At 44.0% G+C, this 131,789-nt stretch overlaps 1 protein-coding gene across 4 annotated transcripts; it reads right to left on the reverse strand.

Annotated features, from left to right (window-relative positions):
- Window positions 1-24,155: 24,155 nt before the first annotated feature.
- LOC130282789 (oocyte zinc finger protein XlCOF6-like) lies at window positions 24,156-112,874 on the reverse strand. Of its 4 annotated transcripts, none has more exons than XM_056531522.1 (7): window positions 97,354-97,423; window positions 35,721-35,856; window positions 34,073-34,258; window positions 33,866-33,989; window positions 33,701-33,792; window positions 33,488-33,599; window positions 24,156-28,794 (listed from the first exon to the last, which is right to left on the reverse strand). In XM_056531522.1, the coding sequence occupies exons 2-7, from the start codon at window positions 35,793-35,795 to the stop codon at window positions 27,218-27,220; spliced, it is 2,166 nt and encodes a 721-aa protein (XP_056387497.1). In that variant the 5' UTR covers window positions 35,796-35,856; window positions 97,354-97,423; the 3' UTR covers window positions 24,156-27,217. The 4 variants fall into 4 exon arrangements, with proteins under 4 accessions (XP_056387497.1, XP_056387496.1, XP_056387499.1 ...); XM_056531521.1 differs by lacking the exon at window positions 97,354-97,423 and adding an exon at window positions 37,609-37,912; XM_056531524.1 differs by lacking the exons at window positions 24,156-28,794; window positions 33,488-33,599; window positions 33,701-33,792; ... (1 more) ...; window positions 34,073-34,258; window positions 35,721-35,856 and adding exons at window positions 82,039-84,458; window positions 105,146-105,310; window positions 105,396-105,530; window positions 112,712-112,874 and having other exon boundaries at window positions 97,354-97,438.
- Window positions 112,875-131,789: the final 18,915 nt, after the last annotated feature.

Raw genomic sequence — 131,789 nt, forward strand, 5'->3', positions numbered from 1 at the left:
ATCTAACAAACCTGCAGTTGACAGCCTGGCTTTTGAGCAGTCAGCATTGATTCAGAGGGGCCTGTCCCACAGAGTAATAGATACTCTATTAAAAAACAAAAAACCTTCTACTTCGGCTATTTATTGGAAACAATGGAAGAAATTTGTCTCCTGGTGTGGTTCTTCCCCTCCAAACCCTCTGAACCCTGATATACCACAAATCTTAAACTTTCTTCAGGAAGGATTTGACAAAGGATTATCCATCAGTACTTTGAAAGTACAGGCAGCAGCCTCAGGTTGTTTTTTTGATACAAGTATTGAGGAGCATAAGTGGATCAGAAGATTTTTTGGTGCTGTGTCAAGACTGAAGCCGAAAATATCTAACCTGTCTCCGCCTTGGGATCTTAATTTAGTGCTTTCTAGTCTCACCAAGGAACCTTTCGAACCATTTTCAGACTCTTCTATAAAATTCCTAACTTGGAAGGCAGTCTTCCTGACAGCCATTACAACTGCAAGAAGAGTAAGTGAGATTCAAGCATTATCAATTGAAGAACCCTACCTTACCGTGCTTGAAGACAGAATTATACTGAAACTAAATCCAGTTTTTTTACCGAAAGTGGTAACAAACTTTCACAGGTCTCAAGATATTATCTTACCAACCTTTTGTAATTCCCCAAAAAATAAAAAAGAGATATTCCATTCCTTGGATGTCAGGAGAACCATCCTTTTCTACCTACAAAAGACCAAGGATTGGAGGAAAGATCAAAATCTCTTTATTCAGTTCCAGGGCCCTAATAAAGGGAAGAAAGCCTCTAAAAGCTCTATTGCCAGATGGGTGAAGTCATCTATTGCTGAAGCTTACAGAAGATCGGGAGAACAAGTTCCTGAACAGCTAAAAGCTCACTCAACCAGAGCAATGGCAGTCTCCTGGGCTGAAAAATCTTCTGCTTCATTGGAGCAGATTTGCAGAGCAGCGACTTGGTCGACACCTCACACCTTCTTTAAACACTAGAAATTGGATGTAGCCTCGTCTCAGGATTTGGCCTTTGGACGGAAAGTGCTGCAAGCTGTAGTCCCTCCCTAGACATCATTTATCTGGTATGTCTCATTGTGGTGCTGATGTGATGATGATATGAAAAGGGGGAATTATGACTTACCGATAATTCGGTTTTCTTGAATCATCACATCAGCACCCTTTAATCCCTCCCTAAGTAGTGTACGTATGTTTAGTTCTTTATATGTATACTTCTTAGTAATTTGAAAACACTGAGGGGTTGTCCGGGGAGGGGCCTTTTAACCTCTTTGTGCTTCCTGTTCCTTTAGGGTCAATGGGGAGCAATCTCATTGTGGTGCTGATGTGATGATTCAAGAAAACCGAATTATCGGTAAGTCATAATTCCCCCTTTACTTACTCAAGAGAAATTGGGTTACACATTGTGGGGGGCTTTTTCTCATTTTACCCTTTGTAAAAATAAAAAATATGGGTCTACAAGAACATGTTGGTGTAAAAAAATGCAGATTTAGATTTTTCTCCATCACTTTGCTGCTATTCTTGTGAAACACCTAAAGGGTTAACAAACTTTCTGAATGTCATTTTGAATACTTTGAGGGGTGTAGTTTCTATAATGGGGTCATTTATGGGTATTTCTCACAGAAAGACCCCTCAAATCCACTTCAAACTTAACTGGTCCCTGAAGAATTCAGATTTTGAAATTTTCGTGAAAATTGCTTGCTGCTATACTTTGAAGCCCTCTGATGTTTTTATAAAGTAAAACATGTCAATTTTATGTCAACATAAAGTAGACATATTGTATTTTTGAATCAATATATAATTTATTTGGAATATCCATTTTCCTTACAAGCAGAGAGTTTCAAAGTTAGAAAAATGCAAAATTTTTCACATTTTCATGAAATTTTGGGATTTTTCACCAAAAAAGGATGCAAATAACAACGAAAATTTACCACTATGTTCAAGTAGAAAGTGTCACGAAAAAACAATCTCGGAATCAGAATGAAAGGTATAAGCATCCCAGAGTTATGAATGCTTAAAGTGACAGTGGTCAGAATTGCAAAAAATGCTCTGGTCCTTTGGGTCAAAATGGGCTCGGTCCCCAAGGGGTTAAACATACTAGTTTTGGTGCATGTAGTTATCTTTTTTTTTTTTTTTTTTTTAAATAGTAAAATAAAATGAAACCTATATAAATTAGGTATCTTTGTAACCATATGGACCTACAGAATAAAGATATTGGGGAAATTTAAATGATCAAAACCTGCCCAGAGGAAAGGTTGCCCATAGCAACCAATCGGCTTCCGTCTTTCATTTTTATCTCCTCTGCAAAATGAAAGAAATTATCTGACTGGTTACTATGGGCAATTTAGCAACTTTTCCTCTGGACAGGTTTTGATAAATCTCCCCCATTGTGTCATTTTATAGAAAAGTGCACTATGTAGAATCGGAAGCCCCCAAAAGTTACAAAATGGCATTTTGTTGTTTTTCTATATTTGTTCCCCGAAAAATTATTTTTTCTGGCTTTGCCATGGATTTTGTGATGAAATGATGGATATCATTACAAAGTACAACTGGAGCCGCAAAAACAAGCCCTCATATAGGTCGGTAGGTGTAAACTTGAAAGCGTTTTGATTTATAGAAGGGGAGGTGGATAATGCAATAGTGGTCTTAAAGGAGATGTGCGGACTATTCTTATTCCATCCTGCCCGGGCTGCAAAAAAAGAGAGAACAAACTTTCACTTACCTTCCTACGTTCCCTCCGGAGCTCCGCAACAGCTGATTGGTCGGCTGGGCTATCTACTCCCTACTTCCGTTAGCCTTGGACATCACACGGCGCTTCAGCCTGTCACCGGCCGCAGCGATGTCACGCCTCGGCCGGTGATATTTTATCATTTGCTGCAAAGCTTATAAGCCCTCTGACATCCTTAAAAGAATTTCACAGAAAAGGATTGCAGTAACACATGTTTTGCTATACACCTGTTTATTCCCTTTGTGTGTATTGGAACTAAACCAAAAAAGAGAGGTAAAAAAAATCAAATTAGACATAATGTCACAACAAACTCCAAAAATGGGATGGACAAAATTATTGACACCCTTTCAAAATTGTGGAATAATAAGATTGTTTCAAGTATGTGATTCTCCTTTAAATTCACCTGGGGTGGGGCGTGGCTTGGCCATGGAGCTGTGAAGACGCACCTGAGGAGAGCTCCCGGTTAGCACGTCTTCTACCAGCGATTTAAGGCACCTATCTATGGGGAAATATACTAAAAATCTCAAGAAGAAGGTCGGCTCTGGTCCCTCATCTCCCCAGCAGGCCCTGACCACCTACTTCACTCGCTCTCAGCCCGTGCACAGCAGCTCCCTGCAGCAGGCTCCCGGGGCCTTCGCCATGACAGAACCTCATGCTGCTCCTGAGATGGCGACGTCACATTCGCCGCCCGCGGCGCCTCCACCACTGCCGCAGCCTGGCTCCTCGGTCTCCGCTCCTTCCAACCGACGACATGGGCCCCAGGAGGACTGCCTCTCTCCTGCTCCCTGGCCTCCACGTGAATCGGCACCCGCTGCGATTGCCCAAGATGGCGGGCGGACCTCCGGGATCGCGCTGTTGCAGGCGGCAGCAGCGCTCCCCTCCACTGCACGCTCTGCCGATCCTTCCTGCCGGGAACGCAGCACAGTGATCCTGCACCTGCCGACCTCCCCCAGCTGCCTGACGCCGGATCCCCAGCACCACCAGTGATACCAGAGGTGAGCTCTGGGACGCAGCTGGGCCATCCATCCCAGGCTCTCCCCCTCACCACTGCTAGCCCTGCTGATGAGCCCCTAGTGGAAGGGGACAAATGTGGACATGGCTCAAAATTCACTCAGTCCCCTATGCTGGACCTCCTGTTGGAGGGGGGCATGACCTTCCCATGACCCCCCCCCTCTGTGCCATCTGGACAGCCACCCAAACACCCTGTTAGTGCAGGGACGCCATCTCCCCCCTCCTCACTGGCCTGGTGTAGGCCTCCTCTACAGGGTCACCCAACCTACCCGGGCTTCTTCCTTCCTTCTGCCTTCAGGCTGGCTGCCCAAGGGTCCCCCCCCCCCCCCCCCCGGACCAGCACCTCTCACCCTTGGCCTCTCCTGCCTGTCCACCCAGCCTACTGGGCACCCCACCAGTGTTCAAGCAGCAATCTCAACCTATGGGTCCGTCCCTACACGACCAGGCTGGCGACTTTCCATACACTTCTTCAGTGGGCACCCCTCCACCTCCCCCTGACAGCCATCTTGTGACCCTGGCCGACCTGCACTCCTTGGTCCTCTCCCTGCCCACGAAGGAGGACGTTTCTTCATTAGCTAAGCAAGTGGTTGCTGAGTGCAAACAGGAATTCGCCTACGCTCTGATCTTTCAGCTTTATCTACCAAAGTAGAGACTGTGGAGGTGGCGCAGAACTCGACAGCAGACTCCCTTCAGGCACTGCAGAAGGTGGTCCAGCAACGTTCCAAGCAGCTCTTTACCCTCCAGCAGCACTTGGACGATGTAGAGAATCGTAACCGGAGGAACAAAATCCGCGTCCGCGGCCTTCCGGAAATGGTGGGCCCCCGAGGAACTGACACCTGCCCTGTTAACCATCTTTAACGATCTCCTGGATCACCCTTCTGGCCCTCACATCGAACTGGACAGGGCACACAGGGCTCTCCGGCCTCCCTCCTCCGATGATCAGCATCCAAGGGATGTCATCTGTAGAGTCCACTTCTACGCCATTCTTAGACAGGCTCGCACCCGTCGCCAGATTCTATACAAGGACGTCTCGGTCCAACTGTTCCCGGACTTGTCCAGACACACCCTAGCACAGAGGGCCGCGTTGAAACCAGTTCTTGAAGTATTACGGTTTCTTGCAGGACTTGGAGATGCCCCCCCTCACTCTCCTGGACTGGCCCTCTCTGTCATCGGCTGCCCCGAAGCGCCCCCTACAATGCTCACCCCTCCAATCCTCCAAGGCACCTTGTCAAGGCCTACCCCCTCGCGGTGCCCGTAGGCAACGCTTGGTGACCCGCTGGGAGTCAGTGCCCTCCTCGGCGGCGGGCTCAGCCAATGGGACCTGAGGTCCCTATCTCTGTCTACCTGGCCCGTTCTAGTTATGTACTCATGTGCCTTGAACTATTTTTGTGTCTTACTGGGGGGTATGGGGATATGTGGGGTTGTTTATACGCTTTTACATGATTTAACCACTGTTCTCTTCCTCAGGTTACCACTCTCTCTGCTTGGACAGTGGATGTTTCCTCTGCCCTCACCCCCGCCCCTCTCCCCCTCCCTCGCTGGCCTTCTATTATGGTCCTTTCCCCCTCCAATATCTGTTTTTCTTACGCTTTCTGGTGCCCCACCTTAACCCTTCTCATGTCTTGTCCTTCTGATCTCATTCCTTCTCATGCTCCGGGAGCTCCCTTCCCAGTTTCCGGTCTTCCACTTTCCTCACATAGTTTGAGGTTACTCCCTGGACTTGCCTAGATGTGTGCCTCTAGTTTGGACATCTGTCCGCTTTAGTATCTGCTGCAGCAGGTCCCCCTGCTGCTCAGCCTATCTTCCTTTCCTGTCTCCCCTTCCCCTTCCTTTTATTTGTTGTTTACTTGGTTCTCATATTCCTGGTGTCTCGTTTTAGCCTTGTCTGATTCCCGCTCCGTGTCCCTCCCCTCTTTCCCCCCTTGGCTCTTTCTAACCTTTTCTTCTCTGCTCCCTTTTCTCTTCCCTTGCATTCTCTCTCTTCCTTTTCCTCATCCAGGTTAACCAGAGGCCTTTGCCGTTTGTGCTCTGCCGGCCTCCCTTTCTACCATGGCGGATCTCAATGTGGCTTCTTTCAATGCCAAGGGGTTGAACATTCCCTCCAAACGGGCTCAGATCCTGCATCATCACCATAGGCGCAGGAAGCACATTGCGTGTTTCCAGGAGACACACTTTAAGGTAGGACACTCTCCCCCCATAAAGAACAAATTATATCCCACTTGGTTCCGCGCAGATAACCCTGATTCCCGCTCAAAGACAGTGGCCATAGCTCTTCATAAATCCCTTACACATCAAGTGATCTCCATATCGGCTGACCCAGCAGCCCGATATCTCATACTGTCTCTTCGGTTAGGCGGCTGGGAGTTCACCATCATCAATGCCTATGCCCCCAACCATGGTCAAGTTGACTTCCTGATTTCCTTAATAGATACTGCCCTCCCTCTGGTCCACGGAACGGTGCAATTTTGCGGGGACTTTAATCTGACTCTCGACCCCACCTTAGACAACTCCTCTGGCCGCTCCTGCCTGTCCTATGTCGCCATAAAAAAGGGTAAAACGCTCCCTGGCCCTGCTCCAATTGTGCGACTCCTGGCGCCTCCTACACCCCTCAGACCGAGACTACAGCTTCTATTCTCCCCCTCACGCCTCCTATGATCGTATCGACCTTGTTCTGGTGCAACACAGCTCCCTCCAATGGTTGACCTCTACCTCTATTGGGAACATTCTGTGGTCCGATCATGCGCCCGTGTTCTGCTCCCTCACAGTTCCCTCCTTGGTCCGATCTGCATGGTCCTGGAGGTTGAATGAATCCTTATTACTAGATACTTTGTGCGTGGCTGATCTCTCCCAGATTGTGACCAATTTTGTCAGCGATCACGTGGATGATCCCACTCCTCCCCCAGTTGGTTGGGAGGCTCTAAAATGTGTCCTACGGGGGGTCCTCATGAAACACGGTGCGCGCCTTAAACGTCAAAAAGCCCAAGATTTACGTACTGCTCTTGCCAAGGTCTCCTCCCTTGAATTGGCTCCCAAACGCTCTCTTTCCGTCCCTGTTCTTAGGGACCTGGAGATAGCGAGACTTCATGTAAAGCACCTCCTTGAGGCCTCCTGGGGCCGCCCCGTACAGGTTGGCCACAGCAAATTTTATGAATACGGAAATAAGAGTGGCCGCATGTTGGCTCGAACACTACGTTCTAGGCTTGCACAATCCCATGTCCCCTGCATCAAGTTCCCCTGTGGGTCCCTAGTCCATACTACTCCTGATATTCTTTCTGTGTTCCACTCCTTCTATTCTAACCTCTACAATCTCCCTCCCCCTCCTTCCTCTCCATCTTTTCCCCCTCCTCCCACGCCCCCTTCCTTTCCCTCTCTCCTGACCAGATTGAATTTATGGAAGCCCCCCTCTCGTTTGAGGAACTATCACAGGTAATAAAAGACCTTCCGGGAGGCAAGAGCCCAGGCCCAGACGGTTATACCGCCCGGTTCTACAAGGTCCTAGAGGCATTCCTTTCCCCCTCATGCTTCAGGCCTTCAACGCTATATCCTCCTCCACTTCCTTCCCCCTTGTTTCCACCCTGGCGCATGTGGTAGTACTCCCCAAGTCAGGGAAAGATCCCCAGGTCTGCGGTAGCTACCGTCCCATCTCATTGCTGAAAGAGGATCTGAAAATTTATGCTAAGATTCTTGCCAACCGCCTTAACTCTGTCCTCCCCACCCTTCTCCACCTGGACCAAGTGGGTTTTGTGCCGGGGAGGGAAGCCAGGGATAACACTTTGAAGACCCTTGATCTCATTCACCATGCACGCTCACGTCAGATCCCGCTACTAGTCCTGTCTTTGGACGCCGAAAAGGCTTTTGATCGTGTGTCCTGGTCCTCCCTGGCACAAACTCTACAACGTATTGGCCGAGGCCCGATTTTTACCGCCAAGATATTAGCGCTGTATAGGTCCCCATCGGCCTGCCTTAAGATCAATGGCTCCCTTTCCGCCCCTTTAGCATTCATGGCGGGCCCTCTCTCGCCCTTGTTGTATATCCTGGTGATGGAACACCTACTTGCCTCTATTCGAGCTGATCCTAATATCTGTGGCCTGACCATTTGAGGTCATGAATATAAGTGTTCGGCCTTCGCTGATGATCTCTTGATATATCTCACGAACACTCTGGTTTAACTCCCGACCTTGATGGCCAGAATCTCTGAATTTGGCCGATGGTCCAATTTTAAAATCAATTACTCAAAGTCTGAGGCGCTGGGTGTTTCATTGCCGGGCCCTATGCAGTCATCTCTCCACTCCTCCTTTCCCTTCTCCTGGCCCTCAAGGGGGATTTCGTATCTAGGAACTGTCCTCCCTCCTGACCTATCTAACCTATTCTCTCTCAACTTTAACCCCTTGCTGTCTAGAATCCGCTCTGACTTAGCCTCCTGGGACCGTGGGGAGTTTTCTTGGTTCGGTCGGATTGCCATACTAAAGATGACTATTATGCCTAGGCTGCTTAACTTGCTCCAGACGCTCCCCGTACATATACCTGGGGCGTACTGGACCCAACTTCAGCGGTGCTTCGGCTCTTTCGTATGGTCGTCCGCTCGCCCTAGGATAAACAGACTCCTATTGACTCGTCCCAAGTTATCTGGGGGGGTTGGGCTCCCTGATGGCAGGCTCTACTACCTCGCCTGTGTTCATTCACGGGTGCTGGTCTGGTTCCATAACCGTGTGCGTAAACTCTGGGTGAAGTTAGCCCAGTCCTTGTCCAGCAGCTCCCTCTCCACGCTCCCGTGGACATGGTCCCCCTCCTTCGACGCTCCTCCGCTGTCTTTCTCCACCCGACACACATTGGCATCCCTACACACGGCGGGTGCTGGTGGTTCCCTGATTGATCGCCTGGGCCCCTTGTTACCTGTGTCGGACCATCCTGACTTCCCCCTGGGATGGAACTCTGAGGGTGGCGTTCTTGGCGCCTCTCTTTTCCACCCCATGCGCTTTTGTCATGTCCTGGCTGGGAATACTCTACAACCCCTGTATGCCATTAAAGAATCTTGGCCAGTCTCTCGTAGGGCCCTATTCGAATACCTTCAACTGCGGCACTTCTACTCTTCCCTGCAGGGCCCCCACAACCTGCATCGTTCCCTCACTTCCTTTGAACAGCTTTGCTTATCATCTACCTGCCCTCGGCGCTCCATTTCCCTCCTATACTCCCAACTTATTTCGCCTAGATCGCAAGCCCTCCCTCCCTACTGTGCAGCGTGGGAGGCCGAGCTTGGAAGTCAGTACTCTCCTGATCAATGGTCCCGCTGCTTCAGCTTAACTCATAAGGCTGTTATGGCTACCAAGGCGCAGGAGACTAGCTTTAAAATTCTCTCCCGTAGGTACCGAGTGCCATCGGTGCTTCACCGTTGGTACCCGTCGGTCCCTGATACGTGTTGGAGGTGTGGAGCCGCTGAGGGCACGATGTCCCACATCTGATGGAGTTGCCCGGCCCTATCCCATTTCTGGTCTTCGGTCCTCTCCACTATCCAGACGGTGACAAATGTTATTGTTCCTCGAGACCCCGGAGCAGTGTTACTGCTTCCTATGGCCATGTTCATGCTTCCTATGGCCGTTTCCACATATAAATGCTCCCTGGTGCGCCATTTGATCCAAACAGCCAAAACAATTATCCCCAGGCACTGGCGTTGCCCGGACGACCCCACTGTAGGTGAATGGGTCGCTGAAGTGGCCCTGACCCAACATATGGAAGAACTCCTAGCAGTCACTCCGTCCGACCTAACTCGTTATACCTCTACCTGGTTAACCTGGACTAGTTTCTGTTCCTCAGATGCATACCGCTCAATCTCGTGACTTTCCCTTGCTGGCTTCTGTGGTATCTCCATCTTTCTTTATCTTCTCCTTTTGTCTGATATCCTAGCCATTTCCCTGCTCCCTCACCTTTCTTTCTCTTCCCTCCATCTCTCTGTGTGCTCCCTTTGCCCCCCCCCTCCCCTCGTAGTTTGTGTTGTCTACTGCCCGTCCGTGTTGGTCCAGTGTGAATAGTTCTCCCACCTGTGTACTTTATTCTTTATGTATTGCTTCCCCACTGGCTCGACTGGGCCTCCCCCTTCTCCTGCCACTGCTTTCCTCTCGGGCACATTTCTTTACCCTCCAGTCCCTAAGCCTTTTTCCTTGTGCCCCCCCCCCCCCCCCTGGCTCTTACCCCTTGTTCTCCGGTTTGTTGATTTACGTGCTATTTCTGTTTGAGCATTGTATTGGTTATTGAGACCTAACTGGTCCCTTTTGTTCTCGCCATTCTCTTCATTTGGAATGCTCTTTGTACTGATTTCTACTGTTTATTTAATAAAAACGTTTTGACTTTGAAATTCTCCTGGGGCAAGTAACAGGTATGGGCAATATAAAAATCCCACATGAAAGCAGATAAAAAGGAGAGAAGTTCACTTTGCGTTATGTGTGTGTGCCACACTAAGCATGGACAACAGAAAGAGGAGAAGAGAACTGTCTGAGGACTTGAGAACCAAAATTGTGGAAAAATATCAACAATCTCAAGGTTACATGTCCATCTTCAGAGATCTAGATTTGCCTTTGTCCACAGTGCGCAATATTATCAAGAAGTTTGCAACCCATGGCACTGTAGCTAATCTCCCTGGGCGTGGACGGAAGAGAAAAATTTATGATAGGTGTCAACGCAGGATAGTCCGGATGGTGGATAAGCAGCCCCAAACAAGTTCCAAAGATATTCAAGCTGTTCTGCAGGCTCAGGGAGCATCAGTGTCAGCGCGAACTATCCGTCGACATGTAAATGAAATGAAACGCTATGGCAGGAGACCCAGGAGGACCCCACTGCTGACACAGAGATATAAAAAGCATGACTACATTTTGCCAAAATGAACTGGAGTAAGCCAAAATCCTTCTGGGAAAACATCTTGGGGACAGATGAGACCAAGATAGAGCATTTTGGTAAAGCACTTCATTCTACTGTTTACCAAAAACTGAATGAGGCCTACAAAGAAAAGAACACAGTATCTACAATGAGTCCAGATCTAAATCCCATTGAACACCTGTGGAGAGATCTTAAAATTGCTGTTGGGAAAAGGCGTCCTTCCAATAAGAGAGACCTGGAGCAGTTTGCAAAGGAAGAGTGGTTCAACATTCCGGCTGAGAGGTGTAAGAAGCTTATTGATGGTTATAGGAAGCAACGGATTTCAGTTATTTTTTCCAAAGGGTGTGCAACCAAATATTAAGTAAAGGGTGCCAATAATTTTGTCCAGCCCATTTTTGGAGTTTCATGTGACATTATGTCCAATTTGTTTTTTTTCCTCCCTTTTTGGTTTAGTTTCAATACACACAAAGGGAATAAACATGTGTACAGCAAAACATGTGTTACTGCAATCCTTTTCTGTGAGAAATACTTCATTTTCTTGAAAAATTTCAGGGGTGCCAACATTTACGGCCATGACTGCATGTAATCTTAACACTTATAACATCCAGAAGCATCTAATAATCTAACAACCTTGATCTGGTCCTGTCTGTGAGCTTGCAGTGACTTGAAGCAACTATGCTTTCCTATGCATGGTTTATGTGTTTATCCGCTAATCTGAAGAAGGGCCCAAAATAACAACTGGGTTTCTTGGTTGGATAAAATGGTTTTAGCTTTCATAGATAACATAAAGGAATGTCAAAGAGTGGAGTGCTGAGTGAATTTAATATCAGTAAGTTGAAAACCCCAAGGTAAGTTGAAAACTCCAGAGGAAAAAAAAATGCAAATCAACTGGTGCCAGAAAGTTATAAATTTGTAAATTACTTCTATTTATAAATCTTAATCCTTCTAATATTTAATAGCTCCTTTATACAACAGAGGAAGTTGTGCAGTTCTTTCCAGTCTGACCACAGTGCTCTCTGCTGACACTTCTGTTTGTGTCAGGAACTGTCTGGAACAATAAAGGTTTACTATGGGGATTTGTTTCTGCTCTGGACAGTTCCTGGATTAGGAAGGAAAAAACGGGTAACGCCGGGTACTCAGCTATTATATATATATATATATATATATATATATATATATATATATATATATATATATATATATATATATATATATAGATATATATAGATATATATATAATTTCAATAACAAGTTGGTCTGCTTATATTAATGAGTAATTTCAACAAATTTTTGTAATGTGTGTTTTCTATGGCACTTTTTTTATGGAAGTGATTTGTGCCTTTTTAAAGAGTTTGCGCCTTTTTAAAAAGTCATATATTTTGGCGTGGCCTGAATGTTGGAGTGAGCGGTTGCATCCCACAGGAGCTCCCGCTACCCCACTACTATACCCCTGAACTTACTTACCCTGCCGGGCTGGGCGGGCATCGGTGGACCGCTGAGTGCCAGGGGAACCTGTGGGGAGCTTCTGGTCCAAGTCCTGCTGGCTGCAGGGTTCCCCGGAGCGCCATTGCTGCCACGGCCCGAGTTCCGGGCCCAGGGTGCAGTGAAGGGTAGCGGCGCCAGTGTGGAGGAGAGCAGAGCTGCGGTGGAGACGGTGGTGCGGACCCTCCGGGCAGTAACCGAATCTGGGTTTCCGGCCATCCTTGCTGAGGGGGCCATTTTTTAGCTTCATGGGCGGGGCCTAGCAGGTTTCCAGGGCAACTCCCACTGTGGCTGTGGCTGGCTGCAGTGGCCGTGTAAGGGAAGTGACCTCTCTCCTGCCACGAACATCCTTGCTGGGGAGTGGATTGGCTGATATTCTGATTGCTATCTGGCCTGCCTTGGAGCTCTATATTTGGGACAGTACTGTGCCTGCTGTGCATTTTTCCTGCTTCTCATCTCTGGTCTGCTGCTAACCTTGATAAACTATGAGTACCCTGGAGGGACTTGTAGTGACCTGCCTGATAACTGCTACTGTCAGTCCTACGCGTCAAGGGGGGACTGTGCCTTTGGGACTTTACTGCTAGAGTCTTTCTACCTGCTCTGAGCTGCCTGCCCATCATGGGTGGCTCCCATGGCAAACGTGGATATAAGAAATCTAAACTGAAGCTGATGCCTCCAGGCTGACCTTGGATGAGGATGCCTCCTCTGATGATGAGGCAAATTTTCACACCGGTCAGGTGTAAACAGAAGAGGGATATTTCTCAGCGCTGTCCACAAGCCAGGTAGGTAAAATACTTTTATTTAGTACATGTAATGCGTTTCAAGGACGCTCCGTCCTTTTCCTCAGACATGCTCAATATGACTAAAAACAGAAAATTGACACAATTGATTTGCATAAAATGACGTCTTTTCATATAATACAATATAATATGAAATAAAATCACTTGATTATTAGTAGTTAAATAGTATTAAATAGATAAACAGTGCTCCGAACCTGTTATTGCATTGTTTTGTCTATTGTCTCATTTAATCCCCTTGGCCACAAAGAGTTAAGAGAGTAAATCCAAAAGGATTCCCTCTTCACTAGCTTTTGGAAGCGATCATTATGTTCTAAAGGGATGCTTTCCAGGATAGCTAGTTTCAAACACTTATGGTTACTGTTATGTACAACCCTAGTGTGTCTTGATACACTATGTAATACAAAATTGTTTTTAATATTATATCTATGTTTATTTATGTGGGCACGTACGGTTTGTACCGTACGGCCCACAGACTGAAGGCCACACTCACATGTGAGGAGATAAATAACAAAGGAATCGGAGCAGTTTAATTTTTCGTTTTTTGCTGCAACGGAATGTGACGATCACGGTAGGTTTACAAGTATTTTGTTTATTAGTTTTACTTTTTAGTTTACTTGGGGCTAAATGGTTTCTTAATGTTTTAGCTCGCCTGAATGTTAAAATAGGACGTTTTGGAATTAATGATTTTAAGATAGGGTCCATCATAATAATTGGCCAATGTTTATTTAATATATTTCTTTTATTTGTAGCATTAGTAAAGTGGTAATGAAATTTTATTTTGGTGCATTATTTTGCTTTTGTTTTTCATCATATTTGATTAAATCAGTCTGTTTTAATCCCTGTACTTTTTTATATGCGATAGTTAAAAAAAATTTTAGGGTAATTTTTTTCCCTAAAACGCTTATATAAAATTTTTGATTGTTCTTTAAAATCTTCGGAGAAAGTGCAGTTTTTTCGTATCCTCCGGTACTGTCCGTAGGGGATATTTGTAAGCCACTTAGAATAATGACAACTATCAAAGCCAAGGAAACTATTTACGTCCACTTTTTTTAAATGCATTTTTGTACATATCTTAAAATCCGCATTCTTGAAAATTTCCAGATCGAGAAAAACTATGGAATTAAAAGAAAAATTCATAGTAAAATTAAGGCCCCAATCGTTATTGTTTAAAAATTCCACAAATTCCAAAGCTTCTTCCCGTGACCCCTTCCATAAAAAACGCTTATATAAAATTTTTGATTGTTCTTTAAAATCTTTGGAGAAAGTGCAGTTTTTTCGTATCCTCCGGTACTGTCCGTAGGGGATATTTGTAAGCCACTTAGAATAATGACAACTATCAAAGCCATGGAAACTATTTACGTCCACTTTTTTTAAATGCATTTTTGTACATATCTTAAAATCCGCATTCTTGAAAATTTCCAGATCGAGAAAAACTATGGAATTAAAAGAAAAATTCATAGTAAAATTAAGGCCCCAATCGTTATTGTTTAAAAATTCCACAAGCTCCAAAGCTTCTACCCGTGACACCTTCCATAAAATAAACAAATCCTCTATAAATCTCTTAAAATATATAATATTACCATTAAAATGCCTGGGGCACTGTGCGATGGACACACTCTCGAACAGACCCATATACAGGTTTGCATAACTAGGTGCAAAACGTGTGCCCATCGCACAGCCCCTCGTCTGGTGATAAACCACGTTATTAAAAGAAAAAATGTTATGATTTAAAATAAACTTAATTGAATCCAATAAAAATTGGGATTGAATATCAGATATAAATATGACTAAAAAATTTTTCATTGCACTAAGCCCCTTATTTTCCAGAATGTTCGAATATAATGTACTGTCTCTACAGTGGAAGATACTCTTCATCCTTTGCTGGACAGAGTGGACTCGTTACAGCGCCAGGTGACTGGAGTCCTAGGTCGGTTGAATGATATGGAAAATCACCTGAGCCGCAACAATATACGCCTGGTGGGCCTTCCTGAAAAAGTGGAGGGGACTGATCCGGTGCTCTTCCTTGAAACATGGTTCAAAGATCTTTTCCCTGTGGACACTTTCTCCCCATACTTCTCCGTTGAAAGAGCACACCTGGTTCCGGCTAGACCTCCTCCTCCAGGGGGTCCTCCACGTCCTTTTCTGGCCAAGCTTCTCCATTTTAAGGACAGAGATGCCATTCTACGTGCTGTCCGTATTAAAGGTGAAGTCATTTGTGAGGGGAGCAGAGTATCCTTTTATCCTGACTTCTCTGTGGAGCTCCGCAAGCAAAGGGTGAAGTTTACAGAGGTCCAGTCAAAGTTGCGTGCCAAAGGCTACCGCTATTCCATGCTCTATCCTGCGAGTTGTAGATGGGACTGCGACTAAGTTCTTCACCTCCCCGCTGGACACACTTCACTGGGTGGATGCAGCACCTCCTGTCAGACCTTCGGACTGATTTGCCTTGGACTGTCCTGCTCACAGCTCCTTCCATTATGTTCCTGGAGTTAAGTTAGAGGAAGGGAGTTAGGCTATTAGGGACCCCTTTGGTTCCAGCTGTCCCTGAGGTGTACCTGGGTTACTTTTAGCTACCGGCCGATTTACTGTGGGTGGGGTAGCGGGGGTACTATGTTTCTGTAGTGTTCTAGTTTTCTTTGCTTTTGGTGGACGCCCCGCACTAGTTGTAGTTTTTGGGTATAGGTCTGCACTATGTTAGGGGATAATTGTAGCTATTTCCTGTTTAGTGTTAGACAGGAAATTCATGGGATTGTTTTGTTTCTGCCTTGTTGCATTTGTTTTTCTGTTCTGTGTTTGTGCCCCGTTTGTCTTTTTGTGGTATGTGTGTGGTGTGTGTGGTCCTGGCTCCCTCCCCTTTTCTTTTGCTTCCTCCTGTTCCTATATTTGGTTATGGTTCGGAATGGGTACCTTGAAAATTGGTAGTTGGAATATCTGAGGGCTTAACTCCAAGTTCAATAGGGCCTTATGTTTAGATTTTGTGAAAAAACAGTCACCCCACATTATCTGATTGCAGGAGACTCACATCATGGGCCAGAAGGTTCTTGCCCTAAAGAGGGCATGGATAGCTCAGGGATGCCATGCTTCCTATTCAAGTTATGCCCGGGGTGTCTCGGTCTCAGAGGATCTCCTACAGGCGGTAAGAGATGTTTCCTACACCACTAGGGGGATCTCAGACAACTCCGCTCTGTTGGTAGCTCTTAGTCTAGGTCCTAGCCCCCTTCCCGTATTTGGCGCATGCATCCCGGTTGGCTACAGGCGGATGCGGTAGTGGAGGCCCTTAGAGCTGCTCATACTGAGTACTGGGAGCATAATGCTTCATATCCTGATCCCCTAGTTCAGTGGGATGCTTTCAAGGCCATGGTCAGGGATGCTTTTATAGCAGGGGTGGCAGGTCATAGGAAGCTCAGGTCGGCTAAGGAACATCAGTTGTTACGTGAGGTGGTTGTTTTAGAGGCAGCTTATGTTAGAGACCCTACACCTGAAGCTTTTGGCGTATTTAGCAAAGGCCAGCCATCCTGCCGCTTCTATTCCTAACATTAAGGGGCTGGGATGGTTCTGTATTCCCAGACCCTCAGCTGATTAACTCTGTCTTTAGAGACTTCTATCCTTCCCTTTATTCAGCCCCTTCCAGGCCCTGTCAGGGAGAAATTATGTTTTTTCTACGGGACCTGTCCCTCCCCAGGCTCAGTCGTGCCCAAGCTGAGGCGTTAGATTCCCCTTTTAACCTGAAGGAGGTGGTTCAGGCTATTAAGGATCTTCCCCATGGTAAGACCCTGAGTTTAGATGGGTTAGTTGGTGATTGGTATGGGATGAACGAGGAGCGATTGGCCCCTATACTCCTTCAATTGTTTAAATCGGTTGCTGAGGCTGACTCTCAGCCTGGGAAGGATCTGCTGCTACCTGATTCTTACAGGCCTATCTCTCTATTAAATGTTGATATTAACCTGTTCAGGACCAATGACGTAACCTTACGTCATGAGTCCGTTTCCTATCTATTGTAGCGGGTCGGGCCAGGCCTCTAACAACGGCCGTGGCTAATAGCGCACGGCATTGATCTCGGTGCTGCGTGCTATTAACCCTTTAGACGCGGCGTTCAAAGTTAAACGCTGCGTCTAAAGTGAAAGTATGCTGGTTAGCTCAGTGAGCTGTTCGGGATAGCCGCGGCAAAATCGTGGCGTCCCAAACAGCTTACAAGACAGCTGGAGGATCCCTACCTGCCTCCTCGCTGTCCGATCGCCGAATGACTGCTCAGTGCCTGAGATCCAGGCATGAGCAGTCAAGCGGCAGAATCATCGATCACTGGTTTCCTATGAGAAACCAGTGATCAATGTAAAAGATCAGTGTGTGCAGTGTTATAGGTCCCTATGGGAGCTATAACACTGCAAAAAAAAAAAAGTGAATAAAGATCATTTAACCCCTCCCCTATTAAGTTTGAATCACCCCCCTTTTCCCATTAAAAAAAACACAGTGTAAATAAGAATAAAAATAAACATATATGGTATCGCCGCGTGCGAAAATGTCCGAATTATAAAAATATATCGTTAATTAAACCGCATGGTAAATGGCGTACGCGCAAAAAAAATCCAATATAGTGCATTTTTGGTCACTTTTTATATCATGAAAAAATGAATAAAAAGTCAATAAGTCAATAAGTCCTATCAATGCAAAAATGGTACCGCTAAAAACTTCAGATCACAGCGCAAAAAATTAGCCCTCATACCGCCCCATATGCGGAAAAATAAAAAAGTTGTAGGGGTCAGAAGATGACAATTTTAAACGTATTAATTTTCCTGCATTTAGTTATGATTTTTTTCAGAAGTACGACAAAAATCAAACCTATATAAGTAGGGTATCATTTTAATCGTATGGACCACAGAATAAAGATAAGGTGTCATTTTTACCGAAAAATGTACTACGTAGAAACGGAAGCCCCCAAAAGTTACAAAATGGTGTTTTTTTTTTCAATTTTGTCTCACAATAATTTTTTTTCCGTTTCGCCTTAGATTTTTTGGCAAAATGACTGCCGTCATTACAAAGTGGAATTGGTGGCACAAAACATAAGCCATCATATGGCTTTTTAGGTGCAAAATTGAAAGAGTTATGATTTTTTAAAGGCAAGGAGGAAAAAACGAAAATGCAAAAACGGAAAAACCCCTGGTCCTTAAGATCCTTGCAAAAGTTCTGTCTACTCGCCTGTATGGGGTTATCGGCTCTATCGTTCATCCTGACCAAACAGGATTCATGCCAGGTAGGGCTACTGATGTTAATGTGAAGCGCCTACAGCTGAATGTTGCGGCAGTGGTGGATGGCCTCACTTCAGGGGTAGTGGTTAGTCTTGATGTCTATAAAGCTTTTGACTCAGTCCTTTGGCCGTATCTCTTTTTGTGCCTGGGTCCGCTTGTTGTATGATTGCCCCAGGGCTTGTATTCATACCAACCTAGATGTTTCTGCCCCCTTTCTATTGGGTCGGGGGACGAGACAAGAGTGCCCCCTATCTCCTTTCCTCTTTGCGCTGGCGATTGAGCACTTAGAAGCGGCTATACTGCTATTTCTCTCTATGCAGATGACACACTAGTATATTTGGCAGATGCTGGGGGTCTCTCTGATTGACTTTCTGGGTAGGTTTGGCTCTATCTTCGGTTTGTGGGTTAACTGGGGTAAATCCTGACTCATGGCTTTCTCACCTGACATTTCCCTTCCCTCTCCCAGCGGGGGTGCAAGTGGTTTCCAGATTTCAATATCTTGGGGTTGAGGTTACTGCATCTCTGACAGATTATATGTCCCTGAATTTAGACCCACTTTTGAATTCCATAGTAGATAGGTTGCATGCCTGGTCTTCCCTGCCTTTCTCCCTAGCTGGAAGGATTGCTATTTTTAAAATGATTTATCTGTCTAAATTCCTTTATCTCTTCTATCTGGCTCCCGTGGTCCCTCCCAGGAGATATTTTAGTACATTGAGTGGTGCTCTGGGATCCTTCTATTGGCAGGGGAGGTCTCCTAGAATCGATCGGGCTCTCCTTTAGGCTCCTAGAAGGCATGGTGGCTTATCTGCTTCAGATCTCTATAACCATTTTCTTGCCTCTCAGTTGGTCTATGCAGCATGGTGGATCGACCTGGTGACAGCCTTGGCTAGAGCGCTTATGGGTTCGTATGAAGCTCTTACTAACACACTCTACAGGTATCATTCTTGTTCCTCTTATCCTCTTCCCTTTTAAACTATAGCTAAGGTGTGGTCCGTGGTGTCGAGCAGGTTTCCGCAACCATTGGCACCCTTGTGGGGGAACGTAACTTTACCTCACCTACATGGGTTACAGGAGGCCGGCTTCTGGGGTTCCCATGGAGTCAGGTTTGTGATTCACTTGTTCCGGGAGGATCAGGTTTTCCTCTCCTTTGCAGAAATGAAGGACAGATATGATATCCCTGGCAGTGCCTTTTATAGGTATGTCCAGCTTCGGCATGCAGTCCAAGCACAATTTGGCTCCCTGACGTTTAGTCCGGTGTTTTCTGAAGTAGAGATTCTCCTGGGCACTGCGGACCTCGCTAAACCTCTCACCCAGTCTTATGCTCTTCTCCAGACACTGGGGCCTAGCCCATTTTCTAACGCTTATCATAAATGGGTGGCTGATATTCCTGATCTGTCCGAGGGCCAGTGGAGGGAAGTTGAGGGCTCCTACTACTCCACGGTGGTGAGCAGTAGGGACATGTTGATTCAGTCACGGTATGTTTTAAGGTTGTATTACACGCCTACTAAGCTGAAACGTATAGGGGTATCCTCGTCGGATTTGTTTTCGTTCTACAGAGGTAGCTACTTTTCACTTTGGCAGTGTCCTCTTTTTGGAGGGAGGTGATGGGGTTTTTGGTGGATAATCTAGATTTTCCCCTTCCTGCTTACCCCGGTGGTATGCTTGTGGGGAATCCTCAATGAGGTGGTGTCTGGTTCAAACAGATGTCTACTAATCCGTTTCTTGTTGTTTTGTGCCCGTAAAGTGGTTGTGATGACGTGGAAGGATACGTCCCCTCCCCTTCTGTCTCGCTGGGTTCATATGGTGAACAAATATGTCCCCTTATACCAAGCACTGTATAAGAGTCGTGGGTGCCCGATGAAGTTTGACAAGGTGTGGACTCCATGGCTTTTACTGGCTGACCTTCCATCCGGAGAGGCTCTGTAGCCTCTCTGTGCTGGGGCATTGATATTGCCGGGGAGGGGGGGCTGGTTGGGGTCGGAGTCATTGGGAAGTGTGGTGGTATGAATGTATGCTTGTCTGTTAATGTGAGGCCTCCCTGGAGGCTGCTGAGGATGCTTCATCCTTATGTAGAGATTCCTACTCTGTCATATTCCTCCTGTTATTGTGATGGCGTTGACTTATGGACCCCCAGAGTCATTGGTTGTGTGTAGCACTTTTTTTTGTGCTGTTTGTTTATTCTATTACAAACTGAATAAATACTTTTAAAAAGTCACATATTTTGCAAAAACTTGACTGAAAACACACATACTGCCGCCAAGGAAAGGAATGTGCGTAAATGAAAAGGCGTAACAAAAGGTGCAAAAAAAACCGCACTGTGCCATATTTTTGCGCCAAATAAACAAGGAAACAAGAAAACTAGGGTAAAGTGCTTCATAAATACCCCCCATTGAGTGTGTGTGTGTGTGTGTGTATATATATATATATATATATGTATATATATATATATATATATATATATATATATATATATATAAATATACGTGAGATATATAAATACATTAAATACCTCACTGAAACTTATTTTTACACAGAGGTTGTTTTTATGATATTGATGATGAATCTTCTACATGAATGTACTGCAACTTGTCTGCTCTGTTATCTCCTACTTCACAATAGCCCGTGTCATTCTTTATCTGGTGGTGGGCTATGTTAAGACATGCTGGGACTAAAAGTTCTGCTGCAGAGGTGCACAAATAGAATGGAGAATATAAAACAAAAATAGAGAAACAGAAACATACCGTATATACTCGAGTATAAGCCGACCCGAGTATAAGCCGAGACCCCTAATTTCAACCCAAAATCCCAGGAAAAGTTATTGACTCGAGTATAAGCCTAGGGTGGGAAATACATCATCCCCCCTGTCATCATCCAGACCCGTCATTAACATCCTCATCATCATCCCCTTTTCATCATCCCAAACATCCCCCCTTCATCATCCCCTTGTCATCATCCCACACATCCCCCCTTCATCATCCCCTTATCATCCCACACATCCCCCCTTCATCATCCCCTTGTCATCATCCCACACATCTCCCCTTCATCATCCCACACATCCCCCCTTCATCATCCCACCCCCCCCTTCATCATCCTCTTGTCATCATCCCACACCCCCCCCCCTTCATCATCCTCTTCTCATCATTCGCCCTCAGTGGTCTTCAACCTGCGGACCTCCAGAGGTTTCAAAACTACAACTCCCAGCAAGCCCGGGCAGCCATCGGCTGTCCGGGCTTGCTGGGAGTTGTAGTTTTGAAACCTCCGGAGGTCCGCAGGTTGAAGACCACTGCGGCCTTCGACATCATCCAGCCCCCTTTCACCCCCTTTAGTTTTGAGTACTCACCTCCGCTCGGCGCTGGTCCGGTCCTGCAGGGCTGTCCGGAAAGGAGGTGGTCCGGTGGCATAGTGGTTCCGGGCTGCTATCTTCACTGGGGGCGCCTCTTCTCCGTGCTTCCGGCCCGGAATAGAGGCGTTGCCTTGACAATAACGCAGAAGTACGTTGGCAATGAATGCACCTCTGCGTCGTTGTCAAGGCAGCGTGACTATTCTGAGGCCGGGCCCGAAGCGCTTAGAAGAGGCCTCCCCGGTGAAGATAGCAGCCCGGAACCACTATGCCACCGGACCACCTCCTCTCCGGACAGCCCTGCAGGACCGGACCAGCGCCGAGCGGAGGTGAGTACTCAGAACTAAAGGGGGGTGAGAGGGGGCTGGATGATGTCGAAGGCTGCAGTGGTCTTCAACCTGCGGACCTCCGGAGGTTTCAAAACTACAACTCCCAGCAAGCCCGGACAGCCGATGGCTGCCCGGGCTTGCTGGGAGTTGTAGTTTTGAAACCTCTGGAGGTCCGCAGGTTGAAGACCACTGCGGGTGGGGGAGTTCACTCGAGTATAAGCCGAGGGGGGTGTTTTCAGCACGAAAAATCGTGCTGAAAAACTCGGCTTATACTCGAGTATATACGGTAGCCACACATCCACAATTTGTATTTTGATCTACTTGCTTCTCAGCATTTTCTCAGCTTCACTTGCTTCTCAGTATAGAGAATATGCCTGCACCAGCCCCTGTGGCTTCTTGGCAAGTGTGATATTGATTGTATGCACTGCATTTTAATGGCATATAATGGCATACTTTTTGCTCTATGGACTTTATGTTCTCCTAAAGAAAAATGCGCCCGTACTGAACCCAATATACTGGGTTTTAGTGGAGGTAAACAGGTCCAAAAAAATAAAAATAAATAAAAAGGGGGTTACCTACATCAATAGGTGTAGTACTTGCAGATTTATGTCCCTTTATTCTTCCATTTCTGTTGCTCTGCTGTGCGTAATGGAGGTTCAGTGAGTCGTCTCCCAGCCTCCAGCACAGCAGCGCAATAGGAATAGAAGAATAAAAGGACATAACGCTGCAAGTACTACACCTAATGATGTAAGTAACCCCTCTTTTTAGACCTGTTCCCCCGCACTATAACCCAGTATATTGGGTTTAGTGTGGATAAACAGGCTGTCAGTTTCTCTTTAAATGGGTACTCCAGCCCTAATACATCTTATCCCCTATCCAAAGGATAGGGGATAAGATGTATGATCCCGGGGGTCCCACCGCTGGGGACCCCCGCAATCTGTCATTCCGCACCCACCTTTGTGAGCTCTCCGCATTGCTGGAGGCTCCAAGTGTGAAGCGTGACGACCACGGGGCCAGAGTATAGTGAGCCTCCAGCGCTGCGGAGAGCTCACAAAGGTGGATTGGGTTAGGAATGACAGGTCTCCAGCGGCGGGACCCCCACAGTAGTAGTAACGCTGATTGATAAAGTTCCCTTGCTTTTCCGTTAATCAGAGAGTACCACCATTTTGATAAATCTCATAAGAGATGGTGTCATAAGAAAACTTATGGACTGGTACCACACCCAGGTGTTGTTGAATCCATTGTGGTGAGCGATTTAATCCTGCCTTTGCTGTGAAGTGACACACTGCCCCAACTGCAATGTGATGATCTGGGGAGCCACTGAATACGACAGTAGGTTACCCCTAGTAGTGATATGAGAGAAAACAGCTCAGCAATATGTGCTGGACATCCTGTAGCTACATATTGCTTCTCATGGCAGGGGTTCTAAATGGCATTTAACAGCAAGGGTTTTGCCAGATTGCAACACTCCCTTGCCCTGCCCAGTTGCCAATAAATCATTCTTGGGACCATCTTTAGCAACTTACGAGAGGTTAGGATCTACAAAACCAGCCGCATCATCTGTGAGTCAATCTACCACAGGATGCCATATGGAACCTATACGCATCCAGTCCCAACTATCTCATCTTGTATCCAGGTTAGAGGCAGCACAACAGGCAACCAGAGTCTCCTTTCAATTGTAGCATTTTCCCTAATAAACATATCCTTCCACTCCAATATTATAATCACATACATATATAAACACTACATTTACACATAAAATATCCTGGTGCGTTATTTAGTCAATAAGTGTATAATGTATTTATTTGTGTTATGACCTCTTGCACATATAGCCCGGAGGTATGTGCATTTTTAGCAAAAAAAATTAAACTAAGTTGTCTGTATACAGTAGGGGTGTGAATCGCCAAGAATTTGGCGATTCGGTTCGAATCGCGATACCAGTGTGGCGATTCGATATATCCCGATATATCGCGATACCGTCTAGGAGACGATACATCGCGATATATCGCCCACCTGGGAGCATTCATAGATCCCAATAGACGCCGCTGTCAGCTTTGACAGCGGCGATCTAGTACTCCGGTGCGCACTTTTCTCATGTTATCCCGTCCGGGCTGCAAAATAAAAGAAAACACACTCTCTTACCTGCCAACGAGCCCGCGGAGCTCCGGTACAGGTGTTGGGTCCCCGGGCTGTATTCTTCTTACTTCCTGTTAGTCCGGCACGTCACATGGAGCTTCAGCCTATCACCAGCGGAGGCGGGACATCGCTGCGGCTGGTGATAGGCTGAAGCTCCATGTGACGTGCCGGACTAACAGGAAGTAAGAAGAATACAGCCCGGGGACCGAACACCTGTACCGGAGCTCCGGGGGCTCGTTGGCAGGTAAGATAAAGTGCGTTTTATTTTGCAGCCTGGATAGGATAAAATGAGAAAAGTGCGCACCGGATACTCCTTTAATAGCCAGCTGCGGCGATTGCCGCATGCTGGCTATTAGCGGCGGCCCCCGGCTACTGAAATCAGCCGGGGGTCGCATAGTACGGAGTGGGCACGAGTCGGAGCCCGCTCCATAGCCGTGTCAGATCCGGCCTGCCCGGCTCCACAAATGTGGAACTTTTATCTCCTGATGCCCAGGACATGACATGCTGTTCCGGGCGTCCGCAGATAAAAATTCCACATCCCTAAAAGAATCGATTCAAAAATATTTTGAATCGATTCTGTATCGGCAAATGAAAAATCGCGATTATCGCGAGAATCGATTTTTTCTTACATCCCTAGTATACAGCATTTCTTTTTCACATGCTCAGTTACAGAGCACGTATATTTTTTTTTATGCGTATTTGGTGACTACTAAAATTCAGAAAGATTAAATGTTTTGCACTTCTGTATTTTCCATAGCTTAAAAGGGGTACTCCGGTGGAAAACTTTATATATTTTTTTTTTTGTACATCAACTGGTGCCAGAAAGTTAAACAGATTTGTAACTTACTGCTATTAAAAAATCTTAATCCTTCCAGTACTTAACTGCTGTATAATACAGAGAAAGTTCTTTTATTTTTTTTATTTCTTTTCTGTCTGTCCACAGTGCTCTCTGCTGACACCTCTGTCCATGTCAGGAACTGTCCAGAGCAGGCGAGGTTTGCTATGGGGAATTGTTCCTGCTCTGGACAGTTCCTGACATGGACAGAGGTGTCAGCAGAGAGCACTGTGGTCAGACAGAAAAGAACTCCAGAAATAAACAATGTTGAGTTTTGATATAGTGACACCCACAGTCACTCTGATGTAGTTAACCCTTGGTGGAAATATCGTATAATACCACAAACACTCGGAGAGACACCAATTGGGTTTAGAAATGCAATAAAATCAATTTTACTTGAAATAAACAATAAATATACTACATACAGATTTTACAGAAAATGAAAATGATTTAAAAAATATATATATAAATGTTTTCCACCGGAGTACCCCTTTAAATAGTGTTAATGTTTTTGTAGCACTATACAGGTTATAATCACATCAGTCTCTGTCCCGGGCAGGGCTCAAAATCTAAGTCCCATATCTTTCATACACACGGCAGGGGAGGTTTCATAAGGTGCCTGAAGGGAAACCATACACAGAAAAAAAAAATTCATGTAGATTTTGACCCATGTCAGATCTGATCCAGGAATCCAATGCTGCAATGCAATAGTAATAATGATTGAACAACCTACTATTTAGCATGGTTTTAGAAGCTCAGTGGCAACAAAGTGTGACAAAAAAAAATAATGTAAAATATATACTTTATTGAAAAATGTAATAAAAACAGCTATCAATATCTGGATAAATAAGGAACTATGATGTAGACCAAGCAATAACAGAGGAGCGTTGCATTCTCATTAATATTATCCTGCGAGCCCTTATGTTTATATTGCACAAATCTTCCCAATAAATATCTAGAGATACCAAGTTCCTAAACAGTAATTATAACAGAGACAGCACAGTATTACAATACTCAAATAATGAATGCCTGTCCTGGACTATATATCTCTTGAAGGGTCAATGCTAGAGGGACCTCGTTCATTTTGTCCTATGTGCAGTGTCTGCCACAAAGCATCTGTGCCTGTGTTGTGCAGTGACGCTAGCACAGATGCTGTTCGACATTGCAGCCCCCAGTAGAAGTATTTATTAATTTAAAAAAATACAGAACTATGACACTAACAAAATAGTATTTACATTTATGTTAAAATGTTATGACAAATATAATAATAAAAATAAATTTCATGACACTTTTCCTTTAATAGAAAGTGCATACAGATATTATAAGGTGCCTGGGTGCTTACCCATCTGAGCGCTCCTCTGTACCCCTACACCATTTCGTTACCACTTTCTCAAGGGGCTACTGTTACAATTACTGTTTAGGAATTTGGAATCTCTAGCCTCTTCAGGACACAGGGCATACCTGTACGCCCTGCGCCCGCTATGATGTGGGGTCACGAGCTGACCTTGCGTCATAGCGGGTCGGACCAGACGGCTATCAACAGCCGGGACCTGTGTCTATTGCCGGACATAACAGATTGCGGTGATGCCCGGCATTAACCCTTTACACGCATTGATCAAAGTAAACCGTTCCCGGCAGCTCAGTCGGGCTGTTCGGCACCGCCACAGTGAAATTGCAGCGTCCCGAACAGCTGAAAGGACAGTGGGAAGGGGTCCCTACCTGCCTCCTCGCCGTCCGATCAGTGATCTGCTGCTCTATGCCTGCTTAGCAGGCTGGAGCAGCAAAGCGCTGATAACACTGATCAATACTATGCTATGGCATAGCATTGAACAGTGTATGCAAACAGAAGATTGCATGTATTATTCCCATGGGGACAAAAAAATGGTTTAAAAAAAGTTTTAAAAAAAAGTGTTAATAAATGTGAATTGACCCCTTCCCTAATAAAAGTTTGAATCACCCCCCTTTTTCCATAAAAAAAAAAGATAAACATATGTGGTATCGCCGCATGCGTAAATGTCCAAAATATAAAAATATAACGTTAAACTGCACGATCAAATTGGTAGCGCATAAAACAAGCCCTCATATAGGTCTGTAGGTGGAAAACTGGAAGCGTTAGGATTTTTAGTGTGTGTAGAAGTGAGAAGGAAAAAAAGAGAGCGCAAAAATGTCCTTAAGGGGCTAGATATATTTATTGGGAAGATTTGTGCAATTTAAACATGAGTGCTGCCAGGATATTATTGAGAATGCAACGCTCCTCTGTTATTGTTCTACATCAAAGATCCTTATTTATCCAGATTTTGAGAGCTGTTTTTATTACATTTTTAATAAAGCATATATTTTACATTTATTCAAGCGGTGTGGACATTATAGGTAGGTAGAATAAGTTAAGTTTTTTAAATTTTTACAGCACCGGAGCACTCCTTTAAGAGTAAAGGTTTGCTACCGTAATGTCATTGAAACTATATTACTGTGAGTTGCCTGATGTTTAACTAGATTCTTCTTTTGTTTGAAACGTCTCCCACATTCAGTACACTGAAATGGCTGCTCACCAGTGTGGATTCTGAAATGTGTCACAAGGTTTGATTTATTTGTAAAACATCGACCACATTCCGAACAGGAAAAGGGCTTTTCCCCTGTGTGTACCCTCCGGTGTTTAGCAAGATTTGAGCTAGCTGCAAAACATTTCCCACACTCCGTACATGTAACAGGGTTCTTGATTCTATGAAATAGCTGATGTTGGAAAAGAGCAGATTTCTCTGTGAAACATTCTCCACATTCTGTACAAAGAAAGGATTTCTCATTTGAGTGGATTTTTTGATGCCTAGCAAGATCTGACTTTAGTTTGAAACATTTACCGCAGTCAGAACATGGAAATGGTTTATAATCGGTGTGGGTTCTCCAGTGTCGTAAGAGACCCGATTTGTTGGTGAAAGTTTTGTCACATTCTGAACAAGGGAACATCTGACCAGTGTGACTCATCTTGTGTTCATAAAGAGTAGATTTGTGGCTGAAAGTTTTATCACATTCAGAACATGAAAATGGACGTTCTCCAGTGTGCATTCTCTGATGTTCTGTAAGACTTGACCTTTTTGAGAATCCCTTACCGCATTCAGAACAGGAGAAAAGCTTCTCCCCAGTGTGCCTTCGGCGATGGTCAACAAGGTTTGATCGTTGTCGGAAACGTTTTCCACACTCTACACATGAAAATGGTTTCTCACCAGTGTGGATTCTTTGATGGCTAATGAATGTTGACTTAAAGGTAAAGCATTTTCCACATTCAGAACATGAATACGGTTTGCTCCCTGTGTGGTTCCTCTGATGCTCAACAAGTCCTGATTTATAGGCAAAGCACTTCCCACAATCAAGACACTTAAATGGCTTCACTCCTGTGTGAATTCTCTGATGCTCCACAAGGGCTGATTTATGTGTAAAGGATTTCCCGCACTCCAAACATGGGAATGGCTTCTCCCCAGTGTGGATCCTCTGATGCTGATTTAGCGTTGATTTATGTGAAAAACATTTCCCACAGTATGAACATGAAAATGGCTTTTCTCCTGTATGTATTCTCTGATGTTCAGTCAGAGACGATTTTACTGAGAAAGATTTACCACAGTCAGGGCAATTAAATGGCTTTAGCCCCTCATGAGTTTTCTTGTGTTCAGCCAGCGTCCACCTTCGTGTAAAACACTTCCCGCATTGGAGACATGAGAATGGCTTCTCTCCTGTATGAATCTTCTGGTGATCAGCAAGAGATGATTTATGGGAAAAACGTTTCCCACAATCCAAACATGAAAATGTTTTATCTTCCTTAGATGAAATGTGCGTTTCAAGCTCTGGTTTACCAGAAGAATATCCTCCTTGTTCAGTGGAAGTTCTTTGTTCCTGGTAAAGTACAAGATGTAGATTTGGGCTAGCATACTTTTCAGGTGGGATATGTTGTACAATGTCTTTTTCTCCTATTTCACAACTATTATGTAAATCTGAACATACATCGGGGATGTCCCTGCTGTTTCCATCTGTAGGACACAAGCAAGAATAAAGTACATGTTAATAGATGCACCTGTTTTACAATGTAATAAACTTTGGTAGACAGTCATATTGCTCAGTTGTCACTTAAAAAGTAAAGTATAAACAATTTTAACTTCTTTTCAAATCCAAAAAAGAAATATGTGTATATAATGTAGGCAGTAACAGTGCAAGGTGTGGAACTGCCCTTGTTTAGTTACTTACTGGAGGGAAGTACTATTGCTTATTTGCACAGTATATGGGATTATCCTACCATTGGAGCCTAAACCATGCTTGTTAGGTCTTATAGGATGTGGGACAAATCGCTCAGGGGTCGAACTGGGGATTTTGCATATTTTATATCAGGCCAGAAAAGTACTCATAGTTCAGTACTGGATAAGAGCCAATCCTCCTACTGTAGCTGATCTAACTGCTTGGGTCTCACTCACTTTTTGATTCGAGAAGGATATTTATAAGAACTAAAAGGCTACGCCTAAATTCCATATGGTATGGGGCTCCTAGGTGCATGCTTACAGATTGGGCTTAGACAGTTCATAAGGGACTCTCTTTTCATTTATTAAGTCGGGCCTGTGGGAGGGAAGGGGGGTTCTCTTGGTACACAGATGTTTCACTCTTGTGTTCAGTATTGTATGATGTCTTACCATATGTTGCAGTTATTTCTTCCCTGAAACTTTTTCTTCTAAATGTAGTTATGTGCCAAATTGTAACTTTTTACCCCGTGTTATGTGATACCTGGGGCACTATTATCTGCCAGGCTACTGTTCATTTTCAAGGTTGACGCATATGGCCTTGGGGGAGATTTATCAAAACCTGCGTAGAGGAGGAGTGGTGGAGTTGCCCATAGCAACCAATCAGATCGCTTCTTTCATTTACAAAAGGTCTCATTTACAAAGAAGCAATCTGATTGGTTGCCATGGACAACTACACCACTCTTCCTCTACACAGGTTTTGAATCTCCCCCTTGGACTATGTTTATGGTGGGTGAGTGCTGTTGTTGGGGAGGTGAGGAGGGTGTTTCTATTTGTGTGTGTTTATAATTGCTAAAACTCATTGCCAAAAAAGATCTGATTTAAAAAAAGTGTAATCCTAAAAGTAGTTTTCAGTCATGGGCAAAACAACAGCAGAAAAGGTGTGTGTATAAAAACAAAATAAAAACATGCTGGTCACTGAGAGCTTAAAGGACCCCCTAGAAAAACCCCACAACCAGCCAGCACTGTCTTACAAAGCTCACATAAAGGAAACAAGTCCTTCCATCATTTATGGATGACAGCTGTCATAGTTAAAACCTATCTTGTAGCAATAGAAAAAGTTGCAGTGTAGCCTAACTAACACGCAATGACCTAGTAACCACTACAAATTCTGAATGTAAGGTTTTTCCCTTCACATTACAGGATATGGTTGCCAAGAAAATGTAATTCATTAGATCAGGTCACCTACTTCCATTGCTCTATGATCCAGTTCTGATGATCACAAGTCCATTGTAGGTGTAAAGAGGCCATTATGAGCATTCGTTCAGTCTGTGGCTACTCTGCAAGATCAAATGTACCACATGTTTTACACCTATCATAGGCAGCATTAAAGGGGTTTTATAGAACTTAAATTGTCTATCAGGTGACCCCTACCAAACAGCTGGTTGAGGTGGCCACATCCGCATTATTGTTTCCCAGGCATGCTGTGTAGCAGCTGACCCTCACCAATCGGCTGACTAAAGGGGGCTGTGTATCCTTCACTGTTTTTCTATACTTTTTGTGTGCTGCCAGGTACGGGACAGAGCAGCAATACTAAGCACAACTTCAAGAGCTAACTGATCACTCTCTGTCTAACATATTTTATTGATTACTATGAAAAAAACTTCAAAATGCCAAAATAAGGGGTCCAGGTTATTCTACTTGAAGAATTATGTACAATGGCCATATTAAAAGTTTCTAGAATGTTATGTGACCAAACAACAGCAATTTTGGACTTTTTTTTTTCTTTTTTTATATTTATGCCGGTTGCTGTACAGGATAATAATGATCCTGTACAGAAACCAGCGTAAATTTGATATTGCTGCATGGGTAACTGTCTGAACTATTAAAATAAAATGTTAATGATTTACTAACATTTAATTTTAATAGTTCAGACAATTAGCCATGTATAGCAATAGGAAAAGGGGAGCTAATTTTTATTGGGGGAGCAGTTTATTTACATTTTATTTGTTTTTATACTTTACACTTTTTAAATAGCACTCCTATACACATGGGGGTATTTTCAGACTGCAGAGAATTGCACCAGACCCATGTCTGTAGTACAGACTCTAGGATGCAAATGCTCAGCATGTGTATAGCAGTGTATCTGTACTACATACACACTGTTTTACCCATGCGGGTATGTGCAGAGCATTGCATCCTTGTGTCTGTACTACAGACACAAGGGTGCAATGCTCTGCATATACCCCTGTGTGTATATCGGTGTGTAGTGCACACCGCTTTACCCATGCGGGTATGTGCAGAGCATTGCATCCTTGTGTCTGTAGTACAGATAGAAGGGTGGAATGCTCTGCACATACCCCCATGGGTAAAGCGGTGTGCACTGCACACCGATATACAAACAGGGGTATATGCAGAGCATTGCACCCTTGTGTCTGTAGTACAGATAGAAGGGTGGAATGCTCTGCACATACGGGTAAAGCGGTGTGCACTGCACACCGATATACACACAGGGGTATATGCAGAGCATTGCACCCTTGTGTCTGTAGTACAGACACAAGGGTGCAATGCTCTGCACATACCCCCATGTGTATAGTAGTGTAAGTGTGTACTACATGCACACTGCTATACACATGGTAGTATGTGCAGAGCATTGCATCCTAGTGTCTGTACTACAGACACAAGGGTGCAATGTTCTGCATATACCCATATGTGTATAGCAGTGTGTGCAGAGCATTACACCCCTGTGTCTGTAGTACAGACACTAGGATGCAATGCTCTGCACATACTACCATGTGTATAGCAGTGTGCATGTAGTACACACTTACACTACTATACACATGGGGGTATGCGCAGAGCATTGCATCCTAGTGGATGACACTAGGGTGCAAAGCTCTACAGATACCCCCCATATGTGTGTCAATATGCAATAACTGCATTAAACTGCAGGAAACTGTCCTACCAGCGGCAGTAGTATGGAGTCCTCCACGGCAGGCTGAGGAGGCATAATACAGAGCGTCCACAAGCGGCGGGGGAGGGGAGGAGAACAGAGCAGCAGCAGCACGCAATTGGCGAGCAGTGGGTAGTGGAGGGTGGGTAAGGGGACTTAACTAAAAACATAACAGAGGCTGCAGTGGTGCGGACTAGCGTGTGACCGCGCGGACACAGCACCGTTATGACAGCTGGCGACCGGCCCGCCGCCTCTTGACAAAGCTACTTTGTAGCGAAACATGTTGAGGGGGGCAGAGTAGGGAATTTTAATCAGGGATAGTGCTGTTGCCTAAGGAAGCAATTGGATGTGATCTGCAGACACATCCAGCTAATACTTGTTAGCAAGATAGAGCACAGTGGCAGAGCTCTTATATTGACAAATCAATGAAAGCACAATAAAAGGGCATACAGCACTATCAGTTTTTAACTGTGTGGAAACTAATAAAGCTTATGGGAAATAATAAAATAGGTATATGGGAAGTCAGGATATTTTTGGATTTCCATAAAGGGAATCTATTGGAAAAATTAACAAAGTTAACCCTCCATATACTGGTCTTGACCAGTTATGGTGAATAACAAGAAAGATTTGACTTTGGTAGCTCAGAGGAGCTGATCAGGACACCGCTCCAATAAGCCATGGCAGACTGGGGCAATGGAGCGCCGATAACAATGATCAATGCTGTGCTATAGCATATCTAAAAGAGTGGGGACTAAATAAAGTGTAAAAACGTTAAAAAATAAAAGTTAACAAATGTGAATTAACCCCTAATAATAGTATGAATCACCCACTTTTCCTATTCCTATTTAAAAAAAATAATAAAATTATGTAAAAAAAATATATATATATATAAAAATAAACATGAGGTATGAGGTAACATGAGAACCGCATGGTCAAGGGTGTACAGGTAAAAAAATCCCAAAGTCCAGAATTGTGTATTTTTGGTCCGTTTATATACCAGAAAAAAATTGAATAAAAAGCAATCAAAAAAAGAACCATTAAAAGAAAAATGGTACCAATAAAAAAAATACAGACATTGGCGCAAAAAAATTGCTCTGATACAGCCCAGTATAAAGAAAAATAAAAAAGAGTTATATGGGGTCAGAAGAGGATAATGTTAAACATACTTATTTTCGTACAAAAAGTTATATTTTTTTTAAGTAAAGAAATAAAACTAAAAAACCTATAGAATCTGCATATCATTTTAATCATATGGACCTAGAGAATAAAGATAACGTGTCATTTTTGCTGAAAAGTGCACTGCATAGAAATAAAAGCCCTCAAAATATGGCATTTATTTTTGTATTTTGCTCCAAAAATATTTTTTGGGTGGCAAAATGGTGATGTTACTGCAAACCAAAATTGGTGCCACAAAAAACAAGCCCTCACATGGGTCTGTAGGTGAAAAATTGAAAACTTTGTGGCTTTTATAAGGTGAGCACAGCTTGAAATCTGCAGCACCAAATATCGGCAGGATACTGTACGTGTGAATAAGTTATCACTCACCTGGGGCGACATCTGTAAGATATTCCTCCAATTTGAACTGCTGCCCACCCCAGTCATACACCTCTTGCTCTTCCGCTATAATCTCAGATTTAATAACAACCGGGAAATCATTCTAAATATCCAAGAACAAAAGTTTTAGACAGGAGAAAGGAAAATGGACATGGGAAATGATCAGTCTATACAAATCATAAGGTAAAGATTAGTTCCACCTACATGATCATCCTGTGAAACACTGTGGTTTTCAGCTGGTGAAGTCTGCAATGAGCAGGAACATCTCTCTGGTGTATTTCTGTTATTAGACCTGTCTGTACAAAACAGTGACTGAATATATGGGTTATATAGATTTTATCTGAAGACTTGTATAGTTACCATTCTTACCTAACAAGGTCAAAGTTTGGGGATTTTCCATGATGACCTCCTTGTACAGATCCTTGTGTCCTTCTAAATACTTCCACTCCTCCATAGAGAAACAGACAATGATGTCCTCATATCTTATAGGAACCTGAAACACAAAGATAAGGTCTTCATCCAGTCCCTTCCCATGGTGTTACCAAATAACGTTAAGCCAGTCTAAGCAACACCCACCTCTCCAGTTAGAAGATGAATGATCTGGTTGGTGAGGTCCAGGATCTTTTGATCATTACTCCTCTCATGTAGCAGAAAGAAAGGTGATGGTACCATGGTGGGACCCTGAGTCTTGCCTATTCTTTCTAAGACCTGATGGCAACTGGGAGTATTGTGATGACCAAACTTCTTTAAAGGTCCATAGTCCTATGGAAAGTGGTAGAAAACAACAGTTATATACTGCATATTTTCCAATATGGTTTGTGCTGCAGGGGTGTGAAAATGTAACAAAAAACTACTTGTCCACTGGACTAAAACGAAGCAAAATCTACTTGTCAGGGCCAATTTTCACTTTTACATTCTCGTTTTTTTCCTCCTCGCCCTATAACAGCCATAACTACCTACTATAATTATACCTTTTAATTTTTCAATAACATATTCTCCGAACCAAAAAAAATAAAAAAATTTATATATAATATAATATATATATATATAAAATAAGTGAAGTGAAATTGAAAAAGTAAAAGATAATTTAGCAAATTTGGTGGTTTTCTTTTCTACGCCATTTACCTTGTGATTGAGATAACATGTTGTTTTGGTACTTTAGGCCGGCCTGATTACAGCAATACCAGATTTGTACACTTTCTGTCATGTTTTACAAATTTTAAAAAACTTTCCGTATACCAGGCTGTATGAGGGCTTATTTTTTGCGCCATAATCTGTTTTTTGTATCGGTACCATTATGGTATTGATCTGACTATTTAATCGCTTTTTAACTCCTTCTCTTCTTCTTTCTGGGATATTATAAAAATAGCAATTCTGTTTTTTTTTACATTTACGTCATTTACCATATGGGATACATAATGTTATACTTTAATAGTTCGTACAATTACGCATGCAGCGATACTAAGTATGTTTCTTTTTATTATGTTTACATGTTTTTATATAGGAAAAGGGGGTGATTTGAACTTTTAACATAGAAGGGATTAATTACTGTGTGTCTTTTAAACTTTTATAAAAATATTATTATTATTTTTTTTTATACACTTTATTAGACTTTTAGGAGGAATCATTAGATTCCTCATACAGATAAATAGAGTTCTTTTGAACTCTATTGATCTGTGTGCTCTGTGACCCATTGATAGAGCCTAGTCCAGCCAGACTCTATCAATGACAGAGCCACGGGACAGCAGGGAACAGAGGTAAGCCCTCTGGCTACCTCTATAGTGGATCTCCCCACCCCCCCACCCCCACCCCGATCGCGCTGCGGAGGGGGGCGATCCACCCCATTAGCCCGCCAGGGAGCATTCACATGTGCCTTTAGATGCCGTTGTCATCTTTGACAGCGGCAATCTAAAGGGTTAATAGCCAGCCGCGGCAATCACTGCATGCTGGCTATTAGCGGCAGCCCCCCGGCTACTGAGAGCAGCCGGGGGCTGCAGAGTATGGAGCGGGCAGGAGTCGGGAGCCCGCTCCATACAGACTGCTGAGCGCCGCCGTGCTTGTCAGGTCCGGCCCTGCTTGCCCGAAGCCAAAAATTCACCTGCCTAGCGGCCTGAGCTGCATGTCCCAGGTGTCGGGCGATAGGAATTCCACATCCCTGGTGCTGATAAACATCCTTCTTTTATTAGACATAAATTCAATCATGCATCACTCCAGAATTCATTACCTCTCCAGTCAACAGATAGATGATCTCCAGTGTCAGACTTAATATCTTTTCATCCATCCTGACTTGATTGGTCATGGAATGAATTCAAGTTCTTATAGACCCATAACACAGGCCATGAGGAGCCGATCCGATCCTTCTGTTGTATTAAGAAATTTATGTTATTATTCACCTCTGCCCAATAAATGCAATGTAAAGATAAATATATGCTCTTTAAGTAATGGTTATCATCTTTTAGCAGTCAAGCGACGCAAGAAGGGCTGATATGTGAAGCAAATGAGTGAGATTGAATGAAATGAAATATGAATGATGTCCATTGAGAAATCTCAAGAGCTAATTTGACAGCATTGGTGGCCAGTCAATAGTTATCAACGACCAATGTTTGAAAATAAATACGAACAATGGTTCACACCAGATAATCAGTCAGGTTGGATTCATTTTCCAGTGGTTGGTTTAAAACACAAGTACATGGCATGATCAGCTAAATTTGGTGATCTTTTGCTACTGTGCACAAGCCCACTGTGATTTCCTTTAAGTGTAGGTCCACATGTAGCTCATCTGTGGTGCATTTCACACTGCGGATGAGCCAACGTCACAAAAGAGAGCTCCCTGTTGTGGCTTGGTAGCTCGCATAGATGGATTTCGAGCCAACACACAGAGCTACCCAGACACAGCAGAGAGCCCGCTTATCCGCAGCATGAAATATGCTGTGGATGCGTTGTGTGTGACCCAGCCCTAAGGGGTCTATTCACCCTCCGTCCTGCGCGTATTTGATGCGCAATATTTGAAGCTGCAGATTTTATGCTGCACTCTATCGTAAACGAATTGAAAACATTTCAGATCTGCAGCTTCAAATCCTGCGCATCGAATATACTGTACGTGTGAAAACACCCTTAGGGCTGGGTCACACACAACGCATCCACAGCATATGTCATGCTGCGGATAATCGGGCTCTCTGCTGTGTCTGGGTAGCTCTGTGTGTTGGCTCGAAATCCATTTAGGCGAAATCCATCTAGCTCCCGACTACTGCAGAAGGAGGGAAGGAGCTCATCATGCTCCTGAAGAAACACCCCCAGCCTCCAAGATGACTGCAATATTAGACCCATCATTTATACACATTGGGGGAGTTTTATGAAAACTTGTGTAGAGGAAGAGTGGTGTAGTTGCCCATAGCAATCAGATTTCTTTCTTTCCTCTACACAGGTTTTCATAAATCTCCCCCATTCTCTCTGCGGCCCCCTGCCATTCGTGTCGGAACAGGCAGGTGCAGAAGCAGTGGAATCAAGCGCTTAAGCAGCCCAGAAGCCTCTAGGACAGTGGTCTTCAACCTGCGGACCTCCAGATGTTGCAAAACTACAACTCCCAGCATGTCCGGACAGCCAACGGCTGTCCGGTCATGCTGGGAGTTGTAGTTTTGCAACATCTGGAGGTCCGCAGGTTGAAGACCATTGCTCTAGGATGTGTGGTGACGATGTTGCCTTAGATCCTAAGGCAGTGTTTCCCAACCAGGGTGCCTCCAGCTGTTGCAAAACTACAGTTGTAGTTTTGCAACAGCTGGAGGTACCACGGTTAGGGAACACTGTCCTATGATGCTCCTGGTGGCTGGAGCAGTGAGCGCAGAGTAAGAAGTAATACAACTACATAGGATAACTTCATAGGCAGACAAACACGACTTTTACACTGTTCAAATATGATTTATCATTTGGTCCAAGTACAAGACGTAAAACAAATGGAATTTGCAGCAAAAACATATCCCTAAGCGAATGCTCCGAACAGGGAGTGTACGTGTATGAGGGCAGCATATATGGGTGAGGAATGGATGTATTTCAAAGGACAACACACGAGCCAGATACAATTATAACTTCCGCTTATAAGAATTACTAGAAATTACCTCTTTCAGGAGACACTAAGGTCCTACATCTGATCATGTGACAGGAAACCAAGGGACAGCGCGCAGAATCACGTGACTGCACCACTGCCGCACCATACCAGCTGAGGCCCCAACAAAATGGCGGCGCTCTCTTTCTTAGGCGTTACCGTGAGAGTCTCTCACTGAATTTATGCAGCGTGAAGCAGGAGAGCAGAGGACAGTGTAGCCTTACGTGTCTCCTCCACAGCCTTCTCTTGCTGTCAGCTGCAAGGACCTGCGCTGGAGCGTGACGTCGGGGTACCACGTGACCACCTATCATCGGCTGAAATGTGGGGAAAACTGGGGAGATTTATCAACACCTTTGCAGAGAAAGAGTGATGCAGTTGCCCATAGCAACTAATCAGATTGCTTTTATTTTTCAGAGACCTTTTTTTTTTTTATTTTTTTTTTTTATTAAAGAAGTGATCTGGTTGGTTGCTGTGGGAAACTGCTCCACTTTTCTGCTGCACAGATTTTGATAAATCTCCCCGAATGTGCGTGATTGTAGGTCAGTATTTCCCAACCTGGGTGCCTCCAGCTGTTGCAGACTACAACTCCCAGCATGCTGGGAAAGTCAAAGGATGTCTGGGCATCCTGAAATTTGTAGTTCTGCAACATCTGGAGGGACCCTGGTTGGGAAACATTGCTGTAGTGGAACAAGACATTTCTACATAGTGCACCTTAGACCATGTTCACATGGAGGAATTTCCACAGTGGAAACATCTGCTGCAGAAATCCTGATTCCTTCCGCTGCAGAAATCCTGATTCTGTCCGTCGTGGAAATCCTGATTCCGTCCGTCGCGGAAATCCTGATTCCGTCCGCCGCAGAAATCCTGATTCTGTCAGTCGCGGAAATCCTGATTCCGTCCGCCGCAGAAATCCTGATTCTGTCTGCCGCGGAAATCCTGATTCTGTCTGCCGCGGAAATCCTGATTCCGTCCGCCGCAGAAATCCTGATTCCTGCCTCTGGACAGGTCATTTCCGATTGGTCCATTTTCTGCTGGCACATGCTGTTTGCAGTATGTCTGCCTGTGTTTTCTGGGTGGACATTCCCCAAATATTTTGCTGTGTAAAATATTTAGCCTTAAAGGGGTACTCCGATGAAAACCTTTTTTCTTTTAAATCAACCGGTGGCAGAAAGTTAAACATATTTGTAAATTACTTCTATTAAAAAATCTTAATCCTTCCTGTACTTATTAGCTGCTGAATACTACAGAGGAAATTCTTTTCTTTTTGGAATGCTCTCTGATGACATCACGAGCACAGTTCTCTCTGCTGACGTTATTATAATAATAAAGCTTTATTTATTGTTGTCCTTAGTGGGATTTGAACCCAAGTCTCCAGCTTTGCAAGGGAGCAGTGCTAACCACTGAGCCACCATGCTGCCCTTAGCATTGTGTTCGTGATGTCATCATTGTTCCAAAAAGAAAGGAATTTCCTCTGTAGCATTCAGCAGCTAATAAGTATTGGAAGGATTAAGATTTAATAGAAGTAATTTACAAATATGTTTAACTTTCTGCCACCAGTTGATTTAAAAGAAAAAAGGTTTTCACCGGAGTACCCCTTTAAGTAGGCTCACCCGTGCTGTGTTTTGCTGTGTATTTTCCTACCCATTAGGGTTTGTTCCGACACGGTGTATACCCAGCGTATTTCACGCTGCGCAAAATTTATGGCAGCAGCGGAAAATACGCTGCGTATTCCTTGCTCACTGTACACACAGGGCTTTCCGGCGGCAGCACTATGTGTGCAGTGAGTTTTGGAGGCGGAGCCGCGTGTCACAGTCACGCCGGCACACGGCCCCGCCTCTAAAACTCACTGCACACATAGGGCTGACGCCGGAAAGCCCTGTGTGTATAGAGAGCAAGGAATACGCAGCGTATTTCCCGCTGCTGCCGTAAATTTTGCGCAGCGTGAAATACGCTGCGTATACGCTGTGTGGGTACTGCAGGCGCGACCACCAATGGAGGAAAATTTACCCCAGAATGAATGGCGAGCACTACACGTGTGCATCCAGCGCTACATTCTATGGGATATTTATCAATACCTGTGCAGAGTAAAGGTTGCCCAGTTGCCCATAGCAACCAATTAGATTACTTCTTTCATTTTTCAAAGGCCTTGTTCAAAATGAAAGAAGCAATCTGATTGGTTGCTATGGGCAACTGCACCACTCTTCCTCTACACTGGTTTTGATGAATTTCCCCCTCTGTCTTTGTGGGGCTCCTGAGCATTTTCAAAATTAACGCTTTGTACTCCATTCATTCCAGGAACAATTTTGTACCTGTTCACAAGATCAGTGAGAAAGGGAGAACAGGGGCTGAGTGGTCTAACCCACAGCGATCAGCTTCTAGTATTCTAATCCTGTGGATAGGGAATAACTTGTGCAAATGGGAATACCCCTTTTAAAGGGGTACTCCGGCACTTAGACATCTTATCCCCTATCCAAAGGATAGGGGATAAGATGCCTGATAGCGGGGGTCCCTTGTGATCTTGCACACCGCACCCCGTTTATAATCAGTACCCGGAGCGCGTTCGCTCTGGATCTGATTACCGGCGACCACAGGGTCGGCGGCGCGTGACGTCACGCCTCCACCCCCGTGTGACGTCTGTCACGCCCCCTCCCATAGGCTTGCATTGAGGGGCGGAGCGTGACGTCACACACTGCCGGCCCTGTGGTCGCCGGTAATCAGACCCGGAGCGAACACGCTTCGGGGACTGATTATAAACGGGGTGCTGCGTGCAAAATCACCAGGGTCCCCAGCGGCGGGACTCCCGCTATCAGGCATCTTATCCCCTATCCTTTGGATAGGGGATAAGATGTCTAAGCGCCGGAGTACCCCTTTAAACCTGAATGTTGTGGAATTTCAGGATTCCTAAAATCTGATATCAATACTAGAAGTTGTGACTAAAATCTATGTGATGCAGATCTACGACTTCACGCATTTCAATTACGCATCAATAAACTTCAGGATGCCGCTTCACTCCATTAAAATGGGGCCAATTTTCATCCAAAAACTATGATAAGAGTCAAATATGTGACAGAAAAATGAGCCTACCCTTAGAAATTCTTACATATTTTAAGGCATATTTTCTTTTTGTTATTGAAAAAATACACTGTGTACACACAACCTGTCTGCCCCTGGTAGAGACTGGCTTATAGAGCTTTGTAGCCTAGTCCTAATAACATATAATTTGTAATTACTGGATCAAGAACCTGAAAAGTTATCCCTTAGGCGATGTTCACATGGACGAAAATGTCTGCTCAGAAAGTACGGGTGAACATTCTGCATATTTGCTTTATTTGGCGGCACTAGGACCACTCAAAAGTGCGCAGTCTTTTTAGACTGCTACACATTTCCTTGCAAAATCTGCAGAAACATCGAAATGTTTTCTGCAGACTCTGGAACAGTGCAGCAAAATTCCATTGAAATCATTGGGACTCTGCTGCGGCGGAATATTTCACGGAATTCCAACAGATGATGTGAACTGTGGTCGTTACATAAAAGAAATCCAAAAAGAAAATAATTTCCTTTGTAGTATACAGCCGCTAATAAGTACTGGAAGGATTAAGATCACGGCGCAAAAAATGAGCCCTCATACCGCCCTGGATGTGGAAAAATAAAAAAGTTATAGGGGTCAGAAGATGACATTTTTAAACGTATAAATTTTCCTGCATGTAGTTATGATTTTTTTCCAGAAGTACGACCAAATCAAACCTATATAAGTAGGGTATAATTTTAACCGTATGGACCTACAGAATAATGATAAGGTGTAATTTTTACCGAAATATGCACTGCGTAGAAACGGAAGCCCCAAAAGTTAAAAAATTGCGTTTTTTTCTTCGATTTTGTCGCACAATGATTTTTTTTTCCGTTTCGCCGTGCATTTTTGGGTAAAATGACTAATGTCACTGCAAAGTGGAATTGGCGATGCAAAAAATAAGCCATAATATGGATTTTTAGGTGGAAAATTTAAAGGGTTATGATTTTTAAAAGGTAAGGAGGAAAAAACGAAAGTGCAAAAACTGAAAAACCCTGAGTCCCTTAAGGGGTTAAGGACTCAGCCCATTTTAACCTTAAAGTTAAACTGTCACCCGTTCACTCACAGTAAACCGAAACACCAGGTTATAGTGTGCCCCCTGACGAAGCCATCTGTTGCGAAAACGCGTTTGGGGTAGGAGGTGAGAGGTGCTCCAGGAGTGCACTGGTCATGTATTGTACATTGTTTGCATGATGCCCTGAATATATTCTTTACTGTGTGTGTTCCTGCATTCTATCACTTTGGTTAATACAGTACTGCTAGTACTGTCTGCTGTTACAGATAGCATCATATGTCTCTTGTGATTTTCGCTCAGGCATGATATTCGCCCATGCGATTTTTTAATCCAGCCCTTTATATAGAGCATGGTTTATGCCCCTTCCAGGCATTTTTCTTTAGCATTTTCGTTTTTCCTCTTTCTCTTCTAAAAATCATAACTCGTTCAATTTAGCACCTACAGACCCATAAAATGGCTTGTTTTTTGCATCACTAATTGTACTTTGTAATAACATCACATTTTATGACATTCTTCAGAGAAACAAAAAAAAACTTATTTGTGGGGTGAAATAATAAAAAAAAACACGCCATTTTGCAACTTCTGTAGGGCTTCAGTTTCTATGCAGTGCACTTTTTGGTAAAAATTACACCTTATCTTTATTCTGTAGGTCCAAACGGTTACAAAGATTCCCAATTTATGTAGCTATTATTTTAACTACTTAAATAAGTATTTATGCACCAAAATAAGTATGTTTAAAATTGTAATCTTCTGACCCCTATAACTTTGTTTTTCTGCATACGGAGCTATATAAGGGCTAATTTTTTCTGTGGTCTGCAGTTTTTAGCGGTACCATTTTTGTTTTAATGGGACTTTTTGATCGCTTTTTATACATTTTTATGGTATATGAAGTGAGCAAAATGCACAATTTTGGACTTTGGTATTTTTTTACGTATACGACCGTGCGGTTTAGATAACCTTATACAGTACTTTAATAGTTCGGACATTAACGCACAAGGCGGTATCACATATGATTATTTTTTATTACATTATTTTATTTAAAAAGTGGAAATGGGGGGTGATTCAAATTTTTATTAGGGGAGGGGCTTATTCACATTAACTTTTTTTTTTTATACACTTTTTTTCTCATGGGGGCTATAACATGCAATCTTTCGATTGCATACACTGTTCAATGCTATGCCATAGCATAGCATTGATCAGTGTTATCGGTGCTCTGCTGCTCCAGCCTACATGGCTCTCTGGGAGCAGCAGAGGACCAATCGGACGGCGAGAAGGCATGTAAGGGCCCTTCCACCGTCTTCTCAGCTGATCGGGACATCACTATTTCATAGCGATGGTCCTGATCAGCTCCTGGGATGCTTTCACTTTCATTTTACACGCCGCAATCAACTTTGATTGCAGCGTCTAAAGGGTTAATGCCCGTGCATGGTGCAGAACAGCATCCTATGCAGTTCTGCATTCGCCCCTCCCATCAGCGGTCCGGACATTTCCGAACATATAGCCAGGGTAGAGGAAGGCAGAGCTGGCCAGGACACATCTCCCCACAGTTCCCTCCTCTCACCGGGTGGCGGGACCACGGGTGTAGCAGTGTGAGTGGTGGGATCAGATGGTATTACCCCGGGGGCTGGATGGTATTAACCCCTAGTGTTCGTGACTCCAGTGTGGTTTTCGTGTTCCGGAACACCACACGCCCTGATTCTCCGCTATGCCAATTGCTAGAAGGGAAATGAGAGTCCACAACCAGTTATGGTCAAACGGAGGCTTTACTGAGTAGAAGACAGGTGTAATTATCTTCACAGCTAAGACAAGAATTCCCAGAGAGATGGCCAAGACCCAGAGGACCTCGCAGCTTGCTGGACCAATATACTTGTAGTTCACTTGACTTGTAATTAGACTTGATTTGACTATGTGCAGGACTTGACTAGTTTCAGTGACAGCAGACATAGACTTGAGACTTACTGGAGAGACGGTAGCTTTGTGGCCTTCCAGATGCTGGTCACTTGCCCTTAGTTCTCTGGTAGCTGAGCTCAGTAAGGTAGCTGGTGGTAAGAGCTAAGAGCTGCTTGCAGCAGAAGAGAGAGAATTGTAATGGCCGCCCCTTTATATAGTGGGGGGGGGGGGGGGGGGGGGGGCTGGACTAAAGCCCAGTGGTCAAGCTGCTGGACTTAGGTTAGGCTGGTGCTGTCTGGAGAACATGTGACAACAAATCATGTGACTGCATAACATGTGACAGACTTACACAGGTCCTTGAGACCTCCCACAGGTCCTCTGCTCTACCTATGCATAAGGATACTGTCTAGGCATTAAAGTGACACACACACCTTTATAAAACCAACAAGGTGAGTCCTGCAGGGGAGCCCCAGGTCACTGAGGGACTCAACCTGACAAGGGCCTAAAGGTAGTACAGGACCATGTCCTGTACTGGGACATCACAGCACCTCCCTCAGGAGGAACGTATATTTTCACAGCCCTGCTCCTGGACGTAGATTTTCACAGCCCCCTGGACGTAGATTTTCGCAGCTGTGAAAATCTACATCCAGGAGCAGGGTTGTGCAAGCTGGGCTGTGAAAATCTATGTCCTGGGCGGGGCTGTGCGAGCAGGGCTGTGAAAATATACTCTGCCTTCCCCTCCCTTCGCAGTATGTTCGGAAATTTCTGGACAGCTGAGGGGAAGGGCAAACGCAAAACTGCATAGGACGCAGTTCTGCACCTTACACCGGGCATCAGCCTGATCGGTGATGCGCGTCATTAACCCTGGGTCCTGACTGCTCATAACAGTCGGGACCCACTGGGTTTAATGCACACTCAGCCCGTGAGCGTGTTTGAAATGCCGGTAACAAGTCCAGGGCATACAGGTACACCTGTGTCCTTAAGGACTCGGGCGCAAGGGCCCATTAATGTATGTGGTGGAAACTTTTCTGTGTGGAACCGGAAGAAGCACACTCAGTGCGAAACGGACGTTGTTCGTGCGGTTGTTTGTAAGAGCACCTGCATCTCTTGTTTGTAACCTACACATGCTGGAAATAAAAGAAGCTTGCTTTGCATTTTGTGGTGAGCTGCCGTCTACATTAGACATACTGTATGGATTTCTGAACCCTTTTGAAGTCTGTGCACCACCAGTATAGCAGGTGACTGTGCCGTTGGAATTATTCAGGAGAGAGGAGGATTGGGAGAGACTATCACTTTTATTACCATAAACTTTTCTGTGTACCTGCACCAAATGTATTACATGGTGCAGGGCATATGATAAATATGGTGCTGATCACATTGTTTATTTCAATACTCCACTTTGTATGTTGCAACTTTGTGTGTGACTTTTAACCTGAGCAACAAAATGGCCCTGATTTACTAAGATTGGAGTGTAGGTTTCTTTGTTTTTTTTTTTTAATTCCCTACAATTTTTTTTCAACCGTATTTACTAAGGTTTCCCTACATTTTGCTTTTACACAGGCTCTGATCTGTAGGGTTTTCCTCCGCTCAAATCCACCACATTTTCTGTGGAAACCTTAGTAAATATGTTGTTTTTTATCAAATTGTTGGGAACACGCCCCTTTTTATGTGACTACGCCCCCTTTTCCAGACAGACACGCCCCTTTTTCATGTTTTCTTAGTAAAATGGAGAGTTGGTCGGGTTTTTCATTTCTGGCGCAGACAGAATTCTGGCGCAATGAGACAGAATTCTGGCGCAAATTCTGGCGCAGAAAGAATTTCTGGCGCACAACCCGACAAAACATGCTGGCTTTACAAAGCTTTACTTTACTAGTAAATCAGGGCCTATGTGCGACTTTGTACTAATGCTGTCTACAGCCAAGCCGAGTCAGAACTGGTGTAGATTTGCGCATTAGTAAGTGCAGTGGCACCACAAGATGCGCCAAACTGAAAAGTCGCACATGATAAATTCCTAACCACTGTGTGATATCAACTGAAATCACAACTTGGTATGTTGTTTTTGAAAAACCTTCTAAATAAAAAGTCTCAAAACTTTGGCTCAAAAAAATCACTGCACCAAAGAAAAGCACAAAAGGACAGAAAAAAAACCAGGGTAAAATGGTTCATAAATTCCCCCTTTAACTATTTAATTGCTTGTATAGTACACTGCAATACTTATGGTACCTTTAGAGTTCAGGCCATTTTGGGCCATGGTGTCAATACCATTTTACCTGTATACAACAACCCGCCATACATGTACAGTACATGGTTCTGGGCTTTAAAACTCCATCCATTATAAATATATGGTGCCGGTTTAACGCCTTAAGGACTGAGCGATTTCACGTTTTTGCATTTTCGTTTTTTCCTCCTTGCCTTTAAAAAATCATAACCCTTTCAATTTTGCACCTAAAAATCTGTATTATAGCTTATTTTTTGCGCCACCAATTCTACTTTACAGTGACATTGGTAATTTTACCGAAAAATCCACGGCCAAATGGAAAAAAAATTCATTGTGCGACAAACTTGAAGAAAAAATGCCATTTTGTACATTTTGGGGGCTTCCGTTTCTATGCAGTACATTTTTCGGTAAAAATGACACCTTATCTTTATTCTGTAGGTCCATACGGTTAAAATGATACCCTACTTATATAGGTTTGATTTTGTATTACTTCAGAAAAAAATCATAAATACATGCAGGAAAATTTATACATTTAAAATTGTCATTTCCTGAGCCCTATAACTTTTTTATTTTTCTGTGTTCAGGGCGCTATGAGGGCTAATTTTTTGCGCTGTGATCTGAAGTTTTTAGCGGTACCATTGTTCTGATTAGACTTTTTGATCACTTTTTATTTACTTTTTTGTGGCATAAAAAGTGATAAAAAATTGGCTATTTTGGACTTTCGAATTTTTTTGCACGTACGCCATTGAATTTACGGTTTTAAAAGCGGTATATTTTTATAATTCGAACATTTCCGCACGCGGTGATACCACATATGTTTATTTTTATTTACACTGTTTTATTTTGTTACTAGGAAATGCCGGGTGATTTAAACTTTTAATTCAGGAGGGAATACCTGAAAGGGTTAACTTTTTTTTTTAATACACTTTTTTTTTTTGCGAGCTCATAGCTCCTATAGGGACCTATGAGCTTGCAATGGCTGATTGCATACACAGATTGTTGCCTTGCCGTTGCATGGCAACAAGCTGCTCCAGCCTGTAACTCAGGCATGGAGCAATCAATTAGAGTCGGGACACCGACGGAAGAAGGTAGGGGACCTTCTTCTCTCCGGGTAGTGGATCGGGGCATCGCGATAAAGCATAAAGCCGGGAAGAAAAAAAAAAAAAAATAATGCTTCTCTCTATTTATTTTTCAACTTTGAAAAAATTACCACTAGGGGTCTCCCTACCAGTCCCGGCCTGGCAGCATGAGTCCGAAATCTCAGACTGTAGCCTCTACACAGACGAGCTCAACCCAGCTCCCTGCCTGTCAATCAGACAAGCGGGAGTGAGCGCTGTGAACAGCAGGCCGGACAGCTGCTGTGCCTGTTAAATTGAACTCTGCTGCCAGCGCATGATGCCCCCCCCCCCCCCCCCCCCATGATTAGAATCTAGCTGCAGCACCCATCAGCAATCACAAACCCCCATGATTAGTGAGTACAAGCCTGCCGCAGCGCATCAATCTCCCCCCCCCCAGGATTACAAGCCTGCCGCAGCACAAGGTCTTCGAACCCACCATCTGCTGAGACTACAAGCCTGCTGCAGTGCAACAACATCGCCCCAAGATTACAAGATGGTCGCAGTGCAAGGTGTCTCCCATCCCCCCTGCGATTCGATTACTAGCCTGCGGCAGTGCCCGACAGGTAAAAAAAAAACTAGTACTCACAAGTCTGCCCGCAGTGAGCCCATGCAGGCTTCAATTGGCATCAGACCTGCTTAGCCATTCCCCCTTCCTCTCTCACAGACGGCAGGGGAATGAGCAAGCAACTGATCATGTAAAAGGTAGAAAAAGGGTTTTTAGAAAAAAAGAAAAGGTAGGATTAGAGTCAGGGACAGATGGGGGGGGGGGGGGGGGTTGTGTTGGCAGTTAGGGACAGATGAGTTCAGGACATGTACTCTTTAAGGACCAAGCCCATTTTCACCTTAAGGCCCAGGCCAATTTTCATTTTTACACTTTCGTATTTTTCCTCCTCTCCTTCTAAAAATCATACCGCTTTCAATTTTGCACCATGGTGGAGATGAGCTGATGGGCAAAGGACTTATGAAACAATATGAGGACACCCGCCGTTCTAGCAACAGAAGCAGAGCCCACAACCGAGCCCACCCACCACTTTTTTAACCTAACAAGCTCACCTTCCTCCAAATGGGTCTCCTGCAAAAAAAACAATATCTGGAGCCAATTTTTTGACATGGCGGAGAACCATTTTGCGCTTGTGTGGAGATCTGAGCCCTTTAACGTTCCACGAGATCAATTTCATAACAGTATAACACTAAAGAGAGGGATGACAATAGGAGTAAGTACAAAACATAGCAAAAATGTGAGAAGTGAAAACCCCCACCCTCCCAACCCAAAACAATGCACCCCTCCAACTTCCCCAAAGAAAATCCCCATCATTACCACCATGTGAAAGGGATAAAACATTCTCAGGACTTCACTTCCCATAACGAAAGTACCAAACCCCACTAAGACACTACACGCTCCCCCCCTCTAAACCCCCCCCCATTAAGAAGGAGCTAAACCGGAACGATCCGCAATATACATCAGGAAAACCCCTCTCCCTTAAGGATGAACCCCAGGGGAGGGAACGAGGAGACGGGTCAGCAGAAATACCCTAAGAAACAGTATAACAAGGCACACGAAAAATACTGAGGACCATATATATGCTCTACCCCTAAACAGCAGAGCACCATCCATAACTTACATATTCGTAGACATAACTAACATACCTCTAAAAAAAAAAAATGTTGTTAGCAAATAACACAAACACTACCGACTACCCCACCTACCACCCCGCACCCAGCTACCCCTAAAGAAACAAAACGAAACCCCCACTACCTCTTGCTAAAGACCCCGCCTCCCCATGGATGGTGAAAGTCAATCTCGGAGAGTCCAACAACTCAAGGTACCACTCTGGAACTTCACTTCAGGTCGGAGTCCAATAATCAAGAAGAAATCCAGGAAGATATCCAAGTCACTGCCACCAGAACCAGGAGCAATCAGTAATCAGGTCCCCTGAGAGGCAGAGCGAGGGAATCGTTGGTCCTTAGGAGGCGAGGACCACAAAAATGGGCTCCGAGGAGGCAATAGGTCCGAGTCACGTCCAGGGGAGGCATCCATATAAGCAGGGGAAGACGGAAGACCTCCTCTGCCCAGCAAAAGCAAGGACCTGTGTGGAGCAGGTAGAACAGAAGCCAGTCCCCTATTAGCATCCTCCGGGGTGGAAAAGGAAGATATGGACCCATCTGGATGATAAACTTGGAGGACAGCCGGGTACAGGAAAGCAAATCTTATCTGTTGGCGGTAAAGAATGGAACACATGGGGGAAAACAGTTTGCGCTTACGGGACACCTCCGCAGAAAAGTCACCGAATAGCAACAGGCGATGCCCCTCAAAAGGTGAGATCTTCACGTATCTGCCAAAACGCCCTCAGTAGTGTCACTTTGTCAGTAAAATCAAGATATTTGACAATCACTTGCCTCGGATGGGAACAATGCTGTAATCCTGGTGTGACTCCCTGATCCGGGGACCCAGTCAATGGGCCCTTTCCAACATGCAGCGATGCGAGAGACCCAGGAGCCGGGGAAGGACGTCTTCACAAATATGGCGGAGGTCACGGCTGGTATCGATTCAGGTACGCCCACCACTCGCAGGTTGTTTCTCCGTGAGCGGTTTTCCGTGAGAGATCTTCCACCTTGTCTCACAGCTTTTTGTTCTCCTTCTCCACCTCAAGAACCCAACGATCCATAGCTGCAGCTCCGAGGTCCAAGGCGTTCACTCGGGTCACAGTCTCTGTCAATTGCCGGGCCTGCGCCTCTACTTTGGTCTGTAGTTGCTGCATGGCAAGCTGGACAGCACCAGCCACCGTGTCATGGAGATTAGAGGTAAGTCTCTTTGTCACCTCAGCCGCTAGCAACTTGTAGTTGAACGGTGGAAGTTCCTTGTCTTCTCTGTTCTCCGAAGGTGCTCATTCCGAGCGAGCAGGGGATGTAGCGCGGCTAGATGAAGGAGAGTCTGCCATGTACTCGGCCCCCTCTGCACTTCGGGTCATTCTGCTTTGACTCTTGGAGCAGTTCTTGTGACCCATTTTGCACAGGTACTTGTCCACAAAGTCCCCAACACTTGGGAGCAAGCTATACCCCCAGGGGGTTGGCGAATATGCAGGTTATCAGGTTATGTTGGGAGCTTAGGAGCTGAGTGAACAGCACATGCATCTTCACAGCATGACGCCGGAACCGGAAGTGCTCAACCTCTTCTTTCCGGCGCCGTAAATGGCATCTCAATGATTCTTTACTTAAGTCTCTGCCCTCCCGTGAGTTGATACAGGCATGCCTGACAATATTTTGCTACCAATGAGGGCTCAGTTTCCTGTCAGGCTGTCCTCTGGGAAGCTCTTAAATCTGTTCTCCGGGGACATTGTATTGCCCTTAGTTCCCGTTTGAAAAAGGATGCCCTGGCTCGCTCTTGGGAGCTTAGAGCCCGCATTGCTAACTTAGAGGCTCTTTAATGGTCTTCTTCTCTCTTGATCCTCAGGTGATTGGTGGCTGCCCAGGCCCAATTGACAGATCTCGCTCTTCGTAAAGTTGAAAATGAAAAAATGAAAGTTATATAGTAGCAAATGAAGTGTATCATAACAACTATGTTGGCCGGGCACCTGAGGGACCGTGTAGCTGCTCAATCCCCTTTCAGCCTTGAAGGACTCCTCGGGTGTTCTTCACTATCATCCTGCCGATATTTCCCATCTCTTTGTTCTTTATTACTCTGACCTTTTACTACATCCCTTCTCAGCTTCCTTCTGATCCGGTGGAGCGTGCTGCGGAACTTGACTCTTATCTCTTTTGTTGCGGCCTGCCGACCTTGTCGGAAGCTGATTGTGGTGTTCTGAATGGTCCTTTCACCCATGAGGAGCTTCAGGAGGTTCTCAAGTCTCTTCCTGCGGGTCGCTCTCCCGGCCTGGACGGTTTCACTCATTTGTACTATAAGACTTACTCTTCTGTCCTCCTGGCTAGGCTGGTTTCTCTTTTTGACTCTTTTATGGGGGGTGAAGAGATCCCGCAATCCTTTCTACACTCATTGATCACCTTGATACCTAAACCCGGTAAGGACCCCCATGATTGCTCCAGTTACAAACCCATTACCCTTCTTAATTCTGATTTGAAGTTATTCTCTAAGGTGCTGGATGTACGCCTTTGCTCTTTTCTCCCATCCCTTATCCACAAGGATCAGGTCGGCTTTATACCTTGCCGTCAGGGGGATGATAATACTAGAAGGGTAGTGGATCTTGTTGACTTGATCAATCAGAGATCTGAACAGGCTTTGATTCTTAGCCTTGATGCAGAAAAGGCCTTTGATAGGCTGAGGTGGCCATTTCTTCTTGCTACTTTGCAGAAGTTTGGTATCATTGGTAACTTCCTTACTGCACTGCAGGGTCTTTACTCTTCCCCTATTGCCTCTCTTAAACTTCCTCATGCTCCTTCTCCGACCTTCCCTTTGTTTATTGGTACTCGCCAGGGGTGTCTGCTGTCCCCACTGATTTTTGCATTATGTATTGAGCGCCTTGCTGCTATGATTCGGGGGGACCCGGACATTTCTGGCATAACCCTTCAATATAGGGAATTGAAGATTTGTTTGTTTGCGGATGACGTTCTACTTACCCCTATGCAGTCCTTTACTCTCTCTTCCTTGCCTATATCGAGTCCTGCATGACTATGGGGTGGTCTCTGGCTATAACGCCAACCTGTCTAAATCTGAAGCACTCCCTCTTAACCTTCCCTTTCCCCTTTCTACTCTCCTGGGTGCTAATTTCTCTTTCAATTGGTCTTCTGCTGCTATTAAGTATCTTAACCCTTCCTATTCTTCTCTTTACTCTACTAATTTCCTCCCTCTTTTTCGTGAGCATAGAGCCCTCATGGAGAAATGGCGGTCGCAATATATTTTGTTTTGTGGGCGTATAGCAGCGGTTAAAATGACGATTCTCCCTAAATTGCTTTATTATTTTGAAACGCTACTGGCACGTGTCCCGCTCTTTGCTCATTTCTCTTAGCTCTCAGCTATCTTCCGTTTTATTTGGGACGGGAAGAGTAATCGTTTCCTGGTATCGGTTATGATGGCCAGCCGGTCCATGGGGAGGGGTGGGGTCTGGCAGTCCCTAATGTTACGAAATATTATTGGGCAGCCCATCTGCAACACCTAGCAGCTTGGTCTACTTATGCGTATAGTTGATGGATGGAGCTATTGGTTGAAGTTGTGGTTTGCCCCCATACATCCCATACTCTTCTGTGGTGTAGCCCTCATCCTGAACTTCCCTTGCCTTCTTTGCTAGGTCCTATGTCCTTTTCTAGGTATGTGTGGGTTTATTGCTGCAGGAAATTTAGTTTGCTTTCTCCGTTATCGCCTATGAGGTCCTTTCTGTATCACCCTGACTTTTCATCTGGTCTAACCTTAGGTATTGTGCGGGAGTGGGGTTCCCAGGGTCTTTTTTGTTAGGCTGATATGGTGGATCCCCTCTCTCGATCTCTCCTGTCCTTTGATTTGTTGGTCGCTCGCAGGGAGCTCCCCCTCTCTGAACGGTTCCATTATTTGCAAAGTATTACATGTCCTCATCGCTGAACTCTGTGGTTGTGTCCCAACCCACCGGTTTTGAATGGTTATGCCTGTAATGGACCTCAGGCAAGGGTACTTCTCTCCGATATTTATACCCTTCTTCATCCCTTAGACAGTGATCCTCCCTCACATCGTTACATGAGTCAGTGGGAGGAAGTTTTAAACACTACCATCTCTATCCAGCACTGGCGGATTATTTAGGAACGGGCTTCTAAAGCCTCAATCTGTACAGCCTATAATGAGACTCAATATAAAATTCTTATGGGGTGGTACCATGCCCCAGAACTTCTGAATAGATTGAACCCTACTCTCCCCCTCCCCTCAGTGCTGGAGCTGTGGTGTGGGATTTGGGAAAGTTTTTCATATCTTCTGGTCCTGCCCCCTTGTAGTGGATTATTGGGGATTATTGGTGTATGGTACAACGCTTGATTACTGATGTTTTGGGTGTTTCGGTCCCCTTAGACCCCCTTCACTAATCTTTTGCACCTGTCTTATAGGGCCTTGTCCAAGAAGCCATTCAAGCTTTTCATGCATATAGTTTTAGCAGCCAAGACCCTTATAGCCAAGTGCTGGAAGAGGACCCTACCTCCTTCTGAACCAGACTTGTTGGCCTGTATACGTGAGATCCGCTCTCTGGAATCTCTTACAGCTTTCTTGAACAACTCTGTACCTGTGTTTCTCTCTGTGTGGGAACCTGGGACCACTTTTCTGATCATCAACCTCTGTGACACGGCTGTACTCTTCCTTGCTTTCCCTCTTGTTTCCTTTTTCTCTTTTCCTTTTTTCCCTTTCCATTCCTCCTTCATGGTTTTTTTTTATGTTTTTTTTTTATTTGTCTTTTGTGTTGGTCTTGTGGTTCTTAGTGGTCACCCACCCACCCTATGTTTGTCTTGTTTGTGAGTGGCTCTCCTAGTTTGGTCACCCTAAGCGGTGACTTGATTACTTTCATTTACTATTTACGTAAATTCTTGGGATGTTCTAGCTGGATAAGACCATATAAGACCTCATATACCAGAAAGAAAAATATAAAAAGTCCTATTGAAACAAAAATGGTACTGATAAACTACAGATGACGTTGCAAAAAAAAAAAAAAAATGAGTTCTCATACATATACGCATGTATATGGAAAAATAAAAAGGCTATAGGGGTCAGAAAGCACAATTAAAAGTAGTAAAACTAAATAAAATATAACTAAATTGGGTATTGTAATTGTATGGATAATGTCATTTTTACCAAAAAGTACATTGTGTAGAAATGGAAATCCTTATGTCCTTAAAGAGGTACTCCTCCCCTAGACATTTTATCCCCAAACATTATGTTCCGAATGCTGACTTCGGGCAGTCGTAGTCATGACATCACACCATGTCTATGGGAGGGGGCGTGGTGGCTGTCACACTCCCTCCCATAGCGGCTACTGCAGTTATCTGAGGGCCACCAGATGCCCACGCCATACATCCTTAACGGAATCATGACATATATATATATATATATATATATATATATATATATAAAACATGAATTGTTAAGGGGTTAAAAAGATAGATTTTTTTTAATAAAAGCAGCACAATAATAGAAAGCATGTAAACATTGGTATAGTTTTAATCATATTGACCCACAGAATAAAGAAAACATGTCAGTTTTACAATAAAGTGCAGTGTACAAACGAAACCCCTTCAAAGTTGCAAAATTGCAGTTTTCTTTTTTAATTCCACCCACAAATAATATATTTGTTAGTCCCCATAGCAGATTATTACATGGAATCTTACAATTCAATATACTGAATAATGCTGTGCCATAGCACAGCATTGATGAATGTTACATAGAAAGGAGCAAAAAAACAACGATCAGCTCACCAATCAGTCCATAAGTAGACACATCTGAAGATTTTTCGGGAGCACGGATGCAGGAAGCCGTTACTTCCCATAGCAACAGTATCAAGTAGTAGAAGGGGGTATCCAGCTCTCGGTGAAAAAAAATCCAGTAAAACTTAGCTTTTAATCTTGCATATTAAAATGAAAAAAAGATTTACCATGGAGTGGTAAGTGACATGTCACAAAAATAGAAGTGATACGCCAACACGTTTCAAGCTGTTGCTCTTAATCATGGCATGACTAAGAGCAACAGCTCGAAACGCGTCGGCATTTCACTTCTATTTTAATATACCAGCGCTCCATTAGTGAAGGCTGCCATGGCTTTGTGCGCTATTGGAGCACAGATTGGACGAGCCAGAGGCAGGTAGGGATCCTTTGCTCATCCTTGGAGCTGATTGAGACACCACGATTTCACAGTGGTAGGTTCAATCAGCTCCTCTGAGCTAACTGGCACTGTAATTTAACACATTTAGACACTGCTATTAACTTTGATCTTAGTGTCTAAAGAGTTAATGGTGGCCATCACCCTGCTTCACAGCATTCTTCATAGTTCGGGAGCGGGGGCAGGGTGTACATTTACAACATGTCCTAAAGATGATAATACAGAATTATAGTCATGTCCGTGAATGTTGGCACCCCTGAAATTTTTCAAGAAAATGAAGTATTTCTCACAGAAAAGCATTGATGTAACACATGTTTTGCTATATACATGTTTATCCCCTTTCTGTGTATTGGAACTAAACAAAAAAAAGGGAGAAAAAAAAGCAAATTGGACATAATGTCACACCAAACTGGATAAAAATATTTGCACCCTTTCAAAATTGTGGATAAATAAGATTGTTTCAAGCATGAAATGCTCCTTACAGGTGCATCCCCTCCCCTATTTCACAGGAGGTGGTTTTAGGTTGTTAGTGGATCCAGCATGTCGCCCAGCCTGAGGTGAGTGAATGTTAAGGTCCCATCCTATATGAGGCCACCTCCACTTTGTGGATGGGGGACACGTTTTGATCAGAAAGGGCGCTAAGAGCCTCCATTTTGTTGACCAAGTGTGCTGCTGCCATTTTCTTTTTTTACATGTCTTGTACTTGCCACAGCAGCGTGCACCCGTGTATTGGGTTTAGGTGCTGGCTACATTTTTGTTTTTTCTGTGCAATGTGGGGGGGGGGGGGGGGAGTGGCTCCCTCTGTAGCCGTGCATCCCCTCCCCTATTTCACGGGAGGTGGTTTTAGGTTGTTAGTGGATCCAGCATGTTGCCCAGCCTGAGGTGAGTGAATGTTAGGGTCCCATTATATATGAGGCCACCTTCACGCTGTGGATGGGGGGACACGTTTTGATCAAAAAGTGCGCTAAGAGCCTCCATTTTGTTGACCAAGTGTGCTGCTGCCATTTTCTTTTTCTATTTTTACATGCGTTCCCACCTGGCGTATTCGCAGCGTATTTCCGGCTGCGCAAAATTTGCGGCAGCAGCGGGAAATCGATGCATATCCCTCGCTCACTATACACACAGGGCTTTCCAATGGCAGCCCTATGTGTGCAGTGCGTTTTGGAGGTGGAGCCACGCGTCACAGTCACACCGGCACACAGCCCCGCCTCTAAAACTCACTGCACACATAGGGCTGCAGCCGGAAAGCCCTGTGTGTATAGTGAGCAAGGAATACGCAGCGTATTTCCCGCTGCCACAAATTTTGCGCTGCGTATACGCTAGGTGAGAACGCACCCTTAAACTCACCTGGGGCAAGGTGTGGGCAATATAAAAATCACACCTGAAAGCAGATAAAAAGGAGAGAAGTTCACTTAGTCTTAGCATTGTGTGTCTGTGTGTGCCACACTAAGCATGGACAACAGAAAGAGGAGAAGAGAACTGTCTGAGGACTTCAGAACATTATCATGAAGTTTGCAACCCATGGCACTGTAACTAATCTCCCTGGGCATGGACGGAAGAGAAAAATTGATGAAAGGTGTCAATGCAGGATAGTCCGGATGGTGGATAAGCAGCCCCAAACAAGTTTCAAAGATATTCAAGCTATCCTGCAGGCTCAGGGAGCATCAGTGTCAGCACGAACTATCAGTCGACATTTAAATGAAATGAAATGCTATGGCAGGAGACCCAGGAGGACCCCACTGCTGACACAGAGACATAAAAAACCAAGACTACATTTTGCCAAAATGAACTTGAGTAAGCCAAAATCCTTCTGGGAAAACGTCTTTTGGACAGATGAGACCAAGATAGAGCTTTTTGGTAAAGCACATCATTCTACTGTTTACTGAAAATGGAATGAGGCCTACAAAGAAAAGAACACAGAACCTACAGTAAAATATGGCGAAGGTTTAATGGTTTGGGGTTGTTTTGCTGCCTCTGGCACTGGGTGCCTTGAATGTGTACAAGGCATCATGAAATCTAAGGATTACCAACGGATTTTAGGTCGCACTGTACAGCCCAGTGTCAGAAAGCTGGGTTTGCGTCCGAGATCTTGGGTCTTGCAGCAGGAAAATGACCCCAAACTTATGTAAAAAAGCCCCCAGAAATGCATGGCAACAAAGCGCTGGAGAGTTCTGAAGTAGCCAGCAATGAGTCCAGATCTAAATCCCATTGAACACCTGTGGAGAGATCTTAAAATTGCTGTTGGGAAAAGGCGCCCTTCAATAAGAGAGACCTGGAGCAGTTTGCAAAGCAAGAGTGGTCCAACATTCCGGCTGAGAGGTGTAAGAAGCTTATTGATGGTTAGGAAGGAAGCGACTGATTTCAGTTATTTTTTCCAAAGGGTGTGCAACCAAATATTAATTTAAGGGTGCCAATAATTTTGTCCAGCCCATTTTTGGAGTTTGGTGACATTATGTCAAATTTGCTTTTTTTCCTCCCTTTTTTAGTTTAGTTCCAATACACACAAAGGGAATAAACATGTGTATAGCAAAATATGTGTTTCTGCAATTCTTTTCCATGAGAAATGCTTCAGGGATGCGAACATTTACAGCCATGACTGTAACTCGGTACGGGATAAGCAATGTAATAAATGTACACAGTGACTGCACCAGCAGAATCGTAAATGCCACATTGGAGTATACCAGAAGTTGCTCCTGATCCTTAGTTACAATCTATAGTAAATATAAGATGTAACTCAGTAATATCTGGTATCCTCTGCACTCACTGTTCTGCTGGTGGGGTCACTATGTATATACATTACTTTTCCTGTATGGGATTAGATTGTAATGTATATTCACAGTGACTCCACACCAGCAGAGTAGTGACTGCAGCCTTGGAAATATAATACAGCATGATCTCACCATGCACCTCCCAGGCTCTATTCTCTCCTGGCTGCTCCACTCTGGTGGCGACAGATCCTTTAATCACATTTTCTTCTCTCCTGCTGAGCTTTGCCCCCCACATTTACTGGTCACATGTTCGTGACATCATCACAGGACCTGCTAGATGTGAACAAGCGGACGCCATTACAGAATTTTTTACATGTTCCCCAGGAGAACTGCTACATACTCCTGGGGGTACATGTACCCAATGTTGGCAACCCCTCGTCTATGGGAACTGCTTGAGAGAGCCGAGCTCTGTACTTTGCTATCTTCTACCATACACTAACCTAGTGTGTGTAAACTTCAAAGCCACTTTGATGAAAGAAATAAAAGCTCAAATAAATACATTTAGTATTATTCCCACACTTCATATTCTTGAAATATGATAAAGTAATGATCCTGACTGACATAAGAGAGAGAACATGTACTAGGATTACATGTCAGTAAATGTGGCCAAGGTGTATGTAAACTTTTAAATTCAACTGTCTAACCTAAATTACAGATATTAATGTACACTAATCCTGCTAAACACCTACATAGAGATACCACTAAAGGGTAATGCATTCTATTTAAGGGGCTGTCTGGAAAGTAATTTATTTATTTTTTATAAATATGCTCAAAAAGGTGTGGAATAAAAGAGAAACTCACTTGGGCTCTTATTGCCTACAATATAATGTATAAGTGTTTAACTAGCATATTGCCTACGCTTATTGGATGCATTTTCTAGTCCTTTCATTCACATTCACTGCAGACATACAACAGTAAAAAAAAACAAAAAAAAAACAACATTGTATGTTAACTTGAGTAGTAAGCAATAACTTAAAAGGATAATTAATATATTCTTTGTAATAGAAAGCAGTAGTATAGTAGCAGAAGGAAGAAGGTACATTGGAACAAATAAGGAACAGCGAAAGTTGAAAAATGTCTAATTGACTTTTATTGGATCAACAGTGTCAACATATAAATACATAGCAATAAAGCACCTTTACTGAAAACGTAAAATAGCAATTACAAAAGGTGATGCATTAAATTGTATATTTATAAAACAAATACAAAATTCATTAAAATCAAAAGGCATCTATTAATTTCAATATACCTGGCTCAAGTCTAGCTTCTAGACAGTCCTAACACAGGATTCAACATAATCAGGGCCAAGTCTCGAACTGTGAACTTTGGATGTAATACTATTGTTTATAAAGCACCTTTCTCAAAAAAATAAATAAAAAAAAGGCTGAAAATGTAGAGATAACCATATTGTTTGGAATATTTGTTATTTACAGTCATGTAAATAAGGAAAACTTACATAAAAGTATATTGAGGGAGATTTAGCAAAACCTGTCCAGAGGAAAAGTCGCTTCTTTCATTTTTAACAAGGCTTCTGCAAAATGAAAGAAGCGATCTGATTGGTTGCTATGGGCAACTCAGCAACTTTTCCTCTGGACAGGTTTTGATAAATCTCCCCCATTATTTTTTAACATAAGTAGACATCAAAACCTCTAAAAAAAATACCTTTACAGATATGCCATTTGATCCTATAGAAACAGTTGGGGAGATTTAGCAAGACCTGTACAGAGATAATGTTGACCAGTTGCCCATAGCAACCCATCAGATCGCTTATTTCATTTCTAAAAAGGCCTAGTAAAGATAAAAGAAGCGATCTGATTGCACCAGTTTTGATAAATCTCCCTCAGTGTTCCTTAAAGAATTTCTTCAGCTGTTTCTTCCATTTGTAGTTTACATACTTGCACATTGTCTTGATATCATTTAGTTTCTGTCTTAGACCTGACTATTCAAAAACCCACAATGTCCCTTTTAAGTCATTCCTTAGTGGATTTTCTTATATGTTTAATATGCATAGTCCACTTTTAGTTGGTCTCACATTATCTTTAAAGGAGGTATTTCAGCCTCTTTTAAAACATTATGCTGCTGGGGCAGGAGAGATAGGGTGGGTGTGTTGGGGGCTTAATAGAAAGGAAAAATATATATATATACTTACCTAGTCCAGGTCTCTTGTAGCTCCTGCTCTCTCTTAGGCTAAGTTTTCACTTATTTTTTTCCTGCCGGTTTTTGGAAAACTCCAGTCTAAGGCTAAGTTTCCACTTGATTTTTTTTCTGGAAGTTTTTGGAAAACTCCACTCCACTCTAAGGCTAAGTTTCCACTTGTTTTTTTTCTGGCAGTTTTTGGATATCTGCCACTGCAGTTTTTGAGCCAAAGCCAGAAGTGTATTAAAAAGGAATAGGACTTATAAAGGAAGGACTTATACTTCTCCTCCCTTATGGATCCACTTCTGACTTAGGCTCAAAAACTGCAGTGGCAGATATCCAAAAACAGCCAGAAATAAAAACAAGTGGAAACTTAGCCTTATTATTGCTTCTGAGATGAGCACTTGGAGCAGAACCGACCCAATTACTGGCTAAGACAGCTGCAGCCAATGATTGGTTGAGAGGGCAGATCTTTCTGTAAGTGCTTGTCTCGGAAGCAGGAAGAAAAAGAGATTATCGGGGGACCAGACAGAGGCGAACAGGAGCATCGGAGGACCGACTAGATGAGTGTGTTTTTTTCTGTTTCTCCCCCAACCTGCCCCCGCAGTATATGGTTTTCTGTATGAGGCTGGAATCCCCCTTTAAGCATTCCCGGGTGCAATGTAGAAGTAATTAAAAAAAAATGTATATGTATGAGATGCCCAAAAGCCCAATCCTTAACTTTTCTATCATCATGGTTAACAGTTGGTATCAGGTTCACCTGATGAAAATTATCTTTTGTTTTCACTAAATGTCTTCAGGTACATTGTTTCAAAAGTTCTGGAAGACATTTATAATTGTCTTTAGAGCCTTTTTTTGCCCGTATTTGGCGCATGAAATGCTGCATGTGTGACTTTTGGCAGTAAGAAAACAAGCTACAAAAGGCTCTTACAATAGTCAATTCAGTTTTCACTTTGTAGTGGTAATAGTATTATCAAGTGTGAATGTCAAACAAAAAGTCACAAACCCCTGAAAAACACAGCAAATCTACACCAGCTCAGACCTGGTTTACAAAACTGCCATTGGATTTTTAAAAGTCAAACAAAAATTCACAGCTGATAAATTTATCAACCTCGCCCCCCACGATACTATAATAGATATATTGCTCATAGGTAAAACCAAAGCAAAAATAAATGGCTTCAAAACACAATTTCCAAAGACAACAATGATAAATACTCCATCCCGGAGTTTGCTCAGATTATGGCCAAAATTTAATCCTGCTAATACAGTTTTTTGTTAATTTTTACCTGGCATACGCCCCATGCAGATCCCAATTGTGCATCTTTTTGTAAATCTTTTTTTATTTGCAGACTAACAAAGCGATTGATGTCTAATGTTTTGATAATCTTTTTAAATACTTTACAGACACAAAAGGTATCTGCTTATTTCTAGAAGCCTTAGAGAGTTCTTTGAATTTAGACATGGTAATTAAACACATTTCAACAATTAAAATCAAAATATACAAAATCTCTTTGGTCTCAATAACAGAGGCTCCACCAAGATTCTCTCTAACCATGTCCGAATCATTTGCACCTGATTATTCATTGAGATTTCGAACCTATTGACACAAAAAACCTTTTGCCAATACCCAATTCTTTATCATTCCAAAAAAATTGGAACCACCAGTGTCAACCTGTACTGTAAAACTAATGTAAAACAATGCCAGAATAGATGTTTTTGTTCATTCTACCAAAAATGGAAAAGTGATAAAACAAAATTATGTGTTCTTTAAAATGGTATCAATATAAAATTATTACTTGCCCCACAACAAAAATAAACATTATTGCTCTCAGAATATGTTGATAAACATGAAAAACAAAATAAGTTTTTTTTATTCTACAAGTAGTAAAACAAAACATTATATAAATTTGCTACCACAGCATCAAAGTCGTATCAACAAAGAATAATAAAAAAAAAAACTATTTATACCACATGGTAAATATTATAAAATAAAAAACAAAATAGAGGAATAGCTTTTTTTTCTAACACCTCCCCCCCCCCCCAAAAAAAAAAAATGTTAATAAAAAAAAATTCCAATACATTATATAAAGCCCACATACAGATACGTTGATGAAAGCATTTAAAAAATATGGTTCTCTGAGCATAGTCAATTTCTTCATGTCCAAAATATTAAAGGGGTATTCCAGGCCAAAACTTTTTTTTTTATATATCAACTGGCTCCGGAAAGTTAAACAGATTTGTAAATTACTTCGATTAAAAAATCTTAATCCTTGCAATAGTTATTAGCTTCTGAAGTTGAGTTGTTTTTTTCTGTCTAACTGCTTTCTGATGACTCACGTCCCGGTAGCTGTGCAGTTCCTATGGGGATATTCTCCCATCATGCACAGCTCCCGGGACGTGACATCATCATTGAGCAGTTAGACAGAAAACTTCAGAAGCTAATAACTATTGAAAGGATTAAGATTTTTTTAATAGAAGTAATTTACAAATCTGTTTAACTTTCCGGAGCCAGTTGATATATATATATATATATATATATATATATATATATAAAAAAAAAAAGTTTTTGCCTGGAATACCCCTTTAAGGCACCCTCAAGGAAAATAGCACATCTGTGATTTTTGTATTGAATAAATTATTGTATGGCCAATCTCTTATTTACATTGACATGACCTTTGTCATTGTATACTGGTTGAACATATAGTCATGGAAAAAAAACTTTTACACAGAGTTTTCTACTGAACCTGATAAATGTGATATATTACAAATAAGGGGAAATATGCAGCTATACATCCCAGCCATTGGAGTGGTTTACAGCTGAGCTGCAGTGCACAGAATTTTTGGAGCACAGAAAATAAATTAACATTAAAGGGAATCTGTCTCTTCTTGCTGCAGACACTGTTGGATAGTTATTAGGGTATAACAGTAAGCTGTACCTTTCCTGGAGCTGACTGCAGTCGCCAAACTTATAAAATCGCCTTTTTACTTCTTGGCCAAATGACAAGGAGGCATGGCAAAGCTGTTCAAGTGCCACAGCCTGGCACACACCCTTGCTCGTTCTCACTATCCCTCCTTGACTGAACAAAAGTACAGAGAAATCTGTAAAACTTTTTATTTTTAGAACCTATAATAACATAAAATCTCCCAACCTACACATCTCCTCCCCGTCAGTCTTCCATACAAAAAATAAATAAATAAAGAATATCCAGACCAAGAATATTCGAGCAGAACTGTAAAATCAAGAAAAATAGATTAGATATTGTCCATCCAGCTCTGCACGTACAGTATATCTGTTAGCAATTATGTAAATTGTGTCTTGTAAATACCGTTTGTACATTAATAAAGGACTTTCAAGTGAGAAAGAACTTTTTCACAAGTTTTTCTTGTTGAGCAGTGTCTCGGCCCAATCCATCTAAAAAAGGAAATCCACCTTACTCCGGATGAGCGGTATGGAACGGTAAGTCCGGAGCCCACAATTGGAGAATGCTTTTTCTAGCAGCTGCCACATTTAACATGATCAGACTATCTAGTGGCTTCCAAACAATCTTTAACAGTATAGGGGCATAATTGAGAAGCCCATTTACCAGACCCAGGGGAGGAGTCTTGCCAACGAATAGATTGTTTAAAGCAATATGTACAGGGAGCTCAATGAGTGAACCCCTAGCCTGTACACACACAAGATTAAGAGGGTGGTCTCTCACAGATTCAGGGATAAGGCAGTGGAATCTACATAATGTTTGGCTTGCGGGAATAGAAAACAGTGATCGAGAAACGGGGGAAATTTGGAAGATATTGGCCCTGATTTACTATTGTAAACCAGACATGTTTTGTCTGGTTCTCCGCTAGAATTTGCAAAAACCAAACCAACTCTCCATTTTACTGAGAAAACCTGTAAAAGAGGCGTGGTGTCAGAAAAAGGAGCATTGTCACAAAAAAGGGGACGTGTCCCTACATTTCCAAAAAATCACAACATATTTACTAAGGTTTGCACAGAAAATGTGGTGGATTTAAGCTGAGGAAAACACCCACAGCTCAGAGCATGTGTAAAAAAGCATATCATAAGGAAAAGTGCAAAATGTAGGGAAACATTAGTAAATACCATGGATAAATATCTGTTGGGGGGGAAAAAAAACACAAAAAAAACTCCATTCCACTCTTAGTAAATCAGAGTCATTGTGTCAAAGGATGGTGGTGGTGGTGGGAATTAAAAGAGTTAGAAAGTGGATCAGTTATATACTTGCAACTGCCCTGTTCTAGGTTGCTATAAATCAATGGTAAGGCACCACCAAGAAATTGGGGGTTTCTTCTAATGGGAAGGTGAACAAACACATGAGGGTCTAGTTTATAAGAATGCCTAAAAGCCCTCCAGCCTTGTACGTTATCTCAGATTAACGGATTATCATGCACAGCTGACAGGATCTCTGAAGTATGAGATTGCAACAAAGTAACCAGATTTAACAGGTAACAAAAACTATCATCAAGAGGTAAATTAGCAAAATTAGACCTTTGTCCTATCCAATTTGTAAGCATATGTCAAGTTGGCTGCAATACTTTATACCTTATTCCAGGATTTTTTTTTATTTGACTATGCTATAGAGGCTGTAAAGTTAGTATAGTTCATAATATAGTGTCTGTACCTGTGTGTGATGGTTTTCTCACAATTCTTCTGTGATTTTCACCCCAATACTTATTTTTATCAGCATACAAAATGACTGTTGTCAAAAGATTTTTCCCAGGTTGCAATGCGGCTGAGACCTTACTCACTAGTCAGCTGATGACAGGGAGCCTGTCTGCTTCAATGGGTGGAGCGATCGCTTGGTGGCAGAGAGATCAATCTGCAACTAATGCTACACCTGTAGGCACCCTGATTGAAAACCACAGGTCTTTTGAATGGATGCAGCTCATTTATGTTTCAATGGGTGGGGTGGCTGATGTGTGGGAGGGAGGAAAATTGAATTATGGGACTTGTAGGCAAAGAAGAAAACTGAAACAGGAAATACCAGTTCACAAAAAGCTAGCCACAGTGTTATGGTAATCTCATGACATATCCATTTAGCCCCAAGACAAGCGCAGATCCTTCCTGAGCATGCCCATTACTGCCTGCCATACGTGCCGTACTAAAATTACCTTATGGTAGATAAGCCCTTTAAGGTTAGGAACACTGAGCCTTCCTAAAAATCTAGTTTGTTGTAGTTTAAAGATGCTGAACCTATTCCTATTGCAGGCTGAGCCCCAGATAAAGGTCCTAAAAGCTTTTCGGAGTGATTTCCCATCTTCTTCAAAAGAAAAAAAGTTTCAGCAACTAAGCCATTTTGATAAGGTGACATCGGCCTGTAAAGGAGAGTTTCAGCGACTGCCAATGATTTTAATCTTGCAGGAGAGTATGAAGAATGGGCAGAATACTACACCTATCAAGCCTATCATACTACTCAAACAGGAATGTAAAATGTTGTATAGGTATAAAGAGAGGTAATTAATATGAAAACCTGACATAGCTCTGAAGTCTTCAATAGTATTCATAATAGAAGAAGGGGCTTCAGCTCTGAAGTCTTCAATAGAATTCATAATAGAAGAAGGGGTTTCTTTAGGGTTCACTATCACAAGTAAAATTTCATCAGCGAAAGCTAACATTTTGAGCATTGTGTTGCCTAGATTAAACCCCTGACTAGCAAATGGTTGAGCAATCTCAAAAAGAATTAAAAGCTCCTTGACACTTGGTTGATAAAGAAAAAGGTGATTGTATAAATTTGGCAACCACCATCAGCATCAGGAAAGGTACAGTTTGCTCTTATACCCTAACAGCTATGGCACAGCTTCTGTAGCTCCTAGAATAGCGTATATACATTTAAAAAACAAAAATTTTAACATTAAAAAAAGTTTTGTAGTGCATATGTTTTATATAAGTGTGGAGTGCATATGTTTTATATAAGTGTGGAGTGCATATGTTTTATATAAGTGTGGAGTGCATATGTTTTATATAAGTGTGGAGTGCACATGTTTTATATAATTGTGGAGTGCATATGTTTTATATAAGTGTGGAGTGCATATGTTTTATATAAGTGTGGAGTGCACATGTTTTATATAATTGTGGAGTGCACATGTTTTATATAAGTGTGGAGTGCATATGTTTTATATAAGTGTGGAGTGCATATGTTTTATATAAGTGTGGAGTGCATATGTTTTATATAAGTGTGGAGTGCATATGTTTTATATAAGTGTGGAGTGCACATGTTTTATATAAGTGTGGAGTGCATATGTTTTATATAAGTGTGGAGTGCATATGTTTTATATAAGTGTGGAGTGCATATGTTTTATATAAGTGTGGAGTGCACATGTTTTATATAAGTGTGGAGTGCATATGTTTTATATAACCTAAAACTTGAGTGAATAACCAATGTAAACACAGCTGCAGTAGTGACAGTATTCCATTAAAGCCCATTAAAGAACAATTTTCCACATACAAGATACAGCCTTTTTAGGAGACACTATACAGACTGAGACAGGTTCTCTTTAGTTAACTAGGAACTACTCAAGGCCTCTGTTGCTAAAGGAAAAGATTGAGGTCTAGAAAACATGACCTTTTAGGTAGCACCTTGTTGTCACTGATCTCTTTGGGTGTAAATAAACCCCATGACACATCAGGACATAGTACATTGGGGAAATCACTTCCTAACCTCCAAAAATGTAAGATAGATCTGACACCATTTTGTCTCAGATCACCCCACCTAGACTCCAGACATAAATCAAGCCATGTACATGATATTAGATACCAAGCACTTTTATAGATCAGGAACACTGTCGCACATGGACATATTCTAGTCTAAACATACAGTCTTTTAAAGCCTGACCTGCCTCAATGACTGAGATATCTACCCAGGTATAATTTTAAAGGGGTACTCAGCCCCCAGACATCTTATCCCCTATCTAAAGAATAGGGGATAAGATATCTGATCATGGGGGTCCCGCCGCTGGGGACCACCGCGATCTCTCCTGCAGCACCCCCATTCATGAGCTGCACATAGTGAAGATCGCTCCGTGGCTGACGAAGGGCGATACAGGGGCCAGGGTGTTGTGATGTCACGGCTCTGCCTCTCGTGACTTCACACCTTGCCCACTCTATGCAAGTCTATGGGAGGGGGTGTGATCTTCGCTCCGTGCAGCTCATGAACGGGGGTGCTGCAGGAGAGATTGAGGGGGTCCCCAGCGGCGAGATCCCCGCGATCTGACATCTTATCCCCTATCCTTTAGATAGGGGATAAGATGTCTAGGGGCGGAATACCCCTTTAAGGAGGATCTATGAGTTTAAAAAAAAAAATGCACTAAATTATAGCAGTAGAAGAGATAAAACATTATAATCTCATAGACTATTTCTTTCCTTCTGCAAAGGACTACTTCATCTTATATTGCTGGTAAATGTAATAACATCTAGCACGACTTAAGAGAGCAGCACAGATTTCTCGGCTTTACAGTCTCCCCACACATAATGGCCTCTTCCAGCTTAGGCTGGGTTCACACTACGTTTTGTCCCATACGGGAGCGCATACGGCAGGGGGGAGCTAAAACCTCGCGCTCCCGTATGTCACCGTATGCGCTCCCGTATGTCATTCATTTCAATGAGCCGACCGGAGTGAAACGTTCGGTCCGGTCGGCTCATTTTTGCGCTGTATGCGCTTTTACAACCGGACCTAAAACTGTGGTCAACCACGGTTTTAGGTCCGGTTGTAAAAGCGCATACGGCGCAAAAATGAACCGACCGGACCGAACGTTTCACTCCGGTCGGCTCATTGAAATGAATGACATACGGGAGCGCATACGGTCACATACGGGAGCGCGAGCTTTTAGCTCCCTCCTGCCGTATGCGCTCCCGTATGGGACAAAACGTAGTGTGAACCCAGCCTTAGAAGCAGGAAGTCTGTCAGAGCTGTCAATAGTGGTCCCTCACTGCTACTGACTCCCAACTCCAGTCTCCCTTTCTGAAAAGGGCTTTATTAGTACTGTGGCAAGTTTAGGGACCATAGTAGAAATCCATCCTGCAAGCTATATTCTGCCTTTTTGCAACTTTTGAGGGTTTCTGTTTCTATGGAAGAATGGCAAATTATCTTTATTCTGTATGTCAATACAATTAAAATGATACCCAATTTATATAGGTTTAGTTTTATTTTACTATTTTTAAAAGAACATAATACTTATAGTACAAAATATAGGATGTATAGTATAGTATACTTTTTTTTTAAATATATATATATATATATATATATATATATATATATATGGGGATGAGGGCTCATCTTTTGTGTTGTGATCTTTAGTTTTTATTATTGTTCTGATAGGACTTTTTGTTTCTGGACTTTTGTATTTTTTTTTACGTTTATGCTAGGGATCGACCGATATTGATTTTTTTAGGGCCGATACCGATAATCAGTGAACTTTGAGGCCGATAGCCGATAACTTATACCGATATTCCGGTATAAGTTGTCGGCTATAAAGACCACACACCACCCCCCAAACCACCCCACCCCCCGTAGAAGCCGCTGCAGATCAATGATTAAAAGCGGGCGCTTTAAATCAGTGAACTGCAGCGGCTTTTGCGGGGCCAGTGACCGCCGCCGCCACCTGCTTCTCTCCCCCTGCCTGTCCTGGGGTCCTCCCTCCCTAGTCCAACCACCACCGTCGCTGCCCCCCCTGCCTATCCTCTGGCCAGAGACCGCCGCCGCCCGCTTCTCTCCCCCTGCTGTTACTGAGTCCAACCACCGCCACTGCCCCTCATCCCTGATTTTATAATTACCTGTTCCCAGGGTCCGCGCTACTTCTGAGCTGTCACTGTGCATACTGACGGTGACGTCGCGTAGAGGACGTCACTCGTCATTGCGCAACGCACAGCATTAGCGCAGGACGCCGCAGGAGCCAGAAGTTACGCGGACCCCAGGAACAGGGGATGGGGGAGGCAATGGGGCAGCGGCGGCGGTCTCTGGCCGGGGCATTATCGGCAAGGTAATTGCCGATACTCATAATGTCCAAAATCATGAATATCAGCCAATAATATCGGCCAAACCGATAATCGGTCGCTCCCTAGTTTACGCCATGAGACCCCCCTTGTTGGCGATCGCTGTGATTTGTTGGTCAATTCAAACTGGCGAATCACAGCGTTTCCGGGCCAATCGGGTCTCTGGTGACTATCTGATACAGCGCCAATCATCCTGATGGACAGGAGTGATGTGGCAGGGGTGCCACCTCTTCCTATCCCCTGCGATTGGCCGGTCAGGACTGACCAGCCAATCGCAGGGTAGGGGTGGGGTTGAGATCTCCCGCTCTGCCAGCACCTGGAAGTCCGGGCAAAGTGGGGGAAAGATGGCAGCGACGGCTGCGGGGGCTGTTGTGGGACCGACGGCTGCGGGGGCTGTTGTGGGACCGGCGGCAGGATGCGGGGGGACCGGTGGCAGGCTGCAGGAGATTGGCGGCAGCATCGGCAGCAGTGAAGATCTCTGGTAAGTGATCCCCCTCCAGATGTTGCAAAACTACAATTCAAAGCATGCCTAGACAGTCAGGCATGCTGAGCGTTGTAGTTCTGCAACATCTAGCCCTTCAGATGTTGCTGAACTACAACTCCCAGCATGCCTGGACAGTCTGGGCATGCTTGCAGTTGAAGTTTTGCAACATCTGGAAGGCCACAGTTTGGAGACCTTGTTAAGGCTCACTACACCCCTTGTTCCGTTCCTTGAGGGGTGTAGTTTCCCAAATAGTGTGCCATGTGGGGGATTTTTGCTGTTCTGGCACCAGAGGGGCTTCCTAAAAGTGACATGCCCCCTAAAATCCAATTCAGCAAAACTCAATCTCCAAAATCCCATTGTCGCTCCTTCCCTTCTGAGCCCTCTACGGCACCCACAGAGCACTTTACATACACATATGAGGTATTTCCTTACTCGAGAGAAATTAAGTTACAAATTTTGGTGGCTTTTTCTCCTTTTACCCCTTGTAAAAATAAAAGATATGGGTCTACAAAACATGTTAGTGTAAAAAATGCTATCCCTGCGAAACACCTAAAGGGTTAACAAGCTTTCTGAATGTCATTTTGAATATGTTGAGGGGTGCAGTTTCTATAATGGGGTCTTTATGGGGGATTCAAAAATTCAGATTTGTAATTTTTCGTGAACATTTGGAAAATTGCTGCTATACTTTGAAATCCTCTAATGGGTTGAAAAAGTAAGAACATGTCAACTTTATGATGCAAACATAAAGTAGACATATTGTATATGTGAATCAATATATAATTTATTTGTTATGTCTATATTACTTACAAGCAGAGAGTTTCAAAGTTCGAAACATTTGGAATTTTTCACCAAGAAATGATGCAAGTATCTAGAAAAATTTACCACTAACCTAAAGTAGAATATGTCACGAAAAAACAATCTCGGAATCAAAGTTAAAGCATCCCAGAGCTATTAATGCTTAAAGGGACAGTGGTCAGATTTGCTGCATCCTTAAGGGGTTAATAGTTTAGACATTTACGCTCACGGCGTAAATGTTTATTTTTGTTTACATAACTTTATTTTAAAAAATGGGGGAGATTCATACTTTTATCAGGGATGGGGTTAATTCACATTTATTGACTTTCTTTTGCATTATTTTTCACAATTTTTCAGTCCCCATAGAAGACTAAGCATTGGAGCACTGATCAGCAAGGTAAGGGCCCTCCCAATGTCCTCTCAGCTGATTGGGACACCGTGATTTTGCCAAATGTTTTGCCAATAGGGGAGCCCAAAGAGCATAAAATAATAAAAACAAATGTAACCCCTTTGGCCTTAAGTACCTGGCCAATTTTATTTTTGCGTTTTCATTTTTTTCGTCCTCCCTTCTAAAAATCATAACTCTCTTATATTTCCATCCACAAACCAATGTGAGGGCTTGTTTGCGTGACCAATTGTACTTTGTATTGACATCACTCCTTTTACCATAAAATGTATTACAAACCCAAATTTTTTTTTACTTGTGTGAGGAAATTGAAAAAAAAAAACTTGAAATTAGGGTTAAGTTTTTAGGGTAAGGGTTAAGTTTTTACACTGTACACTTTATGGTAAGAATTACATGTTTTCTTCATTCTGTGGGTCAATACGATTAAAATGATACCCATGGTTACACACTTTTACACTGAGGGCGTACAGGTATGCCCGTGTGAATTTCGGTCCCCACCGCTAGCTGGTCAGGGACCGGACCGTGATGCCTGCTGAAATCATCACCGAAGGGGGTGGTTAAAGTTCGGTTCCCCCGTTCTGCCCACCCACAGTAGTCCGGGCAGAACAGGGGAACTGTCCTGTGACCGGCACCAGAGGGCTGCGACGACCAGCGGGCTGCGACGACGTCCGGCTGGCTCACTGGTGCAGACTACGGAAGCCGACGAGTTGCCTAGCAACATCTGGAGGGCTACAGTTTGGAGACCACTATACAGTGGTCTCTAAACTGTAGCCCTCCAGATGTTGCAAAACTACAACTCCCAGCAGTTTGCTGTCTGGGCATGCTGGGATTTGTAGTTTTGCAACAGCTGGAGGACTACAGCTTGGAGATTACTGTGCAGTGGTCTCTAAACTGTGGCCCTCTGGATCTTGCAAAACTACAACTCCTAGCACGCCCACACAGCAGTTTGCTGTCTGGGCATGCTAGGATTTGTAGTTTTGCAACATCTGGAGGGCCACAGTTTGGAGATCACTGTGCGTTGGTTTCTAAACCGTGGCCTTCTAAATCTTGCAAAATTACAACTCCCAGCATGCACGAGCAGCAAACGGCTGTCTCGCCATGCTGGGAGTTGTAGTTGCGTACCCCCAGCTGTTGTATAACTACATCTCCCAGCGTGCCCTTCGGCGATCGGTACATGCTGGGAGTTGTAGTTTTGCAACAGCTGGAGGCACACTGGTTGGAAAATACTGAGTTGGGTAACAGAACCTAACTGAAGGTTTTCTAACCAGTGTGCCTCCAGCTATTGCAAAAGTGCAACTCACAGCATGCACAGTCTGTCAGTGCATGCTGGGAGTTGTTTTGCAACAGCTGGAGGTTTGCGCCCCCCCCCCCCCATGTGAATAAATTTGGGGGGGGGGCATTTTCTCCTGTTACCCCTTGTAAAAGTGTGAAATTTGGAGAAAATAAAAGCATTTTTGTGAAAAAAAAATATTTTCATTTACACATCCAACTTTAATGATAAAAATAGTCAAACACCTGTGGGGTGTTAAGTCTCACTGTACCCCTTTTTATGTTCCTTGAGGGGTTTTTATTTTTTGCTGTTCTGGCACCATAGGGGCTTCCTAAATGTAACATGCCCCCCAAAAACCATTTCAGCAAAATTCACTCTCCAAAATCCCACTGTGGCTTCTTCCCTTCTGAGCCCTCTAGTGCACCCACGGAGCACTTTACATCCACATATGAGGTATTTCCTTACTCGAGAGAAATGGCGTTCCAAATTTTGGGGGTAAAAGTTCTAAAAATGGCTGTACAAGAGCATGCGAGTGTAAAAAATGAAGATTTTGAATTTTCTCCCTCACTTTGGTGCTATTCCTGTGAAACACCTAAAAGTGTTAACAAACTTTCTGAATGTCATTTTGAATACTTTGAGGGGTGCAGTTTTTATAATGGGATAATTGATAGGTTATTTTTAACATAAAAGCCCCTCAAATCCACTTCAAACTAAACTGGTCCCTGAAAAATTCAGATTTTGAAGATTTTCGTGAAAAATTTGAAAATTGCTGCTGAACTTTGAAGCCCTCTAATGTCTTCCAAAAGTAAAAACATGTCAACTTTATGATGCCAACATAAAGTAGACATATGGTATATGTGAATCAATATATACTTTATTTGGAATATCCATTTTCCTTACAAACAGAGTTTCAAAGTTAGAAAAATGCTAAATTTTGGGATTTTTTCCCAAGAAAGGATGAAAGTAACGACAAAAATATACCACTAAGTTAAAGAAGAATATGTCACGAAGAAACAATCTTGGAATCAGAATAAACGGTAAAAGCATCCCAGAGTTATTAATGCATAAAGTGACAGTGGTCAGAATTGCAAAAAAGGGCTCAGTCCTTAAGGGGTTAAGCAGAAAGAAAAAAAATACTAAATGCTTTGATAAATGTCCCCCTAAAAGGTATTGCTGGCCACCAAAGGTCTAAAACATCAAAAAAAAAAATCATAGTAAAAGCCAACTGGTGTCTCAGCTCATCCCATAAATGCTCAATTGGCAATAAATCTGGCAACTGGGCAAGCCAAGGAAGTGTTACTCTGAGTGAGTGAACGAGCATTATCCTGCCGAAAAAAATGCCAGTTGGAAGCCCTGCAATGAGAGGCAACACATATGGCTGCAGGATGTCCTGCACATATAGCTGTATAGTGTCCCTTGTATCACTACTAGGGGTGACCAAATATCATATGCATTGGTCCCCAGATAATCACACAGCAGCATTGCGGGCAGAAGGTGGCTACACATCAAAGGAAGATTGAAGTGCTCACCACGAGGCCTCCATACTCAAACCCGACCATTGTTGAATCTCAAACAGAACATGGTTAGTCGCTAAAGCAGTCCTTGTTTCTTGTTCCCCAAACCACTGCAAATTAAGGAGACTGTCAATGGCAAGACAGGGGCAGAGACAAAGGTGTGTAATGAAGGTGCCATCTGTTTCAGTATAGAGGACAAGGGAGCTTACTATTCTTGTCAGTGTGTTTTCAAATGCTCCCAAACACCTTCTAACAGCTTGGTCAGAAGCCATTTATCAAAACAACCATCCAGTTTCTCACAGTGCAATGATGTGCCATTTTTCAAAGTCAACTGGAAAAAATTTGTTTAAGTGCATCATAGATATATGTCTAGCAGTCAACAATCACCAAGAGGTATACTACGAAAAAGTGGCCTATGAAAGACTTTTTTTTTACAGGCCAACAGTGAAGCACTTTTACAGCCTTTTGTAGCAAGACTGAAAGTCTAATCTGACCACAACTGTAATCTTAAAAAGGGGTACTCCATGGAAAAAAATGTTTAAATCAACTGGTGCAAGAAAGTTAAAACAGATTTGTAAATTACTTCTATTAAAAATTATTAATCCTATCAGCTGCTATATGCTCCAGAGGAAGTGGTATAGTTATTTTCTGTCTGACCACAGTGCTCTCTGCTGACACTCTTTTATTAGAAAAATAGAAAACATATCCAATGCAAAACAAAAAACAAAACAAGCTTAACCAGCTATAACATAAATACAAAATACTCTTGAACAAAAACTATACCCTGCCTAACCGGCCAGCCCAGCTTTGCTAAAATACTAAAATATGCCCAAACTATCTAACACACTTACACACATACCAAAAATGAACATAAAAATAGCACAACTTGGCTTAAAATAAAAACATGAAATTTAGCATTACCCAGCTATAACTGAAAAGCATCCATACTTGGGAACACACAACAAGAAAACAAAACAGAAACATAACAAGCACACAAAAAAAAATTAAAAAAACAGACCAAATAACAAGAAATACTCCAAATAAACCACATAAGCCACATGCCAACACAACTACTGGTACAACTGCCATAACAACTTTAATATGAAACAATATAGATATAAAAACACAATATTTTTACAAAATCACTAAATATAGTATATAAATAAAATATAAATATAATATATAACTAAAATACACAATATATGCACTACAGAAATCAAAATCAATGGAAAACCCTAAGAAAATCCCTACACTAACACTGTACCCTCACCCACACCACCCCTCCTGTACATGGGTCAGAGTCCATACCGTTCGTACAGTTCAAAGTCCAGTGCTTAACTGACCCATGTCAGGTCCCCCAAAGAAGAAAACACCACCACCCACAAATACACCCTCCCCACCTAACACTCCCCCCAGCCAACTTATACACAAACTTCTACACACGTAACCACAACCCACTTTAGGCCCAAGTTTGGTTGCCTGTAAGCCCTTCATAACATATTAGCTTGAAACAAAACAAAAAGCTAGCGTACACATGCATTAGCCCACCACCAGGAAGAAGGATGGCAGACTTGATACATCAAAAATAATTTTAAACTCTTTCCCTAACCCCCCCTACAATTCTCCCTAATTCTATCCCTCCATTAAAACTAACCCTACTCTCACCCTCTCTCTATCCCTATAACACTTCCCCTATCCAAAATAAAGGTACTCTACCCAAAAGGTCTAGTACCTAGGGCACATCAAAAGAAAACCCTCTCCACAGGAGAGAAGCCCTACTGGTACCAAGACTGCCATACTCCAAAGACTTGATCTTCCCGAGGTCACCGGTGATATTCCTACAGACCTCCACCTCGGAGAGGATTTTCTGCTGGGTCGACACCGTGCATTCCATGTGTAGTACCTAACCACTAAGCTAACTAAGAATAAAGTGCCCCGGTCTTGCCACCCAGGTTCCTAAATGCCCCATAAGCCCACTCCGGATAGGCAAGGCCGGCAAGTTGACTCCAGCCAATGGAAGCGCACACCCGGTTGTAAACCCCTATATTAAAGGGACAATGAAGCAGGAAGTGGTCCATGCTTTCCAGCGTGTCCCCGCACTCTTCTCGGGGACATCCCGGTCATCAGAGTTCCTGCACTTCAGGTTGTCCCTTACATATAGATTCCCCTGAAAGCAGCGCCAGGCCAAGTCCCAAAACTTCTGGGGGATCCTTTTCATGTTTAAAAGATACAACCCCACCTTCAGATCCCAACCTAGGAAGTCCCTGAGCGCCAGAGGCTTCTGGAAGTGGGTCAACAGAACCCGTTTGTCAAGGAACTGCCTTGACTGGGTCCTGATCTCCCACACTCCCAGACCCCACCGACGTATCGCCTTCAGAGTCGGGGTAGCGTAAGCCGGAAGATATCCATGGGGCGTACGGAGGTCCTTCACTTGCCCTCCTGTCTCCCATTCCTGGAAGAAAGGCCGAAACCATTCCCTGCAGGAGAGTACCCACGGAGGAGCCCTCTCTGACCAGAGGTTTGAGATGTTGGCTTTCAAGAAGGTATTCATTAAGAACACCACAGGGTTTACCATAGATAAACCCCATAGTCTCCTCGTGCGGTATGTAACCTCCCTCTTGACTAGGTTCATCCTGTTCCCCCATAACAGTTGGAAAAACAGGCTGTAGATCCTAGTATAGTAAGCCTCTGGCAAGATACATATGCTGCCCAGATAGATAAACAAGGGGAGCAGGTACGATTTGATCCGGTGTACCCTTTCCCTGAGGGTCATAGACCAACCCTTCCACTGGTCCACCTTCTGAGTGGCATCCTGGAGCTTACCGTCCCAGTTTTTGGTGGGATAATCATTCTGGCCAAATGTGATGCCTAAGACTTTTGCTGATTCTTGGGGCCCTGGAAGGGTATCTGGGAGATCAAACGTAGGATCCCCCCCCTCCCAGCCAGAGACTCTCACACTTATCCCGGTTGATCTTAGACCCGGATGCCTCCGAGTAGCGGTCCACCTCCAACATCACCATATCGACCTCCTCTCTCTCTCTCTCTCGAGGAGACGAAAATAGTGACATCATCAGCGTACGCCACCACTCTCTGGGCGACAGCCGGCTTCACCAGACTCATCCCGATTCCCGCCAATGGTCCGCGACTCACCCTCCTAAGGAAGGGATCGATCGCGAACACATATAAGAGCGGACTCAAAGGACAACCCTGACGGACTCCCCACCTCAAAAGAGCAGCCAGACCACCCGTTCACCAGCGGGAAACTCTCTGCCCCTCTAAGCCAATTAACTCTCTGCCCCTCTAAGCCAATTAACAAAAGTAGTCGGTAAGCCATATCTCAGGAGGACGGACCAGAGGTACTCATGGTTTACCCGATCAAATGCTTTGGCCTGATCCAAGGACAACAAGTACCCCTTCCAGAGACCTGCACTACACTGCTCCACTGCCTCCCTGACACTAAGGACAGCACTTAAGGTGCTTCGGCCTGGAACAGTGCAGTGCTGAGCCCCCGCAAGGAGCCGGGGTACAAACGTCACCAACCGATTAAACAGTATCTTAGCCAGAAGCTTCCTGTCTGTATTGAGATGAGCTATGGGCCTCCAATTCTCAATACGGCTGGGATCTTTACCCTTTGACAGCAGAATCAGGGCTGAACTCCTCATTGACTTTCGCAGAGTGCCCGAGGAGAGACACTCATTGAATACCTCAGTCAAGAGGGGAGCTAAAGACTCCTTAAAGGTCCTGTACCACTCAGATGTTAAGCTATCCGGAGCTGGTGACTTCTTAGGGGCAAGCCCCTCGATCGCCAGTCTCACTTCCTCTTCCCTGATCTCTTCTGCCAAAACGCCAAGAGAGGGGTCTACCCCTGGCTCAGGAATGGTTTCAGCCAGGAAAACCGACATCTTGTCTCAATCTAGATCCTTCCTCCCCAAGAGGTGTGAGTAGAAGGATCTGACGACCTCCAAGATCCCTGATCTGGACCGATTCAGGGATCCTGTACTATCAATCAGTCCTGAAATGATTTTACTACTCACTGACATCTTACAGTTTCTGTAAGGGTCGGGTGAGCGGTACTTCCCGAAATCCCTCTCAAAAACCAAAGATGCGTGCCTATCGTACTGACACTTCATCAGCAAGGATTTCACTCTGGAGATATCCTCTCGGCTACCTCCAGTCGAAACAAGAAGCTCGAGTTTCCTCCTCAGACCCTGATACAAGCGGTACCTGTTCAGGGACCTGAGGCTCGAGATCTGGCGGAAGAACCCTGCAACCCGCTTCTTGAATATCTCCCACCACTCTGACTTACTAGTACATAGGTGCAGTAAAGGTACCTGACTCTGAAGAAAATCCTCAAAGGACTGTCTGTCTTCCGCTTCCTCCAGGAGGGACGAATTCAGCTTCCAATAACCTTTACCCATCCAGGGGGGTCTCTGAAACATTCAGGGAAAACAAAATCCTACAGTGATCAGAGAACTCCACCTCAACCACGGACACTGCGGAAGAGACGGCTTCCTCCTTTAAATAAAACCTATCTATCCTAGACCTGCAACTACCTTGATGATAGGTGAAACCCGCGTGGCCCGAGGGGCTCCGGATGTGGGCGTCCTCTAGGCGTGCTTCTCTAGCTATGCTAATCAGTGCCACACTATCGAAAGTCAGCGGACCATTGGAGCCTCTCCTATCTTGGGACCTCGTGACAGTATTGAAATCCCCTCCAAAGATCACTTGCCGACTCCTTAATCCTCATAAAGAGATCTTTACGGCCCTGCTTAGTTTGTGGGGCGTAGATGTTAATGAGCCGGAGCTCTTGTCCCTTCATGAAGACATCTAAGATCAGGCACCTCCCATTTCTAATTCAATAACCCGTCGGCATTCAACAGGAGCGGTAAAAAGGACCGCCACCCCAATATACGGCTCAGCCGCAAGAGACCAGTGGGAGGGACCACGCCTGCACTCTCTTCTGGCTTTTACCAGAGAGGCTAGATCTGACAACCTGGTCTCTTGTAAAAAGAAAATGTCGGCTTCAACACGGCCGAGAAAATCAAAGGCTGCAAATCTAGCCGTATCAGACTTTATGCTGACACAATTAATAGATGCCAGCGTCAATGGGGTGAGTGCCGCCATACAGGGTGATTAAATTAGACGGCCACACCCTTTACTTTTTCTTTCCTTTCTTTTTGGTCCCCTCATCCCCCGAAGAAGATGAGAGGGCAGGACCACTCTTTGATCTTTTTTTGGACTCGGATAGATCCATATTGTCCACGTCTTCCTCCAGCCCCGGTCTAGCCCTGCCTTCCGAGGAAGGTGCCTCAACAGCACAGGGCCCAGTTCCCCCCAGAGGCTCTTTCTTCCTAGGCACCCCGCCCTCACCCTCCAAGGAGGGGGAGGAGATGGTATTGAGGACGAGGTACCGGTTTGACAGGTCAATCAGAGGGGGGGCAGTCAGGCTTCCGTTTTGGACCTGGCCCGTAGTACAAGGAACAGAGGACTCAGACCTCTTCTTTCTCCCTTTCCTTTTGCCCTTATCTTTCTTTTTAGGCCTCTCCCCACTATCCTCATCCACACTTTCATAGTGGGAGGAATCAGAAGGGTCCACCATATTGCCATCCCCTTTGCGCAGCCTCCTGATCTCCTCATCTAGCACGTTCTCCTCCAGGGCTTCAGCAGTTACAGGGCCAGCTTCAGGAGCAGTGGCTGAAGCTACCCCCGCCACTTGGGCACTCTCCAGCTCCCTACTTATTCTACGATTTTCCTCCCGCCTTAGTTTGGCGGGGCCCTTTTTCCTCCTCACAAGCCCTGTTGCGCCCCCATCCCTGCCCGTACCCTCCCCAGCCGAGGCTAAATCAGAGCTCTCCTCAGCCGGAGCGGCCGCTGCACGGGCGAAGGCGATAGGACAACGGCTAAAAGGGTGTTCGAGGACCCCACACAGGTGGCACCGGATCTGCTGACAGGATGCGGCCGGATGAACCACCCCACCACACAAAGCGCAGACCTGCACAGTACAGGCTGCGCTTAAGTGGGTGGAGCTGCCACACCTGTGACAGACCTTAGGCTCCCCCTGGTAGAAGATCTGAATCCTATCACGTCCAAGGAAGGCAGCTGACGGAATGTGGGCAACCGTACTGCCTGAACGCTTGAGTTTGACAGAAAACGTCCAGGCCCCAGACCAGATCCCGTGCTCATCAAAGTTTTTCTTGGGCATGTCCGTTACATCCCCATACCGACCGAGCCAGGTCATGATGTCATAACAAGAAAGCGACTCGTTACGGGTCAAAATGGTCACCTTCTTGACAGAGTTCTGACGGGAAAATCGCCTTTACGGCGAAATCCCGCCAGCCGGGCTCGTTCTTCGCCACTTCGTAGTTTGACCAGAAGAGTTCAAGACCCTCTGGCCGAACCAAAACTGACGTCAAACTCAGACGAACCGTAGGGGTTAATCAGGGCAAAGATGTCACTCGCTCTGAATTCCATCTGAAGGAGGAGCTCAACCACTTTAGCGCAAGGTGGACACGCATCCTCGCCCCTCCAAATCAGACAGACCACATTCCTATGATTATTGTCCTGCCTGGGTGTCGGGAGGGACCAGACCACCTCCCCATTCCGCTCTCGCAAAGCCCCCAAACCGTGCCTCTCTATCCAGAAAGACAGGTCGACCTCGCCCATTCCCTTTACCTGGATCGACCTGTCACCCCTGCGTAGAGCCTCCAGGAGGCGCTGTTGCAAATGGCCCCCAGGGCCGGACGGAGAAGGGGACCCCCCTGAACCCCTGGCAGTGACATTGGCATAGCTCCTAGGAGCAGTCACTACCGGGGGGGGCAGCCAGACCAGACCCAGATTCAGAGCCACCTATACCACCATTCACACAACTACTCTCATCCACACCAGACTTCCCATTCATACCACTACCACTCCCACCAACATTCACTCCACTGACACTCCCACATACACTCCTCTCTTCCACAACACTACTACATTCAGCATTCACATACCCTGGACTCTTGACCAGATCAATAGATTCTGGGCTGGCTGGGAGTTGTAGTATTGCTGGCTTCAGAATAGTCTTTTTCTCTGGCTTAGGTGCTGTTGCTGGGGTCGCCACCGCTGGCTCCTCCTCCATGGCTGGTGTTATTATCCGAGTCTGAGGCTGCCCCACCGGGCGCACCCCAGCTCCTCCCACAATGCCAGCACCTGCTTTGCCCGACCGCATGGGCTCTGCCGATGATTCCGGCACCCAGACCCCCCCCACAGAGGAGTGCCCCGCAGTGCCCGCAGAATACACTATACTTGGAGGACCGCCCCCCAAGCACATGGACCTACCACTCTCTGCCACCGGCACCCGGACACTCCCCCCCCCTCACAGAGGAGTGCCCTGCAGTGCCGGTAGTGCCCACAGCACTCGGGGAACCGCCCCCCGAGCACACGGCGGCATAGCTCGCCTTTGGCACTTGGACACGCCCCCCGCCACCCTGGGGCGGTTCTATAGTGCCAGGGCTGCCCACCATGAGCCCATCCTGCCCCTCCCTACCGGCAGGATGGGTGGGCTTCACTTCTATTGCGTCCACAGCCTTTACTGACGCCATGCTGTACCCCCCATGCTGGCTTCGTTCCACCACAGAAACGGGGTCTGGCAGTCTGGGGGGGCCCAGCAGCCTGAACCAGCTTTGCAGCTGGCCCAGACTGCTGGAAAGGAACAAAGACATACTGCACAGTTTCCTGGATCTTATGTTTCTTTGCCTTATGCTTCACTGCCACATCCTCACATGGGTCATCTCCAAAAGTGAAATGCTGGAGGTGGGCTGGGGACTCCTGCATTACGATCGCCCTCAGCAATCCCCCAGCCTCACTCTCCACATCCTCCTCTTCGCTTTCACTAAGCGGAAGCGCCACCTGTGCCAGCTCAATGTAGCTGTCCTGGGTGGTGAAACAGGGAGTAGAAACATGCGCAGTATCCTCCTCTACCATCTGTACATTTTCCTCCACCTTTTCCTCCTACTCCTCCTTTACTCCATCACCACCATCCTCACTGCCACTACTCTCCCCATCATCCACCTCCACCTTACCTGGGGATTTCATGGCGGCAAACCTGTCTTTGTTCTCCAGCTTCTCCCTGAAGAGACCGCTCCCCTCCAGGATCTCTGCTCTCTTTTCCTCCAGCTTTGTTATCTGAGCTTTCAGGGCTGTGATCTTCCTTTTAAACTCTGGCCTGTTTCTCTTGGACCCAGAGTTTGCCAGACTCTGAGTCCCACGCAGTCTTGCCGACCTCAACTCCTTACCGCACCGTTCATACTCGGCAAATCGTGCAGTCATTTGGGAACAGTATGTGGAGCTAGACTCTTTGGGCAATTTCTCAGCCCACAACTCCACACTTTTTCTTCTCGCATTTCTTCCACCAGATTTCTGGCTGGCACCCGTTGCCAGAGGAGCAGAGCCTGCATTGCTGCAGATTCTGCTGGATCTTCTGCCTCCGGATGGAACAATGGCTGTAGCAGTTTTCTCTCCACCCCCCCGCCAGCCTTGAAGAATGGGGAATGGAGGCCTGAGGCTCCATGCAGGAAAGCTCTCCCAGGGAGCCTGCGACACCCCTGGGAAAGGCTTGATGGAAAATGCTGCTTCTCTGGAAGTCTGGAGCTCAAAAGAGACACACCTGACAGCTTCTCACACTGAACGGTTCTGGACTGCTGTGTTCAAAGGAATTGCTCTCTGCTGACACCTCTGTCCATGTCTGGAACTGCCCAGAGAAGAAGAGATTTGCTATAGGGATTTGTTCCTACTCTGGACAGTTCCTGACATGGACAGAGGTGTCAGCAGAGAGCATTGTGGTCTGACAGAAAATAAATTAAAAAAGAAAAAGTACTTCCTGTGGAGCATACAGCAGCTGATAGGTACTGGAAGGATTAAGATTTTTAAATAGAAGTAATTTACAAATCTGTTTAACTTTCTGACACCAGTTGATTTAAAAAAAAAAAAAAAAAATGTTTGCCACTGTAGTACCCCTTTAAGACATAACTGCATACATGGCCTTGCAGCAATCTGACATTTCTATCTAGGAGCATTATTTTTTGTCAATAAGTGTACCATGAGAGTTATGAGAGTGTATGTAAAATCTCAAATCATGAGAGTAGACAAAGTTCAAAAGTCCACCAATATAAGATCACTGCCGATCAGCTTGAAGGGGTAATAGTAGAATATTGGAGCACTGTCCCATTCAATTTCATACACTTTACAGCTCCTTCTACATGTATGGCATGCAAGTGTATTGAGTAGTTTTTATAAGCAGGGAGTTGGCTCCCTACTGATGCGATATTGAAGGCCTATACTACTAAGGTAGGCTAGCCACACTTTCTGGCAATGTGTCATCAATGTTTCGCAATTTGACAAATTGTGAAAAACAATTTGACAATTGTGACCTAAGCCTTGGTATCCTATACTCATTTATGAATCTAGCTGTGCCCTTCCCTTGCAGCCTGGAAACACTGTGTTTCACATATATAATCAAAAATTGACACCTGCAACCTAAGCAGATGAATGATCTTTCACTTCCTACGTTTTACTGGGGCTTAAAGGGTGTTGTCAGTCTGAAAACTTAAAGACCCCGAGTGATCAAAACTTTTGACTTGTCTGAGTGGCAAGTAACAAGTTTTTGAAAGTGACATGAAAGATAAGAGGACCGGTCTCAGAATTTAACATCTTCTCAGAAAATTTCCATTGAAAATGCTCACATTGGTATTTTCAAAATATTACTTTTTGTCATGAATTTTTATATGTCTTACCAAGTTTGACTTCTTATTAAAAGTCTTTTTGCATTGAGCACATTCATACAGTTTTAGTTGTTTGTGCGGTTCAGTGTATATCTTCTCTTCTTTGTGAATCTCGCGATGCTTACGCCAACTTGTTCTGTCAGTGAACTTTTCTTGACATTTGGAGCACGAAAAATATTTTACCCCCATGTGAACTTTCCGATGAAAGTCAAAACATGATTTTGATCTAAAGGTTTCTCCACAGTCAGCACAAGTGAAGGGCTCCTCTCCTGCTTGGGTTCTTTGATGTCGAACCATATTTGACTTAACGGAAAACACTTTGCCACAATCAGCACAGGCAAATGGTTTTTCTCCTGTGTGGACTCTGCGATGTGCAACCAGACTTGACTTGTCATTAAAAGCTTTACCACATTCTAAACATGAAAATGGCTTTGCCCCAAAGTGACGTTTCTGATGGGCTGCTAAGCTCACTTTATTAGCAAACACTTTATGACACTCTGCACAAGATAATGGGTTTTCACCTTCATGAATCTTCTGGTGAGTCAGTAGATCGTACTCGTTGGCAAAATATTTTCTACATCTAGAGCAAGAAACTACTTTTTTGCCCTTATGAAGCTGTTGATGAAGAAAAAGGCTCACTTTCTGCTTAAAGCCTTTGTGGCATTCATTACATTTAAAAGGTGTTTCTCCCCTATGAGATGCGAGATGCTTATTCAGACCTGATTTATCACTGAACTGCTTCTTACATTCTGAGCAGGCAAAAGGTTTCTCACCTGTGTGGATTCTCTTATGTGTTTCCAGGTGAGATTTATTTATAAACTGCTTATTGCAGTCAGGACAGGTATATAGCTTCTCACCCGTATGAAGTCTCTGATGTCTGACACAGCTTACATCACTCAAAAAACACTTTCTGCATTCAGGACAAGAATACAGTTTATGATTGTTGACTTTTTGATGGGTCAGGAAGGCTTCTTCTGAAGGAAAAAATACTTTACATTTGGGGCATGAAAACTGGTTTTCAACTTCATGTTTTTTTTGATGCACCAAGAGGTGAATCAGTTGGACAAAGTTTTGACCACAAACAGAACATGAGAATGGCTTTTCCCCAGTGTGAATCTTCAGATGACGGGTGTAGTTGGAACGCTCTGTAAAAGATTTACCACAGTCTGAACACACAAACGGTTTGTCACCTTTGTGAATTCTTTGGTGGATTTGGAGATGGGAATTATTAAAAAAACTTTTCCCACACTCTGAACAAAAGTATCGCTTCTCTCCCGTGTGAATTTTCCAATGGCGGTCCAGACGTGATTTACTGATGAAACATTTTCCACAAGATGAGCATGAAAAGGGCTTCTCACCTGTGTGTGTTCTCTGGTGCACAACCAAGTGTGCTGCACGTAAAAATGCTTTGCCACATTCAAAACAAGTGTGCTTTTTCTTAATAGGATCTAATTTGTCTGTTTCGGAATTTAAGATGCTACCAGTAGTTTCATCATTTGTTAAACTACCAGTAGCTACGTTGTCAATGTCATTTTCTGCTGGTTTTTCTGAAGCTAGGTTGTCATTGGATTGACACTGCATGACATTTTGACCATCTTCAGTTTCAGGTGTGTCAGTACAATTTTTGTCTTCTTCCAAATGTTCATCTGTAAAGTAAAGGACTGAACAAAATGAAGATAAAACTTTTTAAAGTATCTCACATTAATAAGTACATTCTTCACATTTTTGTAAATATTGTATTATATCTTTTCAAGTGACAACACTGAAGAAATGATCCTCTGCTTCAATGTAATGTAGTGAGTGCACAACCTGTATAACAGTGACTAATGTTGTGTCCCCTCAAAATAACTGAACACACAACCATTAATGTCTAAACATTGATAACAAAACTGAGTAAACCCCTAAGTAAAAATTCCCAAATTATGCCCAAAGTGTCAATATTTTGTGTTGCAACCATTATTTTCCAGCAATGCCTTAAAGGGGAACTCCGGTGAAAACCAGTGGAAAACAAATGTTTTCAAATCAACTGGTGTCAGAAAGTTAAGCAGATTTGTAAATTATGGGAAAAAAACCAGGTACTATCAGTGCTTCCGTGATCTATGGATAATGTTATAATGAGTGCCCTACGTATGGGTCCCTGCTAACCATAGATGTGTCCAATAGTACTACGAATAATTAGATTAAAATACCAGCGCTGAGAGGGACTTAACCCGATAACGACCACGGACGAGTATAGACGTCCAGGTTGGCGGCCGTTCCCGCACCTGGACGTCTATACTCGTCCATTATTCTCGTGGGTGCTGCCCAGTGCACCCACGAGATCGCGGCAGGGACTCGGCTGTATCACACAGCCGGGACCCTGCTGCACTGCCAGGACCGAAGTAAACTTCGGTCCCGGCAGTTTTAACCCTTACAGCCGCGGTCGGAAGTGACCGCGGGCTGTAAGTGTTATGACAGAGGGAGGGAGCTCCCTCTGTCACTCCTGCAGCACCCCGCATCGCGATCGCGGGGTGCTGTGTGTGTCCGCGGCTGGCCGGGACCTGCCGCACTGCCGGGAGTGAAGTTCACTTCACTCCCGGCAGTTTAACCCTTACAGCCGCGGTCAGAAGTGACCGCGCGCTGTAAGGAGTTCTGACAGAGGGAGGGGGCTCCCTCTGTCTCCTCTGCAGCACCCCGCAGCGCGATCGCGGGGTGCTGCTTCATACCTGGGCAGCCGGGGGTCCTACAAAGACCCCCAGGTCTGCCCTGGGTATTGCCTGAAAGGACGTGCCAGAGGCACGTCCTAATATGCTGCCTGCTAGTGAAAACTGTCAGGCAGCATATAACTATAATGCTTTGGAATACTAAGTATTCCAAAGCATTAAAAAGTGTAAAAATAAATAAATAAAATAAAAGTGTAAAAATAAATAAAAATGTAATAAAAGTGTAAAAAAAAAAAAAAATGTATAAAAAAATAAATAACAATATATATATATATATATATATATATATATATATTAAAAATACATTTATTAAATGAATCTAATTTAAAAAAATGCATAATGTGTAGGATCGCATTGGCGGACATCCACAGCATGTAATATGCTGCGGATGTCCACCATGTGATCCTACACATTATGCAGCAGTCACGGTAATGAGCTCACTGCTGCGGCTGGGTAGCTTTGTGTGTCCACTCATAGCGGCGGATTTCCCGCCAGCAGTCATGAGCGGACACACTGAGCTACCCAGCCGCAGCAGTGATGGATATATTCGCCATGAGCGGGTGCTTATTCCCACAACATGGCGGATATATCCATCAGGAGCCTTAACTGTCACAGATAGACACGTTATACTGCCAGCCGACCAAGGACCAATCAGAGTGGTCCCTGGTGCAGCCAATAACTTGTAGGAGTGCGGTATATAAATGGGGTCACTTGTGGGGGTGGGGGTACTGTTCTGCCCTGAAAGCCAAATGGCGCTCCTCTCCTTCTGAGTCCTACCACGCGGCCAAGGAACCATATATGGCCAAAGCGGGGGTATTTCCGAACATGGGACAAGCAGCTAAATAAAATATAGGGTGCATTTCTTTCAATATCAGAAGTGATGTACAAAAAATATGCCCCCCAAATGATGCATTTGTGAAAAATTGCAAATTTCGAATTTTTAACACTGACTTTGTAATAATTCCTGCCAAAAAACTATGGTGTTAAAATACTCACTGTACCCCCTAGCGAATACCTTAAGGGGTCTAGTTTTTAAAATGGGGTCATTTGGGGGGGTGTTCCTATGTTCTACTACCTTTTAATTTCTGCAAACCTTGCATAGCACACAAAAAAAGATGTACTTTTCAAATTTTCTAAATTTTCAAAATTTCAAGTTAAATTGTTAGGCTTCTAACTAATTTAAAATGTTAATTAAAAACAAAAAAAATGACGTCAAAATAAAGTAGACATCTGAAAGTATAAGTTTCATAAACTATTTGGTCAGTAAGTATAAATATTTGCACCCTATTAGTGTTAAAATAGCAAAAAATCGTAATTTTGGTAAAAATGTCATGATTTTTTGCATTATAAAAAAAAACTACAAATGATATCGGCTTACTTTTACTTTGTACATGAAGGACAACTTGTGACAAAAAAACAATGTCAGAATTATCGTGATTGGCAAAATGTTACCAGAGTTATTCTCTTATAAAGACAGACATCCCCGATTTGAAAAAACAGGCCTGGTCTTTCAGGGGCGTACAGGTTTATTTGTATTGGTCCTTAAGGGGTTAATATAAAAACGTTTTTAATACCAATACAGTAAGATAACAATATGGCAGAGGGTGATGTGATGGCAATACAATGGGAAAGGTAGCGGTCTGTGTAGGGAAAAAAAATGAACCTATATATATACCGCTATATTATGAAATTATTACACTGCTCAAAAAAAATTAAGGGAACACTTAAACAACACAATGTAACTCCAAGTCAATCACACTTCTGTGAAATCACACTAAAATCACAGTCAGGAAGCAACACTGATTGACAATAAATTTCACATGCTGTTGTGCAAATGGAACAGACAACAGGTGGAAATTATAGGCAATTAGCAAGACACCCACAATAAAGGAGTGGTTCTGAAGGTGGTGACCACAGACCACTTCTAATTTCCTATGCATCCTGGCTGATGTTTTGGTCACTTTTTAATGCTGGCGGTGCTTTCACTCTAGTAATGGAATGAGATGGAGTCTACAACCCACACAAGTGGCTCAGGTAGTATTGTTCTGGTTCTGTTTTGTTGCATTTGTTTCATGTTTGTGCCCTGTCTGTCTGTTTGTGAGATGTCTGTGGTGTGTGTGGTCCCGGGCCCTGGTCCTCTCCTTCTCTGTCTGGTCTCTCCTCTGGTGTCTCCTGTTGCTAGCCTACCTATTGTGTCATGATGGGGACCCTAAGGGTGATTAGCTGGAATGTTAGGCGGCTTAATTCTAAGTTTAAGAGGGCCTTGTGTCTCGATTTTGTGAAACGCCAGTCTCCTCATATTATCTGCCTGCAGGAGACTTATGTTACAGGTCAGAAGATTTTAGCCTTGAAGAGGGTCTGGAAAGCACGGGGTTATCATACCTCCTATTCTAAATATGCTAGAGGGGTTTCTGTCCTAGTTACCAAGTCCCTGCCTCTGGAGGTCTCCCAGGCTGCGTGTGACCACTTTGGATGGTTAGTGATTTTACATTACTCTCTGGGCTCGTTTTCTTTTGTCTTGGTCTCAGTGTATGTCCCCCCTCCTTTTAATGTTTCTGTCCTTGATCTCATCACTACTAAATTGTTGGCTTTTCCTTCTGATCCTGTTCTTTTCATAGGCGACTTCAATGTGGTTCCTGATCCGGCTCTTGATCGCACCGCTGCTGTAGACCCTGGCTCCTCCTCATTCAACAGCTGGCGCTCGGCACTGGGCTTGACCGACCTCTGGAGGTGGAAGTATCCGGATACGACTTCCTTCTCCTACTACTCTGCAGCACACAGGTCCTCTCACATTGACTTTGCCTTGGCGTCTGAGGACCTTCTTTAAGAGATGTTTCCTATACCACTAGGGGGATCTCAGACCACTCTGCTGTACTGGTAGTTCTCCATTTAGGGCCCTCCCCGTCCTCTCGTATATGGCGCATGCACCCTGGGTGGTTACAGGCGGAGGCAGTTGTGGAGGCCTTGGGAGTTGCTCATACAGATTACTGGGATCATAATGGTTCTTTCCCTGACCCTTTAGTCCAATGGGATGCGTACAAGGCTACGATTAAGGGTGCCTTTATAGCGGGGGTTGCGGGCCAGAGGAAGGTTAGGTCTGCAATGGAGGTTAGGTTACAGCAGGAGGTTGGGGCGTTGGAGGCAGCGTACGTTTGGGACCCTTCCCCCGTTAATGAGAGGGCATGGGCTAAAGCTCAGAGGTCTTAGCTGGTTGTCCAGAAGGATAGGGTTCAGTTGTGCCTAGTGGATAGGGAGGCTGCTTTGTTTGCATTTGGGGACAAAAATGGTAAACTGCTGGCAGATTTGTCTCGAGCTAGTCGCCCTACTGCTTCTATCCCGAGTATCAGGGGCCCAGATGGGGGATGTTGACGGACCCTCTATTGATCAATCAGGTTTTTAGGGACTTCTACTCCTCCTTATATGCCGCCCCTACCGCCCCCTGTCAGGGAGAGATCCTGTTTTTCATGAAGGATTTAACCCTCCCAGTGCTTAGTCGCTCTCAGGCAGACGAGTTAGATCCCCCCTTCTCCGTTAAGGAGGTTGAACAGGCTATTAAGGATCTTCCTTCCGGGAAGACCCCCGGTTTAGATGGGCTGGTGGGTGATTGGTACAGGATGAACGAGGAGCGTTTGGCCCTATACTCCTCCAACTGTTTCGCTCTGTGGCCGAAGCTGACGCTCTCCCGGATTCTATGAGGGTGGCGTTGATTGTAGTGCTTCCCAAGCCTGGTAAGGACCCGTTAGTCCCGGATTCTTATAGACCTATCTCCTTACTGAATGTTGACATTAAGATATTGGCTAGGATACTGGCCAATCGGTTGTATGGGATCATTGGCTCGGTTGTTCATCCTGATCAAACTGGGTTTATGCCGGGTAGGGCAAAAGATGTTAACGTTAAGCGTTTACAGCTCAATATTGCGGCTGTGGGAGAGGGCTTTCCTTCGGGAGTGGTTGTCAGCTTAGAAATTTATAAGGCATTTGACTCGGTCCTGTGGCCTTATCTCTGGGAGGTGCTGGGTGCGCTTGGGTTTGGGCCCAATTTCTGCGCTTGGGTTAGATTGCTCTATGATAACCCTAGGGCTCGTGTACGTACTAACTTGAATGTGTCTGCTCCTTTTGGCCTTGGCCGGGGGACGAGGCAGGGGTGTCCTCTCTCCCCCTTTCTCTTTGGCTGGCGATGGAACTCCTGGCTGCAGCTATCCGCAGGGCTCCTGATATTTGTGGTATCCCAAGGGGTTCTATTAGAGAGAAGGTTTCCCTTTATGCTGATGACACTCTGGTATACCTGCAGGACGCCGAGGGTTCCCTCCTGTCCCTTATAGATTTACTAGACCTGTTTAGCACCATATCGGGTTATAGGTTAACTGGGCCAAGTCCTCTCTAATGGCTCTCTCGCCTGGGGTTCAGCTCCCTTCCCATCCTCTGGCAGGGGTGCAGGTGGTTTCCCGCTTTAGATATCTGGGTGTGGACTTGACTACATCCCTGCTATACTATGTATCATTGAATTGAACCCCTCTTTTGGGCTCCACTATGGAGTAGTTGAAGGTGTGGTCCTCCCTTCCTCTCTCCCTGGCGGGCAGGATCAATATATTCAAATTTATCTACCTTCCTAAATTCCTCTATTTATTTCTCTTAGTGCCCGTGATTCCCCCTAGGTCATATTTTAATACACTGTGTGGTGCTCTGGGATCCTTCTGATGGCAGGGGAAGTCTCCCAGACTCGGTCGGGCTCTTCTCCAAGCCCCTAAACGGCATGGTGGTCTAGCGGCCCCAGACATGTATAACTATTTTCTTGCTTCCCAAATGGTCTATGCAGCATGGTGGCTCGATCTGGATTTGTCAAACTCGGCAACGGCTCTGGCAGGGGCGCTTAGGGGTTCTTATGAAGCTCTCACTAATACGCTCTACAGGTACCACTCTCGCTCTTCTTTTCCTTTCCCCTTAACTGACTGTCGCCAAAGTGTGGTCCGTGGTGTCGGGCAAATATTTGCTTCCGCTGGTTTCTCCTAGAGCACCCTTGTGGGGGAAGGATCAGGTTTTCTTGTCCTTCTCTGCTATGCAGGATCACTATGGTATCCCTGGGGTTGCCTTTTTTTTTAGGTATCTCCAGCTGAGACACGCGGTCACGGTGCAATTTGGCTCCTTAGAGTTTACCCCTGTCTTTTCGGAGGTGGAGCTTCTCCTGGGCACTACGGACCTTCCTAAACCTCTTACTCAAGCTTATTCGCTCCTTCAAACCCTGGGTCCTAGTCCCTTCTCGTTAGCCTTTGACAAATTAGTGGCTGATATCCCTGCTTTGTCTGATCGTCAGTGGAGGGAGGTTGAGAGTTCTTATTATGCTACAGTGGTCAGTAGTCGGGATATGCTGATTCAGTCCAGGTATGTTTTGAGACTGTATTATACCCCTGCTAAGCTTAAACGTATTGGTGTGTCTCCGTCTGACTTATGTGTCAGATGCTCTGTGGATGTAGGTACTTTCTTGCATGCGGTGTGGGAGTGCCCTGTTGTGGCCGTGTTCTGGAGGGAGGTAATGCAATTTCTTGCTGATAACCTAGAGTTCCCTTTTTTGCTCACTCCGGTGGTTTGCCTGCTGGGTGTGATTAATGATGTAGTCTTTAGCTCTCACAGACGTCTGTTGCTTCGCTTTTTATTGTTTTGTGCTCGCAAGGTGGTGGTGATGACCTGGAAGGACACTTCCCCCCTCCACTGTCTCATTGGTTGAGTTTAGTCAATAAATATGTTCCCTTATATCAAGCGCTGTATATCAGTCACAGGTGCCCCAGGAAAATTGACAAGGTGTGGACCCCTTGGCTCTGGTTGGATGTGTCGACGGATTCTCCGGTTAATGTGCTCAATAAGCCTTTGGGGGATGGGGGGGGGGGACTGGTGTTGCCGGAATGGATGTTTGCGTGTGTGTGAGTGTCTCTGTTTGTCTTGTGCATGTTTGTCCCAATTACTCTTCTGCCTGGTTGGTAGTGTTGTACAGTTTTCATTCACAATTTAAAATAAATACTTTAAAAAAAAAAAAAAAGTGGCTCAGGTAGTGCCGCTCATCCAGGATGGCACGTCAATGCGAGCTGAGGCATGTGTCTGTCAGCGTCCAGAGCATGGAGGTACTACCAGGAGACAGGCCAGTACATTAGGAGATGTGGAGGAAGCCGTAAGAGGGCAACAACCCTGCAGCAAAACCGCTACCTCTGCCTTTGTGCAAGGAGGAGTTGGAGGAGCACTGTCAGAGCCCTGCAAAATGACCTCCAGCAGGCCACATATATGCATGTGTCCACTAAAACAGTCAGAAACAGACTCCATGAGGGTGGTATGAGGGCCCAACATCCACAGGTGGGGGCTGTGCTTACAGCCCAACACCGTGCAGGACGTTTGGCATTTGCCAGAGAACACAAAGATTGGCAAATTCGCCACTGGCGCCCTGTGCTCTTCACAGATGAAAGCAGGTTCACACTGAGCACGGGACAGATGTGAGTCTGGAGATGCCGTGGAGAATGTTCTGCTGTCTGCAACATCCTCCAACATGACTGGTTTGGTGGTGAGTCAGTAATAGTGTGGGGTGGCATTTCTTTGGGGGGGCCGTACAGCCCTCCATGTGCTTGCCAGAGGTAGCCTGACTGCCATTAGGTACCGAGATCAGACCCCTTGTGAGACCATATGCTGGTGCGGTTGGCCCTGGGTTCCTCCTAATGCAAGACAATGCTAGACCTCATGTGGCTGGAGTGTGTCAGCAGTTCCTGCAAGAGGAAGGCATTGATGCTATGGACTGGCCCCGCCCTTTCCCCAGACTTGAATCCGATTGAGCACATCTGGGACATCATGTCTTGCTTCATCCATCAACTCTATATTGCACCGCAGACTGTCTAGGAGTTGGCGGATGCTTTAGTCCAGATCATGAAGGACATCCCACAGGAGACCACCTAATCAGGAGCATGCCCAGGTGTTGTAGGGAGGTCATACGGACACGTGGAGGCCACACACACTACTGAGCCTCATTTTGTCTTCTTTTAAGGACATTACATCAAAGTTGGATCAGCCTGTAGTGTGGTTTTCCACTTATATTTTGTGTGTGGCTCCATATCCAGACTTCCATGGGTTGATAAATTTGATTTCCATTGAAAATTTTTGTGTGATTTTGTTATCAGCACATTCAACTATGCAAAGACGAAAGAATTTCATATGATTAGTTCATTCATTCAGATCTAGGATGTGTTATCTTAGTTTTCCCTTTATTTTTTTGAGCAGTGTATATACAGATCTATCACTTTTGGCCTGGCCGGATATCTATTTTAAAGGGATACTCAGGGGAACTAAACCTATAGTCCATCCTTTCCCTCATACCAACCTATTTATTTGTCTAAATATCCATTCATTAGCTATATAGAGCAGTTTCCCTTTTGCAGCTGTCACTTACATGCAGGGAGTGTGAGAAAGAAGTCATTATCAGATCCCCCTTGTCTTTGTGCAAAGTCCTCACTAAGATTAGCCCCCACATTCCTTGAAGAAAAACCATCACATGATTTTTGTCTTGTCTTGGTTTCACAGACACACCTTCCCTCCCCATGTGAGGATCTTACCGGGAGAGAAACAGCCCAGCGTCTCCTGTGAAGATTCTCAGTCACAAATTAGCACATAACACTGCTCTTTGCCTTCTGTAGAACTAATCACTGACAGCTGCTTTTCCGAGCATAGCATGATTTATTGCTGGGGGGGGGAGGATATAGTTTGGAAGAAAAGACATGTACAGTGTGTGCTTTTTGAGGTGGCTTTGGGGCATTTTTATTTTTCTTGACTTCCCTGGAGTACCCCTTTAACCTCTTAAGAATGCAGGGCGTACCTGTACATCCTGCGCCTGCTCCCGCGATATAACGCGGGGTCACGCGTCATATCGGGTCGGTCCCGGCAGCTAATGATAGCCGGGACCCGTGGCTAATACCAGACATCACCGATTGCAGTGATGCCCGGTATTAAAGGAAAACTGTCAGCTTGCTCACACGCCGATAGCTTTTTCTCAAAAAATGTTATGGTATAAAAAGTGTACAAACACAAAGATTGCAGTGGCACATTATATAAAAAAAAATAAAAATTTATCTCAGAATTGATCAAAACGTGTCCCCCCATCCACCACGTGGATGGTATAAAAAGTGACCAAAAATACGCTATTTTTATATTTTGGACATTTACACATGCAGCGATACCACATATGTGTATATTTATTTTTATTTACATTTTTTATTTTTTATTTTTTTTAAATGGGAAAAGGGGGGTGGTTCAAACTTTTATTAGGGAAGGGGTTAAATCACATTTATTAACAATTTTTTTGCTTTTTTTTTTTTGCACTGTTATAGCCCCCATAGGGGACTATAACATGCAATAGTCTGATTGCAGACACTGATCAATGCTATGCCACGGAGCAGTGAATCCGGCGATTGGACAACAAGCTGCAGGGAATGTTTTTTTTTTTTTTTTTTTTTACTTTAGACTCTGTGATCGTTTAAAAGGAAAACTGTCAGCTTGCACCTCACGCACTTAACAGCGGTACTGGGGGATGCTGATCAGTTTGATGCCTACTGTGCCCAAATCCATCCCGCCGTTTGGCCAAAATTAGCATTAGCATTAATTAGCATATACGGAAAAACGAAGATTTCGGCTAAACGGATCCGGGCACAGTAGGAATAACACTGATCAGCGATCGCCGCCCTATCAGCCAGTACCGCTGGTTAGGGGGAGCAAGATGACAGTTTTCCTTTAAATGATCGCAACGAGTCAAAGGTAAAAAAAAAAAAAAAAAAAGCATTCCCGGCAGCTCGTTGTCCAATCGCCGATTCACTGCTCCTTGCCTGACATCCAGGCAGGAGCAGTGGAGCACACTGATCAATGCAATGCTGCAATCAGACTAGTGCATGTTATATAGGGGCTAGTGCATGTTATATAGGGGCTATAACAGTACAAATAAGATAAAATGCAAAAAAAAATTGTTAATAAATGTGATTTAACCCTTTCCCTAATAAAAGTTTGAACCACCCCCCTTTTCTCATATCAAAAAAACTATGTAAATAACAATTAATATAAACATATGGTATCGCCACGTGCGTAAATGTACAAAATATAAAAATAGATTGTTAATTAAACCGCACGGTCAATGGCGTACACATAAAAAAAATTCCAAAGTCCAAAATAATCACTTTTTATACCATAACATTTTTTATAAAAAGCTATCAAAATGTCCAATCAAAACAAAAATGATACCGATAAAAACTTTTTTGTTTCGCCGTAGATTTTTTGGTAAAATGACTGATGTCATTACAAAGTAGAATTGGTAGCACAAAAAACAAGCCATCATATGGGTCTGTAGGTGCAAAATTTAAAGGGTTATGACTTTACAAGTTAAGGAAGAAAAAACGAAAGTGCAAAAACTGAAAAATGCTGAGTGCTTAAGAGGTTAATGGCTGTATGTGGAGTTATTTTACAGGGACAACAACATTAGCATTGTTAAACAGGCTGTGCACTTACTTCTTTACTGAGTGTAATTTCTTTAGTTATGTCACATTAAAATATATACTAAAATATTTGCAAAAATGTGAGATACTGTAAATAGAATTGATTTAAAAAAAATGTATTGTAAAATCAACAGCCAATAAATGTAAACTTGCCTGGGATGAATATATATGTATCCTTAGATAAAAATAAAAAGGAATTAAGCATTAGAGACAGTACATGGTTCAAGTCCTTACATTTGCTCTGTTAATGGTCAGTACCTTTATCCCAGGGCTCCACAACCTTTTCTATTTTGTGAGCCGCAATTAAATATGTGAAATGGCGTTAAGCCACAGCAAGTATTAACAATATGGCCAATCTTGTAGTATTAGCTGTCAGTGAGAAGGCTTTGATCTTTGTGCAAAGTTTTAGAAATACTATCACAACCCTGGTGCCACTAGGGCCCTTAATTATAAATTTCTTCATACCAAACTTTTCTGAATCTCCCTCGACCCTGTCTGGGTGGTTTACTGAACTATCAAGTTATATGCGTCCCCTGATTTTGCACACTATTTCGGACGCTTATTACTGTGTGCCCTTGGTAAGGTGTTTGAAGATGATTCTGTCACAGGTCATATCTTACAATCAAACAGGTATTTGAAATGGTATTTATGCCTCTCCTAATTGCTTTAAAGGGGTACTCCGCCCCTGGACATCTTATCCCCCATCCAAAGGATAGGGGATAAGATGTCAGATCGCCGCGGACCCGCTGCTGGGGAGCCCTGGGATCCCCGCTGCGGCACCCCGCTCTCATTACAGCACAGAGCGAGTTCGCTCTGTGCGTATTGACGGGCGATACGGGGGACGGAGCAGTATGACGCCATGGCTCCGCCCCTCGTGACATCACGGCCCGTCCCCTTAATGCAAGTCTATGGGAGGGGCGTGATGACCGCCACGCCCCCTCCCATAGACTTGTATCGAAAGGGGCGGGCCGTGACATCACGAGGGGCGGAGCTCCAGCCCCTGTACTGCCCATCATTACGTGCAGAGCGAACTCGCTCTGTGCTGTAATGAGAGCGGGGTGCCGCAGCGGGGATCCCAGGGCTCCCCAGCGGCGGGACCGTGGCGATCTGACATCTTATCCCCTATCCTTTGGATAGGGGATAAGATGTCTAGGGGCGGAGTACCCCTTTAAGAGTGGTGCACCAGATCCTGACCTATATGAGTGTTTATTCGACTGTTCCGTGATTCGTGAGTTTTGGGGCACAGTGATATCCTTCACCAATACCTAACTGACTTCATTTATCTTGGTGTGGGAGAGTTTCATCAATATCTTGTCGCTCCCAATATGTAAGCTTTATAAAGAATGTTTCCCATGGATGGTATGGTATTAACGACAATACATTAATTGTCAGACTAATTCCTGGAACAAGTAAAATCTGATGTGGTGTCTTCTATTCAAAGATTTTGTCAGTGCTTTTAAGTTATTTCTCTGCTGGTAACGGAGTTGGGTGCACACTCATTCTTTGGACTTGATGTGGGAATGGCTCTGCGTCCCGGTCTATGTTTGCCTAACTGGTGCATCCTAGATCTCCAGCTATCTGTTCAGTGTATTCTTTCTGCTTTGTGCATTTCAACCCTGTGTAGATGCTGGTTTGAAGTTTTTAATAAAACCAATAAAAAACATGTAAAAAAAAAAAAGAAAAGAAAGAAAAAGAAACAAATCTAGTGAGATGCCACCAGCTGAGGAGCCAGATATAAAGAGCCAGAGGAGCCATATATAAAGAGCCAGACAGCCACATGTGGCTCATAGGCCACTGGTTTTAAAAACACTGCCCTACCCCATTTACGCATTCACACATGTGTAGCAGACAGCAATTATATCAAACCTCTGAAAATGTTCATCCCAGTTGAATTATGCAATTTTAAAGGGGTATTACAATCTTGACATTAATGTTTACATCATTCTTATTAAAATCACTGGGAGTTACACAAATGCTTAAACCAGCCTGCTCATCTGTTTTTGGCTTCCCGACCACCTCTGCTTGCTGCAAGTAGGCCAGCAGGAGCCAGGGGGCCCTGGATATTTAGATATGTGGTTGGACCGGAAACTATCAGACCTTTATGGCGTATCCTGAGAGAATGCCATAAATTATATGATGGGAATACCCCTTTACCACAACAAAGTAGATCTATCATTGTACTTTATTGGTTTGGTGTCTAAAATAATTTTAAAGATATAGCATTCTGGCCAAATGAAAAGATTACCAAGCAAAAAAGGAAACAATAGCAAAATTAGAAAGTGAATGGAAATGGAGGGAGGCAAAAAAAAAAAGGACAAAAATAACGTGACTCACTTATCTCATTATTTGCATCCATATTATTGGTATCCACTGCCTCTTCATGTTCTTGCTCTGGTAGAACATCCACCTGGTCTGTGCCCTACAGAACATGAAGTAACACATGAAAAGAAGAAATCCTCATTCTACAAAAGCTAAACTCCAAAAATCCAAATATTACTAGAATGAAGTGCAAGTCATTGTGTATTTTAAAGATAAAATATTTACACACCACATAGGTCTAGGAAATATTTTTATAATATTTTACTTCCTGACTTCTGTACACAATAATTACAGTCATGGCCGTAAATGTTGGCACCGCTGAAATTTTTCAAGAAAATGAAGTATTTCTCACAGAAAAGGATTGCAGTAACACATGTTTTGCTATACACATGTTTATTTTCTTTGTGTGTATTGGAACGAAACCAAAAAAGGGAGGAAAAAAAGAAAATTGGACATTATGTCACACCAAACTCCAAAAATGGGCTGGACAAAATTATTTGCACCCTTAACTTAAAAGGGGTACTCCGGTGAAAAACTTATTTTTTTTAAATCAACTGGTGCCAGAAAGTTAAACAGATTTGTAAATTACTTCTATTAAAAAATCTTAATCCTTCCTGTACTTATTAGCTGCTGAATACTACAGTGGAAATTCTTTTCCGTTTGAAACACAGAGCTGTCTGCTGACATCATGAGCACAGTGCTCTCTGCTGACATCTCTGTCCATTTTAGGAACTGTCCAGAGTAAAAGGAAATCCCCCTAGCAAACACATGCTGTTCTGGACAGTTCCTAAAATGGACAGAGATGTCAGCAGAGAGCACTGTGCTCGTGATGTCAGCAGACAGCTCCGAGTTTCAAAAAGAATAGAATTTCCGCTGTAGTATTCAACAGCTAATAAGTACAGGAAGGATTAAGATTTTTTAATAGAAGTAATTTACAAATATGTTTAACTTTCTGGCACCAGTTGAATAAAAAAAAATAAAAAAAAGTTTTTCATCGGAGTACCCCTTTAACCCCTTAAGGACTCAGGGTTTTTCCGTTTTTGCACTTTCGTTTTTTCCTCCTTACATTTTAAAAATCATAACCCTTTCAATTTTCCACCTAAAAATCCATATTATGGCTTATTTTTTGCGTCGCCAATTCTACTTTGCAGTGACATTAGTCATTTTACCCAAAAATGCACGGCGAAACGGCAAAAAAAATCATTGTGCGACAAAATCGGAAAAAAAACGCCACTTTGTAACTTTTGGGGGCTTCCGTTTCTACGCAGTGCATATTTCGCAAAAAATTACACCTTATCTTTATTCTGTAGGTCCATATGGTTAAAATGATACCCTACTTATATAGGTTTGATTTTGTCGCACTTCTGGAAAAAATCATAACTACATGCAGGAAAATTTATACGTTTAAAAATGTCATCTTCTGACCCCTATAACTTTTTTATTTTTCCACGTACAGGGCGGTATGAGGACTCATTTTTTGCGCCGTGATCTGAAGTTTTTATCGGTATGATTTTTGTTTTGATCAGACTTTTTGATCACTTTTTATTCATTTTTTAATGGTATAAAAAGTGACCAAAAATGCGCTTTTTTTGACTTTGGAATTTTTTTTTTCGTGTACGCCATTGACCGTACGGTTTAATTAATGATATATTTTTATAGTTCGGACATTTACGCACGCGGCGATACCACATACGTTAATTTTTTTTTTTTTTTACACTGTTTTATTTTTTTTATGGGAAAAGGGGGGTGATTCAAACTTTTATTAGGGAAGGGGTTAAATGACCTTTATTAACACTTTTTTTTAACATTTTTTTTGCAGTGTTATAGGTCCCATAGGGACCTATAGCACTGCACACACTGATCTCTCATCCTGATCACAGGCGTGTATTAACACGCCTGTGATCAGTGTTATCGGCGCTTGACTGCTCCTGCCTGGATCTCAGGCACAGAGCAGTCATTCGCCGATCGGACACCGAGGAGGCAGGTAAGGGCCCTCCCGGTGTCCGGTCAGCTGTTCGGGACGCCGTGATTTCACCGCGGCGGTCCCGAACAGCCCGACTGAGCAGCCGGATCACTTTCACTTTTGCTTTAGAAGCGGCGGTCAGCCTTGACCGCCGCTTCTAAAGGGTTAATACCGCACATCGCCGCGATCGGCGATATGTGGTATTAGCCGCGGGTCCCGGCCGTTGATGAGCGCCGGGACCGACGCGATATGATGCAGGATCGCGGCGCGATCCCGCTTCATATCGCGGGAGCCGGCGCAGGGGTTAACATTTGGTCGCACACCTTTGGAAAAAATAACTGAAATCAGTCGCTTACTATAACTATGAATAAGCTTCTTACACCTCTCAGCCGGAATGTTGGACCACTCTTCCTTTGCAAACTGCTCCATGTCTCTCTTACTGGAAGGTGCCTTTTCCCAACAGCAATTTTAAGATCTCTCCACAGGTGTTCAATGGGATTTAGATCTGGACTCATTGTTGGCCACTTCAGAACTCTCCAGCGCTTTGCTGTCATCCATTTCTGGGTGCTTTTTGACATATATCTGGGGTCATTCTCCTGCTGGAAGACCCAAGATCTCGGACGCAAACCCAACTTTCTGACACTGGGCTGTACAGTGTAGGGCTGGGCGGTATACTGGTTAATATCGGATATCGTTTCCCCCCCGTTTTATTCTTTTTAGGCCTCATTCCATTTTTGGTAAACAGTAGAATGATGTGCTTTACCAAAAAGCTCTATCTTGGTCTCATCTGTCCACAAGACGTTTTCCCAGAAGGATTTTGGCTTACACAAATTCATTTTGGCAAAATGTAGTCTTGCTTTTTTATGTCTCTGGCAGCATTGGGGTCCTCCTGCGTCTCCTGTCATAGCATTTCATTTTATTTAAATGCTGACAGATAGTTTGCGCTGATGATCCCTGGGCCTGCAGGACAGCTTGAATATCTTTGGAACTTGTTTGGGGCTGCTTATCCACCATGCGGACTATCCTGAGTTCACACCTTTCATCAATTTTTCTCTTCCGTCCAAGCCCAGGGAGATTAGCTACAGTGCCATGGGTAGCAAACTTCTTGATAATGTTGCGCACTTTGGACAATGGCAAATCTAGATCTCTGGAGATGGACTTGTAACCTTGAGATTGTTGATATTTTTCCACAATTTGGATTCTCAGGTCCTCAGACAGTTCTATTCTCCTCTTTCTATTGTCCATGCTTAGTGTGGCACACACAGACACACAATGCAAAGACTAAGTGAACTTCTCTCATTTTTATCTGCTTTCAGGTGTGATTTTTATATTGCCCACACCTGTTAATTGCCCCAGGTGAGTTTAATGGAGCATCACTTGCTTGAAAACAATCTTATTTTTCTACAATTTTGAAAGGGTGCCAATAATTTTGTCCAGCCCATTTTTGGAGTTTGGTGTGAGATTTAGTCCAATTTGCTTTTTTCCCCTCCCTTTATTGGTGTAGCTGCAATACACACAAAAGGAATTAACATGTGTATAGCAAAAACGTGTCACTGCAATCCTTTGCTGTGAGAAATACTTCATTTTCTAGAAAAATTTCAGGGGTGCCAACATTTATGGCCATGACTGAATGAGTAATATTTACAACTACAAAGTGATTTCATTGGGTTGGAACATCTCTGGTGGGTACTCAGTTTAAAACTCTCTAGGCCAGTGGTATTTAATAAAAATTCAAAGAGGTCGAGTTAGAGAAAATAAGTATTAGGCAAAGGTCTGGAAAATCATAATGACTTGTGTTATTATTTAGTGCCGTGGCCTGCAGGTAACAGCAGCCCTCTCCTGAAGATAGTAGTGGAAGAGGGCCATAGTGCAGTATATGAGTAGGTGCTCCCTTTCAGAGCTGGCTACAGAGCGGACAATGCCTGAGTGTGGACCGTGGTCCGGGTATTAGTGACCACAGCTCTAGGTGCACCTCGGAATTGCTCTTGACTATCAAAGTCCCCTTAGTGTTTTGATGGTCTGTTGAGTCTCCACAATAAGAGTCTTGCAGAAACCCTGATGTACTTCTAAAAAAGGAGATTTTTTTAGACTTACCATAAAATCTCTTTCTCGAAGGATCCATTGGGGGACACAGACCTTGGGTATATGCTGCTGTCTCTAGGAGGCTTGACACTATGGTAACCAAAAAGTCGGCTCCTCCCAGCAGGATATACCCGCCTCCAGGAAACTGAGCAATTCAGTTTTAGTCCCAGAGCAATAGGAGGAGACCGACAGGTCAAAGGAAAAACCATGAACTGTCCGAGAACCAGAAGAAAAATTAACTGAACACACCCTCGGACAGATTACCGAAAAGGAACCCCAGAAAAGGGCAGGAGCTGTGTCCCCCAATGGATCCTTCGAGAAAGAGATTTTACGGTTAGTCTAAAAAAAAATCTCCTTTTCTCTATCGGCTCCATTGGGGGACACAGACCTTGGGACGTACCAAAGCCGTCCCTTGGGTGGGCAGAGAAAAAAAGGTCAGGTAGTCGGATGTACCACCGCAGCCTGCAACACATTACGGCCTAGACTAGCATCAGCCGATGCGAAAGTATGAACCTGGTAGAATCTCTAAAAAGTGTGCAAAGATGACCAGGTGGCCGCTTTACAGATCTGCGAGGCCGAGGCCTTGTTTCGGAGAGCCCAGGATGCTCCCTCAGAGCGGGTGGAATGAGCCAAAACCCTGAAGGGTGGGATCTTCCCCTTGCAGTGGTAAGCTTCCGAAATGGCACATTGGATCCACCGAGAAATGGTGGCCTTGGAAGCAGGCTGTCCCTTTCGACGACCTTCCGTAGGTTCAAAAAAGAATTGCACTGACGAAAGGAAGAGGTGAAAGAAAGATAAGTCCGAACAGCCCGTACCACATCCAATTTGTGGAGTAAGCTTTCCCTGGGATGAGAAGGAGCAAGACAAAAGGACGGGAGGACGATGTCCTCGTTAAGATGAAAAGCCGAAACGACCTTAGGTAAGAAGGACAGATCTAGCCGGAAAACAACCTTGTCCTGATGAACTATCAGGAAAGGAGAACGGCAGGAGAGAGCTGCCAGTTCAGATACTCTTCTAATGGAAGTAATAGCCATAAGAAAAGCCACCTTCCAGGATAGGAGGTGAAGGGGAACCTCCCTAAGAGGCTCAAAAGGTGCGTCCTGGAGGGCGCCTAGAACTAAGTTCAAATCCCAAGGGGGAGAAGGGGAATGGTAAGGGGGGACAGCATGTGCCACGCCCTGCAGGAACGTCCGGACATGCGAATTGGAAGCCAGAGGACGATGAAAGAGAATGGAAAGGGCCGAAACCTGACCCTTAACCCCTTAACGACGCAGGACGTATATTTATGTCCTGCGCCGGCTCCCGCGATATGAAGCGGGATCGCGTTCATCAACGGCCGGGACCCGCGGCTAATACCACACATCGCCGATCGCGGCGATGTGCGGTATTAACCCTTTAGAAGCGGCGGTCAAGGCTGACCGCCGCTTCTAAAGCGAAAGTGAAAGTGACCCGGCTGCTCAGTCGGGCTGTTCGGGACCGCCGCGGTGAAATCGCGGCATCCCGAACAGCTGACCGGACACCGGGAGGGCCCTTACCTGCCTCCTCGGTGTCCGATCGGCGAATGACTGCTCTGTGCCTGAGATCCAGGCAGGAGCAGTCAAGCGCCGATAACACTGATCACAGGCGTGTTAATACACGCCTGTGATCAGGATGAGAGATCAGTGTGTGCAGTGCTATAGGTCCCTATGGGACCTATAACACTGCAAAAAAAATGTAAAAAAAAAGTGTTAATAAAGGTCGCGTGCGTAAATGTCCGAACTATAAAAATATATCATTAATTAAACCGTACGGTCAATGGCGTACACGAAAAAAAAAATTCCAAAGTCAAAAAAAGCGCATTTTTGGTCACTTTTTATACCATTAAAAAATGAATAAAAAGTGATCAAAAAGTCCGATCAAAACAAAAATAATACCGATAAAAACTTCAGATCACGGCGCAAAAAATTAGTCCTCATACCGCCCTGTAGGTGGAAAAATAAAAAAGTTATAGGGGTCAGAAGATGACATTTTTAAACGTATAAATTTTCCTGCATGTAGTCATGTAGTGCGACAAAATCAAACCTATATTAGTAGGGTATCATTTTAACCATATGGACCTACAGAATAATGATAAGGTGTCATTTTTATCGAAATATGCACTGCGTAGAAACGGAAGCCCCCAAAAGCTACAAAATGGCATTTTTTTTCGATTTTGTCGCACAATGATTTTTTTTTCCGTTTCGCCGTGCATTTTTGGGTAAAATGACTAATGTCACTGCAAAGTAGAATTGGCGACGCAAAAAATAAGCCATAATATGGATTTTTAGGTGGAAAATTTAAAGGGTTATGATTTTTAAAAGGTAAGGAGGAAAAAACGAAAGTGCAAAAACTGAAAAATCCTGAGTCCTTAAGGGGTTAAGGGAGCTGAGAGCCAGCCCTTGTTCCAACCCCGAATGCAAAAAGGAGAGGAGACGGGAAACGGAAAAGGTAACTGGAGAAAAGGTCTGAGTTTCGCACCAACGAAAGTAAGCCAGCCAGGTACGGTGATAAACCTTCACAGAGGAGGGCTTGAGAGCCCTGAGCATGGTGCGAATTAGCTGGGAAGAGAAGCCGCGGGCCCTTAGAACCGCGGTCTCAACCGCCACACCGTCAAATGCAGCGACTGTAAATTGGGGTGGCAAAGGGGACTCTGTGACAGTAGGTCTGGACGAAGTGGAAGACGGAACGTCGTCCAGAAGCCAGACCACGTCGGCGTACCATGCCCTTCCAGGCAAGCCTGGAGCCACCAGAATGGCGGGGACTCCTTCCGCCTTGAGCTTCCTCAGAACCCTGGGAAGGAGGGGGAGAGGAGGGAACAGGTAGGGCACGACAAAGCCCGACCACGAAATAACTAGGGCATCCATGGCTAGGGGGTCCCTGGATTTTGACACAAACATCGGAATTTTCTGGTTGCGTCGAGACGCGAAGAGATCCACGTCTGGGGTCCCCCAGAGGTCGCAGATCTGTGCGAACACCTCTGGAAGAAGGGACCACTCTCCGGGGTCGGCTGAGGACCGACTGAGGAAATCCGCTTCCCAGTTGAGCACTCCCGGAATGTGAATCGCCGTAATGGCTGGAACAACTTGTTCCGCCCAGCAGGTCCAAAAAACAGAGGTCTCCAGCTGTTGCAACACCTAGGGAAAGAAAAATACTCACCTATGCTGAAGAACTTACCTAAAGAAGTCTTCAGAACGTAGTCTTCAGTCAGCATTTTCACCTGCAGCAAGCCAAGCTCATAGCGAGGCGAACAGGGAGGTTGGGGGACCCGGACCCATGAGGTACTGACCGCTGGCGAGAGGGGGTTAACAGTACATACAAGATGCCTGCCACCTCTCTCAATGGGGAAACAGTGAACCGTAGTTCCTGAGTCCCCACCTGAAAACAGAAATAAAAAGGAATAAAGCACTAACATATTCCCTAAACCTAAAAAATATGAGACCTGGTCTGGAGAACACCAGACCAGTGTCCACCTCCTTAAGACACTAAGCAAAAACTGAATTGCTCAGTGGCCTGGAGGCGAGTATATCCTGCTGGGAGGAGCCGACTTTTTGGTGACCATAGTGTCAAGCCTCCTAGAGACAGCAGCATATACCCGAGGTCTGTGTCCCCCAATGGAGCCGATAGAGAAATTCTAATATCTCCATGGCAAAATACAGAGACATACTGCTAACTTATCGAACCTGTCATTGGAGTGATACAAACAGTATTCTTGATGTCACTGCATTATGTACCTCCAGCACTGACCTTTTCACTCAGCAGCACAATGATCTTATTAGCAAGTTCAAGGATCTTCTCATCAGTATTTTTTTCATGTATAAGTAGAAGAGATGAAGGCTCCAGGATAGGACTCTGTGTCCTATGACATTCACTTGATATACACTTGCTTGACTTCTTCACTGGACTATAGGTCTATATGGTAAAATAAATAATACGTAACGTTTAGTGTGATTAACTGCTACTGCACTGTCATGTAAGAATTCCATGATTTCCTTACCTCTCCAGTTAGAAGAAAGATGATCTCCAGGGTGATATTTAAGATTTTTTCTTCTATGTTATTCCCATCCTTCCCCATCTCAAACTATCTGGTAAAAAGATCAGGTGCGCTCTGAAGATGAACTCCAATGTGTCCCTTAAAAATAAAAAGTCATAACAAGAACTTTAGAAGCCAATAAAAAAACTCAAAACAACCAACCAAGCTCTTCGCTAGGTAGAAGTTGTTAGTCTTACACAGCTTAAATCTCAGCATAGTTTTGATGAAATTACTATATTAGATTAACTAGGAGATCACCATGTACTCTGTATACTATGAACTGGTCAGGAAGTAGGTCAAGTAATTTTGGCATATTATCTGAAAATTACTTAAAGGAGTACTCCAGTGCAAAATAACTTATCCCCTATCCAAGGGATAGGGGATAAGTTATAGATCGCGGCGGGTCTGAGTGCAGTCTGCAGGAAGTGAAGTTTCGTCCCCAGCAGAAAGTCGCGTCAGACACTCCCCCTCCATGTATCTCTATGGGGTACATGGAGGGGGAGTGTCGGCCGCCGCGTCTTGCGGGGACGGAACGCCCCCTTTCCTGTATATTGCCGCGGCCCAGTACCGGAGATTGCGGGGGGGGCCAGCGCTTCGGATAGGGGATAAGTTATTTTGCACTATAGAGGTCCTTTAATGCTGCTAGAAATGGGCAGTACAGTGAGAACCAGGCCTAGGGCCAGGGCTAAGATATGGAGAAAGAGCAGTGAGGGATTTAAGTCATACCCATCAGATCCAACAAAAAAAATGTTTTCTAATATATCATTCAGTACCTAATCCTGACCATGTACATATAATTTTTATGTGTCTAGCACATTTATTTTTTTATTACACTTTTAATTTAGCTCACTAGTCTGAATTCCTCTCAAAGGGAGGGGGTGTGGCCTCACTGTGCAGGTCTCCGCTCCCTCCCTTCTCCCCTAGCATTAGCAAAACTACAACTCCCAGCTTGTCCTCACTGACAGTAGCGGGATACAAGCTGACAGTGGGAGGATTTTCCCCCCAGCTGTGAGCTCTGCGGTCACAGCTGTCAATCAAGGAAGTGTGTCCATGACATAGGTGATGACGCATGGACACAGCAGGACTAGTATGTATCCAAGCAGGCAGGGGGGCAGTTGTATGACTGGCTTTTTAAGTATGAAATACTGAAAATGTTCTAATGAAAGCAATTGCAAAACCTATTTGTTTTGCATTCTTTACAACATATCAAAAGTTTTTGTATCTGGCAGTGCCCATTTAACTTGTTTGCTTTCCCATTCCCAGTTTGATCCCATTTGATGTTGAGTTGGGGTGGATGGGTTGGAACTATCTTAGGTTATCCTTCTGAGCAGTATGGCGATGAAAGCCCTCCTATTATATTAACAGAGTATTGCATTGCAGGAATGCTTATTGCCTAAGGTGAGCCGGGGTGCTGTTGGACCCCCCCACGATCGGACACTATTCCGCTATCCTGCACTGCAGCACTCCTTTAATGTTTCAAGACCAAATTCACATGCTTCATGTACAGACAGTATGATACAGTCATGGCCGTAAATGTTGGCACCCCTGAATTTTTGATGAAGTATTTCTCACAGAAAAGGATTGCAGTAACATGTTTTGCTGTACACATGTTTATTCCCTTTGCGTGTATTGGAACTATACCAAAAAAGGGGAAAAAAAAAAAAGCAAACTGGACATAATGTCACACCAAACTCCAAAAACGGACTAGACAAAATGATTGATACTCTTTCAAAATTGTGGAAAATTAAGATTGTTTCAAGCATGTGATGCTCCTTTAAACTCACCTGGGGCAAGTAACAGGTGTGGGTAATATAAAAATCCCACCTGAAAGCAGATGAAAAGGAGAGAAGTTCACTTAGTCTTTGCATTGTGTGTCTGTGTATGCCACACTAAGCATGGACAACAGAAAGAGGAGAAAAGAACTGTCTGAGGACTTGAGAACCAAAATTGTGAAAAAATATCAATAATCTCAAGGTTACAAGTCCATCTCCAGAGATCTAGATTTGCCTTTGTCCACAGTGCGCAACATTATCAAGAAGTTTGCAACCCATGGCACTGTAGCTAATCTCCCTGGGCGTGGACGGAAGAGAAAAATTGATGAAAGGATAGTCCGGATGGTGGATAAGAAGCCCCAAACAAGTTCCAAATATATTCAAGCTGTCCTGCAGGCTCAGGGAGCATCAGTATCAGCACGAACTATCCGTTGACATTTAAATGAAAGATGCTATGGCAGGAGATCCAGGAGGACCCCACTGCTGACACAGACACATAAAAAAGCAAGAATACATTTTGCCAAAATGAACTTGAGTAAGCCAAAATCCTTCTGGGAAAACGTCTCGTGGAGAGATGAGACCAAGACAGAGCTTTTTGGTAAAGCAGATCGGGGGAGATGTATAAAAACCTGTGCAGAGGAAAAGTTGACCAGTTGCCCATAGCAACCAATCAGATTGCTTTCATTTTGCAGAGGCCTTTTTAAAAATAAAAGAAGCAATCTGATTGGTTGCTATGGGCAACTTTTCCTCTGGACAGGTTTTGATAAATCTTCCCCATCATTCTACTTTTACCGTAAACGGAATGAGGCCTACAAAGAAAAGAACACAGTACCTACAGTGAAATATGGTGGAGGTTCAATTATGTTTTGGGGTTGTTTTGCTGCCTCTGGCACTGGGTGCTTGAATGTGTACAAGGCATCATGAAATCTGAGGATTACCAAAGGATTTTGGGTTGCACTGTACAGCCCAGTGTCAGGAAGCTGGGTTTGGGTCCGAGATCTTGGGTCTTCCAGCAGCACAATGACCCCAAACATACGTCAAAAAGCCCCCAGAAATAGATGGCAACAAAGCGCTGGAGAGTTCTAAAGTGGCCAGCAAGGAGTAAATCCCATTGAACACCTGTGGAGAGATCTTAAAATTTCTGTTGGGAATAGGCGCCCTTCTAATAAGAGAGACCTGGAGCAGTTTGCAAAGGAAGAGTGATCCAACATTCCGGCTGAGAGGTGTAAGAAGCTAATTGATGGTTATAGGAAGCGACTGATTTCAGTTATTTTTTCCAAAGGGTGTGCAACCAAATATTAAGTTAAGGGTGCCAATAATTTTGTCCAGACATCATGTCCAATTTGCTTTTTTTCCTCCCTTTTTTGGTTTAGTTCCAATACACACAAAGGGGATAAACATGTGTATAGCAAAACATGTGTCACTGCAATCCTTTTCCATGAGAAATACTTAGTTTTCTTGAAAAATTTTAGGGGTGCCAACATTTACAGCCATGACTGTAAACCATACCACGTGTCATTATTATAGTTCTGGGGGGACAAGATGTATCCAAAAGTGACATGCTTTTGACTATGTTGACATATTAGCATACGTTTAGGTCCACTGAAACATCTCCCGGTGTACGGCTGACGTATACCTGTGTACATCTAAGTGACAAATTCCCTTTCAAAGTTTCATTTAATAGTGAGAAACATAGAAGTGACTGTCCATAGATGTGACATCCAATTACTAATGACTATAACAGTGTGCCTCCAACTGCTGCAAAACTACAACTCCCAACATGTAACAGCAGGAGGCACAATGGTTGGAAAAACCCAGACTTTTCAGCAGAGAATGTTATATCCCCTTTTCCAGAGATCTCAGTGGAGGAGCGAATGATCTATGAGTGATTGCTCATGATGGTACAACTCTACCATATCTAGGGCTGGCAGCAGTTTTGTGCTACAATGAAGTGGTCTGTGCATATGGTTGGCATACAGAATAAGAAAACTGTATGTATATATATATATATATATATATATATATATACACACACACACACACACACACACACACACACACACACAGTTTGATATGGTTCTTATTAACTAAAATAGAAAAAAATTATTATATATATATATATATATATATATATATATATTTATATACACATACACACTTGGTAGGACCCACTTTTTATTCAGCAAAAAGAAAAAACAGACCAAATCACAACCGTGCCAAACCATACAAAATCAGATTCACTTTTTTTAGTAGTGTTTCTCAATTCCAGTCTATGAATATGGTGACAAATACGGAGAATTTTAAAGGGGTAATTCGGTAGAAAACTATTTTTTTTCATATCAATTGATGGCTCCAGAAAGCTAAACAGATTTGTAAATTACTTCTATTTTAAAATCTTAATCCTTCCAGTACTTATCAGCTGCTGTATACTACAGAGGAGGTTGAGTTGTTCTTTTCTGTCTGACCCCAGTGCTCTCTGCTGACACCTCTCTCTGTGCCAGAAACTGCCCAGAGTAGGAGCAAATCCCCATAGTAAACTTCTCCTGCTCCGGACAGTTCCTGACCGTTTTTTATATTTATATTAAATATATTTTATATATTTGCATAGCAGTGATCAATGTATGTAATCACAAGATTGCATGGTATAGCCCCCTTTAAAAAAACAAAGTGTTAAAAAAGTTAATAAAAGTGAATTAACCCTTTCCTAATAAAAGTTGGAATCCCCCTTTTCCCATTTTTTGAAAAATAAAATAATGAAATTAAAAGAAAAATAATCATATGTGGTACCGCCGTGTGCATAAATGTCCGAACTATTAAAATATAAGGTTAGCTAAGCCAAATGGCGTACACATATAAAAATACAAAAAAAATGTGCATTTTTGGTCACTTCATATACCATAAAAATTTTTTTTTACAAAAAGCTAAAAAATTAGCCCTCATACATCCCGTATGTGGAAAAATGTTTAAAAATACTAATTTTGGTGCATGTAGTTATCTTTTTTAATAGTAGAATAAAATAAAACCTACCGTATATACTCGAGTATAAGCCGACCCGATTTTTCGTGATGAAAAACTCGGCTTATACTCGAGTATATACGGTATATAAAGGTTAGGCATCCTTTTAACTGTATGGACCTACAGAATAAAGATAGGGTGTAATTTTTACCAAAAAGTGCACTGCGTAGAAAACGGAAGCCCCAAAAAGTTTACTTTTTAATTTTATTTCACAATTATTATTATTTTTTTGTTTTGCCACAGATTTTGTTATGCTCCTTTTACACTACCATCTTCGCCCGGTAGGTGATGTCCGTTAGGAAGATAGCGGGAGAAAAATTTGTGCATGACGTTTCTTTTTCTCCCATTAGAACTCCCGTTATTGCGGCCGAAGATAACGGACGTTAAAGGAATCCCATTCAAGTGAACAGGATACTAGTGACGCAAAAAAACAAGTCCTTATATGGGTCTGTAGGTGCAAAATTGAACGCGTTGTGATTTTTAGAAGGGAAGGAAGAAAAGACGAAAGTGAAAAAATGAAAATTGGCCTGGTCCTTGAGGCCAAAATGGGCTTGGTCAATCCAGCCAGGGTGCCTCCAAAGGCTGTCCGGGCATGCTGGGAGTTGTAGTTTTGTAATAGCTGGAGGCACCCTGGTTGGAAAACACTGCTGCATGCTTCTGTTTCTGCTCTGCGGAATCGTGGGCATTGTGTTGTACACTAATGGGGTATTTATAATAAATTAAAAAAAACAACGATGTAGGAGCAAAAGTGGAGCACTTGCCCATAGCAACAAATCAGATTGCCCTTTTGAAAAGGAAAGATGCAATCTGATTGGTTGGTTTCTCTGGGCAAATGCACCACACTTCCTTTACACAGGTTGTGATTAGTCTTCCACTATGTCTTTATAATATCAAAACCATGTAAACATAAACCATGAATGCACAGTTATATTCCAAATAATAATAATCAAAAAAAAAAAAAAGTACCCAGCCACGCTGTAGTGCCCATAAAAATCTGTCAGTCATGTATTATTAACACCAGGGGTCGAGTCCCGGGAAAAAAGTGTAGGAACTCACCCAAGATTTTCACTTAAAGGGGTACTCCGCCCCTAGACATCTAATCCCTTATCCAAAGGATAGGGGATAAGATGTCTGATCATGGGGGTCCCGCCGCTAGGGACCCCCGCATTCTCCCTGCTGCACCCAGACCCTCAATGCAAGTCTATGGGATAGGGCATGATGGCAGTCACACCGCCCTCCCATAGACTTGCATTGAGGGGGCATGGCAGTGATGTCAGGAGCCTCTGCCCCCCTTCGCCAGTCATTCGGCACCGAGCAAAGTTCGCTCTGTGCACCGAATGTCTGGGGTGCCGCAGCCGAGATCGCGGGGGTCCCCAGTGGTGGGACCCCTGCGATCAGACATAGGGGATAAGATGGATAGGGGATAAGATGTCTAGGGGCAGAGTACCCCCTTTAAAGGGGTTCTCCGGTGCTTAGACATCTTATCCCTTATCCAAAGGATAGGGGATAAGATGCCTGATCGCATGAGTCCCGCAGCCCGTGATCATGCACGCGGCACCCCGTTTGTAATCCGTCCCCGGAGCGTGTTCACTCCGGGTCTGATTACGGGCGACCACTGGGACGGCGGCGTGTGACGTCACGCTCCGCCCCTCAATGCAAGCCTACGGGAGGGGGCGTGACAGCTATCACGCCTCCGCCCATAGGCTTGCATTGAGGGGCACGACGCCGGCTCGGTGGTCGCCCGAAATAAGACCCGGAGCGAACACGCTCCGGGGACTGATTACAAATGGGGTGCCATGTGCATGATCACAGGGGTCCCCAGCTGCGCGACTCCCGCAATCAGGCATCTTATCCCCTATCCTTTGGATAGGGGATAAGATGTGTAAGCTCCGGAGAACCCCTTTAAGGGCTGGTCCTGCAGGACTCCTACGAATAGGAACTGCGTTCCTGCTGTGGAAAAAGTCCAGGAACTCCGTTCCCATGAGTTCCTGCAGGACTTGAGCCCTGATTAACACCCCATCACACCATATATCAGTGCCAACACATTCCGATGCCCAGTGTTATATTACAGTATAGCTACAGAGTAATGTCAGCCATAAGTGTCTCACATCAGCCACTATGTAAGTGCCCAAAGTGCCCATCCATAACTTAACCCTGTCATCATTACACACAGCAGTGCCATCCTCCCTCTGCCAACCACGTCTGTGGGCACAAGCAATGTCTGCCAAGCGCAGCTCTCTTCATCCACCTGCCCTACATTGGGCGGAGCCTTTGTACGCGATAAAAGTTTATTATTGACAACCAAAGTATAGATGGAGAACAGGAAGGAACAAGACTATAACAGGAAGTGAACGGCTCCTGCGCTGCACATCAGTAGTCCACCATATACACCGTATATCGGACATAAAGCTGACGACTGACAGCTCAGACACACCGCCCCCCAGAGGCCGACCGGCCCACCACTCCCCCCGAATTCCCGAAGAGCCCACCGACCTGCAGACACCTCCACTTCCTTCCTATGGCAAGTTGCCTTCAAGTACGGCCGCAACGTCACTTCCTGTTCATGGCTAAGCCCCGCCCCATGGGCGAATTTGCGTTCCAGCGTTTTCAAGTTTCCAGGGCTGTTTGCTTCTGCTTTCGGTTTTTCTAAATGTGATTCCCCCACATTTGGATCGGTATATACTTAGTCCCCAATGCTCTACGCCAGTGTTTCCCATCAAGGGTGCCTCCAGCTGTTGCCAAACTACAACTCCTGTTAGGCTGCTTTCACACTACAAAATCCTCCGTTTTTAAACGTCCGTAGGGAGATCCGTGTGAAATCAGCTGGAAACGCCAGTAACAAAATCCTATACGTCCGTTAGAAAATCCCATTATAATCTATGATATTTTCTAATATCCGTATTAATCCGTTATAGTCCGTTATTGATGACGGACGTTACTTTGTTACGGAAAATAGTTACGGAAGAAATAGTTCATGAACTATTTCTTCTGTAACAAACTAATGTCCGTTATCAATAACGGATTAATACGGATATTAAAAAATCCCATAGACTATAATGGGATTTTCTAACGGACGTATAGGATTTTGTTACTGCCGTTTTCAGCTGATTTCCACACGGATCTTCCTACGGATGTTTAAAAACGGAGGATTTTGTAGTGTGAAAGAAGCCTTAGGCACAGTTACAATAACGGATGTTAATGGCAGACAAAAGTAGAAAAAAAAAGCGCCATTAACATGCGTTTTTAACGGAGCCTCAAACACAGTGTGAAAGAAGCCTAAGGCTTGTTTCACACTAGCAAATTACTCCGTTTAGCAAGTTCCGTCGCTAGTTCCGTCCTAAAATCATCTGTCACCGGCAGTAACCAAATCCTATACGTCCGTTAGAAAATCCCATTCTAGTCTATGTGATTTTCTAATATCCGTTCATTATAGTCCGTTATTGATAACGGACGTTAACTATTTTCTTCCGTACTATCTTCCATCACAAAATAACGTCCATTATCAAAAATGGATTATAATGGATTAAAACGGATATTAGAAAAATCCCATAGACTAGAATGGGATTTTCTAACGGACGTATAGGATTTGGTCACTGCCGGTGACAGCTGATTTTAGGACGGAACTAGCGACGGAACTTGCTAAACGGAGTAATTTGCTAGTGTGAAACAAGCCTTATATGGGTCTGTAGGTGCAAAATTGAAAGCGATATGATTTTTAGAAGGGGAGGAAGAAAACAACAAAAGTGAAAAAATGAAAATTGGCCTGGTCCTTAACCCCTTAAAGCGTACCCGTCAGATCCAACAAAAAAAACTATTTTTTTTAAATATATCACTCAGTACCTAATCCTGACCATGTACATCTAATATTTAAGTGTCTAGCACCTTTATTTTTTTTTTATTACACTTTTAATTTAGCTCACCAGTCTGAATTCCTCTCAAAGGGAGGGGGCGTGGCCTCACTGTGAAGGTCTCCGCCCCCTCCCTCAGTATGCTGTCTGCTCACATCTCCCCTAGCATTAGCAAAACTACAACTCCTACTACTCTCGCCTGCTCCGAGCCCTGTGCCCGCAGGGGGCCCCCGTCACATTCTGAACATCCATGTGTCCCGAAAAATATTTTCAGGACACAAGGATGTCCCAGTGGTTACCTCTCTGTGGCGGCCACCGCGTCACTTACGTCCCGTGCGTGCGCCCATAGGAGAATAGCAGAGCAGCGAGGAGGATGCGCGCATGGTAAGTCACCAGCGGCACGTCATCTTCAGTGTTCTGACCTCCGCTCCCCGATAGGCCATAGCAGAAGATCGTGACTCCGGTTCCCGGGCTCCCCGGATCGGAGGAGCGGTGGTCGGAACACTGAAGTGGGGCAGTAAACAGGCATACAGGCTGTGTATGTCTGTAGAGGAACTGTTCTGCACCTAATGTGGGGGAACTGTGCTGCACCTAATGTGGGGAGCTATACTGCACCTAATGTGGGGAACTATACTGCACCTAATGTGGGGAACTATACTGCACATACTATGTCACAGCATATATTACCAATATTGCATAATAGGAATTATTTCACAGCATATATCACAGCATATTATTTTCCATCCTGTTAAAATATATAACATTTATTGATATGCATTAAAAGCAGTTATAACCCATATCTATAGTGTCTTAACATGTGATCTAAATGACCAAAAAAACACCACCACTTTGATTCTAGGATTGCTAATACCACAATAATAGCTTCAGCGCAGATATTCAAATCTGTACCTTACTCAGTCACAAAAGATCATATGACTGATATGCACAAAAGTTGTGGTTTACACCTATTCATCAATGTACACCAAGTGATATTTGTGAAAAAAGAAAAAGATCCTACTTTAAAATTGTTCCGACGCGTTTCCCCCCTATATGATACTGGGGTTTCTCATGGAACACAAATAGTTAATGGTCTGACCCTTCAATGAGGGTTCACATTTAGAACCGCCACACACAGAAAAAATGAACTATACTGCACCTAATGTGGGGGAACCACACTGCACCTAATGTGGGGAGCTATACTGCACCTAATGTGGGGGAACTACACTGCACCTAATGTGGGGGAACTACACTGCACCTAATTTGGGAGAACTATGCTGCACCTAATGTGGGGGAACTATGCTGCACCTAATTTGGGGGAACTATACTGCACCTTATGTGGGGGAAACTAGACTCCACATAATGTGGGGGAACTGTACTCCACCTAATGTGGAGAACTATACTGCACCTAATGTGGGGGACTATAGTGCACTTAATGTGGAGAACTATACTGCACCTAATGTGGGGAACTATACTGCACCTAACGTGGGGGAACTGTATTGCACCTAACGTGGGGGAACTGTATTGCACCTAATGTGGGGAACTATACTGCACCTAATGTGGGGGGACTATACTGCACCTAATGTGGGGGAACTGTACTGCACCTAATGTGGGGAACTATACTGCACCTAATGCGGGGAACTATACTGCACCTAATGTGGGGAACTATACTGCACCTAATGTGGGGGGGACTATACTGCACCTAATGTGGAGAACTATACTGCACCTAATGTGGGGAACTGTACTGCACCTAATGTGGTGAACTATACTGCACCTAATGTGGGGGAACTGTACTGCACCTAATGTGGGGGAACTGTACTGCACACCTAATGTGGGGGAACTGTATTGCACCTAATGTGGGGAACTATACTGCACCTAATGTGGGGGGACTATACTGCACCTAATGTGGGGGAACTGTACTGCACCTAATGTGGGGAACTATACTGCACCTAATGCGGGGAACTATACTGCACCTAATGTGGGGAACTATACTGCACCTAATGTGGGGGGGACTATACTGCACCTAATGTGGAGAACTATACTGCACCTAATGTGGGGAACTGTACTGCACCTAATGTGGTGAACTATACTGCACCTAATGTGGGGGAACTGTACTGCACCTAATGTGGGGGAACTGTACTGCACACCTAATGTGGGGGAACTGTACTGTACACCTAATGTGGGGGAACTGTACTGCCAACCTAATGTGCAGGGACTTATACTGCCATTTAGGGGGACTGGTGAAGGGGGGAGGGTCTGATTAAGGGGCGAAGGGGGGGGGGATGGTCTGATTATGAGTGACAGGAGACTGAGTAATAAGAACATGGGACTGGTGAGGGGGGGGGTCTGAGTCTGCTTAAGGGGGACTGGTGAAAATATTTGTTACAAAGATTTTTTTTCCTCTTTGTTTATGTTTATGGGGTAATGGGGGGAAGGGAGGCACCACAAAGTTAGCACGCACAGGGCACCTGAACACCTAAGGCCGACCCTGGACGCATGGACACAGCAGGACTAGTATGTGTCCATGCAGGCAGGGGGGCAGTTGTTTGACTGGCTTTTTCAGTATGAAATACTGAAAATTTTCTAATAAAAGCAATTGCAAAACCTATTGGTTGTACATGCTTTACAACATATCAAAAGTTTTTGTATCTGACAGTGACCCCTTAAGGACCAAGCCCATTTTCACCTGAAGGACCAGAGCATTTTTTGCACATCTGACCATTGTCACTTTAAGCATTAATAACTCTGGGATGCTTTTACTTATGAATTGATTCCGAGATTGTTTTTTGTGACATATTTTTTTTTTATATATATATATATATATAATTCAAAAGCGTTTATTGAGTATATAGAAGCACAACAAAGTAAGAGGATATCAGTGCAGTAACATCATTGGCCTTGCAAGACCAAAACTCGAGCAATATGCAATAGAAACAAATGGTCAAACATTCAGAAGGCATACACCAAATAAATCGTAAGGTATAACTAGATTGAAACCAGTTTGACAGGCCGCAACTTCTGCCAAGATGAAGAGCAATAGTCAACAGAGGCAAGGAGGTAGAATGGCAGAGTGCAAGAAAGGCCGAGTAACAAGGTAGAGGAGAATAAGGATAAAAAGGAAAAGTAAAAGATCTGAACTTGGAGAAAGCATAATCAGAAAAAGAGGAAGACCAGTAGCAAAAAAAGAAGGGGAGAAGTAGGGAGATTAACCATAGAGCAAAACATGTAGAAACAGACATACCTAAATACGTCAAGAAAAAGGGGGGGAACCACAAACATACACAAGGACAAAAAAAGAAAAAGACAAAAAAAGAAAAAGGGGGGGGGGAAGGGGGGGAGAGGGAAGAAGAGGACAGAAAGACACAGCAAAAGCGGAAGCCGCCAGTACAAGGGTTCACAGCAATAACGCCGTCAGCGAAGCGGAACACATCCAGGCAAAGGCTCAGCGCAATAGTCTATAAGCTTGGGACGAGCAGAATTCAGACCACGGGAGCCAGGTAGCCCCGAATCTGGAAACATCATTGGGTGAAATGGCCAAAAGCTCCTCCATGTGTTTAACATGTGCAATCTCAGACAGCCATTCATCTAAGGAGGAAGGTTCCTGGCTTTTCCATCTTCTGGGAATAATCGTTTTAGCCTGGGGAAGGCGTCGTGCCAGGAATTTTTTTTAATTTTGCTTGCGCCATGGGGAACATATATAGCAAGACCGCCTCAGGAGTGGGGGGGACATAGATCCCAGCAACCTCTTGGATAACCCGAAGGACCGACTTCCAAGAGGGCTCTAATTTTGGACAACCCCACCAGATGTGCGTCATGGTGTCCTCATCACTTCTGCACCACCAACAAGTGCTCGGTACAGAAGGGTACCAACGATGAAGCATCGCAGGCACACGGTACCAACGGGACAACATTTTGAAGCTTGTTTCCTGAAGCTTCGTGGCTATCACAGCTTTATGGGTAAGAAAAAAACATCTAGTCCATTGCTCAGGAGGGAAGGACTTGCCTAAGGCTGGGTTCACACTACGTTTTCTCCCATACGGGAGCGCATACGGCAGGGGGGAGCTAAAACCTCGCGCTCCCGTATGCCTTCGTATGCGCTCCCGTATGTCATTCATTTCAATGAGCCGACCGGAGTGAAACGTTCGGTCCGGTTGGCTAATTTTTGCGCCGTATGCGCTTTTACGACCGGACCTCAAACCGTGGTTGACCACAGTTTTAGGTCCGGTTGTAAAAGCGCATACGGCGCAAAAATGAGCCGACCGGACCGAACGTTTCACTCCGGTCGGCTCATTGAAATGAATGACATACGGGAGCGCATACGAAGGCATACGGGAGCGCGAGGTTTTAGCTCCCCCCTGCCGTATGCGCTCCCGTATGGGAGAAAACGTAGTGTGAACCCACCCTAATTCGGATTCCCACGCTTGGCAGAAGGATGGTAGGGACTCCGTTCTGGGGGCCAATAACAATCCATATATGATCGAGACGGAGTGACGAGGGTACGTGGAGGCCATGCATAATTGTTCAAAGGGCTGCAAATTGCGGTGAAGAGTTGCACAATCAGGATGATGAGTGTAGAAATGCCGTAACTGAAGATAGGCAAAAGGTGCACGACGAGAGGAGCGGCGGTCATCCACCTGAGCGTCTAGTGGTTTAAGCGTGCCGCCAGCTAAAACATGGTGGAAGCGCAGGGGATTAGACAAAGAGGCCCAAAAGAAACTACCTACCCTAGAGGTCCCCGGGGGAAACTTGGGGTTGTCAGTGATGGGAAACAAGGGGCCAGTGCGATTAATTAAAACGGCTTGCCGTCCTGCATTCTGTAAAGTAGCCAAAGTGTGATGAGTAGAGTAAAACATCAGAGGAGAGGCCTGGAGGGATAGGGACCATGTCCAGGGTAGAGTGGAGAGAGCTTCAGGGCATGAATCCTGTGCTAAGCCCACCCATAACTTAGAGAAGGCATTATGGATCCAGTCAAGGACTTGCGCATGGGCGCAGGCTGGGTAATACATACGACAGTCAGGGAGACCCACTCCGCCTAATGTTTTAGGGCGCGTCAGAGTGATTCGGTTCTCCCGAGGGCGAGCAGGGGCCCAGACAAATGAACCAAAGCACGATTGCAGTGGTTTCCAGAATTGGGAAGGGATGTAGATGGGAATGGTTTGTAATAAACATAACAAACGAGGTAATAGAGTCATTTTTAGAATACTTATGCGGCCAAACCATTAAAATTCTCCACGATTCCAGGAGTCTAAATCCTGACGGAAGCGTGCCAATAAAGGAGAGAAATTGAGAGTGAATAGGTGGGAGAGGTCAGCTGGGATCACGGTCCCTAGGTATGTGATGCCCCCTTGTGGCCAGTTGAAAGGGAATGAGGATTGTAGGGAAGTCAGTGTACGCCCAGGTAACGAAGCACCCAACGCTTCGGATTTAGAGAGGTTAATTTTGAAGTTTGACCATGAACCAATGTCCGCCAAGCGAAACATCAGGCATGGAAGAGATACTAAAGGATCAGAAATGTATACCAAAAGGTCGTCTGCAAAAGCGGAGCATTTGTATGTGCGATCACCAACATCAACACCATGAATGTCTGGGTCCGCTCAAATGCCAGCGAGGAGATGATCCCTGTCTGGTGCCATTGTGTATAGTGAATGGGTCCAAAACAGAGCCATTTATTTTCAGACGGGCAGAGGGGGACTGGTAGAGTGCTAACATTTTCCCCGTGAAATTGGGACCCAGGCCAACATGCTGTAGGGTTTGTGCCAGGGAGGACCAGGAAACGCGATCAAACGCCTTTTCGGCATCTAGTGAAAGAATCATGAGTGGCTTCTTACGGGACTGCCCGAAGTAAAGGATATCCAAAGTTTTAAGCGTATTATCCCTGGCTTCCCTCCCCGGCACAAACCCCACCTGGTCAGGGTGTATAAGAGCAGGAAGAAAAGCGTTCAACCTATTAGCGTGAAGTTTAGAGTAGATTTTCAGATCCATGTTCAGCAATGAAATGGGTCTATAACTGCCACAGGAACGTGGGTCCTTGGCAGGCTTGGGCAGAACCATTACATGAGCAAGTGTGGAGGCCGAAGGAAAAGGACAATCTGGTGAAATGGAATTAAAAGCCCTCAACATAATGGGGGTAATAAAGTCTAACAGAGATTTGTAAAATCTGGCCGTAAACCCATCGGGACCTGGGCTTTTCCCACCCGGTAAGCTACGGATCACTGAAGTCAATTCCTCGTAGGAAAAGGAGACGTCCAGCGTCTCCCCATCCTCCACGGAAAGGGACTGGAAAGGCAAGGGCAGGCTACAGGTAGGGGACGGTGGTGGTGGTAGATGGTACAAATCAGAGAAGAATGAATGAAATACCGACTTAATTTCTTCAGTGGTGTGTACAATGTGTCCATCGGGCGAAGGGATGGAAGGAATATGGGATTGGGCTCTTCGGTTCTTCAAGGCTCTGGCAAGCATTCAACCGCTCTTGTTCCCATACTCATAAAACCTACTACGTCCCATTTGCAGCCAGCGGCCCCAAGAGGCTTCCAGAAGACGTTTCACCTCTAAACGAGCCAGTTGTAAATCCCGCAAAACGGGCTGTGAGAGCGAACGCTTGTGTGCCAGCTCCAGGGAAGATACCATGCAAAGGGCTTTAGTAAGGGTATGGGCCTTCTCTTTTTTCAATCTAGAGCCATGTTTTATTAACAACCCCCGAAGAACACATTTCAGCGCTTCCCATTGGAGAAAAGGGGTAGTGGGTAACCAAGTAGTTTATCCCCATTCACAGTGGCGGCCCTCTCATACTGGTCAAATTTCCATCTCCACAAATCCCACACTCATAGGATGTTTCCTAAAAATACGCCAATCCAATTGCTATCCCAGGGTATTCCTAACATGCAATTCTGTGGGCGGACAGAGGACTCACTAACATTTCACAGTTGTTTGCGGGAGACCGCTTACACGCTTTCACACACATTAGCGCCCAATATGATATTCCCTCCAAAGATTTCTATAAATATCTACAGGTCAGAAACTTTCTTGGCGCCAAAGATGCAGTTGAATGGTCTTTCTCAGAAGATTTACATAGACTTTTTCGCTTAAATGTTAAAGGCCTTAATGCAATTTATCAGCTTCTAGACTTAGCCCCTCTTCCATTTAACACATCTCCTTTTACTAGATGGTCGAATTAACTAGCAGTCACTATCTCTGATCAGGAATGGGTTCAATCCTCTAGATGGCTTTACTCCTCTCTTCGCAGCATATCCCATGTGGAAGCGGCAATTAAGACGAGGCTCTGTTGGTATTGCCCACCTACTAGACTACACGCTATGTTTCCAGCTACTTCCCCATTGCGTTGGAGAAAATGTAACTGTAGGGGATCTATCTCACATATCTTGTGGTTTTGTACTAAACTATCGGTCTATTGGTCTACAGTAGGTGACATCCTACGTTCCATCTATCCCCCTATGCCGCTACTGACACCCAAATTGGCTTTGTTACTGATTGGTGCACAGGATTTTCCAGCAGACTTTAGAGTGCTCTTATGCAAAATTTTAGTTATAGCCAAATTGGTAGTTACGCGTCATTGGAAATCAGAGGCCCCCCCACAGGTGAATGAACTGATTTCCTCACTTAACACGGCATGTAAATATGAAATGATTATAGACAGTAAAAAAATTGTGTAGCTCACCTAGGATATAAGATATAGTACTCGAGGTTAACGGTGTTACCTTCACCCTAAAAGGCCTAAAGCTATGTAGTATTGTAGATATGTAATAACCAGTCCTCTAAAGTACTAAAAGTATAGATTATAGAATAATGAAAAATAGAGAAAAAGGTTAGGAGATGATGATATAAGTATATAATGTTTATTATATGTAATCTGCCTTCACCTCAGCAGGGACCTTGCATAAGGTGAACGGCAATATAAAACACTTTGTAAATTGTGGCAGTAAAATTGTATCATTAAAATAAGACAATATAAAGAAAATATAAAGAAAATATAAAGAAATCTAAAATATGCTTGTTGCACTTAATCCGTTGGTGATATAGTTTGTATATCTATGAATTGTAATTGTCCGTAGGTGATATAGGTGCACTTATTGCATTTAGTTCAAGATTATTTGCAGAAACAGTTCTCGCAAAAACAGTTCTTTAACTTGTATGAATAAGTCTTAGTATATCGCGCTGTGTTAGAAGAGCGCTGTAATGATTATCGGTGCACAGCACCACTCACCACCCGCAGGATACACTTGTGTTCGGGGCTAGTACGGCTGTCACGGCTTAGTCCTGCGCTGTCCGCGGCCGCGTCCTGGGTTGTAGCGGGTGCCCGTTTGTGTGGGGGGTGAGTGGCACTCCGGCAGTCCGTGGGTCCCAAACTGGCACGGCAGGCGTCCGGCCTTTAGCAGTTAAGTCCGGGGCTCACGCAGAGAAGCCGGGGCTGTGGATGGTGGATACAGCTGGATCGGAGAAGGCGTTCCTCGTGTCTGACCTAGGCGCTATGCGCGCGCGTGTTGTGGTGGTCTCCAAACGAGGGGCATCCAGCAGTTTCAAATGGCAAGATGAAAGTTTTGGATTATTGTGCAAACTGCATAAAATATTGCATAAAATGCTAAACGCGTTTCAATGCCTCGGGCATTTTCTTCAGTAGCGATGTATTATAGTAATGCTAAGATGAGAGAACATTATGGGGGGGCATTTATAAAAGGATTTACTCCATTTTTCTTGCTTATAATTGTCTCTCAAATGTCTCCTGTGCGACTACACTGTTTTTTGTGCGACTTTATGCCTGCAGAGCGAGAAGAGCAAGTTTTTTCAGTTTGGCTTATGTAAGCAAGTTTTGAAAATGGAATTGCAGTAGTCAGAGATTTATAACGTGCCACTGTCGCAAAAAAGTCGCACACCATCAAAAAATGCCATATGTTTACTCCAGCTCAACCCTGGCTTACAGATTTTGCTTACATGAGCAAAATCTCAAAATGAAAAACCAAATGGAGGAAAAAAGCTTACGTGAGACAGATTTAAAAAGGCCGCGTGACTTCTTATAAATTTGTTGCACGTAAACAAAACATTAAGCAAAATAAAAGGACTAAATAAATACATACATAAGAAAGTTTTTATGAATGTCCCCCTATAAGATTCACAAACCATATGAATGTATGAACTGTGGAAAATGTTTTAGTCAAAGGTCACAACTTGTTTCCACCAAGCTTGTTCAGAGTGTGAAAAATGTTATACTTAACATTACATTAAAAACAATTTTAAAACTTTGACAAGATTGACAAGACAGTCTTTGTGCCTATGAAGATGTCAACGATGGTCAAGTACAACTTACTGTGAAAAGTTTTTGTTTAGGAGACATTGGTCTTGTTTGAAATTCTCACAATACATGAAATCCAATAGTTACGGATCACAGCCATCACATGAATAGGTAAGGAAAGGTTGAGAGTCTATTCACACGTACAGTATTCTGCGCACATTTCAATGCAGGATTTCAAGCTGTGTTCAGTTATTCAGTTTACATTGAACTCTGCAGCAGAAAATCCTGCACATCAAATTTGCGCAGAATACTGTACAGTGACCCCCTGACCTACGATAATTTCAACATGTGATGGCCTCTCAGAGGCCATCGCATGTTGAAGGCAGCATCAACATACTCAGTACGGGAAGCAGCAATCACTGGTCTCAGTGGTCATGCACAAGTGCTGAGTGTATAGAGACATCATTTAGGCACTTCTGCTGGGGACTCCAGGGTGGCAGAGGCACTGAATGGTAGTTGAGCAGACAGTATGGTATGTGTTTTTTTTTTTTTTTTACTTTATTTCCTCTATCCATTCCCTGCACTGATAGATTTTGACACAAAACTGGTAAACCCTTTTATAGATAAAGCACAATTTAAGTGAAAAAGAATTGTCATAAATTAGTAAATCTGAAGTTACAGCAATAGTAGATTTTTTTTTTCATCTTACCTACAAAGATTTGTATTTATACCTGTCATTTCAAAAGATTTTTATAAACCTGCATGGTTTTGTTACATTAACCCCTGAGTGTGGGACAATGTGATTTTAGTACAAGCCACTGGGAGTCCCCTCCATGGTGCACAGCTGTTTGTCACTGAGTTGGGCTGTTTGCCAGTAGATTGCACATGACATACTCCTTTCTGCTATGCCATGATGTAGTGCTGGAGTGCACTGAACTGATCAGACTGCACTTTGCTTGGGGATGTACTTAGTAAAGAAAGAACTTAGTAAAGTAATTAAAGAAAGAACAGTAGCAAAATCACAGCAAAGAAAGGGTTACACTAAGCCAAAAGCTTCTGCTGCCAAGTTAAAGTGAGGGAGAAAGAAGATTATACTGCAGCACTGTGGACATTTTTTATTTTTTATATATAAGGCCGGCCCATACCCGTGTGCAGCCTGCCCTGACCACTGACCAGTGATTTATCACTGATCAGCATTTTTTTGGGTTCAGGCGAGTGTTTTTAATTGTTTTTGCACCTTTTTTTGAGGAGTTTATGGTCCATGCCACCAGCAGCTGTCCAGTGCTGTGTTTGGGGACCATACCCCTGTGTGCAGCCTGCCTGACCACTGATTTATCAGTGTGGTTTTTAGTTTAGTTTTTTTGGGTACAGGCCAGGTTGTACCTTTTTTGGAGCGTTTGCAGTTCGTGCCAACTGCAGCTGTTCTGTGCTGTGTGGTCGGAACATACCCCTTTTCTGCAGCCCCCCCCATGATTGATGACCAGTGATTTATCACTAATCAAGTTTTTGATGGGGGTGAAAGTGTTTTGTTGTGGTTTTTTTTTCCTTTATAATTTTATGCTTTTTTTGTGAGGGGTTTCTGTGTTTTGTGGGGGTTAGGGAAATTGTTTTAAGTTAAAACACCACACAGACACATTTTCTAGTAAAGCTTTTTTATGCTTTAATAAAAATGGCCCATAGGGTATACACCATGAGGAGGCATACACCATGCTTGCCTCTGAAACCACCAGTGAGGCAGATGAAGACCCCAGCTTCCTCCTCTACCTCATCAATATCCATTGATGATGAGACCCCTAAAAGATGGCACTGCAGGGCAATTCCGTGACTCTCCCGTGCAAGTGACCATGTGCCCAATACCAGTTCGAGTGATCCTCTAACCTGTATAACTTTCCCAGCCCACCAGACAAGTATCCCTGTTCCCCTTATAGGTGAACCTGTCTGGAGGATTATAAGCCCCTGACTCCTGGATTTGTTGGCTACCCAGGAATCCTGACTGACCACACAGACTTCACGGAAATCAATTCTTCCTTTTTTTTTTGTTGCAGTGAAGACTTGGTCAATTTTATTTTAGCTCAGACAAATCTGTTCAACAAACAGTTTGTCACCCAGCACCCCGACGAATTTTTAGCTAGGCCCGAGAGATGAGAACATATTGGGGCCTGATGAGTCCCTGATCAGTTTTAAAGGAAGACTTATCTTCCGGCAATATGTTCCCACAAAGAGGGCAAAGTATGGTGCAAAGCTCTATAAACTCTGAGAGTACCTCAGGGTACACTTACAAGTTTAGCATTTATGAAGGTAAGAATTTCTGCATTGAAACCCCAGAATGCCCTCCATAATGGGAGATAGTTAGTGGGAAAATTGTGTGGGACCTGATAGTTATAAGGCTATCACCTATTCAAGTAGCTCTGGAACTGGAGGTGCCCAGATTGTACCAGGCCAATACTTTCCAGATAAAGTCCCCCACACTGGAAAGAATGGACAGTCCCCCCCAAAAATGCAGAGTGTGTTATAAGAGGGGAATAAGGTATGACACCATCTTTCAGTGCAACATCTGCCCTTTCTCCTTATTTTACCCCAATATACCTGTCCGCCATACATTTTCTCACAAATTTTAAAAAACGCAAATACCCAAACCATTCCTTGACATAATACACCTGATAACACCTCTTGCGGTATTTTTCCAAAAATGGGTCACTTTCATGGGCATTTCCAAGTTAGGCCTTAAATGCGCACAGTGCGTTCTCCCCTCTGAGCCCTGTTTTATGTCTAGGCAGCAGTTAAGGGCCACACATACAACCAGGGGCATAGCTAGAAACCACAGGGCCTCGGAGCGAAAAATTGCCCTGTGCCCCCCTACCACCTGACAACCCGCTTCCCCAATCCCGGACGACCCCTTACTCGGCCTCACAAAGATATCAGTGAACACAGCACTGATGGGACTAACAGGCAGGGCCAGACAGATGCTGGGACCCCCACCAACTGCTGGGACCCCCACCAATCACCAATTAGCTGTTGAAAAGCTATAACTCCCATCATATCTAGAGAGCCTCAGGCATTATAGGAGTTGTAGTTTTGCAGCAGCTAGAGAGCCACAGATTAGGGTACAGCATCGCCCATCATCACTGCGGAACATACAAGTGACTCCAGCTCTGATAGGACAGTCAGGAGAAAACACAATAATATGAATGATGTCTTCTTTGTTGTGTTTTCTTTTCTTCTCCATCTGGTCCAGACGTCAGGACATCTTCCAGCTCCATCTTCTCTGCAGAGTCTGACACCCAGACATCATAGGCTCCTCACTTTGTCAGTAGATCCTCATCCTCTGTATGAAGACAATAATCATCATTATTCTGCTAAATACTGTACCCCCTGAATATAATACTGCCACCCACTGTATCCCCTGAATGTAAAACTACCATCCACTGTACCCCTTGAATATAATACTGCCACCCACTGCACCCCCTGAATATAAAACTACCATCCACTGTACCTCCTGCATTTAATACTGCCACCCACTGTACCCCCTGAATATAATACTGCCACCCACTGTACCCCCTGAATATAATACTGACACCTACTGTATTCCCTGAATATAATACTGACACCTACTGTTCCCTCTGAATATAATACTGCCACCTACTGTTACCCCTCAATATAATACTGCCACACGCTTTTCTCTCTGAATATAATACTGCCACATACTACACTCTATGAATATAATCCTGCCACACACTGTACTCTATGAATATAATGCTACCACACACCATACCCTCTGAATATAATCCTGCCACACTCTGTGCACCTGAATATAATACTGCCATACACTGTACCCACTGAATATAATCCTGCAACACACTGTGCCACTGAATATAATACTGCCGCACACTGAATCCCTCTGAATATAATCCTGCCACACTGTGCCCCTGAATATAATACTGCCACACACTGTACCCCTGAATATAATACTGCCACACACTGTACCCACTGAATATAATCCTGCCACACACTGTGCCCCTGAAAATAAACCCTCATAAACAACCATGCTATACGGTGTACCCTCCCACACATCATACATACATCTTGCTTACACACATCTATCATTCACACACATCATTCATACACACACATTTATACATACATACAGTACATACACGCATCAATTATACACACGCCACCTCCGGACCCACCCAACACCGGCATAATACACACACATACACATCATACATACATAAACACATATCATACATACACCCACCGCCTCCAGATCCCTCTGCATAATTCATCTTGACACATCACACACATCCTTCTAGCTTACACACATATCCACACATCATACATATACATCTTGCTTACACACATCTATCATTTATACACACACACACCATTCATATACATCATTCATATTCAACTGAATATAATCCTGCCACACACACACACTGTGCCCCTGAATATAAACCCTCATAAACAACCATGCTATACGCTGTACCCACCCACACATCATACATACATCTTGCTTACACACATCTATCATTCATACACACACATTATTCATACACACACATTTATACATACATAAAGTACATACACACGCCACCTCCGGACCCACCACACATGCATAATACATGCACATCATACATAAATATACATCATACATAAACACATATCAAACTCATACATACACCTTCCACCTCCAGATCCCCCCAAATAATACATGTCCACACATCATACATATATCCTTCTAGCTTACACACATCATACATATATACATGCTTACACAAAATCTATCATTCATATATCATACATACAGTACTTACACATCATTTATACACATGCGGCCTCCAGACCCCAAATCTCCCCCCCCTTACTCCTCCGGACCCCAAATCTCATAAATCCAGCCACAGCGCAATACCCCTCTCCTCCTCTGGACCCCAAATCTCATGGAGGCTTTGTAAATATGACATGGCCCCCAAAAACTTTTACAGCCAAATTCTCTCTCCAAAAAATAGATGGCACTCCTTATAATAGGGTATTTCCACTTCCACATATATATTATTTTCTTACTCCTTGTGAGAATAAAAATTTAGTGGTTACAATGTTCCCTTGTTACTTTCCTTGAAGGTCACATTACGGGGATTCCTCATGTTTCAGCACCCCAAAGCTTCTGCAAACAAGAAATGGTATTGGCAAAAAAATATTCAAATCAAAAGGAGGCCTCAAAATCCACTAGGTGCCTCTTATGTCTGAGACCAATGGTTTACTCAAGTAGCCCACTAGTGCCACATATGGGATACTTCTAAAAAGCTGCTGAATTAGGGCAATCAATGCGTTAAATGTTTGTGTTAAAACCGTGTTAGGTTTGCGTCACCGCTCAGCTCCCTAAGCAGACGGAGCAGATCGGTGACACAAGCGGTCATTCAAGCCATGACGGTGGGGCCATGGCGACTGGAGCTGTTAAGTGTAAGTCCCCGCCCAGGGGACTACTTGCCGGGTGGCCACTAATAACTTCATATCTTCACCATCCCTGGGGGCACAAATTTCCCCCGGGAATGGTGAGGATAATGATTTTAGCATGTATAACGCGTTGCCAAGCATTAAATATGCTAAAATGTGCTGATTGGTTCCCTTTAAGGGTCCGATCAGCTTTTTTTTTTTTTCTGAGCCGATCGGACCCTAAAACAGGTCAGATGCAAACGGTTACTGCTGGGTCCCGACTGCCCTCCATTGACTTGCATGGGGTTTGCCGGTGACCCGGTAATATTACAGGATTTTAGCGGAGAAAATAAAAGAGCTTGCGCTATTTTTTTCTCCGCTAAACTCCCGTCCTTCTGGCAATATTGCCGACGGAACTCCGAATAGCAACGGCAATGTCAACGAAGCCTTACAGAGAAAGTTAGATAAAACTGGAATATCTGCATAGAAAATTGAATGTTTGACTTTTATTCTCCCCATTACTACTATTGCCTAAAGGTGTTTGAACACTTTGAGGGGTGCAATTTTATAATGGGATCCTTTATGGGGAATTTCTAACATAAAGGCCCCTCAAATCCACTTCAAAACTGAACTTGTCCGTGAGAAATTCAGATGTTGAAATTTTTGTTAAAAATTGCTGCTATATTTTAAAGCTCTTTAATGTCTTCAAAAAGTAAAAACATATCTACTTTCCTTCCAAGCAGAGCATTTCAAATTTAGAAAAATGCTAAATGTTTAACATTTTTCATGCAATTTTGGAGTTTTACACAAAGAAACAATGTAAGTATGAATGAAAATTTTGAATGTGCCTCAAAAAAAATCTCCTGTAAAAAATGAATAGATACTGATAAGTGCCCAAACCAGTATCGGACCCTGGAATCCTGGAACAGAAATAGTTAGGGGCGTTCTGATACCACCCAGTGTTTTGCTGAAATCACTCTTGCCCAGATTTATTTCATTTTCTAAAATCCCAAATGTCCAGTATTGAACAAAAACAACCAATCACAGCTCATATTTCATATTTTAGTCAGCTCTGGTAAAATAAAAGCTGAATTGGTTGCTACGAGATCAAACCGTTTTGTTTTCAAATAGATTAATAAATTTGGTTTTGTGTACTAAGGTTTGCATCTTCTGCTGTTTCATGGACCTTATACCTTCTAGTGCTGGAACTGAGCAGATCTGACCAGCAAACTGAAGCTGAGCTACGAGTTGTAATCCTTGCCAATGAGCTATAAACATCACATTTTGGGACAGTAAGTGGTGAAGGATTACGTAGGAAGCTACTAAAAATACTTTATATACATTGAGGATTGTCAGTTTGCACTGAATACTTTTAGGTGGAATTAAAAGGGTACTCCACTGCTTAGCGTTTGGAACAAACTGTTCCGAATGCTGGAGCTGGGAGCTCGCGATGTTATAGCCCCACCCCCTCCATAGACTTGCATTGAGGGGGCATGACATCATGAGGAGGCGGGGCTATTACATCATGAGCTCCTGGCTCCGGCATTCGGAACAGTTTGTCCCAAACACTGAGCAGCGGAGTACCCCTTTAAGTAGTGCATACTGGAATACCTCTTTAACTTGACAATTCTGTACTACAGAAAGAGTACTATTATACTATGTTGGCTAAAATGAGCAACATATTTTACAAACGTCCTCATAAAATCAATATTCACTATATGGCTGAATGTAGGTGTGTGGGTGCCTTACCATCACACCTAAATGAGTTTGCTGGACATCCAAAAACCATATGGTACTCTGGCAACAGGTTAAAAACTTAAAAATGCTGCAGAAGCATGAAATGACCTGGTTGAGCAGTTGCTCAGTACTACAAATCTCAGAATGTTTTGCTTTCCCACAGCTCTTCATTGCAGTACACCCCTCCCCAGCACTCCTACCAGTTCCTCACCCAGTGCATCTGCAGAACATTGCATAACACAGCAAACAGGTCTGCAGCAGCTGCAGTTACTCCCTGTCTGTCCCTCGGCAATGTTTAGCACAAGGCAGCATGCTGTAAATACGCCTTTCTATAAATAGATAAATATGTGTATGACAGATATATATGTGTATATGACAGAGAGATGGTGATGCAGGTGATGATAGGGTTTTAAGGGGTACTCCGCTGCTCAGCGTTTGGGACAAACTGTTCTGAACACTGGAGCCAGGAGCTCATGACATCATAGCCCCGCCCCCTCATGATGTCACACACAACACCCCCCTCAATGCAAGTCTATGGGAGGGGGCGTGACATGGAATTCCCCTCAAGGGTTGGTTTCGTTGCAATTCCAAACAAGTCGTTTACATGCTAAAATGCCCATGTGGTCGAATTTATGTCGGTCAGACGATGTAGAATGTGAAGTGCCGGATTAGTTAACATCGTTGCACAATCCGGAATATGAATGCCGCAGTGTCCCAGAGTCAAACAGAAACTGTTAATAAATTTGGAGAGACAGGGGTAGCCAAAACATTTTTGAGTTTGGACACCAAGCCAGCGAATTACGTTGGATGGTAATTAAAGAAGTAGAAGGGAGTTCAGAAGAGAGTATAAGAAGGAGATTGCTAACAAAGAGAAGCGTTTTGGATTGAAACATTGAATTAATTGACCCCAGATGGGCTTAATGAAACCTGCAACTTTTCAGTATTCTTGTGAATTAACATCATACTATTGCTGCTAAGTTTACATAACATGTTTTTAATATGTAATCTCTTGTTACAGAACTGAGTTCACGCGAGATGTGAATTACTATGAATATATATATTGTGTGAGCACGATAGGGTCACTTGAGAAAGGGGGGCGTGTCCTCCAAAACGTCGGAAGTTTCTGGCAACTACTCACCTGTCTACAACAGGATGCCCGAGAAAGGGTGAAGCTACTCCGGCTGCTGAACGAGGATTGTCGAGCGTGATTAGTGAGCACTTTGGGTGAATAAGCTTTTGTATTTATTCATGAATATGAGTATGGGGATCTGTGGATCGAATTTTGTATTATGAAAATGGAACACTAAAGAAA

Source organism: Hyla sarda, chromosome 7, assembly GCF_029499605.1.
Source record: "Hyla sarda isolate aHylSar1 chromosome 7, aHylSar1.hap1, whole genome shotgun sequence".
Lineage (NCBI taxonomy): Eukaryota > Metazoa > Chordata > Amphibia > Anura > Hylidae > Hyla > Hyla sarda.

Excerpts from the sequence above, each read along its gene's own strand:
- LOC130282789 (XM_056531522.1), bottom strand. The coding sequence starts at position 35,795 with ATGACCAATCAAGTCAGGATGGATGAAAAGATATTAAGTCTGACACTG. Across the intron at positions 33,600-33,700 it reads GTGTTTCACAGGATGATCAT|AATGATTTCCCGGTTGTTAT; the intron begins GTAGGTGGAACT and ends TTGGATATTTAG. Across the intron at positions 28,795-33,487 it reads TCTTACAGATGTCGCCCCAG|ATGGAAACAGCAGGGACATC; the intron begins GTGAGTGATAAC and ends TGTGTCCTACAG.